The 136,343-nt window shown below is 52.5% G+C and overlaps 11 protein-coding genes across 14 annotated transcripts; 4 read left to right on the top strand and 7 right to left on the bottom strand.

Moving 5' to 3' along the window:
• Positions 1-16,769: 16,769 nt before the first annotated feature.
• Positions 16,770-20,154, top strand: Trim56 (tripartite motif containing 56). The gene is made up of 3 exons (XM_026396904.2): positions 16,770-16,936; positions 17,670-17,769; positions 17,884-20,154. The coding sequence occupies exon 3, from the start codon at positions 17,885-17,887 to the stop codon at positions 20,150-20,152; it is 2,268 nt and encodes a 755-aa protein (XP_026252689.2). The 5' UTR covers positions 16,770-16,936; positions 17,670-17,769; position 17,884; the 3' UTR covers positions 20,153-20,154.
• A 21,116-nt stretch (positions 20,155-41,270) lies between these two features.
• Positions 41,271-47,823, top strand: Serpine1 (serpin family E member 1). Its single transcript, XM_026396906.2, has 9 exons — positions 41,271-41,410; positions 42,252-42,523; positions 43,126-43,359; positions 43,777-43,971; positions 44,990-45,188; positions 46,305-46,405; positions 46,517-46,603; positions 47,164-47,247; positions 47,550-47,823. The coding sequence occupies exons 2-9, from the start codon at positions 42,253-42,255 to the stop codon at positions 47,585-47,587; spliced, it is 1,209 nt and encodes a 402-aa protein (XP_026252691.2). The 5' UTR covers positions 41,271-41,410; position 42,252; the 3' UTR covers positions 47,588-47,823.
• A 13,418-nt stretch (positions 47,824-61,241) lies between these two features.
• On the top strand, positions 61,242-66,894 carry Ap1s1 (adaptor related protein complex 1 subunit sigma 1). The gene is made up of 5 exons (XM_026396911.2): positions 61,242-61,332; positions 63,141-63,319; positions 63,907-64,015; positions 64,886-65,023; positions 66,176-66,894. Exons 1-5 carry the CDS (start codon positions 61,330-61,332, stop codon positions 66,221-66,223), a joined length of 477 nt encoding a protein of 158 aa, XP_026252696.1. The 5' UTR covers positions 61,242-61,329; the 3' UTR covers positions 66,224-66,894.
• Positions 66,895-68,274: 1,380 nt separating this feature from the next.
• Vgf (VGF nerve growth factor inducible) lies at positions 68,275-70,128 on the bottom strand. The gene has a single exon (XM_026396905.2). It carries the CDS (start codon positions 70,126-70,128, stop codon positions 68,275-68,277), a length of 1,854 nt encoding a protein of 617 aa, XP_026252690.2.
• Positions 70,129-77,270: 7,142 nt separating this feature from the next.
• On the bottom strand, positions 77,271-79,330 carry Nat16 (N-acetyltransferase 16 (putative)). The gene is given in 8 exon segments (XM_026396868.2): positions 77,271-77,335; positions 77,338-77,411; positions 77,413-77,548; positions 77,551-77,709; positions 77,712-77,822; positions 78,315-78,475; positions 78,477-78,509; positions 79,206-79,330. Coding segments are annotated over 8 exon segments (864 nt in total).
• Positions 79,331-91,462: 12,132 nt separating this feature from the next.
• Positions 91,463-94,387, bottom strand: Mogat3 (monoacylglycerol O-acyltransferase 3). Its single transcript, XM_026396907.1, has 7 exons — positions 94,196-94,387; positions 93,866-93,973; positions 93,710-93,780; positions 93,262-93,466; positions 92,802-92,976; positions 91,770-91,972; positions 91,463-91,679 (listed from the first exon to the last, which is right to left on the bottom strand). Exons 1-7 carry the CDS (start codon positions 94,308-94,310, stop codon positions 91,525-91,527), a joined length of 1,032 nt encoding a protein of 343 aa, XP_026252692.1. The 5' UTR covers positions 94,311-94,387; the 3' UTR covers positions 91,463-91,524.
• Positions 94,388-94,775: 388 nt separating this feature from the next.
• Positions 94,776-96,683, bottom strand: LOC113188551 (2-acylglycerol O-acyltransferase 2-B-like). The gene is made up of 6 exons (XM_026396908.2): positions 96,563-96,683; positions 96,205-96,383; positions 95,893-96,097; positions 95,556-95,730; positions 95,271-95,455; positions 94,776-94,971 (listed from the first exon to the last, which is right to left on the bottom strand). The coding sequence occupies exons 1-6, from the start codon at positions 96,642-96,644 to the stop codon at positions 94,817-94,819; spliced, it is 981 nt and encodes a 326-aa protein (XP_026252693.1). The 5' UTR covers positions 96,645-96,683; the 3' UTR covers positions 94,776-94,816.
• Positions 96,684-98,781: 2,098 nt separating this feature from the next.
• On the bottom strand, positions 98,782-105,690 carry Plod3 (procollagen-lysine,2-oxoglutarate 5-dioxygenase 3). 2 transcript variants are annotated; one of them, XM_026396903.2, is made up of 19 exons: positions 105,560-105,690; positions 105,099-105,190; positions 104,841-104,977; positions 104,571-104,734; positions 104,327-104,439; positions 104,109-104,172; positions 103,545-103,642; positions 103,271-103,372; positions 103,002-103,127; positions 102,774-102,895; positions 102,468-102,572; positions 102,229-102,354; positions 101,827-101,968; positions 101,602-101,715; positions 101,373-101,441; positions 100,393-100,497; positions 99,842-99,988; positions 99,443-99,568; positions 98,782-99,200 (listed from the first exon to the last, which is right to left on the bottom strand). In XM_026396903.2, the coding sequence occupies exons 1-19, from the start codon at positions 105,672-105,674 to the stop codon at positions 99,045-99,047; spliced, it is 2,223 nt and encodes a 740-aa protein (XP_026252688.2). In that variant the 5' UTR covers positions 105,675-105,690; the 3' UTR covers positions 98,782-99,044. The 2 variants fall into 2 exon arrangements, with proteins under 2 accessions (XP_026252688.2, XP_026252687.2); XM_026396902.2 differs by having other exon boundaries at positions 101,602-101,968.
• A 70-nt stretch (positions 105,691-105,760) lies between these two features.
• Positions 105,761-111,818, top strand: Znhit1 (zinc finger HIT-type containing 1). 2 transcript variants are annotated; one of them, XM_026396913.2, is made up of 5 exons: positions 105,761-105,878; positions 110,659-110,829; positions 111,163-111,242; positions 111,352-111,521; positions 111,607-111,818. In XM_026396913.2, exons 1-5 carry the CDS (start codon positions 105,860-105,862, stop codon positions 111,626-111,628), a joined length of 462 nt encoding a protein of 153 aa, XP_026252698.1. In that variant the 5' UTR covers positions 105,761-105,859; the 3' UTR covers positions 111,629-111,818. The 2 variants fall into 2 exon arrangements, with proteins under 2 accessions (XP_026252698.1, XP_026252697.1); XM_026396912.1 differs by lacking the exon at positions 105,761-105,878 and adding an exon at positions 106,544-106,607.
• Positions 111,819-113,855: 2,037 nt separating this feature from the next.
• Cldn15 (claudin 15) lies at positions 113,856-121,030 on the bottom strand. Of its 2 annotated transcripts, none has more exons than XM_026396909.1 (6): positions 120,807-121,030; positions 119,506-119,975; positions 116,833-116,997; positions 115,926-116,007; positions 115,701-115,817; positions 113,856-115,622 (listed from the first exon to the last, which is right to left on the bottom strand). In XM_026396909.1, exons 2-6 carry the CDS (start codon positions 119,720-119,722, stop codon positions 115,520-115,522), a joined length of 684 nt encoding a protein of 227 aa, XP_026252694.1. In that variant the 5' UTR covers positions 119,723-119,975; positions 120,807-121,030; the 3' UTR covers positions 113,856-115,519. The 2 variants fall into 2 exon arrangements, with proteins under 2 accessions (XP_026252694.1, XP_026252695.1); XM_026396910.1 differs by having other exon boundaries at positions 115,701-115,736.
• A 527-nt stretch (positions 121,031-121,557) lies between these two features.
• Positions 121,558-125,344, bottom strand: Fis1 (fission, mitochondrial 1). Its single transcript, XM_026396914.2, has 5 exons — positions 125,210-125,344; positions 124,256-124,388; positions 122,613-122,689; positions 122,115-122,220; positions 121,558-121,871 (listed from the first exon to the last, which is right to left on the bottom strand). The coding sequence occupies exons 1-5, from the start codon at positions 125,252-125,254 to the stop codon at positions 121,774-121,776; spliced, it is 459 nt and encodes a 152-aa protein (XP_026252699.1). The 5' UTR covers positions 125,255-125,344; the 3' UTR covers positions 121,558-121,773.
• Positions 125,345-136,343: the final 10,999 nt, after the last annotated feature.

Below are 136,343 nucleotides of genomic sequence, written 5' to 3'. Positions count from 1 at the left end.
GGGAGAGAAGGACGGAAGGGAGAGATGGAGAAGAAAAGAAGAAAGGGAACAACTGCTTCCTCCTTCACTATTCTCTGTCCGGCATCCCTCCTCTCTTCTGGAGCTTCCTCCTGCAACCACAGAAAAGTGATGGATTGGGTTGGGGCAAGATGACAGGAAGACCTTGTGGCTTTGCAGAAACATGGAAATGCAAATGCACAGAGATGTGCAAAACACCTGGAGGCAGACACACCAAGGCACACGAAGGAGGTTCTGGTGGGGGCCTCAGGGCGGGGGAAGTGGGGCTCACCTGCGCCCTTGGCTATGTGCACAGCCTGCCTGCCAGCCTGCCTGCCCTTTGGTACATTAGCTCAGACCCAGTTGGTAGCATCCAACAGCCTCACAGCTGCACCCCCACCATCCCCACAGCCTGACCTATTGCAGGTTCGTCTCTCCGACAGCAGCCCATGGTTCCTTCCAATGAGGTCACTCACCTGCCCAAAGCACGGAAGCCTCACTCTCTTATTAAAGCAAATTCCACATTCCTCAGCATGGTTTTCAAGGTCCCTGGAATTGGGGCTCCATCTTCCCCTCCACCCCACATCCTGGTCACACAGACTACCGGAATGCCACCCTCTCCCTTCAGCAGATTCTCCGCCCACAGCTTCCTCTCTAGAAACTGCAACTCCCGTTCTGCTTCCTCCAGGAAGCCCTCTTGGATAGGATCCCTCTCAATTAACCTCTCCCGTCTGCGTCTCCATGACATTGCTATGTACACTTGGCGCATCCCACTCTCCACCCTGTTCGAGGGTGAGGACGGGGTTTTGTTCCCCTCTGGACTCCACAGAGCCTAACAGTGCCTTGTGCATAGAAGAGGCTATTAATGCTCATTAAAGTTAATTGAGTCAAAACTCATCTCTGCCAGATTTTCGGCTTCCCTCCCACAGCCAAGCCTCCCCCTGTCTGGAAGGGATCAAGGCTAAAGGAAAAGCCTGCGCGTAGCTTTTTCTCTCCCTCCCAGGGGGCCCTGGTTTGAGAATAAACAGCATCCTGATCCTTCCTCTCCTTCTCAGGTTGATTCAGGTCACCCTCAGTCACCCAGAGACCTTGGGGAGCGGGACAAGTAGGAAATGGGGCTGGAAGTTCAAGGACCACCTCCTGACAAATCGATGACCCCAATGCCACTTGCCTACCCTCAAAATGTGTGGAGGAGGAAAAATCATTTTCCAAAAGCATCTTGTCTGATCCAGACCTCCTGCGTCAGATTATATTGTGGTGTTTTAGAGAACAGGAGGGTCTTGGCATTTAGACCTCGGAGGACTTGTTCGATGTGACTCTGTAGATGGCGTTTAAATGACACCCCCACGTCGGGCGGGCCTGATTCACCGGCGATGATACAGCAGGTGGGGGTGCTGGCGGCTTCCTAGGCTGGGCTGCCTGACAAGAGGCAGAGCTCACCGGGGAGCCAAGCAGCTAAGGAAATTTACTGCGTGTTGGAGCCAGGGAAAGTGGAATTGAACTTGGGCGATAATCAGCCTGATTAGCTTTGTGCCTCCTGGAGGGAGCTGAGGGCGGGAGGCAGAGCTAGGGAGGGGGTGCGGGGGAGCCGGGTCAGCCAGCATCAAGGTGGAGGAGGCTCAGGAGCTGGGGTTTGCTGAGGTCAGGAATCACTGGGCCTCAGGAGAGCGCAGGAAGCGGCAAATCCAGAGGAGACACACGGTGCTGGGAGCCAGGGTGGGTCCAGAGCAGTGACCAGGATAGAGTCTGGCGACAGGTAAATGCAGCATAAAGGGCGAGGCAGCCAGGACCCAGGGGAAGGACTAAGGGCAGAGTTCCGGACCCGTGGTACCTCTTCTGGTGCCGGCCTCATGAAAATCTCAAGATCGGCTGCCAGCATCCCCATCTTCAGGTCCCTCAGGGACTTGGCCTCTGCCAGGTGACACTGGGTAGGAGGCAGGAGTCCCCAGCCTTAATTCTGGGATAGGCCATCGTTCTCATAGGGTGGCCACAGGAGCCCCTGACCTGAGATGCAGCCTTAGTCCCCTGGTGAGGTAAGGCACCGGCACCTGTTTATGTAAGATGAAATGGAGTCTGTGGGCAAAGAGGATCCACAGTGCCTGGTGAGGACCGAGAAACAGGCCACCGACAGGCCCCTTCAGGGTGGCATCTCCAAGCTTCCAAACTGTCCTAATTGCAGCAAGAGCCCGTCCACTTATGAACCCACTGTGGATGCCAGGCCTGTGCCAAGCCATGTGCCTCTGTCAACCCCTAGCTCCCCACCCCAGGCACCCAACCTGCTGTACAGAGGAAGGAAGGGAAGGGACCCCCCAGCCCTCGGGGCCTCCCAGCAAGGCTGGTCAACAACTGTCACACTGCCCTGGGGAACTCCCGGCCTCTGGGCTTTCTACTACCACGACATGTCACATGTGCCTTGTGTTAGGAAGGGTGGAGACCTCCACATCACTCCATTTGATCGACCCCATTGCTCTGGACCCACGGTGAGGCAGCCCACCAGCCCCTTTGCACCAGTGAGCACCCAGGAAGGAGGGAAGCAGCCTGCTGGGTGGCGCTTCACCAGGCGAGGACATACCAAGGCCTGTGGTGGGGACAGACTCAGGCAAGCACACAGCTTTCTCCAGTCCCAGGCTGGGCCCCAGGGCCTCCATGGCCAGCAGAGCCAGCTTTCTCCTAACGCATGCAGGAGAGGGGAGGTTCTCTCCTCAGGGTACAGAGGATCTCTTTCTGCACCACCAGGGTCGACCAGATGGTCGGAGAGGGACCACTCGCCTGCTCTTCCTGTGTCCCAGGCTGAGCTAAAACCTTCCTGGGCGGCTGGTTTTCTCCACACCTCCCTCTTTTTCAGAATGGACTGTGCTTTGCAGAGACCTGGGTTGACTCTCTCCGGACCCGGGATGTGGTCTGATAAGTCAGGGATGCCCAGGAGTGTCACTGCCCTGATGCGCCCTGCAAGTCCCAGGGGTTTCCTGCTGGAACCTCACGGCAGGCTGATCCTGGGTGAGGCAGCCCACCATAGGGGAAGGGCCCACGGAGGAAGGCTGCTCAGCTCTTGCCTGGGTCAGGAAGCACAGAGACCATGAAGGGAAGGGGACACAGAGAGGACACAGCCTTCCAGGGCATGCCCCGTGACCCCCCTCCTCCAGCCACATCCCACCCGCCTGTGGTGACCACCCAGTCAGACCATTCAAACTGGGATGGACTGATGGGGTCACAGCTCTCGTCATCCAACCATCTCGCTTCTGAGTGTTCCTGCATTGACAGGTACTTTTGGGGAGCACCTCATATAAATGACCACCCCCAGCTCACCTCTTCTAGAACAGCGACTCTCCAGATGGCGAGGATGGAACCACCTGAGCACTAACAGAGGACCCCAGGGCCCGAGCTTGTGCACACAGGGGATCAGGAGACCTCCCGAGTGTTGGGACGACTCTCTAGGGGACTGTTGAAGGGGACTCGGGCTCTTAAAGCATAGGCAGTCTCTGTTTCTTACCAGAAAGATACTCTCTACTAATTGTCCTTAGTCCATGTTCTAAGATTGTAGAGATTCTACTTCCTGATGATGCTGGAGAGAAAGGTGTCCCCCACATTAATGGTATTTGTAATGGAGCCCAGGGCTTCTCTACCACCAAGTTATGTCCCCAGGGTCTTGCTAAGTTGCCAAGACTGCCCTCAAATTTGTAATCCTCCTGCCTCCGAAGCCCGAAGAGCTGGGATTACAAGGTGTGTGCCACCATATCCAGTCAAAATAAACTTTTTGTCCTTATAAGTATACCTAGACTTGGGTATTTTGTTATAGTAACACAAAATAGACTAATACATCATCCTATTAAAGAAAAATACAACATAATTGAAAGCCGCAGAACTGGATGAGATCACCCAGGGAGGAAGGATGGATAGACAGGAAGTCCTACCACACTCTTACGTTTAGGGTCAGAATGTTAGGAGAACCCAGAAACAGAGAAGACAGGCAGGCAGGAAGAGGATCAAGAGAGACAGGAGGACAAGACGTTAAGAGAAAGGAATTCAAGGTCTCTATAAAACCCTAGAGTCAAATGAGAGGAGCACAGAGAAGGTAGAGGTTGTTGTTGACCTTGGTCAGAGCGCCTTCCATGGAGTGCTGACAGAGGAGAGGGTGAGAGGTCAAGCAGGGGACCGGCTTTCTAAAGGAAGGGTCCTGGGGACAGAGGCAAGGGGGTGTTGTAAGAGAAAGAAAAATACAGAAGAGAGGTCTTTCCGTGAGTGGCAGGGGGTGAAGCCCAGCCGTGCCCAGCCAGCCATGTTGAAGCCTGGGGCTAGAGGAAGAATCACTAATGGCCATCCTATCCTTACTTACAACTGAGAAATCATGTTAGTTATGGATTTGGGGCAGTCATTTAGATTTTTTAAATATCACATTAAAGGCTTTTATTATTAAGCATATCCATTAACATTTATGTTAATGACTGATATTTTTGATCCTTCTATAGATTTTACATCCGAGGCCCTGATGGGAAGAGCAGTTAAAGGAGGAAATAGGATCTTTGAGGGAGATTTCCTAATGTAAAAGGGAGGTGGGGGCGGGGCCTGGGTCTGGCATTACCGGAAAGGCCTCTGATGATTGGCAGGAGCAACCCACAGGCCAAAAGGACCCTCAGGGGCTCTGGCCTCCCGTCGTCTCCTAGGCTCTCTTGTGCTGCTGACAGGCAGGGGCACGGGGTTGTCTTGACATCTTTGAAGAGTAGCCATGGGCTCTGCTGGAGAGAGTGACCATACAGCAGCCCCATACAGGAGAGTAATTCTAGGATTAGCCGATTCCAGAATTGACTAAGGAGGAAAAGACAATGAAAGCGGCAGTTGTTATGGCAACGTTAGGGTTTGCTAGATGAACGGCTGTAAATCCGGAGGAGGGGCACAAATGAGGACCGGTTGGAGATGAGGCAGAGGTGGGTTTTCTGCACGACTGGGTAATTCACCATTTCCCACTTGGCGGTCAGGTTTAGCAGGGGACCGAGCGCCCTCTGGTGGCCATGGGTGGCAAAGACAGCTTGGAGAGGAGGAGGTCGTGGCGTGGGGATGGCAGGTGTGTGTCCTGTGAGCAGGAGGAGAATCTGCAGAGGGGAATGGTTAGAGGAGGAGGAAAGCGACGGCCTGGAGAGGAGCGAGGTTTGAGAAGGAAGTAATCAGAGTATCAACTGTCAGAGAGGCCGAGGGGTGTAAAAGTGGTCCACTGTCAGCTGGCCTGCAACTAGATTTGGGGGCCCTGGCACTGGGCCATGACAACTGCCCACCGGCTATCCAATGGATTTTTGAGGCCTCCAAAATCAGAGTGACCCAGAGAAACTGGTTACTCTAAGATGATGGAATTTCAGCTTCACATCAACGAGAATACTGAGACAAGTCTGGCAGCCTCTTCACCCAAGGCTGAGCGAGGAGGGGGACCCTGCTTCGGTCCATCTGGACAGCTGGAGGCAGGTCGGTTTGTGTGGAGCAAGAGATGAGGCAGTGTCCCATCAGAGCCATCGCCCCAACTGCTTCTCAGCATAAGGGGCCACCTCTAGCCTGGAGCAAGTCCTGAGGAGGACCACCGGCTGCATCTAGGACTCTCATGTACTTCTCTAAAGTTCAATTTATTTGAACTGATGCATAAAAACATTAAATTGTCCTATGTGTGGGGGGAGCCCTATGATGTTTCCAAGCACATACATGCTGAATGATGTTGCAATCGGGGTCAACGTACCTATCTCCTTTAAATCTTATTACTCCTTCATGGTGAAAACGTTGAGACTGTCTTCCAACTTTTTGAAACACACAGTACGTTTTCATTGTCTATAGTCGCCCTACTGCGCAACAGAACTCCACGGCTTCTTCCTACCCAGCTAAACTTAGTACCCATCCATCCATCTTTCCCCCTCCCCTGCCCTCCTGCATTTTCCCCAAAGGCCCCATGTGTGGAAGGACTGGTCCCCAGCCTATGGGGTCCTCGTGGGAGGAAGTGAGGTCACCTGGGGCCTGCCTTTGAAGGGATATTGGGACCACAGCCTCGGTGCCTCCATCTCTTTCTCTGTGGCCATCAGGAGGTGAGCAGCCTCCTCTGCCATGAGCTCCTGCTATGATGTCATGATATGCTCCCTCACTGTAGGCCCAAGAGCAATGCCCTAACTGACCATGAACTTGAATATTCAAAACTGTGAACCAAAGTAAACCTTTTCTTTTTTGTAAGTTGTTTATCTCAGCAATTTTGTTACAATGATGAAAATCTGACCAATACACCCCCTACTCTCAATTATACTTTTTTTAAAATATTGGATATTGAACTGAGGGGAGCTTTACCACTGAGCTGCATCCCCAACTCTTTTTTATTTATTTTTGAGACAGGGTTTGGGTAAGTTGCTGAGACTAGCCTCAAACTTGAGGTCCTCCTGCCTCAGCCTCCAAGTCACTGGGATTACAGGTGTGCACCACTTCACCCTGTTCAATTGTACTCTACATAAACAAACATTATGAACTATTTTGTAGCATTGCTACCTTCAGAAAGTAATGATTCTTTTTAAACAATACTTGCCTGGGGTGCAAATATTGCTAAGTGTCCTATTACACCTATGTGTGCAAGGAGACCCTAGGGCAACCAGGAGGAGAAGGGGGAGAAGAAAGCAAAAGAGGAGAACCAAATGGAAATTCTATAATTGGAGAATGCAATAACTGAATTGAAGAATTCATTGGAAGGACTCAACAGCAAATGGGCTCAAGGTGGCAAAAGAATCAGTGAACTCAGACAGGTTAATAAAAATTATACAATCCAAAAAACATGAAGGAAAATGAACAGAGTGTCATAGACCTGTGGGTCAATGTTCAGTACAAAGTATGTATAAAGGAGAATCCAGAGAATGAAGGAGTGGGGTGGGGAAGAGATGGGGCAGAAGAAATATCCTTCAAAAATAAAAATGACTTTGCTCACTCGTGTATGTATCGTTGTGGGGAGGAGTGATTCTGGAGCCTTTTTTTGTGACAGCAGCTAATGAGACTGTGGCGCTTACTATGATGAAAAATGCAAGGAAGGAGAGTCCTGATGAAGAATAATTATGTGAATTAGACGGTGGTGGGGCAGGATGGCTCTACAGTGCAATTTAAGAGGAAGAGGCCTTTGAATTCATAGAAACAGAGGGTGGAATGGTGATTATCAATGTTAATTCATTTGATTTAGTCATTCCATAATGTACACACATATACAACCATCATGCTGTGTCCCATAAATATATGCAATCATTGTTTGTCATTTAAAAATCTATAAAGCATAAAGTAAAAAAAAAAAAAAAGATTAAGAAGCAAATACCATGTAGCAAACTAATGAAAGCCTGTTTTGGAAAGATAAGATTTGTCCACGAGGAAGGTCAGGTTCTGCTCTTGCTGGGCGGTCCATCGATGACACAGACACACCTGAACAGGTGGAAGCAAAGGGCAAAGATGCAGCTGACGTGTTCCTGTGGCCGACAGGAAGTGCCTACTAAACAGAGAAACTGCTGTTTTATCCCAGGACTTCATTTGCACAGACCAAGAATGACATTCTCAAGGAGAAAACTGTAATCTGGTTCCACTTCCGCCTTCCCATTCCTTTACTGTAGCTGAACACACCGGTATCTACACCCGAGTTCCTTGCTTTTTGTTTTTTAATGGTCAATGAACATATTTTCCCCAACATCAAATGGAGATAGGGGCTGGGGATGTGGCTCAAGTGGTAACACCTTGGCCTAGCATGCGTGAGACACTGGGTTCGATTCCCAGCACCACATAAAAACAAAATATAGTGTGTCTACCTAAAAAACTAAAAAAATATTTTTTTAAATGGAGATAGGGTAGGGAAAAGTATTATTTTTACTAAAAAACAAAACAAAGACCTCTTTTTCCATTGGGAACATTCCTATTGAACTCTTATTTCAATAGTCCAATAAGTTATTTATGTTAGCTGTTAACAAAAAGAACAATAAGAAGACTCCTATATACCGTGTCTACATAATTTCCATTTTTTTCATTGTTTGTGGTGAAGTCAAGGACAATTTCTGTAATTTGTTCTTTGTACGTAGCTGTTGCACGTAGAGCCATCTTGTCTTTAGTGATAAATCGCTTTAAAAAAAGAAGAAATGTATCCTAGGTAATGTTCTCTTCCTGTCAGGCATCCCGTGTAAGTAAATTTCTCATTTAAATTTTTTAACTAAAGGCAAAAATAAGGACATTCCAAGAAAAATACAAACCAAGGGAACTTGTGGCTGGAAAACCCATCCAACAAGAAGTGCCACAGGAAGTCCTCAGATTGCAAACAAAGGGTACCAGATGGCAGCTCCAAGACTCAGGAAGCAATGAGCAGCAGGAGGAACGGTAAACATGTGGCAAGAGACAAAAGATGGACCTAGATGTTGTCTTCCCTTCATTTGCTTTTTAAAATGGAATTATTTAAGTAATTATTATAATGCTGCATCATCGTTGGTGTTACATGTATTAAGTATGTATTCCCGTTTGCAAACGTAAAGCAAAATAACAAAGGGAGAAAATAATGCAATGTGGGTATATTGAATGTAAGTCAGTATTTACCTGAAATCTGTGTTGATAAATTAAAGATACATGCTATAAAATTTGGGGAAACCTGAGAAATCATTTTTAAAATATATCAATGGTGGAATTAGATGAATACACCGGTCTGAGGTTGTTGCTCAGTGGTAGAGCACTTGCCTGGCATGTGTGAGGCACTGGGTTCAATTCTCAGCACCGCATATAAATAAATTAATAAGATAAAGGTCTAACAACAACAAAATACTTTAAAAATAAATAAATCAAAGAATACACTAATAGCATTTTGAACACCAAGTAGGGCAATTTTTTTTAAAGTAACAGAAATATATGAGACAGAAATTAAATATCAAAATGATAGACATTGGTCGGGGGTGTAGTTTAGTGGTAGAGATTGTATGTTTAGCATTTGAAAAGCCCTGGGTTCAATCCCCAGCATCAAAATATAACAAACAAAAGCAGTTCAATCATGTCAAAAATTACATTAAATTTAAGTGGATTCAACACTCAAAAGGCAGAGATTATCTAACTGGATACAAAACCTAATATCCAACTATATCTGTCTATAAGAAGCACATTTTAGAGTCAAAGACACAAATAGGTTAATAGTAAAATTGTGGAAAAATATATACCATGCAAACAGTAATAAGAAAACTGGAGCCAGCTGTAGTGGCTCATGCCTGAAATCCAGCAATTTGGGAGGCTGAGACAGGAGGATTGCAAGTTTGAGGCCAGCCTTGTAATTTAGCAAGGTCCTAAGCAAGACCTTGTCTCAAAATAAAAAGTAAAAAAGTAAAAAGGACTGAGGATGTGACTCAATGGTAGAAGGCCCTGGGGTTCAAGTTCAATCCCTAGTATGGATACACACACACACACACACACACACACACACACACACATACACGCACACATATATGACAATATTTAAGATATTATTAGAGACAAAGTGGGACATTTCATAATGAAAAAGGAAGATATAAATATTATAAATGTGTAAGCATCTAACAACAGAGCCCCCAAATCCATGAAGTAAAAATAGGCAAAAATGAAATAACAGATGAACAGTTCAACCATTCATTATTACAGAAACATCAGTACTAAATAGAACAGTTGGATAATCAATTAGAATATAGAATACTGGAACAACTGTACCCACTTGACCTAGCAGACATACAACACTGCTTAAAAACAGCAGGAGAAAACAGGCACAGCAACTCATGCCTGCAAACCCAGCAGCTCAGGAGGGGAGACAGGAGGATCGTGAGTTCAAGGGCAGCCTCAGCAATGGTGAGGCACTAAGCAACTCAGTGAGACCCTGTCTCTAAATAAAATACAAAATAAGGCTGGGGGTGTGGCTCAGGGGTGGAGGGCCCCTGAGTTCAATCCTTGGTACAAACAACAACAATAACAACAACAACAACAAAAACGAAAAACAGCAAGCTACATTTTTTAAGCACACACAGAATATTGTCCAGGAGAGAGCATATGGTAGGACACAATGTGATGCTCAATAAATTTAAAATGTTTGAAATCATGCAAATGACTACAAAATTAAGTTAGTAATCCACAACAGAAAGAATATTTCCCAAATATTGGAAACTAAACAACACAGTTCTAAATAATTCATGAGTTAAAGAAGATATCACAAAAGAAATTAGAAAATATCTCGACTTTAATGAAAATAAAAATACAAATATCAAGATTGATGGGCTGAGTGTGGTGGTGCAGGCCTGTCATCTCAGAGGCTTGGGAAGCTGAGGCAGGAGGATCAAGAGTTCAAAGCCAGCCTCAGCAACTTAGTGAGGCACTAAGCAATTTAATGAGACCTTGTCTCATATATATATATATATATATATATATATATATATATATATATAGAGAGAGAGAGAGAGAGAGAGAGAGAGAGAGAGAGAGAGAGAGGCATGAGCCTGTTGCAAGCATGAGCCACTGTGCCTGTTTTCTCCTGTCTTTATTCATAGGTGACATGACCTTGTGTGCAGAAAATCCTAAGGAACCTACAAAAAATAACATATAAATAAAATAAAAACTACTAGAACAAATAAGTGTTTTTAGCAAGGTCATTGGCTACTAGATCAATACATAGAACTTTGTTGTATTTTCATATATTTGCAAGTAACAATCACAAAATGAGATTGAAAAAATTTCATTCACAATAAACTAAAAATAAAAACAATACAAAACAAATTTGGGGCTGGGGATGTGGCTCAAGCGGTAGTGTGCTCACCTGGCATGCGTGCGGCCTGGATTCGATCCTCAGCACCACATACCAACAAAAGATGTTGTATCTGCCGAAAACTAAAAAAATAAATAAACAAATACATATTAAAATTCTCAAAAAAAAAAAATTAGCCAAGGAAGTGCTAAAACTGGCACACTGAAAACTATAAAACATTGCTGATTTAAAGACTCAAAGCAATGAAACGCTATACTGTGTTCATGAATTAGAGGGCTCAATAGTATTAAGATGGGCAATTCTTTTCAAATTGATCTGTAGATTCAATTAAATTCCCGTCAAAATTCCAGGAAGCTTTTGTAAGTAGTTAACAAGGTGATCCTAAAACATATGGAAATGCAAAGGACCTAGAATAGCCAAAGTCGTTTAGATATGGAAGAACAAGCTTTGAGGGCTCGCTCCATCTAATTTCAAAGTTTCTAAGAGGCCACAGTAACCACAACAGTGTGGTATTGGCATAGGAAGAGCCACATAGACTGATAGAGTAGAATAAGACTTTCAGAAATAAACAAAGAAAGCCTGTTTTGGAAAGACTAATGGTCAGTTAATTTTTGACCAAGGTACTAAGAAAATCCAAAGTTGGAAGAATGGTTTTTTTTCGATATGTAGCACTAGAATATTCATGTGCAATCAATAAAACCAAAGCCCCAGTCACAAAGTATATGCAAAACTAACTCAAAGTGGATTAGAGCCCATGTGTAAGTGCTAAAACTATGAATCTTCTAACAGAAACACAGGAGAACATTATTGTGACCTTGAGTCATGCAAAGATTTGTTAGACATGACACCAAAAAATGAACTATAAAATTAAAAAAATGATAAAATGGACAGCATAAAACTAAAAACTCCATCCTACAAAGAGCATTGTTAACAGGATGGAAATATAAGTTATAGGCTGGGAGAAAATACTTGAAAATCACCAACAAATTACTTGTATCTAAAATATGTGATTTTTTTTTCAAAATCAACATTAACTTTTAAAATCTAGTTGAATATTGGCAGAAAGAATAGCAGACACTTCACCAAAGAAGATATATGGCTGGGGAAGGGGGTAATATATGGATAAAAAAAATTAAATAAATTAAAAATACTGACAATACTAAATTCTGGCAATGATGTGAAGATTCCAGAGAGTATACGTTAGTGAGGGAATGGAAGAGAAGTTAGCAATTTCTGGGGTTGGGGATGTGGCTCGCCTAACATGTGCAAGGCCCTGGGTTCGATCCTCAGCACCACATATAAATAAAGGTATTGTGTGCAACTACAACTAAAAAAGAATTATTTAAAAAAGAGGTTAGCAATTTCTTATAAAACTAAAACACACAACTCAATAATCATGCTCTTGTATATTTATCCCAGGGAAATAAAAGCTTAGGCTCACACAAAAACCTGTGTATGAATATTCGTAGTAACTGTATTTGCAATAATCAAAAGCTGGAATCAATCTGAGCATCTTCCTACAGGTCAGTGGATAAACAAACTGTAGTACATCCAAATAATGGAATACCACTCAGCAAGTAAAAAGAACGAACCCCTAACGTACATACAAAAACTTGGATGGATGCTACACTGAGTGACAAAAGCCAGTCTCCAAAGGTTTCATATTTATAATTCCATTTATAAAAAATTATTTTTAAGGTCTTTAATGTCGTCTTTTATACCTCTACTTTATTTACTTATTTGTTTTTATGTGGTGCCAAGGATTGAACCCAATGCCTCACACATTTTAGGCAAGTGCTCTACCAATGAGCACCCGGGTCCCATTTATACTAAATTCTTTTTTTGTGGAGGGTGGTTTACCAGGGATTAAACTCAGGGACACTCGACCACTGAGCCACATCCCCAGCCCTATTTTATATTTTATTTAGAGACAGGGTCTCCCTGAGTTGCTTAGTGCCTCACAGTTGCTGAGGCTGGCTCTGAACTCAGATCCTCCCGTCTCAGCCTCCTGAGCCACTGGTATTACAGGCATGCGACATCATGCCCGGCCATTTATATAAATTCTTGAAATGACAAAACTAAAGAAATGGAGAGGGGCTGGGGATGTGGCTCAAGCGGTAGCGCACTCGCCTGGCATGCAAGTGGCCTGGGTTCGATCCTCAGCACCACATACCAACAAAGATGTTGTGTCCGCTGAAAACTAAAAATTAAAACATTAAAAAACTCTCTCTTTAAAAAAAAAAAGAAAATGGAGAACTGTCAGGGCCTAGGGATGGGGGAAGGGGAGGTGTTATAAGGTATTGTTTAGGGAATCATGACAAGAAAAATATCTGCTTATGTTTAAGACAGAGACAATTTTTTTTTCTGAATACTTTCCACCAATGATTGGCTGATTCCATGGACTCAACACCTGAGAATGTGGAATCCCTGGACACAGAGGATGGCGAGCTTGGCTTCCGGTGACCTTAAGGCATTATAGCTTTCTCAACTGGGAACTTTAACGTTTGTTCTGGAAGCCCTCTCCTGTCTCCTACCACCTCCCCACACTCATCCAATCCATCAGACCTGTGGTCCCTCTGCTGAAAAACATCCCCTGGGTCACCCCCAGGAACCCCAGAATCCAGCAACAACCTCTCCCCACCCCCCACTTCCCAGCAGCACCACCCTCCCCTCCTCCCCTGGGCTTCTAGTGCTATCTCTGTGTATCCATGGTAACGCTTATCACCAGGCTGTAGGTGAGGACTCAGAATTCCGGTCTCCAGGGGAAACTGTCTCCCTGGGGCCTGACACACACTGTAGGCGCTTTAAGCAATTGTTGGTGGGTGGCAGGGGGTGGGGGACCATCCTGATGTTGCCCCTTCCACAAAGCCTTCCGGAATCTCATACCTGGCCCTGCCTAGGAGAGGTCACTCCCTCTTCCGAGTTCCCCTAGCATTTGTATGACTTTGGGGAACTTCCTTAGGTCTCCTCATCTGTTACGTGAGGCAATTATCATCCCAGATCTCACCAGGTCTAGGGAGGATTCAGTTGGGTTGTGTTTACCACACCCCACACCAAGCGTCATGGTAAAACCTCCTTCAAAGCATCGTGATGACTATTTCGGAACAGGGAAGACAGTTGTCTTTCCACCTCATTTTGCAGCGTGTCCTTCACAGGACCTATGAGATTGCCACCTCTGACAGCTAGGGAATAGGTCTTATCTTCGTATATTCCACAGGACCCACCCCACACTCTCGGACCACAGGCAGCCTGCAACAAATCCTTCCTGAGTGTGCACAGACTAGCCCACAGGGAGGCCAGTGGCAGTGTGCAAGTAGGTGTGTGCCTAGAATTATGGACACACAAGCACCAACACAGATGTTCCTCCATTTACGATGGGGAATCATAATCCAGATAAGCCCATCATGAGTTTGTTTTGCTAGAATTCAGGACCCCAAAAGACCACCAGAGACCAAGATCGATGTAAACAGCAAAGAGGTGTTTATTGCGCGAGCTAGCTCGGTCCTCAGCGCACACACAGCAACTAGTGACGCGGAGAGGCCCCGAGCCCAGGTTTTGCAGCAGTTTTATACATTCTTTGGAGAAGGCAGGGACCCCCACATACGTCATAGCATCTCTTAGCAAATCATCACACACCGCGGGAAAATCAAATAACAACTCTAAAAGATGATTAGCACATTCACTGGCGGGAACAGGTTGGGGAGGGGTGATTGGTCAGTACAAGAGGGGGATTCATTTGAACTGATTGGTTTAAGCCAAGAGGGGTGTTCGTGCTGAACTACATGGTTTCCCAACACGTTATCAACCGCCATAAACTACTGGGAGGGTCATCTGGCATCCCAGGTATTTCCCTGTCTCATGCTGATTGGTGGCTGCTGGGGGGCTGCTATGGGTCCCCACCTAGCCTGACTGAGTCTGGGACACCTGGCGCAGCAGATCTCATTGGTAGATAAACAACTTAGCAGGGTGGGAATGTGCCTAGGAGTGCTCTGTGGGTCTTTCTAAGGACAAAGGTCATGTCCCTTCCTTGGACAGGCTTTGCTCTGAGGTAGAGGCTGGTTTTTCAAGTTGAAACTGTTATAAGTAAAAAATGCACTGCACACACCCAACCCACCAAAGGTTCTAGCCTAGCACACTAGGGAATGCTGGTTATTCGTCCCTGTGGTCCCAGCATCTCAAGAGAATATCACACCACCAGCTGCTAGCCTGGGGCAAGATGGTAGGGCCAGAAAGGGCATGGATCACATTTCTGCCCATCATCAAGGGTCATGCCAACACCCCCGCTTCCAGAAGACAGCTTAAAAAGAGAAAAATATAACAAATGTATTTGACCATAGTCTTACATGGCACTTCAGACGGAAGACCCAAAGCCCCAGGGTACACTGCCCATCTTTCCACTCAGGTTCAATGAAGCATGGACAACCGTGTAGGACATCAAGGAGCAAAAACATACGATCTAATGCAAAAAGATGGCCTGGGGGAAGCCTAGCAGGGCCTGGCTGCTCAGATTCTCCTTGGCCTCTGGGCAGCATTCTTTAGTTCTAGGTATGGAGCAGGGCCCCTCCAGAATGAGGGTCTTATGATCTGGGGTCCGACAAGGCATGGCAGAGAATTTCTTTATGGCCAGATCCAAGATAAAAATGAGGGGGGAAGATTACATAAAGTAGGCTTTATGGCTTAAGTTGGAGAAAAGGAATTCTAATTTCTGTGCCCTCCTTGGGGAAGAGGAATTTCCAGTTTCCGTAGCTTGCCTGGGGGAAAGGAGAACAGGACACAGAGGGCGGGGAGGATTGGCGTTTCTGCTGACGTCACTTCTCAGCCCTTTGCTTTAGGATACTGTTTTCTGATCCTCAACCAGATCATGATTCAGAATACAAAGTTTGGCTTCTCTTGAAGGTGTGTTGCTGACCCGCCTTTATCAAGCAGGGAAGTGGAACCGTCTTAAGTTGGGGGCCACCTGTGTTCTTCGGACCTCATCCTGGTCGACTGTCTGGTCCGTGGCATCCGATGCGCAGGCTACCTCCTCCTTCCCGCTTTCCCACATGGCTGCTGTGAGCCTCACTCCTGGGTTTCTACTTCCCGCTCTGGCTACTATATCTCAGAGCCCCCACCCTACCCCACTATTCACCTCCCTCGATCTTCTGTTATTGATAGAGTGCGTTCTCATCAGTCCAGTTTCTTACTTAAATTCTGTCATTGGGGCACAGGGAGGGGTGCTAACATGGACCAATCCATGAGGACCCAGCTGTCAACTGACAATTATAGAGTCACGCATAGTGGGTCTGTGAGTGTTCACTGTGGGTCTGTGAGTGTTTGATGCCCTCCTTCCAACCTCTTTGTGCTGCAAATTTTTCTTAAGATGTTGGGGAAACTATCCTTCAATGAATCTTTTGGCTTTTTCTGTACAACAGGGACTCCTTCCCAGTGAACTGGAGGCCTCTTGATCCGACTGCTTCCTCCCTCTATTCCGCCATCCGCCATGGCTCACATATCCCCTTCCCACAAACCATCCTAAATGACCTGGAGCCTCTCAGGAGAGTGGGATATTTCATTCACCATAGCTTCCAATTCCCAGAATGCTCATTGATGGACTCCCTGAACCCCAAACCTGTGTGTCCTCCTAAATGCACCTCTGCTGATGCCTCCTCCAGGAAGCTTTGGCTGACCCCTAGGAGAGGTCCTCCTCTGGTCTGCGCTGCTCTCCTGTCCCTGGGCAAAGGTCTATGTGGGTCAAGGGTCTGGGCGGGGGAGGCTGGGGCGTCCACAACGCTGTGGATCTGGCCCGGGGAACTGGCTTCCAGCTGCCCCGGTCTCTGCATCACCGATGATCTCTCATTTATTTCCACAAATAAACCTTCTGACCCTGTGCACCAGCACTCCGGAGAGCAGGTCCCCAGGCAATGCCTTGTTTACGACACACACGCTCAGCTGGCAGCGCGAGGCTGGGACTGACAGGCAGACCGAGCCCGGGGCCTGCAGCCGGAGGGGCGGCCCTGCTGGGCCGGGGGCCTGGAGAGCGAGGTCCGGGCCGGGGAGGGGAGGAGGGCGGGGCCTGCGCCCGTGCGAGCCGGTGTCCCGGGCCGGGGACGGAAGTTGCACCACAAGTCCAATTAGTTTCAGTTTTGTTTCTCTTTCAGGCCCCAGAAACAGCGCTGTGCGGGCCTCGGCCCCCTGCCATTCCTGGAGCCTGAGGTCCCCTCTGGCTGGGTAAGGAGGGGTGCAGGGGCTGAGCCAGCAGGGTGGGGGGCAGCGGTGGGGGGACAGAGGGAGGGAGAGAGAGAAGGCTCCAGAGGAAGAGGAAGGGAGGGGAGAGAGGGAAAGAGGGACCCGGAAGGCCGCAGGAGGGGGTAGCTGGGAGGCAGCACTGTCCCCACACCCCCTCTCCATGGCCAGAGGCCTCAGGATCCCCCAGAAAGACCCCCTCCCACTCTGTGAGCTCCCTTCCCACCCACCAGTAGGCAAAGGGGAAAGGCCACCAAGTCCCAGCATGAAGGGCCTCTCTGTCACTGTGCTGGGCGCTCACAGGACCCTAGGAGAGGAGGTCAGGACGGGGGAGATCCTGCTGTCCAGCAGGCGGAGATCTGTCCCAGAATGGATTTCAGGAAAAAGTCAGGGCAGGAAGTGGGACCCCTTTCCCTGGGGGATGGTCCTGGGGGCAGTTGGGGCCCTTGTCCCACTGCAAGTCCCTACCCCAGCTGCCAGCACCCAGGTGCCTGTGCTCACCCACTCTCCTGTGTCCTCACTGCCTGCCCCTCCGGCCCAGCACCCAGTCCAAGCAGACCCCCGACTGAGTCACAGGGGAGGGCTTGGACCACACCTGCCCCAGGCCTGGCGACTGGAACAGGGATGATTCGATTTTTGCTCTGGGAGGCCGAGAGGCCTCTCCTGGCTTGTCACCACCCCCAGCACTGACTTGTTTACATTTGCTGAATGTATCTAGGGAGGAAGAGGAGGAGGAAAGGGAAGAGGAAGAGGGAGGCTCCCAAGCTCCACCACTGGCCAAGGCCCCAGGAAGCCAGAAGGAAATTCCTGACCATCAGGTGAGACCCCAGGCCAGGGAATTTTTGTGGTGCTGGAGGGTGGGAAGAAAGGGGGACTGGGCTGGAGGCCCTGTAGAGAGGCCACTCCATCCCTGCCCCTGCCCCTGCCTGCAGCATGTTTTCCCAGGGCTCCTCGCCCTCCCTGCTGGAGGCCCTGAGCAGCGACTTCCTGGCCTGCAAAATCTGCCTGGAGCAGCTGCACACACCCAAGACGCTGCCCTGCCTGCACACCTACTGCCAGGACTGTCTGGCCCAGCTGGCCGACGGTGGCCACGTCCGCTGCCCCGAGTGCCGCGAGACAGTGCCCGTGCCACCCGCCGGGGTGGCCGCCTTCAAGACCAACTTCTTCGTCAATGGGCTCCTGGACCTGGTGAAGGCCCGGGCCTGCGGAGACCTGCGTGCAGGGAAGCCGGCCTGTGCCCTGTGTCCCTTGGTAGGGGGCACCAGTGCCGGGGGACCGGCCACAGCCCGGTGCCTGGACTGTGCCGACGACTTGTGTCAGGCCTGTGCCGACGGGCACCGCTGCACCCGCCAGACCCACAGCCATCGTGTGGTGGACCTGGTGGGCTACAGGGCCGGGTGGTACGACGAGGAGGCCCGGGAGCGCCAAGCAGCCCAGTGTCCCCAGCACCCAGGGGAGGCCCTGCGCTTCCTGTGCCAGCCCTGCTCCCAGCTGCTGTGCCGAGAGTGCCGCCTGGACCCCCACCTGGACCACCCATGCCTGCCCCTGGCTGAGGCAGTGCGGGCCCGGAGGCCAGGCCTCGAGGAGCTTCTGGCCGGCGTGGACAGCAGCCTGGTTGAGCTGGAAGCCACTCGGGTGGCCGAAAAGGAAGCGCTGACCCGGCTGCGGGAGCAGGCTGCCAGGGTGGGGACTCAGGTGGAGGAGGCAGCCGAGGGCGTCCTCAGGGCCCTCCTGGCCCAGAAGCAGGAGGTGCTGGGGCAGCTTCGGGCCCACGTGGAGGCTGCCGAAGAGGCTGCCCGGGAGAGGCTGGCCAAGCTAGAAGGCCGGGAGCAGGTGGCCAGGGCGGCAGCTGCTTTTGCTCGGCGGGTGCTCAGCCTGGGTCGGGAGGCTGAGATCCTTTCCCTGGAGGGAGCCATTGCCCAGAGGCTCCGGCAGCTGCAGAGCAGCCCCTGGACCCCGGGGCCAGTGCCCTGCCTGCTGCCCCAGCTGGAACTCTACCCTGGGCTGCTGGACAAAAACTGCCACCTGCTCCAGCTCTCTTTTGAGGAGGAGCAGCCCCCGCAGGAGGATGGGAGAGGTGCGGCAGGACCCCAGGGAGAGGAAGAAACCCAGAGCCAGAGGGAGCATGGAGCCAAGGCCGAGCGGCAGGGTGGAGGCCAGCCCCAGGGTAAGGATGGAGCTCCGGCCCCCAAAGAGGAAAAAGCCAAGACACCCCAAGAAGATGGAGCCCAAGCCCCCAAAGGAGACAGTACCCAGCCAGGCCAAGAAGAGGGAGGAGTCCAGGTCGAGAGGGGCTGCAGGTCCAACAAGAAGAGGAAGTTCAAAGGCAGGGGCAAGTCCATGTCCCGGGAGCCCAGCCCCGCCCTGGGGCCAAACCTGGAAGGCTCCGGCCTCCTCCCCAGACCCATCTTTTTCTGCAGCTTCCCCACGCGCATGCCTGGGGACAGGCGGTCTCCCCGCATCACTGGGCTCTGTCCCTTTGGTCCCCGGGAAATCCTGGTGGCAGATGAGCAGAACAGGGCTCTGAAACGCTTCTCGCTCAATGGCGACTACAAGGGCACCGTGCCGGTCCCCGAGGGCTGCTCCCCGTGCAGTGTGGCCGCTCTGCAGAGCACAGTGGCCTTCTCGGCTGGCGCGCGCCTCTATCTCATCAGCCCTGATGGTGAGGTGCAGTGGCGGCGGGCCCTGAGCCTCACCCAGGCCAGCCATGCCGTGGCCGCGCTGCCCAGTGGGGACCGGGTGGCTGTCAGTGTGGCAGGCCACGTGGAGGTGTATAACATGGAAGGCAGCCTGGCCACCCGGTTCATCCCCGGGGGCAAGGCCAGCCGGGGCCAGCGGGCACTGGTGTTCCTGACCACCAGCCCCCAGGGCAATTTTGTGGGGTCGGATTGGCAACAGAACAGCGTGGTGGTCTGCGACGGGCTGGGCCAGGTGATTGGGGAATACAAGGGGCCGGGCTTGCACGGCTGCCAGCCGGGCTCCCTGTCCGTGGATAAGAAGGGCTACATCTTTCTGACCCTTCGAGAAGTCAACAAGGTGGTGATCCTGGATCCCAAGGGGTCACTTCTTGGTGACTTCCTGACAGCCTACCACGGTCTGGAAAAGCCCCGGGTGACCACCATGGTGGATGGCAGGTACCTGGTGGTGTCCCTCAGTAATGGGACCATCCATGTCTTTCGGGTTCGTTCTCCTGACAATTAAAGGGGCTGAGATGGGGGTGGGGGGCCGTGGGGAGGGGCAGGTGGGAAGTAGAGCCACGTGGGGTAGGGTGGCCAAGGACATTTCCCCAGAGGGCAGTGGTTGGCAGCTTTTCAGCACGAATGCCAAACTGCCAACCCCTCTTCTGATGTGCAGGGACCAAGGGTAGTGGTGCGTGCATAGCTCTCAGAAGTACTGGGGCGGGGAAGGTTCTAGAAGCCAATAGAACCTCTTCCTTTCATGGGTGACTGCTGCTGCTGTAGCTGCTACCGTGTGGTTGAGGTTTCTGAGATTTGTATAGAGGTGTCCTGATTTGTATTCTTCAAAACCATTCCTGGCGGAGAGGCCGAGGGAGAGACCTGGGGAGGTGGAGGTCACGTCGTTGCCGTCTGAGTCGAGAAGGAGCCAGACTAGGCCAGACATGGGCATTACGAAATAGAGTCACGAACGGGCTTCGGCCAGCTGGACACAGGAGGAGCTGGGGTCAGAAGAGGCCTGAGATCTTGAAGTAAATGACAGTGACCTGCTTTGCCAGACACAGACAGACATGGGAAGTGAAGGCTCTCTCAGAAGATGCAGATATAAGCAGAGGCCATAGGTGTTAGTCTCGAAGCCTGTGGAGGAAATAGGCTCCCAGGAAAGCGTCCCTGGCAGAGTTGTTTGGAAAAAGTGTTTGGGTATCAGAGAAGGGGAGCCCTCCATGCCCCCCCACCAGAGCCATTCTGAGGCAAGGCCTTGGTGGGGTTGTAAGATCTCCACAAGGCAACGTTTCTGTTAGGCTTTCTTTATATTTCCCGGGGTCTGTTTTTTGGTTTCCCCTTCATTATTCATCAACATTCCCTTTAGGAGACGTCAGCCTTCGCTAGGCTGCACACACAGGTAAAGGAATTTGTCCTTTTCCATAGGCCAATATGGCGGCCAAGGGTGGTACTGGGGTGGGTGCCAGGCCAGCTTAGGAACCTGAGAATTCAGCAATGGGGATGGGAGGGAGGTGCGAAAACCGAGGGAAGGATCCAGTCAGAGGTGAGCCGTGGCCACTGGTCCTTTTTATGTGTGGTGGCAGTGATGGAGCTGAGGTAGTTGAGTTGGCTGCGAATGTGTTTAGCCAGGGCTGTGGAGAGGTGGACGGAGAAGGGAATTGTCGTGTAGGGATCACAGACGGTGGAATGTGCATGAAAACTAGAGGGATTTGGAACAAATTCAGGTGGAAAGTGGATTGTATTAGGGTCAGGGAAAAGAAAATCCTTTTCCAGAGAGAACAGTTCTTATTGAAACAATGGGGGGAATCATCAATGTCCAGGTGGACAATTTTGGTGATATAAAAATTTAAAATGTGCTCACAGCAAAGAATAACAGAGATTCCAAGAAAACCAATAAGATAAGAAAACTATATAGGATTGATTTGATGAGCAGAAGCTCAGTATATGAAATGACTAAGAGAACGATTTGGACAAAGAACCAGATAGACCATGCACCCAGCAAGTAATAAAAACCACTTGTATTTGTCAATAATAAATTTCAAAAATACATTCTGGAGAAGTATGTAGACTCTTGGCACTATAAATATTACTTCCTGTAGAACAATTTGGCAATATTTGACCCAAGTGGAAAAAAAAAAAAGCAGAAATGATTGTAAGAATACTTTACTTCACTTTGGGGAATATATTCTGGAAAAAAATTTGATAGAAAAAAATATTAGCGCCAAGACATTCGTGGCTGCCTTCAGTGTTAGAGTCATTAACTGGAAGCTTCTCGGCTGGAGGGTGACAGCTCAGGAGATTGTGGTCTGTTAGGGGAATGAGCTACTGCCTTCACGTATGGCAACTATGAAGACTATGTGGAACAAATAGTTATGTGATGCAATCACAAGCCAATAAAAAAAAGAGAGAGAGAGAGAGAATTTGGAATTGGGATCACATAGTCATAGCATCAAGGTAAAGATATGTCTGAAAAATGACCGAGTGGAAATAGGGCCAACTTTGTAAATAGTCAGTGATCTGGGAGACCGAGTTCTCTTTGAGTTATTTGTGCTATCATCCGCATATACACATTTCTACTTCAGTTAACGTTATCCACGACATAACATATGCTTGAACATTTACTTCGAGAAAATAACTACTGAATTCCAGAATGAATGTGTCAGTTAGAACAAATGAGATTATCCTTAAAGAAAGAGAGAAGCCAGGGAGAGGAATCCCAGCTGGCCAGCAGTGAGGAAGGTCCACCAGAGCTGGGCCTGTCTGGGCATGGGGATGGACTAAGGTACCACCCTGGGAAGGTTCGCAGAGTTCAGGCAATTCCTGCAGGTGATGGGATGATTGTGGAATGCCCAGGATGCAGAAGTCTTGTCCGGTTCCCCCACTTACTCAGACCATCTGGGAACCAAGGGACAGTTCTACAGACCCCATTATATGAGATGGGTCGTATGAAGGCTGAGACGGTGTCTGTCCTGGTTGTGATCTCTGTAGCAATCACCCAGTGATTGCTCACTGCAGGTGCTCAATAACATCTGTGAAATGAATTAATATTTATAAAGGATTAAGACAGTGGTCTGACTCCAGAGATCTCCCACCTCAAAATGCTAAAGCCCTAGTCAGTCAAGCTGTGCAAACACCGTCACTGGCGGGAAATCTCCAGTAGGGGGCACTGTGGACACAGTCCACCATTTGCTTTCCAAGACTGGATTCTGTGTCAAAAAACAGATAAGATTGGGAGATCTTGCTTCTATGTTTGTAGAATGGGGGGGCTAATGTCCTCTCCCCTGATTGGAACAGAAGCTCTCCAGAAATGCATAGAGACACTGGGCCTGACTGGTGAGATGGCAAATGTCCCCCAGAAAAGTCCCAGAAAAATTCAAGAGATCAAAGTGCCACATGGCTTCCCAGGGACATTGGAAGACGGAGGAAAATCCTGAATTTTCCTCATAAGAGGTAGGGTAGGAAGGCACAGATCCCTGACAAAATGTGAAAGATGAATAGGATGGGCAGCATCAAGCTTAATTTGCAAGTCAAATCCTCAGCACCTTAGCTGTGACCTGGGAAGCCCGGTGAGAGGCATCATCCAGCACGACCAGCACTGAGGGGAGCGTTCTTTGGTATCCGCAAAAATCCCCACTCCATCCCACTTTGGAATGTGACAATTAGTTTCATCAGTTGTCCTTTTCCCCTTGAGGACTGTCCAAGCTGTGCATAGACTGAATGCCATTTGGGTCTGGAGGAGAACACTAGAAACCTCTTTCACAATGTTTGTGCAGAAAAAAGGGGGAGAATGGGGCAGCAGAGATCTGGATCGAGTGAGTGCTGGTTCTTTTGCTTGATGGGTGTGTCAACTTGCTCTGGTTCCCTAACCTCTCTGAGCCTCAGTTTGTCCATGGATAAAATGAGAATTGAAAGCCCATCTCCAGGTTGCAGTGAGAATTGGAGTGAGACATGTAGGGAAGTATTTTGTACACCATGAAGCTCAGCTCCGTGATATTGGTTAGAAAGAAGTTCAGCGGACTTGTTCTCCATCGGTGTTAGTGTGAATGGGGATTTGACGTGCACATATTGACATAAAAGCTTGAGAATCTCTGGGTAGGGCTGCTACCTACAAACTGTCCTCTCCTTTGGAGGAGGCTGTCTTGTTTTGCATTCCAGCTGTTCTGTGCAGAAACCACATGAAAGACACAGCGGTGACTGCAGAAGAAGGGACCAATGACCAGCTTGCTAAGATTCCATGCCATTCCCAAAAGCCAGCTGAGAATCAGACAATGCTAATTAAGGACTGATTACCTGGACGCTGAGAGAAAGATAAAAAATGGCAAGAGTGATAATTTAGATAAAATTTTTGATAATTTAGAGAAAATATAATTTGGGAAGGAATAGCCTTCCTGTAACTAGTCTTACTATATCTATAAAGTGATGTCATTTTCTGAATCTACAGAGATAAAATTCCAAAGGAGAAGAAGACCAAGAGAGAAGTGAGAATCTTTCAGAGGAAATCCATGATGTTGGGGACCTGAGATGGGCAGGGTTTGATCCACGGATGGCAAGGTTAAGGTGTTTGACCAGCTCTTCTTGGCAGGAAAGCTGAGAACTTGAGCTGTTCTGTGAAATAAGCGGGTCCTGGGAGAGGGGTGCAGACTTCTGTATTGGGGAGCACACAGTCTTGCACCGGCAGAGAGAGCACCCAAGAAGTTGTTCATAGCAGGAGAGAAACCAAGTTCAGATGCAAGCTTGGGAAGATAGGTAATTTGATCCAAGGGAGCAGAACCAGCCCATCCAGCTGGCTCACAAACATAGTTTAATTACATGTGTCATGACGGGAGGAAAAATAGATCACCTGGGGATCACAGACTCCTAGGATTGGAAGGGTGAAGAAAGCACTGAGAGGTCGGGTAAGGCCTCACCTAAGGTGCTGGGTGAGGTGGGACCAGGTGGAGAAAGGCCTGTGTGGAAAGGCAGTTTAGGAAGTGGGATTGGGGGGCTTGGGAGAGGCAGCCCAAGGTGTCTCCAGAGACAGTGTAAGCTGGTTGATTTAGTGACCAAGAAAGGCTGAGCTGAGAACAAGGAAACAGGACCCTAGTCCCCTACATAGTGTCAGCCCAGCCCATTTCTCTGAGTGGCCAGGGGGATCTAGTTGTCTGTGCTGTGAATTCTTTTGGTGGTTTATTTTGTATCTTCCTCTGTTTGTTAATAAAGTTGTTTTGAAAAATTGGAAGCCTTTCTCCGATGGTTTTGTGGGTATGGGGAACCTTCAACACCTAGGCTCCCAAAGCAGAGGGAATCGGATGACTGTCGCCACCTGGTGGCAGCACCCGGGATAGCCAGGCAGATTTTTCGGGTGACATTGCAGAAACTGGCACAGTCACCATCTGTGATCCCATCTTGTCCCAGCTTGCTCCCTCCTGCAGGACAGATGGGTCCTCTGGGGAGAGATGTGTACCTGTACACTACGCCTGGGAGGAAGCCAGCAGGGACCCAGTCCATTCAGGACCACGTGCATGGAACAAGGTCAGAGTCTGACACGTTGGAGGTGGCCCGGGGGGCCCCGGGGGACCATGGTTGCATCCATACATTGGTCTTTACCTATTTTATGGTTTGGGGGAACCAAGCAAGTACTTCTGGATACTTTGGATCTAGCACATTCATTTGTGATCCTTCCTGCAGGGTTGAAGGGTATCAGGGTTCTAGGAATATCTGATGCCCATCGGCCAAACCCACATCCCTAGCCTAGTCTCCAGGATCCCCTGCAGGCACCTCCTCCCTCTCCCTTCTGAATTTTCCTGAGCAAGAAGAGGAAAGACCTCGGCTCTCAGCCTCCCCGTCCAACACAGGAGGCCACAGAGCAGTGGCGGGGCTGCCTAGTGCACTTTACTGCCCGCGCCTCCGAGACCCCTGGATCCCCCAGTGTAGGCATCACTCAGTTGTTCTATAGATAAGGAAACCGGGCTTGCCGAAGCTCCCTCAGGACATAAACTCAGACCAAGGTTCCTCTGATTCCAATGCTGTCCTTCCCAGTATTCGTCACGGGGTCCCCTGCTTTCCTAAGCATCTCTGTCACTTGAGCCCAGCTGTGTTCCCATCTCCATTACAAAATGAGAGAGTGAAAGAAAGGAGACCCGAGGTCCCTGAGCTGACAGATCAGGCCTGTCCCTGTCACCGGTCTGGAATCTAAGCATGAAAAGGAGCTGCAGTGGCCTCAGGCCCTCCTTGTGGTCTTGATCTCACCGCCAGGGCCCCCAAGCTGGAGAAGGAAGGACAGCCAAGGAGGGAGTGCTCTGAGTGGCTTGGCGAGGGAGCAGGGCCTCGCTGCTGCGCTGACAGGCCTGCCCAAGAATCCCGCAATTCATCCAGGATGACTCAGCCCGCTCTGGACCAGGCGCCCGGGTGAACCCCGGGGAGCATGACTCAGCTGCTGAGGGGGCCGGTGGCAGGAGACGCTGCTGCCTGCTGCGGTCCATGTGAGCCGAGCAGTGACTGTGGGCAGAACAGCCTGTTCCCAGCCCAAACCCCAAGGCGGAGCGTCTGCCTCCGTGGTCAGACCCACACGGGCCTCATGCTCCTGGCCATGTGGCCGGGGCCCCCTCCCTCTGACCTGGTCTGTCTCTCCTCCTGTGCATGCAAGGGGTCCAGGCACCTCTGCTGCCCACGGCCCTGGTGAGCAGCCATGGCTGCAGCCAGAGGCTATGGACGCAGCCCCCTCATCTCTGCCTGGGCCAGGCAGGCGCCTCACGAGCTGGGCACACACTGGACAGGTGGTCGCAGCGCCTCTCAGCTCTCCCGCGGGGGGGCTAGGGAATGGGGCTCTAGGTTTGTGCTCCTGGATCTATACCAAAAGCAGTTCTTCACTTTCCGAAATTGCTGCCCGTGGTGGCCCACCGAGTCACTTCATTCAAGTTGGAACTGACCTGGGAGGAGTGGGCAGCCCCATGCCTGGGGCGAGGCCCTGAGGCCAAAGAGATGGACTCCTTTTCCTTAAAAGGAAATCGTGAATAAGAGTCTCCTTTCTTTCACTCTCTCATTTTGTAATGGAGAAAAGTCAGGGAGAAAAAATTAAAATCTCATTCTGAGGGAGCTTCCCGCCCCTCCCACCCCCCCCCACGGCACTTTAAGGATCCACTCTGACATTTGATTATCTCATCTGAAATAACGAAATGGTTTATTTCTTGCCTCCCGCTGACACTTCTTGCCCCTGAAGATGCAAGCCCCCTGCGTCCAGGGGACTTTGTCTATTTTGTACACGGATCCTAACCCTTAGAACCGTGCTAGAGCTACAGTGGACACGAATGAATGAAAGAAAGAAAGAAAAGAAAGAAAGAATAAGCGAAGGACCCTGCGAGTGCTCACACAGAGTCGGGCCCCCTTCTACCTACTGTGGGTGCTGCCCAAGTTCCTCCTTCTAGTGGTCCCCACCTCTCCAGGAAGCAGGTGTTGCCCTGGTGCCTGCTCCAGAGCTCAGGAAGGTGCGGTTAGAGGGCTTATGTAACATGTGAAAGACTGCCAAGAGCCATGCCGGGAGCAGGGCAGAGGCCAAAGCTGCCTAGGCTTACCTGCGCCAACTCTTCCTGCCCTGGTGAAGACATACCCCAGGAATCACTTTAATCCCCACTGACCTTCCCATGACCCCATCCCACCTCCCAAAATAACTGTGATGTGCACTCAACTGGGAGGAAATCAGAGTGGATAGAAGCACAGGCAGGAGGGAGGCTGGTGGATGTGATGGAGGAGTGGACCGGTCTTCAAGCTGTCTTAGGCTCCGGGGCCTGGCTTCCCTGCCCTCCACCTGCAGAACTGGTTTTGAGAGGAGATGGCATCTTGGAGCACTGGTGTTTCAGGGACTTCCCTGGGCTCAAGCTCAGCCGCAGGCAGCAAGAAACCCACAGGAAAGTGATCAGGACCCAGCCCTGAGAGCTTCCCACACAGTCTGTGGAGGGCAGGGATGAATGTTACGAAGTGAGCCGCGGGAACAGTACATCTCGCCCCAGTTTTGCAGATCAAGGACAAAGAAATCATCAGGCCCAGGAGCCAACTTACATATAGGCCCATACTCCTTCTACCTCACCTATCAGTTCCTCTTTCTGCCCTTGCATTAGTCTGTCTTCTGTTGCTATAACAAAACACCGGGGACTGAGTCATTTATACATAATAGAAGTTGATTGGGCTTACGGTTCTGGAGACCTGGATGTTCAAGAACATGGTGCCCATATCAGGTGAGGGCCTTCTTGCAATGTCCTAACATGGCAGAAGGTATCACATGGTGAGACAGAAAGCTTCTGTCGGCTCTGCTGTCTCTCCCTACAAAGCCACTAGTCCCTTCACAGGGGAGGGGGCCTAATTACCACCTCACTTCCAAATGCCATCGGCTTATGAGTTTGGAGGTTGTTTCCTACATATGACATTTGGCAACACATTCAAAGCATCGCAACCCCCATGCCCTCTATCAACTTCTATTTTCCTGCCAGGAAGAAAATCAGACCAGCTAAAAAGTTGTGCTGCAGGGAAGAGAGGTGTTGTAAGTGGGGGGTTGGGGTCACATGGGTAGCTGATGGGCTTTGGCCTCTCTTGCTCCTACGTGGTCCCTGGGGAAAAGAACAGGAAATGCAAGGAGATCAGCAATGGGGGGCAAGGTGAGGCCTGGAGGGTGCACGCCCTGGCTCAGGGAGGCACAGTGCCACATGCCATTCTAGGGACAGCTGGGGTCTGGGTGCTGGAGAAAGCGGGGCAGCACTTCACGAATGGGCTCCTTCACGTGGCTGGGGAGGGGCATCCTCATCAGGGTTCAGAGGGGAAAAGGGGTGTACCCCTGGTCCATCAAGGTTCCCAGGAAAGGCACCATGATTTCACCTCTTCAAAGAATCCAGACTGGAAATTCCCAAGGCTCATTTCCTACCATTTAATCCTCACTTGGGGATCACAGTTGCCAAGTCTGGCTATCAAGGGCAAATGCTGGGTGTGGGTGACAAGCACAGCCCTCCATGCCCTGTCCAGCCCTCCATCCAGAAGGTACATCCTCACCACCTTGTGTCCCTCCTCCTTCTTACCCAAGAAGGGTGGTCAGGGCAAGGAGACCTGTATTGAATCCCAGCTCCACCCCACAGTAGCTGAGGGACCTCTGCGTGGGTTACTAACTTCTCCGAACCTCTGTTCTTCTTATACAAAATGAACACGGTTAAATATCCCATGAGCTCTGGGGATAAATAAATGAGATTAAAAAGGTAAACATAAGCCAGGTGAGTGTCGCACACCTGTAATCCCAGTGGCTCAGGAGGCTGAGGCAGGAGGATCGTGAGTTCAAAGCCAGCCTCAGCAACTTAGCAGGCCCTAAGCAACTCAAGTGAGACCCTATCTCTAAATAAAATATAAAAAAGGGCTGGGGATGTGGCTTATTGTCTAAGCATTCCTGGGTTCAATCCCTGGTACCAAAAAAAAGAGAGGGAGAGAGGGAGAGGGGGAAGATAAACATACTCAGCCAGTGCCTGGCACATCAAAGATGTATTATTCGTTCTTCCTCTGCCCCTTGGGACCTTGTGCCCTCCCCTCCCCTTTTGGAGATAAAACACATGGTCTGAGCTACTTTCCATCTGCTCATGCACCAGACAGTACACCATGCTGCAGGATCTATAGGGCCTTGCCTCTAAGGAACCAATGCAAACAGCAAGTGCAGAATTGCGGAGGGAAGACAGGGCTAGCCGAGGAAGGTGGGTGGTGGCCCAGATGAGATCACTTGATTGTGGTGACTTTATCATAGTCCAGCAGCTGGTCCTTGTGAACTGGCTGACGTGTGAACTCTGCAATGAACCAAACCCAGGAGCCAGTCAACGTGGACAGACCCACGAAAGAGGGAGCCAGAGGGCCAGTTGTGCCAGTGCAGACAGAGCCCCGATCCCCAGGGGCCCAGACACACGCATCTCTCCGGAGGCCTCAGGAGAGTTCCTGAGCCTGGGATTCGAACGAGGCCAGGATGCTGGATGGTCTCCATGGCTGCTGTCATCAAAGGACCCCCTGTGACATCCACACACCTATGCTGTGGCCTGGCCACCAATGTTTGCAAGGCTGGGCAACAACTCCCCTGGACAGCCTGGTGATCCAGCACCAAATCTGGTCTCTCAGTGTGCAGAACCCGCCTCTGGCCCCGGCACTACCCTCTGACAGAGGACAGGGATGCCGGCAGCTTCTTGTTGCTGCTCTGAGGTTTCGCTCAGGTCTCCCTAATTGGATTTGGGATGTCCGCAGACAGACTGTCTCCTAGGTAATTTCCAGCAAGGGCTAATTTCCTCTCCTAAACTGTTTCTTCCTGATTGAATTCTCAGAAGGCGCTGTGAGCTTGCAGGTACATGGCTGTCAGGCCCAAGCACGGCCACATTTCGCCGCATCGAGGGGCATGGGAGGAAGGCTGTCGCCCAACGGTTCCTCCCCCTGGTGGCCTACCATCCAGCAGGAAAATAAGATGAATACATTCGGTGCCATTGAAAACCAGCCAGTGTTCGACCATGTGCACACCTGGTTGTAAGATCCTCCAAGTTCAAAGAGGGACAGACAAGGGGAGGATGGCCAGGCCTTAAGAGGTACTGTGGACAGCAGGTTTTAGGAAAAGCAGAGGAGGCGGAACATCTGGAGGGGCGGGTGTCGGGGGAGTGGCTGAAATGACCCCCAAGTGTAAGAAGTGGCAGGAAGAGGCCAGCGAGCCCTCTGGCCTAAATGCGGGAGGTGGATGATGGGGAAATGGAAATCAGATGTGGGGGGAGGGGGAGGGCACAGAGGTGGCAGGTGATGTCCCCTGTTCATGAATGTGTGCCTGGCTTCCGGCTTTCACCCACACAGATCCTGCAGACCTTCCCTGGTCAATGCACTGGGTTTGTCAACAAACTCAGAAAATCCAAGGGAAGCCCCGCAATTATCAGAGCCCCAGCAGATGACAATCACACACACACACTTCCGTCCATCCAGACGCTGGGTCTAGTGGGACACCAGGCAGGAAAGCCCTGTCCGAGAGGGAGGGCAGGGGAGCCCCGCCCAGGCCAGGAGGGATGTCCCCGCGGCTCTGCACCTGGTGTGAGGCCATTGCCATGGCCCTGAATCAGTCCGGAAAACCAGCCTCGAACTCCAGACACAACACGACTTCTCACCTACAAGCCCCTCGGGATTCTCAGAAATAACAGGAATAACTGGGGCTTTCCATCCAGGCTCAGTCCCTGTCTCCCACCATCACCTCCCTTTCCCTGAGCAAACAAGTTACCACCCAAGACACACAAGAGCAGTATGGAGTCTGTCACACCATTTCTTGGGGAAAAAAAATGAGCCCAGTTCCAGGAGTCTCAATTGAGGGACAGAATAGGCACTTGATAGACCCAAAGTGGAATGGTTTCTATGAGTATGAACCTAAACCAGGGCTCAGGAGGAGAAGTGGGTCCCCTCTGAAGGAGGTAGGCCTTACAAACGTGATGGTTGCCTCTCTGTTTCCTGAGACAGCCTGATCCCTCCATGAAGCTGGCCAGTCCAGGGCTCAGGGGCTCTGGAGGAGGGAGAGTTGCCCCCTGCAGGGCCCCAGGCTTCTTTTTGTGGGCGGGTAGGGGTCCCAGAGATTGAATCAGGGGCACTCAACCACTGAGCCACATTCCCAGCCCTATTTTTTTTTAATTTTATTTAGAGACAGGGTCTCACCGAGTTGCTTAGCACCTCACTTTTGCTGAGGCTGGCTTTGAACTCTCCATCCTCCTGCCTCAGCCTCCCCAGCTGCTGGGACTTCAGACGGGGGGCCACCACGCCCAGCGGGGCCCTAGGCTTCCACTGACGTCGGGTTGTCTGGGTCTGGAGCTAGCCCCAGGGGGGTGGTGAGCTGGCAGGCCGGGCTGTGGAGGCTGGGAGGGTGCCCAAGGGAGTCAGCTGTCATTCAGGCTGTGAATAACGGGGGCCTCATCACACCCCAGAGCTGTCGGGGAGACAGAGCACCTGGCACAGGTTCTGACTAAGAGAGCAGGTCCAGGCAGGAGGAGGAGCGGGAACAGGGAGGCTCTTCCAGGCCCTTGCACATGAGCAGAGCCTCCCACTGGGGCTCTGCACTTCCAGGCTCTTCTACCTCCACATGAAATTGTCTCAATTGAGACTCCTGGAACTGGTCTCATTTTTTTTTTTTTTCAAGAAATGGTGTGACAGACTCCATATTGCTCCTCTTCCCCCCACACTTCCTGCTCTCTGCCATAGGTCAGGTCCCCGGATTCCTGTCTGCCTTCCCCAAGCCCCAGACATCCCCTGGCCGATTTTTTCACCTGGTGTCCCTCAAGGGGCATCTGGCATGACTCCCTGGAACCTCTGGTCTTTATAAACGCCTGCCTTTCTCCCCAACAGATCCCCCCATCTTTTTATGTTCCAGGGCAGAAGAAAGCAGTGCCCCAGAAATGCTTGCGGATGACAATTATGGTAGTGACCCTCTATCATCAAGGGCTGCCTCACCGGCCATTTCCCACAGGGCCCTTCCTGGGCATTTCACTAGTAGCTCTTTCCAGGCACTTGAGGGACCCACTGGCCTTCCACCCTGAGGGTGAAGATCCCCCCAACCCCGGGGACCAACTCCTTGTCTTCTCTCTCCCTTCTCTACTCACCTCAAGGTCTGGTCTGAAGTCCATAAAACCATCCCACAAACATGAATGGGGCAAAGGACAGGGGAAAACCTGCTCCTTGAGCAAATGGGTCCAAGGACAAGGTGACACGCCCATCGTCCCTGCCCCTTTCATTGGCTGTGGCTCCTTGTTACCCAGTCTCAGGGCCTCTGGAAAGACTGACCAACCCTCAGCCAGCCAGGCAGCTCCTTGCAGGTTGATGAGATGTCCCCTACCTCCAACCTCTGCCCCACCACTCTCTCATCTGGGCTCAGGCCACTATCTCCATCCCAGAGACACCTGGGCAGCTGATAAACAGAAGAAAATAAAAACAGAACAGAAACACCCAAACACCAAGATTCCAGGATTCCCGGATTCTAGGATTCAGGTTCCAACCATCAGAGGTGGCCCAGATTCAGGAGATTTGCAAAGCTCCTGGGTGTGTGACGTGCTGATTGGGGTTGGGAACAACTGGACCAAGGCACAGAATGACAATTCAAAAGCGATTGACTCTGACAATTTGACACCTGAGTTGCAATCAGTCCTCAGTTCTGCAGCTCTAGGGGTAGGGACACAGGGAGCCCAGTGACACACCGTAGGGGAAGGAGTTTTGGGGGACAGACAGACAAGGGACAGGTAGGGGGTCACCAAGGCACTGAGAACCAGGCTGGGGCTGGGGGAGCTGGAGCCAGCCCCTCTCCTCAGCTCACACCAGCTGTCCCCTCCTTTGCTTGCTTAGGGCCTGGCTAAGTTGCTGAGGCTGGCTTCAAACTCGCAATCCTCCTGCCTCAGGCCAGCCTCCTGGGCTGACTGGGATTCCAGGCATGCGCTCCACCGGGCTATTGCACACAGTTTGAGTTTCATGAAAATGAAATAAAATAATGAGCAAGCAAAAAGCCCTGGCAAACAGCAACCGCAACACGTATTTTAGCTGTCATCATTGCTGCATTTTGGGGACAGGAACTTCTAAAACTCAGAAGAAAAGGCAAGCGGAGCTCTGAATCCTAAAAATGAATCAATACGCAGATTGGAAAGTTCCCTAAATAGATGAACAGAGGCAACCACGAATCCAGACTTTGCCAGGCCGGAGTCTTTGGACTTGGCATCAATCCTTCTTCTAGTCTTGGGGGCATGGGAGGCTGGGTTGGGGACCTAGGTGCACTCTAGCCTGCGGGGGGAGTTTCTTCTGTCCCTTAGAGGTGTGGGCTTCTCCTCCAGCCTTGAGCTTTGCCTCCTGTCCCTCTGCTATCACACTGGCTTCCTAACGTTCAGGGGCCTGCTTCTCCCAGATGTGCAGGGGCCCTGCCCAGCCCTCCTGCCTGGACGCTGGCACTCACACTGGGAAGAGAAGGAGCAGCAGAGGCCGCCCAGCCTGGGTTGTTTACCCCGCTGGAGCAGGAAGGGCCTGTCCCGCTCCTTGCCCCCTGATCTCTAGAGGGTGAGTCTCCCCTGTGCATTGTCTGCTTTCCGGTGGAATTTCTGGTCTTGAGGACTGAGTGTTCTCCTCCTCACCTCTTGGTTTCCTCCTGTCCAGACAGGGCTGGCCACCAGCCAGAAGCTTGACCATTCATGGAGAGCCCAAGGGCCACGAAGAGCAAAGGACTGGAGCAGGAAGAAGCAGGAAGTGGAAGTTTTTCCTTGGTTGGGGCCTCCTCTTCAGTGGCCTGTGGGGTCCACCATGGACAGCAAGCTGTCCCTTATGCAGCGGGGCAGTGTGAGCCCATGGAGAAAGCCCAGGTGGACAGATGAGGAGGTTCTACCCAGATGGAGGACATATTCTCAAATCTGCATGGACTTCATGTCCTCAACTCTGGATCTGGATTTGGTGCAAGACCCTCCTAGTGTAACAGGGGTTCACTTGATGCTCTGACTAATCCCTTGTCACCATGAAACGTGTGTTTTTCTTTTTCCCTAACCTTCTCCTTCCTGATTTTCTCCTCCCTGATCTTCTTTTCCCTGAGCTCTCCTTCCTAATCTCATTTTCTTTGAATCACCTCTTTAAAAAGACCGCTATTCCTGCCGAGGGACAGAATCATATCCTTTGGGACATGAGTCCCCTGTATTTCTCCTTTGCTAGCAAGGCAATAAACCATCTTTTTCCCTTTTTCTCAAAACTGTGCCTTCACAGGGCGTGATGACGCACGCCTGTAATTCCAGGCATGTGGGATTATGTGGGATTACAAGTGTGGGCTTCTCCTCCAGCCTTGAACTTTGCCTCATGTCCCTCTGCTGTCACCCTGGCTTCCTAATGCCTGGCTGGGTCTGGGCCCTGAAGGAAGGAGAAGCTGTCCCCACTGGACCCTCAGAAGGAAGCCCTGAGCTGGGGGATTGCAAGTTCAAAGCCAGCCTTGGCAATGGAGAGGTGTTAAGCAACTCAGTGAGACCCTGTCTGTGGCTCAGTGGTTGAGATCCCCGAGGGCCCCTGAGTTCAATCCCCAGTGCCAAGAAAAAAAAAAAAATACCCATGTCCTCATTATTGGATTGGCATCGGGGACGAGGCCAAGCTTTTGGCAACACTGGCTCAGGAGGAAGCCGGTGAACTCAGGGTAAGACTGAGACCAGCCTCCAAAGATACCACCAGGCAGCGGGTGGGTCTGCCCAACACCTACCAACTCCCCTGCCCATGGCACTTCCTGTGAGATTCTGCAAGGCTGGAGAGAAGTGGGAGAGGCAGGGGAATGGCCCAGGTCTCTCTCCTGGCTTCCTGGGCCTAGCCCGCGTGCCGGTTCCAGAAGAGAACCCAAGTCTGACTCCTGTGCTGTTGGAGGCGCCCAGACCAGCCCGCCCTTCCAGCCGTGGAGCAGCAGGCCCTGGGGCCCTTTGTGGGTTTGAGCTGCCTCATACCTGCCACCTCACCTCCTCTACCTGGCAGCCCCCTCCCCTCTCCCACGGCCCCAGGAAGGCCACGCTGCCATCTGAATGACAGTTACTGTCTGGGCCATATCAGCCTTACTCACTCAGCCCTGCCAGTTCCTGACAGAGGCGGGGGCCAGCAGGGATGCAGCGGAGCCCCCGACAAGGGGCCTCAGAGGAGAACGTGCTGTTATTCCCAGGTTGGCCTCGAGTCCTGGGAATAAGGGGCTCAGCCGGGATGACAACCTGGAGGGTCTGCTTTGGACCTGTTGGAGCAGAGGAGCCTTTGACACCCAGCTTGCTCTGGGGTAGAGGGTACTGCTCAGGACAGAGGCAAGAAAATCAGCTCTTGTGGATGAGAACACACTCGCCCTGTCTGTGCTGGGGGGCCCCAAAGCCCATCTCAGGGAAGATCCTGAGGATCCCACTGGGCCCCCAAATCAGCTGTGTCGGAGAAAAAGGAAGACGGTCATGCTGGGGTCTCTGTCCTTCCCCTCGCACAGCACCTGCCATCCCAGGGCTTAGAACTGAAAAACTGCACCAGGGGCTCGGGGAAGGGCTCTGGGCCCAGGCTCAAGCCAAGCCAAGCAGCTATAGCCCCGCCACGTTCTGATGACAGGGACAGCTTGAGGGGGTCTAGGGTGACTCAGATGAAGAGACATGCGGGAGTCTTATCTGGCAAGAAAGCCGGGAAGAAAGGACTGGTCAGTGACTCGGTGTGTCCCGGGAGCCCCATGGCAAATTCCATCTGTGCTATATCACCTCAGGAGCCGCTTTGTCCCTGGGAACTCCGCCACCCACAAAGACCCCACTGACCCCATCACTGTCTCCATGGGCGTCTGTCCAGCTCAGTGGGAGCTCAGGACAAGATTCATGTCCACAGCCAGGATCCAGACATCCACCTCAACCAGAAGAGTCCAGAAAGAGACCCACCACATGAAAGCCCACCAAGAGGACAAGACAGAATGGGAACAGGGTGGTCCCTAGAAAAGAAGACTTGTGGAGGAGGAGGGAACGTTCTGTACGTTGTGCCTCCCCAACCCACCCCATCCATATTGGCTTCTCTGCTCTTCTGCTGAGGTCATCTGGGCCTCCCTCCCAGCTCAGCATCAGCCTCACTTCCTCCATGAAGCGTCCCCTCCATATTCCACAGCCTCCACGTCTCCATCCTTAACTCCCCAAGTCTTAACATTTAAAATTCCTTCAGACGGTTTTATGTTCTTTTTATGATCCTGTCATGCACGTTGGTCTTTATCTCCCACGTGTCTATGATGCCCTTTCAGGGAAGGGAGAAGTTCACATTTCTGAGTTTCACACCGTCAAGGAATAGTGGGCCACGTCGGGGAAGCCAAGATTCATACATAACCAGGGTCTAATGAAAACAGGATGTGTCCACAGAATGATGTAAAGGGAGACTTAGGCATGCAGGGAATGCGGAACCAGGCTGGTCAGGATGAAGGAGTGAATCAGAGCTGGGTGATCCAGAGAAGTGATTAGAGAAGTGGACGAGGGGGACGGAATCCAGCCAGGAAGGCCCCGAGGTGCCCTGCAGTCTATCTTGCTGACATGGGCCGGCTCTGTGGTCACATCTACATGCACCACCCCACCCTTCCCTGTCCATCAGACTTCCTCTTGGTGGCCACACTGGGCCTGAGGAACCTCCTTCTTGCCTGAGGTCCATGGAGATCCTTTGCTCCCATTGCACATTGACGGCACTAACCGCCCTCAGGAAATTAGGTACCTAAGACACGTGGAGGGCCACGTTGAATTCCAGTGCAGAAATGACTTCCAGACAAGGGGTGCCAAGGGATAAGAGTGAACTAACACGCTGGGGTAGTGTGGTGGCAAAGGACGGCTCCAAAGGCCCAGTCAAACCCAGCTCCAGTTTTACCTGTTGGTGAAACAAGGCGCCTTCGTCCCTGGAATGTTCAAGAAATCAGAATGTGCCAGGAACGTGAGCAGCGTCTGTACAGGATCTTGAAGCCCAGAGAAGAAGTGAAAGCCAGCAAACTGGGCCAGCGTGAGTGACAGGGCTGGAGTGGAAACAGGCAGATCTGGCCTGAAAGGGACAACTGGGGCTGGCAGCCACCCTCTTGGCAACCTGCCAATCCCCTGCCAGGGCACTTCAGGCCAACACTCTGCCAAACCACCGAGGGAAGCTAAAGAGAAGACCCAAGCATTCCTCCCTCAGGGAGCTTGCTTTATATCAAAATTAACGGCTTAGGCTGTCTGGGCTCCCGTCCTGGTGTTGCCACCCACCGAGAGTGGCGGACAGACACTTGGTGAGAGCCTAAGAATTCCCAACCTAGGACAGATGCTGTTTCAAGCAAACCTCACAACAACCCCGAAGGATGGGAATCCTGATCTGTTTTACTGAGGTCTGGTACAGTGCCTGCCTAGCAGGCCCGAGACCCTGGGTTGAGGCATAGAATAAATAAACAAAGAGAAAACTGAGGCGCGAAAAGCTAAGTTTTGCCTTGAGACACAGAGTCACTGAGGATCACATCCCTGCCTGTAGGCTGGGTCCAATTCCATGGTCACCATTCTTCCATTTGTGGTATTGTCACTGTGCGGCTTCTCTGAACCCCAGGACTGGGTAAGATGGCTCCTCCTGGGTTAGATGGAACTTTATGAATTGGAGGAAAAGGGGACAAGCAAGGGCTACACAGAGGAACAGCGCGGGTTTGAGTGCTGTAAGAGTTTAAGGAGCCGGACACGGTGGCGCATGCCTGGAATCCCAGCAGCTCGGGAGGCTGAGGCAGGAGGATGGTCAGTTCAAGGCCAGCCTCAGCAACTTAGCCAGGCCCTAAGCAACTCAGTGAGACCCTGTCTCTAAATAAAATATAAAAAAGGGCTGGGGATGTGGCTCAGTGGTCAAGCACCCCTGGATTCAATCCGGGGTGCCAAAGAAAGGAAAAAAGAAAGAAAGAATTTAGGGAGTGAGGTTGAACAGAGGCTGGAGAGGGCAGAAAGAATGGGTGCTACTGAGACGGGCAAGTCAGGAACTAGTTTGGGGAGGGGGCGTGGGACAAGCCAACACTGCTGCATGCTGGGCTCTTCCAGCCAGGATCCTCAATGAACAGAAGCTCACTCCTAGAGAGGGACAGAGGGAGCCAAGCCCAAACACAGGCTATTTTGGGAGTTGTGTTGTTTGGAGAGCCACCAGTCCAGAAATAGCGCCATGAGTTAGCAGGACCTTGCCCTTCTCCCACCCCCAGCTCTCCCACTGAAATCAGCAACCATCAGGGCCCGGGCCCAGCATTCCAGGGAGTCTGTGTAACTGGGGGAGGCAGAGCTCTCTTCCCACAGGAAGGGCTCCTGAGAGCAGTGTTTGCCTGTAAAAGGGATTCTGGAAGGTGGAGGAGAGGGAAAGAGAGATTGAGTCAGAGAGCAGAAGGGAGGAGGTGGGAGCCTGGGAGAGATCACATGCAGGGAGAGGAGAGGAGACAGGGACAAAGGGAAAGTGAGAGAGAAGGAGTGAGCAGAAAAGAGGGCAAGAGGGCAGCGGTGAAGGGGTGAAGGGGTGAAGGGGTGAAGGGGCGCCAGGAGGATGGCGATCTGGGCCCAGAGGAGTCAGGGCCTACGTGAGGGTGGGAGATGGTGGCGGAAAATGTGACACTGGCCTGGTCATGAACCACCTGCTGCGGGTCAGATAGCGCTCTCTTTCCCAATTAGTTCTGGAACTCCCCCAGAAATTCATGGCCCTGTCATTGAGTCTCTTATCTCCAACCCTCCGGAAATCAGAGATCCACTTATTTCAACAGCAGGGACTTTTCTGTCTCTCTCTGTCCATTTGACCCCTTACAAAACAGCCAGAGCTTGAGAGATTGGGTCAGAGTTGTTTGGGGTTCAGGATAAAAAAGCAAAAGTGACAACACAGTGAGTCGGGCTAGATTCCCAGAAGGGTGTTGTGGGGAGGCTTTGGGACAGCAGCCCCCCAGCAGCCTGCAGGAAACTGCACCCTGCGCACGGAAGGCCAGCTCTTCTACCCCGCCAAGGGTTGACAAGGCCATGTGCGTGCAGAGGACAGGCAGGGACCAAGGTCAAGTCTGGGTTCTGGACCATCAGCCCAGCTGACCAGGGGTCAAAGGAGAAGTCAGCAAACCAGCATGGCGCCCTACCGGCCCGGTCTTGCCTTAGTTCCTAACATCCACCTACAGATGCCTACAGATTCCCTCCAGTTTGGGAAAAGTCTCCCTGTGAGTCAATCTTTTTTCCAAAGGATGATGTACACCCCCACCCCTCCCCAGTCAGGACATAGAGCTGCTCCCCAACTCTCCTGTGCCACAGAACAGAGTGTCTTTTCTGGAATGGCATGAGGTCCATGACAGGGGTAGAACTGGCCTCTGCCTGGCCAGGCCCAGGCCATCCACAGATCACAGCAGAGGCCTTCATGGTTGAGCCAGGCGGGTTGTGGCAATGACTCAGGGGAAGGGAAGGAGTCTCCACTAAGGTGATCAAGAGGCTGGACCAGGGCACCTGGAGGGTCCACTTCTAAAAATGACCACATTCACTGTTTTCTGAATCCTTGGGGCTTGGCACTCCCAACCCAGACTCTCGGGATTCCCCTCTGATCCCTAAGGATGGCGGGAAGGAGGTAGGGCTGGAGAGGGGCTTCAGTCTCCTCCCTTGGAGAGGTCAAGGGCACTGCCTCTCCCTCACCACTAACCACCCTCTGAGGTCCTTCAAACCACAACTGAGAAAAGGAAAAAGACATAAACAAGAGACAGATGCACAGGAACAGTTCTCTCTTGTGTCTGTGATCCTAACTTTCCGACTGAGGTTTCCCTCATTCCCTGCCCCCACCCCCACCCGACTCCAAGAACCGTTGGAGGAAACAAAAGTGGAGGCAAAGTCAAGATGGGAAAGCCACTCAGCTGCGGTTGCCCTTGGCATCTGTTTACAGAAAAATCCATAACAAATATCCTGATGCTACCACCCACTTAAACTTCCTGTGACTCTGCCATCAGCTGTCTCTATGGAGACCGCCTGTTGAAACCCGTCCCCTACAAGGAGCATGACAGCGCATGGACCCTGAAGCAGACAGCTCCATTTTTCTCCCTGCAGGAAGCCTCCGGCCTTCCCCTGTGGCCCCTCCACCCTCAGCATCCAGGCTACATGGCTTAGGGCTCCTGATCCTCCAAACTCCCCCAACGCCCTCCCCTGGTCCTACAGGCTCACACTAGCCAACGCCCACCCTTGAAGAACTCAGCGTCACTCTTCCTCCTTTAAGCGCAAGGCCCTAAAAGCACATCCCACAAACCCACCATGAACTGACACTCTGCTTTCTCCTGTCCCTCCTCCTGTGGCTCCAGCCTTCAGTGTCATGGGTGAAGGAGGAGAAGGCGCTGCCCCTCCCAGCCACCAAAGGCAGCTTGAAGAAATGAAAGGTCCATTCTTGCCAAAGCTTTACCCTGGTAACCCCTGGTTACCACCTCTACCCACCTCTACCCCACCCAGCACTCCTCAAACTCCAGTCAGAGTGCTGTTGGCACAAGGAGAGTCCTCGAGAGCACCAAGAGAGTCTGGACACGTGGAGGGACTCAACTGTGCATCATCAGGAGCTGGGCGGGCACATGGTGGGGACGAGGCAGGGACCCACAGTCCTCTGTGGAGGCCCAGTACAGAACAGTCAGAACCCAGACAACCTCCTGGCACACCACATGCCCGCGGCCACTGGGCTAAGACCCAGAGGAGGGAGGAGCTTAGCCAGGAGCTTAGCCAGGGTGCTGGGTAGAGCGCGCTGGCAGAGAGAAGTGCACAAAGTCCATTGGGTTCTTGGATCCTCCACGGCTACCTGTTTCTCCAGCGGGAAGGGAGTACATGGGCTGCTTCTGCCCAAGCTGAGCGCCAGGGAAGGTGATCCTGAACCCTGGTCATCATGGACCATCTGGCACAGCCAGGGGTCAAGCTGACCAAAGAGAGAGGAACACAGACATCAGGGTGGTCAGATCAAGCAAGGCCCTGGGACTCGGGCAATCAGGACTTGCTCAATTGTTCCCAAGCCCTCTCTTACACACGTACACACACAGTGACATGCACACACGCCTCGGCAAGCCCTAGAGAGGGAGGTGCAAGGGGGGCCTGGCTGGCGGTTCAGATGAACTTCCAGAGCCAGAAAGTGGGTGGGGCTGGAACATGAGTTCATCTATTTCCTGCCCGCATCTGGTATAAAGGGAAGCAGCGGCCCAGGAGGAGCACAGCTGTGGCTGGTTGCAAGGCCAAGAGCGCTGTCAAGAAGGAAGGCCACACCCCCTCCTCCAGCAGCGGCTAGACAGCTGCAGCTCCTGCAGGACAAACGGCCAGTCACAAGGCTCCTCTGAGAACTTCAGGTAGGAGAAAAGCAAATTCCCTCACCTCTCACCCAGGGGCTTCCTCCATCCTCGATCCCCACTTTTCCTCTGTATTCTTTCCCCAGACCCCTGTAGCTCTCAGCCAATCCTGCCTTGGCACCTTGGCTTGGCAGCAGGAGAGTGCTGAGGGTAATCAGGCCCCACCAACAACCCTGTCACCCAGAAACAAGGACCTTACTCTGTCCCTCTCCTGCAAGGTGCTTGCTGCTTCCTTACCTAAGGAGAGGGGGGTTTTCATGCTGCTAACTCAAATGAAGCTGTAGTTGGGGACATGTGATAAGAGAATTAGAAAAGTTGCACAGTTCAAAGATGTCATTGTAATTTAGCCTTTCAGCCCCTTGGAGGGATTGGGAGACCCACTGGTATTTTGCAAGATTCTCACAGGTAAAAAATAGGATCAAGCCAGGGGCAGTGGTGCACGCCTGTAATCCCAGTGGCTTGAGAGGCTGAGGCAGGAGGATCGAGAGTTCAAGTCCAGTCTCAGCAATTTATTAAGGCCCTAAGTAACTCAGCGAGACCCTGACTCCAAATTTAAAAAATATATAAAGGGCTGGGAATGTGGCTCATTGGTTAAGTGTCAGTTCCTGATACAAAAAAAAAAAAAAAATTGCTTAAGTCTCCCCAGGGCTGACCAGTGAAAAGAATCAGATGGCGGCCAAGTTTGACAGGCTCAGCACTGTTTGTGACCCTTTAATGAATCAGAAGCTGTCCTGTTCATCAATCCCCAGGTGGCAGCAAGAAAGAGGAGGCTAGCCCACAGCTGTCCACTCAGCCATCCTCTAGAACATTCCCTCATATGACCCTCTTCCATTTGCTCTAGGATGCAGCTGTCTCCAGTCTTTGCCTGCCTGGCACTGGGCCTGGCCCTCCTCTTTGTTGAAGGGTCCACCCTGCACCGGCATGAGTACCAGGCCGCCCATCTGGCCACAGACTTCGGAGTGAAGGTGTTTCAGCAGGTGGCCCGGGCCTCCAAGGACCGCAATGTGGTCTTCTCGCCCTACGGGGTGGCCTCAGTGCTGGCCATGCTGCAGGCAACCACTGGAGGAGAGACCCAGAAGCAGATTCAAGCAGCGATGGGATTCAACATTAATGGTGAGAGACAGGACAGAGTGGGAGGCGGGGAGTCAGGTGGGCTTCATAGAGTAGAGGCCGAACCTAGCAGAAGCTGGGGACAGGCTGGCTCCAGCCCAGCCAGGTCCACCCTTGTGCAATAGAGGGACTGCCCCGTCTTCTTCCCACATACCTTATACCACTGGGCCCTTAACTGGCCCTTGACTGGCCCTTGACCAGTGGAACTGACCCTTATTAACTGTGGCTCCTTAACTCCTCTAAACCATGAATTCCTCCTCTACAGAATGAGAGTACTAAAAAGGCCCAATACACAGGGCTATGTCAATATTAAACAGAATCATCTGAAATATTTGGCATAAACATTATTATAAAAATTAAGGTTTGTAACTTAAGAAAAGAGAAAAATATTCTAAACCAAAGAAAGGGGTAGGACCAAGACTTATAAGAAAAGAAGGGAGATGTCAAGATTATGGTTTGGAATGAAATCTCCCTCCAGAGACCTCTGAGGGGGCAGAAGAACCATGTGCATCCAAGCAGGGTCTGGCCTTCCTGGGGAAGGCTGGCCATCTGGGAGTCCTTGGCCCAACATGAATGTAACATGCCCTGTCCTTGCCTCGGCACAGAGAAGGGCATGGCCCTGGCCCTCCGTCAGCTGTACAAGGAGCTCATAGGACCATGGAACAAGGATGAGATCAGCAGCACAGACGCCATCTTTGTCCAGCGGGATGTGAAGCTGGTCCAGGGCTTCATGCCCCACTTCTTCAGGATGTTCCGGAGCACAGTCAAGCAGGTGGACTTCTCAGAGGTGGACAGAGCCAGATTCATCATCAATGACTGGGTGAAGAGACACACAAAAGGTGAGCAGGCAGGGAAAGGGAGCCATGACACCAGGGGCCTCCCCTCAGCACACTCTTCCCTGGAGACACAGGTGCTTTAGAACAGGGCTCAATAGCTAATATTTTCCTTAATTAGACTTTCTCAAGAACCAACACCAAAGGCATCCCTCTAAACTATGAGATTTAGTAAGAGCAGCACTAACATTGGTACACACAATGACCAGATGTTAGTATTGGGGCAATGGACAGGGTCAAGTTTCCAACCCTGATCCTGAACAGGATCCTAGCATCAGGAAAGCATGGTGAGAAAAGACTTCCTGGGACTCAGGAAGATGGAACAAATTGGAAGCAGTTAGAATGATCCACTCACCCCATTCCACCCCACCCTCTAACTGAATCCCCTCAATGGACATCCCTTTGATGACTGGCTGTCCACAGGTATGATCAGTGACTTACTTGGCAAGGAGGCTGTGGACCAGCTGACACGTCTGGTGCTGGTGAACGCCCTCTACTTCAATGGCCAGTGGAAGACGCCCTTCCCAGAGTTGGCCACCCACCGCCGCCTCTTCCACAAGTCTGATGGCAGCACTGTCTTCGTGCCCATGATGTCTCAGACCAACAAGTTTAACTACAGTAAGTACAAGACCCCCCTTCTCAATCTCACAACGAGGGCCCCTCTTCCCCAAGATCTCCCAGAGAACATCCAAAATGTCGCCTTCTTGGGGAGAAGGATCATAGGGAGCATTTCCGTTTAACCTTAGTATTCACCCCAATTTTGACAAATATTCCCACTTGGATAATGAGAGCAGAAGAAAGGAATTTTTTTTTTTCTCATGCCAGATGAAGCCAAAATCTAGAAATTCCCTCAGGTCCACATCTGATCAACCACCTGACCCCATCTCTCCACTTCAGGGTGTGTGGCAAGATTATATAGGGCTGATTATATAGGGCTGGGAGGAGGGCTACATGGGACTTGGGATTAAAAGGATGAGGATTGGAATGAAATAGTGACAGGGTGTTGGGAGGAGGTCAGAGAAGGTCAAGAAGGTCAAAAAGGAGAGAAACCAGATTACATTGAATTGGCAGAAGAGTAGGGAAATGGAAATCAAACCATTGAATAGGGGATGGGGCTCTATACCAAGGGCCCGAGAGTGGTGGCCTAGTGTGCAGGAGGCCCTGGGTTCCCTCCCCAGTGCTGCAAAAACAAGCAAATGCCACTCAAAACATGGACTGTGGACTGGGATGTGGACTGTGGTAGAGTACTCACCAAACCTGTGTGAGGTCCTGGGTTCAATGCCCCAGCATCAGGGGCCAGGGGGACAACAAATAAACAAACACTGAATGGGGACAGTGGGAAGGCAAGCCTCAAAAGTGGAAATGGAAGCTGAGCATGGCGGGGCATATCTATAATCCCAGCAATTCAGCCCAGGCAACTTAGTGAGACCCTGTCTTAAAATTTAAAAAAAGCAAAAAAGGGCCAGGAATGTGGCTCAGTGGTAGAGAGACTCTAATACCAAACAAATAATCTGGAATGGCACTTGGCTTCCAGAAAGAGTAGAGAAGACAGGAGAAATAGCTGAAAACCCAGGGCTGGGATATTTTAATAAGGGCTGGAGCCATTTCCAACCCGCCATCTTGGTTATCTTCACAGCTGAGTTCACCACCCCTGATGGCCACTACTATGACATCTTGGAATTGCCCTACCATGGGGAGACCCTCAGCATGTTCATCGCAGCTCCCTATGAGAAAGATGTGCCCCTCTCTGCCCTCACCAATATTCTGGATGCTGAGCTCATCAGCCAGTGGAAAGGCAACATGACCAGGCTGCCCCGCCTCCTGGTTCTGCCCAAGTAAGCTATTCTAGGCTCTCGCCATGCTTGCCAATGTCTTGATCTTCCCTGTCTCCCAGTTCCCTGAAATTACTGCCCCCGGGTTGAGTTTCCCATATCTCTGATGCCTGCCAAGTGGGGGCATGTGTGGGAGGCTGGAGGGAAGTGCTCTGGCCTGGGCTCCATTATGATCACTTGAATCATCCCTCTGTTTGTCTTCTCTGGAGGGAAATTTCCAGACTATGCCCCCATACTGACCACCCCCAGAAATACCCAGTGACAGCCAGCCAAAGGAAGAGCTGGAAAAACGATGTGGGGGAGGGATGCTGAATGGGTCTACATGCAGGAGAGCAGGAAGGACCAGTACTCCCACCCCCACCTCCTTGAATCAACATCCTAACAGTGGAACAAAAGGAATCATTTCAAGATGGGGCAGCCTGAGCTATGGCTTCTGGCTGGAGTTTAAGGAGAGCAGATTTTCTCAATCCTTCTACAAAGCAAAGGGGGTGGAGACGGCTGAGGCTGGGTAATTCCAGAATTGCTGGGACACTCTCACAGGCTTATTCCCAACTTCCAGATGCTAAAATGACAGCCTTGGGGAAAGAGGAGAATTTAGCTGGGTAGCTGGTTCTGTTTCTCTCACACACCACACACAAAAAAATCGAGGTGATTAGTTGTGCCCTGGTGGGAAGCAGAGTGCCCCCAAACCTCACTGCTTGAGTCCTCTTCAGGGTTAGCTCTCTGAAACACAATCTACAGACCAGATTTTTATTCAAACATCCTGGCAGGAGAATTCGCCCTTGGCCCCCTAGTCAGATTGAATAAAATTATGCTTAAAATACTGCCTTATTTGAGGAAAGTAATTAGTCACAGATTCAAGGGGGTGAGGAGATTGAAGAAGAATGTTCATTAATATTAGAAACCTCCAGCAAAGAGAGAGGCTTTGCAAACAGATTTGAAAAAAAAAAAACAACAACAACAACAACAAAAAAAAAAAACAGTCCTCTTCCATGTTCCCATGACTTCCTACCCTGTTGCTCTGCCCCCGTTGTACCTGATGGGGGACAGGGAGAGGCAGATGCTGCCAGTAACAGGAAGCAGGGCTTGAGCTGTCTCCCCTCTCCCTGCCGCCTGCAGGTTCTCCCTGGAAACTGAAGTTGACCTCAGGAAGCCCCTGGAGAACTTGGGGATGACCAACATGTTCAGCCCTGTCCAGGCAGACTTCACGAGTCTTTCAGGTGAGAGGTTTTCCTGCTTCCTTATCCCCATGGGTCATGGGCCCCTGTAGAGGATAAAGGAGCTGCTCTGAGACCAGTGGCTGATCCACCCTGTATTCCTCTCTGTTTCAGTCCAAGAGCTTCTCTATGTATCACAAGCGCTGCAAAAAGTCAAGATCGAGGTGAACGAGAGTGGCACGGTAGCATCCTCCTCCACGGGTGAGTCTGGCAGGAGAGGCTCCACCAGTCTCAGCCCAAGGCTACTAGGAGGGGCCACCAGCCAATGCCTCACTCATCCTGCAGAATAACTAGTCCTAGACCCCAAATGGACCCCCCTTCCCAGTTCCATGTGGGCCTCTCTGTTCAGAGCACACTTCCTGTGCTGGGGATAGTGGCCCTGTCATGACACTCCCCCACGCGTTTCTCAACCTGGAAAGGGGCCCACTTTCCCTGGGACTCCTAAGGCCCCTGAATGTGGAAAAGTCCTCCAAATGAAAGCCCAGGTCGGTCTCACAGTGTGACCTAAATGTAAGGAGCTTGCTGATCAGCAAGCCCTAAAAGTGTTTGAGAGAACACTTGAGAGATGTCAGCCCAACCTCTGGAGGAAACCAGTTCTCAGAAGACATCCCCCAACCCCCAAGACCCATATTCAGAGAGGCAAAGTCACCTCCCCGTGCTGCTGTCAGATGGAAGGCCGGTGATACCAGAGTCCCCGGGGATCCATTCAGGCACTGGTACAGAGGTCCCTCTGTCCTAAGACATTGTCCCTTCTCTCCTAGCCATCCTGGTCTCAGCCCGCATGGCACCTGAGGAGATTGTCATGGACCGACCCTTCCTCTTTGTGGTTCGACACAACCCCACAGGTGAGCACAGAACTCCACAGTGTCCCCCGTCCTCCCAACATCCTTGCCTGGGGCACTCCAGCCCATGCAGAGGTAGACGCCCCTCCACCGCCCCTCCACCAAGGACTCTGGGCAAAGAATATAGAACTTGGTTCCACTCCCCCCCTTGGTGGAGATGGTGCTCCGGGGTAGACCACGCAGTCCTAACTCAGTCATCTAAGCACCTGTGACCCCAGACACTCACCCACCTGCTCAGGTCTCAGTTGATCTGTGAATTTCAGGCTTCCTGTTCTCAACTTCCACTTCCTGTTCTTTCCCCCCAGGGGCAGTGCTTTTCATGGGCCAAGTGATGGAGCCCTAACCAGAGGAAAAGAAGCTCTCATCAGGGACCAAAACTGGAGATGTGTCGTGAAGGGAAGAAGCAAACTCTGGAGAAAGGAATTTTTGTTGTGATGACTCTTTCTGGGGAGAGAGAAGGCATTTGTATCTTTTTCCCCAATGGTAAATTCTTTCCAGTCGACTCTATGACCTCGGCCTCTTTCGGAGGTGGGAGGATCTTGCAGCTAGAGAGCCCGCCTGTGAGAGACCCCTGAGCACAAAGGTCTCCAAGCCAGACCGGAAAACCTGTGGAAGGAATGGCGGGCACAGCTGCCTCTGCCCATCTCCCTGCCTGCTCGGCCTTTGGACCTGCTTCCCACGGAGGCCCTGGCAGAATGGAACCACGGGGCCTGCAGGAGCTTCTGTGTGCTTGCTAGAGACCATTTGTGTTCCAGTCACGCTGCTGTCACTCTTGCGCTGTCTGCCACCCCTGCCGAGGCTGGCGACAGGCCAGAGAAGGCCATGGAAGAAACGCTCTTTCATCTCAAAGTCCACTCTAGCTGCAGATGGGCGGACCCAATGCCCACCCCGTGCCCAGCCTCCCTGCCCCCGCCCACCCCAGAAGCATCCCACATATATTATTTTGGAGTGTAGGTGACTTGTTTACTTATAGAAGCAGATTTTTGCTTCCCATAAACTTTATTTTTGTAGGAATTGAGGAAGAAAGGTCAGATGTGTGCCTGGCCCCCCACCCCAGATCTCCTGGTGGGGAGGGGGAGGCCAGGGGTGTGTTTGAGTATTTATCTCAGCCTTGCCCTGTGTGCGTGTTAGAGAGGGTGAGGGCTGTTAAGGGGAAAGTGTTATTTAAACTTGCTCAGAATGTTCCTTCGTGGGCTGTGTCATGCACCTCAGAGCCTGGCACTCCACCCTCATCCCCCCATGGGCACAAGCGAGGCGGTGCGCACACTGCCACCTTGTGGCTGCTTGACCCCACAGCACCTCTCTTTCCACCTGATGGATTTAGGGTCCCTGCCAAGGTGGTCAAATTGCAGCCCTCATTAGACACCAAAAGGATGGGGTGGGTGAGAGAGGCCTGAGGGAGGACAGGATGGTTTCAGATTTTTCCAATATATTTAGGAGCAGAAATGCAAGGGGCTGAATGACCTACCAGGACAGAACTTTCCCCAATTACAGGGTGACTCACAGCCGCAGTGGTGACTCACTTCAATGTGTCATTTCCGGCTGCTATGTGTGAGCAGTGGACACGTGAGGGGGGGCGGATGGAGGAGACAGCTAGCTCGGACTCAACCACCCCACTTAATTCATCTTTTTGAAAACCGACCAGCTGGGGTACCGCACCAAGACCCGCTTACTGCAGAACTGCGCGTAGATGCAAAATGAGTGTCATCTCATGAAAGCTGAGTCACCCTGACATCCTCTCTCCCGAAATAGCCTCATTCACTGTTTTTTGTTTGTTTGTTTGTTTCTGAATTCATTATGCACTGGACAGTGACAGCCACACATGGTTACCATAGGAGTCCCCAAATGTGGGGCTGAATGTTCTCGAAGTTGTGTTGACTTATATGCTTTTTCACTTTTGATATATAAATGAGAAAAAAAATTATTTAAAAAATAAAATAAGTACAAGAATATGCCAAGACAGTCCCTGCTCTTAGCTTCTATGTTTCGCATGGTGCAAAGAATTGGGACCCTGCTGGCTGGAAGACTTCTCGGGTGGCAGGGATCTCGGTGAGATACATATTACAGGCACAGGCTTGTTGACCTGCCGTGGGTGGGTCTCCAAGATGGGTCACCCAGGTCTGCAGCAAGGCAAGACTCCAAAAGTGTGTGTGTGTGTGTGTGAGTGTGTGTGTGTGTGTGTGTGTGTGTGTGTGTGTATGAGAGAGAGAGAGAGAGAGAGAGAGAGATTCTCCCCTGGGAACCATCCTAAAAAAGGAAAGAAGGGACTGGGGCTGTAGTCAGTGACAAGCACATGCTTAGCACTTACAAGGCCCTGAGTTCAATCCCTAGCATATTCACAAAATTGCTAAAAGTCTTGGGCTGGTGGTGTAGCTCAGTGGTAGAGCACTTGCCTAGCACCCCCTGAAGCCCAGGGTTCAAACCCCGGCATCAAGAGAAAGAAAAGTGAAAGGTTCCCCAGACATTTCCCACCAGCCCAGGCGGGCCTGATCGCCCCATCCCTGCAGGTTCTCAAGTGTATTTCCTTCCACCACCAAAGGCTCCCCAGCCACCTGCCCCTGCTCCTCATCTCTCCAGCCCAGATCAAGTCACCCTTCTTTTGCCTACGATTGCCCTTGAATCAATCCAGCCACACCACCCTGGATCCGACACTCTCTAGACAGCCTTCCTGCTGAGAACCAAAGCTCTACTCCCAGGCGATGATGCTTCCTACTCCCCAGCTGCATCTAGAAATCAGGTTCTTTGAAAACAAAGCTCTTTTGTTAGCATATTCTTAATAACCTCCTTAAAACATCTTCCCAAGAGTCTCTTATTCTTTTCCTCCAGGGTTGTGTGTGTGTGTGTGTGTGTGTGTGTGTGTGTGTGTGTGTTTTCCAATGTTGGAGATGGAACCCAGGAACCCAGGGCCTCACTGCATGCTAAGAAGGGGCTCTATCACTGAGCTATGCTCCCAGCCCTCCTGGTAGTTGGAAGCCTCTTGGCAGAGGACACACTTCCCCCAATTAGTTTCTGCTCACATATTCAAAACTATTTTCTTAACTAAAAAAAAAAAAAAAAAAAAAAAAAAAAAAAAACATTAACTATCAACATTGTGTGACACCCAACTCCAGAACTCTAAAAATAGGATTAATAGGTCCAGCCCTCTGGATACCCAACTCATTTCTAAATAGTAACTAAGCACCTATGCGTTCTGCGTCAAAGCACTGTCTTGTGGTTAAGAGGTAGTAAGTTCTCTGTCCCTGGCAGGATTCAAGGATAGCCAGATGACTGATGGAGATGTGTCAGTGGTCAAGGTGCAGATTAAGTGACTTTTTCAAATTACAAAAATAAAAACCCAACATGCTTATAGGAAGATATACAAACGGTTTAAAAGATAGAAGTAGAAATGTAAGAATCCCCCAGTTTGGGGTGTTCTTTTAGAGCTCTGCTAAGCATTTAGAAGCATATTAAAAATTCATTTCTTTCACTCAAATAAAATCGTGGTACACACAGATACACAGCACACAGTGTTGTACAGCCTGCTTCATCGCCTGATGATCACTGCTAGAGGCCTCTCCCGGGTTCGCTCTGCCAGCTGCCTATGTAGATGCACCATAGATGTCCTGACCCACCAAGGGTGGCTGTTGCCTGGTTTTGTCACTGGTGGTGTTGTTACCAACAGTGCTGTGGGAGATACTCTGTCACGTTTACCAGGGACTCGTGTATCTGCAGAGTGACTCCTCATGATGTGACTGTCTCCTTTAGGAAATTTCCATTCCTAAAACTGTGTGATTCTGGTGATACAAACATTCTCAAATGATGCAAAACAATCAAAAGTGGCCATTTTGCCCGATGAGAGAGTTACCTTTTCTCAAGCTTGAATAAGACTTCACGACTCCCACATAAACCTACCGCTGTGAATAAAGAGAAATTTTATTCTGTGAACAAAAAGAACCCTCACGTTATCTTTTTTTCCCTGTCTCTCTTAAATGATGTCGGGCTTCCTTGGGGCAAATTCTGATCATGATGTGTTTTAGAGTAAACCTGGCAAGGTACTCAATCATTGACTCCTCAATCATTTCAACAGTACCAAAGGCCTCTGCCGGGCCCCACCCCTCTGAAGGGCCAGCGGGGGCATTCTTGGGCACCTCCAGCGTGCTGTGCTCAGATGTTCTAAGGCTATCTGGTTGGTGGGCACCCCTTCCTTATGGGTTCCTCCCTTTCAATTCACCTTTTTATTTTCCCATGAGACTAATGTAGTGAGAGGGTCCCCAAAGTCTAACCAAGCTTGAAAGGGTCTTCTCCCCTAGAAAGCCAGAGGAAACCAAGGCAAGAGACAAGATGGATGGCTCATGAAAGTTCTCCCCACTTTAGAGAGAAGGCTGTCATTTATTTATTTTTATTTTTTATTTTTATATACATGACACTAAAATGTATTTTGACATATTATACATAGATGGAGTATAACTTATTCTAATTAATTCTTGGGGTTGTACATGATGAATGCACTGGTTGTGTATTCATATATGAACATCAGAAACTGATGTCTGATTCATTCTACTGTCTTTCCTATTCCCATCCCCCTCCCTTTCTTTCATTCTCTTTTGTCTAATCCACTGAATTTCTATTATTCTTTCTCCTGCCATTTATTGTGTGTTAGAATCCTCAAATCAGAGAGAACATTTAGCCTTTGGTTTTTGGGGGGTTGTCTTATTTCACTTAGCGTGACAGTCTCCAATTTCATCTATTTACCGGCAAAGTCCATAATTTCACTCTTCTTTATGGCTGAGCAATATTCCATTGTGTATATATACCACATTTTTTAATCCATTCATCTGTTGAAGGGCACCTTGGTTGGTTCCATAGCTTAGCGATTGTGAATTGAGCTGCTATAAACATTGATGTGGCTGTGTCATTATTGTATGATTATAAGTGCTTTGGGTATATGCTGAGGAGTAGGATAACTGGGTCAACTGATGGTTCCATTCCAAGTTTTCTGAAGAATCAGAGAGGCTGTCTTTGAATCTCACAAGTCTACATCTTTCCTGTGCTGTCCTCACTGTGCAACTGGCAAGCTTTCTAGGGAGACAATACAGTTATGGAACCAGAGAATCAAAGAGCCTAGAGGCACTGGGCCTACTTTGGGCTAGCTTAACCCAGAGACACAAACACTAGCCCCATCCGATTCACAAGATAGCTCCACTTTGGGATTTCTGACCATAACTTCAGCTGGTAGCAAGTATCCCTCTTCCTGCCTTCCTCTCTTCACAGAGCCCACTTTGAGCTCACAGGGGTAGCTAGGGTCCCGAAGGTGACAGTCTAAGAACTCAGGGACACTGAAATCCAGGTATATCCTTTGACCTCTTTATAATCTGAAAATATGACCAATTCCAAGGCTTGGGCTGGGGACCGAAGAGGAACCCATTTGTAACATATTTTCTTAGAATTCTAAGAAAATCTTTTTGCACAAAATGCTTCAAAAATCAGGACAAGTTAGCTCTAATTCTGTAGTATACAGTTCAAAAACCGTCCATCCATGCTGAGAAGGTTCAAGAGACAAGAATTCTTCAAAAGGCCCCCTTATCAACAGGGGAAGTTTGCACTGGGAACTGCCCCATTTAACAGCGTGCTCAGCTTCTCTGATACTGCGAGGATAAAGAAGAGCACGCGGTGTCACAGCGCGAGGCCTGACATCCTGTTTGACTTTGCCCTGGCCCCGTTCCTTGGCTGTTCAAAGTTTTTCTTCCTTTCTCTATTTCTTTACGGATGAAAAACTAACAAGACCTGCCTCCAGCCACCATTTCTGCAGATTTCTTATCAATCTCACCCAGGGAGATGATGAACCTTACCATGGAGGGCAACGACATGAATGTCAGAAGTCCCTTGATGTAAAAATATTCTATCAGAATAAAATTGATCCAGGAGATACTACCTGTTTTCCAAACCCTGTTTTGAAATGGCTCCTGAAGTAAGTTTTGTTGTAATAATAGTGGCAAACTTCTATGTAGAGATGAGGAGACCTAAGACACAAAGAGGTTAAGAAACTTGCTGCTACTACTACTACTACTACTATTACTATTATTATTATATTTTTTTGAGACAGGCTCTTGCTATGTTGCCTAGGCTGGCCTCCAACCCCTCCAGGGTTCAAGAGATCCTTTTGCCTCAGGTTTCTGAGCAACTGGGACTATAGGTGCCACTGTGCCTAGCTCCTGCCATTACAACCATTATTACTTAACAGCCCCATGTAGTGAGCATCTCTGTGCTTGTCGTGGCATTGGATTGCTTCTCTCCGTGGCATCTATCAGCAGCAACAAGTCTCCCTGGAAACAAAGAAGGACTCAGAGAGTGCCACAGTGCTGCCCTCACATGCCAGTCACCAGGACCTTGTGCACTTACACATGCTACCGCATCAGCCACAACACCAGCTTCCTGAACATGGCCTTTTGTCCCCCAGCCACCAGATGTCGCTTTGACTCTAATGGAAAATTCTTCTCCAAAACAGCAGCTGTGGCTTCAACCAAAATCTTTCCAAATCTGAACTCCATCCAATCGAACAAAAATTTATTTGAAAGCCAAACTTCACATTAGGAGACTGGAGATGTGGCTCAAGCGGTAGCGCGCTCGCCTAGCATGCGTGCAGCCCGGGTTCGATCCTCAGCACCACATACCAACAAAGATGTTGTGTCCGCCGAAAACTAAAAATAAATAAATATTAAAATTCTCTCTCTCTCTTTAAAAAAAAATTTAAAAAAAAACAACAAACTTCACATTAGGTACTATGAAGCATTGAGAAAAAGAATAAGTGATGCTTCTTAACATCAGGTTCCCAAGGAGAAGAGACACCAGAAAGCTGAAAAGCAATGCATTATTGAAAGATTAATCAAAGGAACATTCTGGATACAATTGCTCTAGTCCAGACTAGAACATAGGTTCATCAGAGGGCAGATGTTTGATTGAAACCTTAAAGGCTGAATATGATCGATTTGGGTTGGGGGAGTAGAACATTCTAGAAAACAGTGTCAGCAAAATCACAAAGGAAAGATCATGGCAAAAAAAAAAAAAAAAAAACAGGTTCCAAAGACACAGGTGAGGATGAAGTCCTGAGTTGCTGGATTAGCTCCTGCTGCTCGCTCTCTCCTCTGATAACCCAGCTGGTGTTCCCTGTCTCTGTCATGTGTCCTTTCTTATTACCCTTTGCGTTCCAGGCTTATAACTTTTGAGTGTAGGGTCAGTCAGTGACAGTAGTCACATGGGAAATCAAAAGATGGGGTGGCTTCACAGGAAGGCGGAAGGAGGTAGCAACTTGTTTGTAGCAAGGAAAGTTTGAGGTGACAGCAGGACCTTCACATGGGGATGCCTATCAGTCTAAACAGCAGGTGACTGAGCCGTGTCCGCTCTGTACTGGAACAGCTGGAGAAGGCCATCTATCATGCAGCAGAAACAGCAGATATAAAATGTACAGTGTTAAATAAGAAATTAGAATTTAGACTATTTTGGGATAAGAAGTAAGATTTAAATATTTATATTTGATGACTTAGTCCATCCTCTGTTGCTACCATGGAATACCTAAGACTGGGTAATTTATATAGAATAGAGGTTTATTTGAAGTCACAGTTCTGGCAGCTGGGACGTCCAGGAGCATGGCTCTGGCATCTGCATGGCTTCTGGTGAGGGCCTTGGGCTGCTCTGACTCATGGAGGAAAACCAAAGGGCAGAAGCAAGGAAACAGGAAGGTGAACTTGGTTTCTGACAAGCCTCTCTAGATAACTAACGCAGGCCTGCGAGAATGAGAAAGGCATCGATCCCCTTGAACGACCTGATCACCTCTTCAAGATGCCACCTCCCAACACAGTGAGGAGTTAGGGTGCCAGCACATGAACGTTGGGGGTACCCTCAAACCACAGAAAAAATCTATACAGACCACAGCTGAAGCCAACTAACAAACTGTGCCGCGAGATGGAAAGAAATTAAGGATGTGTATGATACCATCCCCCAGGAGCTTGCAGTTGAGCTGAAGAGATAGGCTACGCACAGAGGAGGTCAGTGGATGGCATGGCCTGATAAGGAAGTTTGCCAGTCAGTTCTCAGGTGCAACAGAAACAGGCTCTTTTTTTTTTGTTGTTGTTGGTATTAAAGATTGAACCCAGGGATATTTAACCAGTGAGCCACATTCCCAGCCGTTTTTTTTTTTTTTTTTTTTTTTTTTGAGACAGGATCTTGCTAAGTTGCTTAGGGCCTCGCTTAGTTGCTGATACTGGCTTTGAACTTGTGATCCTCCTACCCCAGCCTCCTGAGTCACTGGAATTACAGGTGTGCACCACCATGCCTGGATATAAACCAACTCTTTCTAACTGAAGCTCAAAAGGAAGGGACCCAAGTCTCCAAGTCTCATACTAGAAACAAAACCCCAAATCTCAGCTGAGCCCCCCACAACACACCCATCCCCTCACTAGACCCAGGGCAGTCCCCAACAAGACTGCACTGCCATTCCAGGAACTTTACCCTCTGCCCCTTCACAGAGTCTAACCTACCCTCCATCCCCTCATCCACTCCTAGACCAAAGTCCAGGCAGGTGCACAGATGGGAAGAGGCCACCAGACACGGCCATGCTGTGCCCACAAAAGAGGTTGCAAAATAGCATATCTGGAAATTTCTAATGCTACAGTGGGATGGTTGGTCTATGTCTCTGGAGACTCAAGATGGGGTGGTACCAAACTGCAAGAAGGGGGTCTAGAGTCTAGGAGACAAAAAAAGAATGACAAAACTACCACAGAAAGTATACATATGTTCAGGACTGAGGGTAAGAGCATGTAAGGTTCCGTATGAATTATCACTAAAAAGAGTTTTAAAAAAACTGCAAATGACATCATCAGGGAATTATGAACTATTGCTGTTATGTTTTGCATAGGATTAGGTATCCTTATAAGAGAGCTTGAAGGGCTGGGGATTTGGCTCAAGTGGTAGCGCACTCACCTAGCATGTGTGAGGCACTGGGTTCAATTCTCAGCACCACATAGAAACAAAATATATTGTGTCCACCTAAAACTAAAAAAAAAAAAAGTAAATATTAAAAAAAGAGAGAGAACTTGAGGGATTCCATCCTCTTAATTTTTTATTTATTTATTTTTGTTTTGCAGTATTGGGAGATTGAATCCAGGGGTGGTCTACCACTAAGCTACATCCCCAAACCTTTTTCTTTATGGGCTTATTTCTATTTTGAAACATGCTCTCACTAAATTGCCCAGGATGGCCTCGAACTTGCCATGCTCCTGCCTCAACCTCAGGAATTGCTAATCACAGGCACCATCGCGCCCAAGATGGTTTGAATAATGGAGTCTGCTTTAAAGTTCAAGTTGAGACTTATTCCCCAATGCAACAGTATTAAGCAGGTGGCCTCTGGGAGGTGACTGAGCAATCCTCATGCAGAGTATTAGGTGTCCTTATAAAAGAGCTTGAGGGATTCCATCCTCTTAATTATATTTATTTATTTAGCCTGTTGGGAGCATGCTATCACTAGCATAGACCAAGCATGTCTGTGTCTTTCCACAATGTCAGAATTCAACAATGACAGTAAATTCATGTGCTCTCCCATTTTCATAAGTGGCAGTTTACTGAATATTCATGGGTTATATGGTATCAAAAGTTGGGCAAATGCAAGTTCCAATCTTAATTTCTAATAGTTTTACACTCAAGTCACACATCACACTGTGTGTGTGTGTGTGTGTGTGTGTGTGTGTGTGTGTGCACAGAAAGACTAAAAAAGGGTTAAGACAGCCACAGGGATTCATAACTGAGAGGGAAGGCAGAGGGCAGATTCTAACGCAAGGTCCCTGTAGGTGATCAAATAAGATTAGGAACCAACCAAGAGCTTGTTCAACACGCAAGAACTTATTCTAGGCCAAGGTCCAGATGGATGGCAGTTCCAGAATGTCAGCTTGAGATGTCAGCTTGGAGTGGGCCATACAGGGTCGTCACAGGCAGAAGGAACCATGTTCTGCTGAAGCCCAACGGGACAGGAAATCAGAAGTTCATCACTGTGCCAATTTTCCTGGGCAAAGCTCACAACCAGTGACCAGGTGATGGGATCAGGGTGCCACCATGTCCAGTCTGAGGGTGCCCCTCCTTTTATGGGCCTCAGGTGCGTGGGCTGCATCATTCAGTGGTCTGGTTTTTCTGAGATGAATTTGATATACCTGCACATCCATGTGCTTCCGATTAATTCCATCAGTCCACAGGTGGTTACTCTTATTAGCATGGTTAATTCATTCGTCAGTTTGTGCCTTATGGTTGTGCCAGGCAGATGGTGTCATTACTTGTACAAACAAGGTGCACAGTCATTCTGCTTGGGCACTGAAAATGAAGAAGCTTATGGCAAACTACCTTTTGTAAAACGATTGCTTTACAACATGGAGCAATTCAGGTTTAGGCACAGCCTGAAACTGCTTTTCCACACATCATGAAGTGACTCAGAGCAGAGCACAGCCTGCCCTCCACATAGCCCCTTTGGTTTCGTTCAACATGTGAGGACACAGGAAGAAGCCACCATCTTGGAAAACAGAGAGCATCTCTTATACATCAAACCAGCTGATCTTGGACTTTCCACCCCCCAGAATTTTGAGAAATAAATTGCTGTTCTTTATAAACCACTCAGTTGGAGGCATTTTATTAGAGTAGCACATATTGACTCAGGTAATGACTTAAAGAATGAACCCAAAGTGGGTTCCAAGGGCATCAAAAGAGGGGGAAATGCAGATCCTAGGCTCAAAGGATACCGGGCTTCTGAAACCAGCTGAGCCATCCTTCCAAACGCTGCAGGAACCATTCTACAGCCACATGAGGGACGGCAAGGGGAGCTGTCAGTGTGGATTGGGGGATGACAGTACAAACACCCTCCCGAGCTATGCAGGAGAATCTCACCTCTTCCAGGTATTCTGAGGGAGTCACCAAGCCTCCAGGCTCATCCCGGAGTCCTCTCCCTACTTCCCCACTTGGATGCTGGTGGGCCCATCACAGGCATCTCTCTTGATTTGCCCCTCCCCGTTTCATCCTTGCACCTGGGTTCCCAAAACGGCCTCTTCAATGATCTTCCAGCCTTCCATTTTGTCCTTTCAAATTGTCCCACACATTACTATGTGATTAATGTCCTTAACACTGCTTTCACCAAGTGATTCACCAGCTCAGACACCATAATGACTCTGCACCCATCTGCCCACTGCAGCAAGTCAACTCATCTCCGCGCACCAGCTCTATTAACTCATAGGTTCACTAACAATGAAGAAACCCAGTCCACCATTTTCTAACTCGTCTCAGCCACTTGAATTCTGTTATTCCACATGAGCAAAATCTTCTAACAGTTCCCTCATTAATCTTATCTTTTCTGCAATTAGACATGTCACACTGAGACGAGGAACTCTAGAAAGTGTCAGCTATCCAAGGAATATGGAGTTGATGTCTCTAGAGTTTCCCAATGTGGGCAGGTGCTGCCTCTTCACCTCGCTCCCTATATGTAGCCACCTTCTCTCTCTCAGGGACACACTTCTGTTCATTTGTTTTGCTTTCTGTCCTTTTCCTTATTTCAACTCCATTATGATTCACCCTTTCTGATTCTAACAACTTGCTTTATTGATCTTATGCTTTACCTAATAAGTAATGCCAGGATCATTCAGTCAACTCTCTGGGCCATCACCAAGATCTCCTTGGTATATACCACCTGCCTTAGATTAGGCCATTAGCAAGCAATAAAGGATAGACAGAGGAGGAAGGGAAATGAAAAAGAAAGGAATAAAAAATGAAACAAGTTGAGAGGGGGAAATAATAGCTACTATTATCAAGTATTTACAATGTGGCAAATATTTTCTATATCTTATCTTTATCCTCAAAATCACCTTCCAAGATTTCCCACCACTTTCTTAGTTTTCAAAACAAGAAGATAAAGGGTTCAATGACTCCCTTGAGGCCATACGTTTTAGTAGGGGTTAGAGACAAGCTTCCACACCAGGTGAACTAGGCCTTCCCTCTTGTCACCAGAACATCTGACCTCTAGTTACTTCTAGTGCACAGATTCTCTATATTCATCATTCACCAACAATGTAGTAATCGCCTCAATTATCAGGTAGACTGTGACAGTACTGCCTTGTGTTCAAGTAACCTGTATTTTTTTAATAACTGCTCTAAAGTGCAAAAGTAGCAATTTTATTATAGCATGCTCTTATACCCACTTTATTAGTAACAATTGTGGTTAACAAAGAACAAGAAAAATGAAGACATAAGATTTTACCAAAAAGTGCTTCAAAGGCTATTCAAAAAATAATAACATTGGCCAGGCACGGAGGTACATGCCTATAATCCCAGCAGCTTGAGAGGTAGAGGCAGGCGGATCATGAGTTCAAAGCCAGCCTCAGCAACTTAGCAAGACCCTAAGCAACTCAGCGAGACCCTGTCTCTAAATAAAATATTAAAAAGGGTTGGGGATGTGACTCAGTGGTTAAGCACCCTTGGGTTCAATCCCCAGTACCAAAAGATAAAAATAAAGTAATAATAATAAAACATCATTTGTTGCTAACAAGAAGCTAGAGATAGATATAGTAGTTCCCTTTACCCATAGTTTCTGTGGTTTCAATTTCCTGCAATCAACTATAGTCCAAAATTATTAATAGATATTTTCTAGAAATAAGCAATTTATAAATTCTTAAAATTGCACACCATTCTGATGTAATCTAGCTCCATCCCAAATCTATCTCTTTGTCCAGTGTATTCACATTGAACAAGCTACCCACCCATCAGCCGCTTAATAGCTGATAGACTGTGGCAGTACTGCAAAGGTTGGGTTCAAGTAACCTATATCTTATTGAATAACTGCTCCAAAGCATAAGCATAGTGGCAATTTTATTACAGTATATTGTTATAATCGCCCCCCTTTTTGTATAAGGGGTGCTTTACCACTGAGCTACATCCCCAGTCCTTTTTATTTTTTTGAGACAGAGTCTTGCTAAGTTACTTAGGGTCTCACCAAGTTGCTGACCTCAAATCTGGGATACTCCTGCCTCAGCCTCCAGGATTGCTGGGATTACAGGAGTATGCCACCATACCCAGCTGTTCCCCTTTCTGTTATTATTATTAATCGTTTACTGTACCTAATTTGTAAACTGAACTTTATCATAGGTAGGTATGTATGTATGTGTAGGAAAAAAACATACTTTATATAGGGTCTGGAATTGTCTAAGCTTTCAGTAATCCACTGGGGTCTTGAAATGCAACCCCCTGAGAATAATGGGGACTATAGTTATTAATTTTTCAACCTAACAAAATATAAGTTTTCTCTTAAATCCATACTCCTTCACTTTACTACACACACACACACACACACACACACACACACACACCACTGAAGGCTTACATTACAATTTACATTGTCTTCATCTTTACACCTACTTGTTTAGTTCTGACCCACGCTATCCTTTTAAGATTCTTTTTCTCTCCCCCTTTTCCTTACATCCCTTTTATACCAGCCCTTCCCTTTTCTTTTCTCACTCCTCTGGCTTTCTATATATTTCTCTTTAATAGACTGTTGTTCTAGTAGATTCTCAATACATACTTGAGCTCCATACTTTCCTCATGCCCCCCACTACCCCTTTGTCTTCCTCTTTTCCATATAATTTCTCCTCTCCTCATCTAATTCCCTCTTAACTGCCTGCCTCCCTCCCATTAGCCCTCCCTGCTTCCTTAAAAACCCCAAAGACACCTCTCACCCCTTTTCCCGCCTTTTTCCCCCAAAGCTCCAAAGCTCGAGGACCTCATTGTCCTCTTCCCCCATCCTCCAACCCACCCACAAGATAGCCTTGTTACCATGACGACTGAGCTTCTCAAAGCTGAAGTCAAGGACCTGGTTGCCATGGCTTCCGCTTCTCCGCCTCCAGCCCCGCCCGCGCGCCCCGCAGCATTGGCGCCTGCGCAGTGCGCCGTGAGATGGGTCTCCGCGTTGGGGCGGGACGGGGCGGGGCTTTGGCGGAGAGGGAGGGAGGGAAGGAAGAGAAAGGATAGAAAGGGAGTGGAGCTGGCACCTACGGTGGCCGAAGAGGGACGCGCCGAGCCGGAGGCTGCAGGATGGTAGGCTGTGCGAAGAGGGAGGGGAGGGGGGAACCGAGGGGCGTGGGCTGCACCTGCGGGGGTCCTTGGGGGCCGCCCTCGTTGGGAGCCGCTCTTTCCTCCCTCTGGTCCTCCGAGGACCCACTTCTCTGAGCGGGTGGGCGACCCGGCCTAGGGAGGAAGAGCTGGAAATGGCACTCGGGAGAGGGGCGGGGAGGGGGCGCGTTTGTGCGAAGAGAGGGGACAGTCTAGGGGCGGCGGGACCGTCCCAAGCCGGCAGAAGCTCTCAGGGTTCGGAGTTCGGTCCAGGGAGCCCCGACCCCGGCCGCAGGGAAGCACCCGAAGGCGAGGGGCGAGGGGTCTGTTCGCGGAGGGAGCGAGCGGGGGTCGCGGGTCACCAGAACGCTCTCCCCCTGAGGCCCAGACAGGATGGGACCTGCGAGAAAGCGGGCTGTGGGAGGGCGTTGTTTCCGGGTCCCGGCGTGTACGTCCCTCCTCGGTTCCCGGCCATGCGCGCCCAGGCTGGGCTGGGGTAGGGAGGCGAGTGGGCTGGAGGGTTGGTGCTGGGGACCCAGGTTTGGGGATCCCCGGCTCCAGTGCCTCTGGTTCTCCGCCCCCCATTCTGTTCTCTTTCCGGAACCCAGGCCTTCCGTCTTCCTGCTGGCTCCCCACCCCCTGTTTTGGCTGCCCGGGAGCTCCGTGGGGCCCCTCGGTTCTCCCCCTTCCCCATCCCACCCACCCCCCAAAGGAAAAAAAAAAAAACAGTTCTCCAAATCCTGATTTTTAACCTACTAAACTAGTACTGTTGTACACACCCGGGGATTCCAGCTCTGCTCGTGTCCACGGAGAAGGGAGTTGTTGGGAGCAAATGAGTCCAGGAAGGGACACCTGGAATTGGAAAGCTGGGGTGCACGAGGTAGTGAGGACTCTGCACTCCATCCCACTTCACCCAGCTTGCTCTTTGTTCCACAGACATTCCCTAAGGGAGCCACCCTGTATGACCCTGTCCTAAGCAAGGGACTGAAAGGGAGATCGGTCATCTGATGTCTGGGAAGTGTGGGTCTTAGTGGGAGGCACCCTAAAAGCAAGAGAAGAGCTAGGGATCATATGATTGGAGGATGGAGTTTGATCATTCCTGACACCAAGTCCAGTGTTGGACACATGTATACATCTGGAGAAGGATACCCCTGAACATATGACTGTCCATGGAAGACACTTAGGGACATCAGCAAGGGCTTATGAATAGGATGGGGTGGAAAACTGAGGTAGCTTGAGACAAGTACCCCACTTCAGCATGGTGGTGGATACAGGAGGATGGAAGGGAACAGGTATCTCTTTGCATTAACTATGTACCGCTTGTCACTGTGTTAGGCATTTTACTTCCTTTAGAAAGCAGAGTTAGGAAATGGGCATCAGGGAATAAAAATAATACCTAACATGTTATAATGCCTCCTATGTGCTAGGCACTGTTACATATATCAACTCATTTAATCCTTCTAACAGCTCTGAAAGGGAAGTTGTTTGATCATCTTCATCTTACAAACAGGGAAACTGAGATCCAGAGACATAAATCAAGTTACTGAAGGCCATAGACTAGAATCAGAACTTGAACCCAAATGACAGACACACCAAAGCAATAGCTTCTGCCAGAAGGAAAGTCACCCACTGGTGGGAACACCTAGAGTTGACAGCCAGCGGGTAGATTTTTTTTAAGAAAGTAGCAGGCAGCCGTAATTAGAGAATCAAGGGGCTGAATTTGGGCCTGTATGTACGGAGGAAAGAGGTTCAGAACAAAATCTCGGACCCTCCACTCTGTCCATGTCCTCCAGATGCGATTCATGCTGCTGTTCAGCCGTCAGGGAAAGCTGCGGCTGCAAAAATGGTACCTGGCCACGTCAGATAAGGAACGGAAGAAGATGGTTCGGGAGCTTATGCAGGTTGTTCTGGCTCGAAAACCCAAGATGTGCAGCTTCCTGGAGTGGAGGGACCTCAAAGTTGTCTATAAGAGGTGACTCCCCACCTGCTTTCAGACCCGCCTGCATCCTGCTGGATTGAAGTTTGGCAAAGAATTGAAATGGCAGAGAAATAGGTGCCTCCTAGGTCAGGGAGAACCGAGAGCCCAGGACAGCAGTGAACACCAGCCTCCTGTACTTTCCAAACTCCCCTTGAAGAAATTCTTGTTCCCTGCTTAGTGTTGCTCAAACCTGGCACTTGCCACACACATACTTCTGTCCCTATAGGCTCTATCTTGTCCACTGTACGTGTCCCTTACTGTCTCTCACCATTCGGAGGCCTTGCTCCACTTTTCCCAGCATACAGGTGCGCACGCCCCCACACACTCTTTCCAGTTCCTTCTCTGAGCAGGTCAGTTAGTTGGCTTGGGCTTTTGCTGAGTCAAAACTGAGCAGATCAGAGGTCAAGAAGGAAAGAGGACGCATCATTACTTATTTCTGAGAGGCAGTTACTCTTTGTGTACCCAAGGGCCACTTGCCTGTGTCCAGCTGGGGCGCAGATCTTGGACTGATGGGAGATTTAAGCTCAGAATACCTGGGTTCCAAAGCCAGTTCCAAGCTGTCTCTCGTGTCCCCTCCACAGATATGCCAGCCTCTATTTCTGCTGCGCCATTGAGGGCCAAGACAATGAGCTCATCACGCTGGAGCTGATCCACCGGTATGTGGAGCTCCTGGACAAATACTTCGGCAGCGTAAGTCTCCCCTCTCACCCCGGTTCTATACTCAGAAATCCCCCTTTCTGCTCAACTCCAAGGTCCATCTAAGTCATCTCTACTCTTCAGTCTCAGGGGAGAGATGCAGTTGGAGCAATGAGAACAGTAATTAATCTCCCTTTTTAAGCTTTAAGCCTATTAGCTGCGCCCCTTAATAAGCCCCGGGTTGAGGTGGGGTGGGGAAGGGACAGAATCTGGCACTTAATCTCCTCAGCTCAGACTTCTTGTGCTAGGACAGAAACAAGTTCACATTTCCTCAGTGGTTCTGACCTTGGCTTTGTATTGGAATCCTGTAGAGAGTTTTTAAAATAGTAATGCCCAGGGCCCCACCCCCAGAGATCCAAGTCACTTATCTGGGGGGAACCTGAGTCTTGTGCCAGACAATTCTGTATCCCACTCCACAAAGCCCTTTGGGGTTCTCTTGTTTGCTCCTCATTCTATCCTATAAAGAGGTGTCGATATCCCCATTTTCAGATGAGAAAACTGAGGCTGAGACACTCCATGATATGTACAGCTGCTTGGGACTCAAGTCTTCTACCCCATGGGCCAGTGTCTCTGTCCACTGTGCCACAGAGGGAGGCTCACACAGCCTCTGGTGGGAACAGTGTCACAGATATTAGAGGCAGTGCAACAGGAACCACGAACAAGGATAGACAAAGGCAGTTCATATTTCCTGGTTGGAGGGCAAGAGTCAAGAAGGAGGGAAGAAGAAGCAAAACCCAAGTCCTGAGGCTCAGGGTGGAAGAACTGAGACCCAGAGCAAGAACCCACCACGAGGGGAGTGGTCATGGGGAAATAGGGACTGGGCGCACCTTGATGGGCCACTCTGCCTTCTCCTCCCCCTCCTAGGTGTGCGAACTGGACATCATCTTCAACTTTGAGAAGGCCTACTTCATCCTGGATGAGTTTTTGATGGGAGGGGACGTCCAGGACACCTCTAAGAAGAGTGTGCTGAAGGCTATTGAGCAGGCAGACCTGCTGCAGGAGGTACGGGCCAGGGACAGTGAGGAGGAGGAAGAGCATCTCAGCAGAAGGGACCCTTCCTCCCCTGGACACCCTGCCTGCCACCAAGGGGGCCCCCTTCCCTGTGGTGTCTGGCCGCCACCACGCCCATCTGTCCAGCTTTCCCTCAAGCCCTGACCCCATGGGATGGGAGGCAGAAGGGCCCATCACACATCTATGCCAGTTGTCCCCTCATTGCAAGCTCTTTCCCCACCTAGTGCTTCTCTCGCTGTCAGGGGTTTCTCAGAATTGGAGAGGGGCACCCAGAGATCAGTCTTCTCTTCCCTGTTTTTTTGAAACACACACATTCAGAAGCCTTTGCTTCTCAGGAGCAGACGGCCATGAGGATTGGGGCTGGGGTGGAGGGTGCCTGGATATTGGTTCTCTGCTATCCAGCACCCCCGCCCTCACCCCATTGCTGCCTGCCCCCTCTCTGCTGTGCCACTGCTGAGCTTTGGTGCAGGGAGATGAGTCACCGGAATCTGCAGTGACGAGCAAGCCGACCTGAGCTGGCTCTGAGGAGGGGGAGAAAAGGGGCAGAGGGGGGTTCATCCCTACACAAGGAAAAAGGGTAAAACTGAACTCACCACGTCACTGGTCCAGTGTGTGTCTGTGTGTGTGTCTGTGTCTCTCACATACACACACCATACACACAGGCCCTGGTGCACCCCTACCCTGATTACTAGTGTTCTGCTGAGACCCTAGTGACTCATCTCTCTGCAGTCTAGTTTACCTTCCCTCAGGGACTTGGTGACAACCTCTTACTACCTCCCCCAACCCCCCAAAATAGGACCCTACTCTCTATACCCACCAGCCCCAGGAAAGCACGTTTCCAGCTCTGGTCCCAGGTTCCCTGAAGCCAAGCTTCCTGCTCACCCAGCTCCTGGCTGTGGGTTTTCTGGGTGGTGATGGGCCCAGCCTGGTCCCTTCCATGCCACTATGGGTGCTGGGGTGGTGCTGGGAGGCTAGTGAGCGCCCCTGAGTGCTTGCAGCCACCCCAGCCTTGGGCTCATGATGGTTTCTCTCCCCCTCCCCATGTCTCTCTGTGCTCCCCAACTCCGCCACCTTCCTTGTGGTTGCCGGTTGTCTTACCCACCCTGCTCTCCTGGTGTCTGCGTCACCCTGTCTCTGCCTCAGGAGGATGAGTCGCCACGCAGTGTGCTGGAGGAGATGGGTCTGGCATAGCCCCTGCCGGCCGGGCCCCGTGGAGCTAGGGGAGCTGGTGGAGAGGCAGGGCATGGTGGCTGCTTCTCCCGTGTCCCTCAGGGCCCTTCTCTTGGTGGGACCCAGTTGCCCCTCCTCTGCCGCCTCACCTTCTTTGGAGGGAGCCGTGGGCTCCGGCCCTTCAAACATTCCCTTCCTCCACCCTCCCTTTCCCACTGAAGGCTTTCGGAGCTAGAAGGCAGGAAAATGTGACCAAGATGGGGTGCTATTTGGCTGTTCCCTGCCTTTGAAGAACCAATGTCACCCAGAAATCCTCCCCCACTTACCACTGTAAATATATAAATATGTCAGGTTAAAGGGAAAAGGTTTTCAGGGCTCTTCTCTCCCCTCTGCCCCAAAACCTACCTCCACCCTCCCCCTAGCCAGCCAGGGCAGCTTCTCTGCCTGGGAGGGGGCCTTTTCCCTCACCTGCCCCCACTTCCTCCTTGGCTTTAGTGGGGCCCCTGTCCAGCACCAGGGCAGGAACTACTTAGTTAATTTTTTTCTAACCTTGCCACTTTGAGGGAAGGAAGGGCTGGGGGAAGGGCAGGCTTTCTGGGACACTGGCCCTGTGCCTCCTCCATTCTGTTCTGGGTGAGGCAAGAGCTAAGGGGGAGGGGTGGGCAAGTGTCCACCTTTATTTCCTTTCTTCTGAAATAAAAGGAAAAAGTGTTTCTGGACTTGGTTTGCCTGTGCTCTGTGAAGAAAGGCAGGGCTGCTGCATTCATTGGAAGGTCAAGAGTACACTACCTGTTAGCCTTTTTCAGAATGGGTGTTGCCAGACTTAAGAAAAAATACAGGATACCCAACTAAGTTCTAATGTCAGACAGTCAGCACATATTTTAGAAATGTAACCCACGCAGTCATTGGGGACACACTTGTTCTAAAAATATACTCATTGTTTATCTGGAATTGAACTTTAGATAGGAGTTCCATGCTTCATCTGACAGCCTTGCCCAAACAGTTTTGGGTGCTCAGCGCCTGACCACTGTCTTCACCCAGGCAGAAGCGACTCCTAGGGACAAATGTCCACTCAGCTACAATTTTCTTATGGAAGATTTCGTTTTCCTGGTTTAGTTTCATTTGGCAAGGAATCAGGAGTTCAAGGGTGTCTGTGCTTAGGAAGGATTGAGAAACAGCTAACAGCAGGGTGTCTCTGCGCTGTCAACCCCTTTCCCCCACATTTCCTGTGAAGTACATAGGACCAGGGAATTCATGGGGCAGTTAAGGGAGAGGTGGGGTACCACCCAGGACCACGGAGAGTTTCCCAGGTACCCACAGTGGCTGCTATAGTGTCTTGGACTGGAAGCTTGTGGCTTCATACTTGATGACTTTAACCTGCCCTATCCCCAAGCTTGAAGCGGGAAACATTTCCCCTCCAAATATGATTTCACCTGTTCTCCCACTCGACCCTCGCTTTGGTCTGGGGATAGCAGAAAGTGATCGGTTTCGCCGGCGCTTCCCTCACCGCCCCTTGGGAAGGACCTCACAGGCCCAAGGGGACGGGTGAATAATGGAGAACAAAGTCCTAATAAAATAGTCACTTTTATTTCTTAGCAAAACTATTTCCTCCGTGGGGGGTATTTACAACAGTGAGAGGAAAGGAGAGGTAAATTCAGAGCGATTTGGAGAGAGCTGACAGGCTCTAGGGACGCCCAAAGGGCGAGAGACAGACACATTTTCACACAATTAATTGGAACTGCTTTTTCCGGTTTCGGACGGGGACGTCCCAAGAGAGACTCGTTAGGGACAGGGCCCCGCCGAGGGGAGGGAACTCGCACAAACCACCCGCCCACCTGGGCGGGCCCCGGGTAACCCGAGAGTTTGGGGAGTTCGGGCTTCGGTCTCGAGAAGAGGTCTGGCAGGTCCCGGAACAGCCCGGAGACACAGCGGCCCGCGGGCGGGGGCGGGGCCAGGAGGCGACCGAGGGGCGGGGCCGGGGCGCATGCAAACACCGAGAGGGCGGAGGAGCGACACGGAGGGGGAGTGGCGGCGCGCGCGGCGGGGACGCGCGGGGGCGGGGCCGGGGCTGGTCACGGGCGCCGGAGCAGCACGTGCTCGATGTAATTCTCCAGCTCCTCCTGCTCCTGCAGCCGGCGCTCCTCCGCCTCCGCCGCCTCCTGCGCGCGCTGCGCCTGGGCCTCCTGGTCCGGATAGTGGCGCGAAGGCGGCAGGGCGTGGTGATAGTGGCGGCGGCGCGAGGCCGAAGGCGGCTGCAGTGTCCGCGGCCGAATGTAGTTGGGAAAAGGGTGGTAGGGCCCAGGGGGAAACACCTCGTTCTCCTCCCGATCCCAGGGCGGGAGCACTTCGTTCCAGTCCGGCAGCTCGTCCCGAGCGGGGGCGGGGGCGGGAGGCGGGGGCTGCGGGGAGCGGACGTGGGTGGGGGCGGGGGCGGGGGCGGCCCGGGGGGGCGGCACTGGCTCTGGAGGGGCGTTCTTCTTCCGCTTCCGCTTCTCCTCCACCTCCTCGATGATGCTGACCACATCGTCGGCTGGCAGGTGGAGTTTAGTGGACAGCTCAATGAGGCTATCGATCGTCTGCGGGTCCATCTCCTCGTCGTCGTCTTCCTCCTCCCCGCCCTCCTCTGCCCCCTCAGCCTCCTTCCGCCGGTGGCCTGGCGTCTCCTCCTGGGAGCGCTTGTCCTCTGCTCCGGCTTCCCCGTCCTCCTCCTCGGCAAACAGTAGCGCGTTCTGCCGCGCCCTCTCTGCCTCCTCCGCCTCGGCCTCCGCCTCCGCCGCCTCCTCATCCTCTTCCCCCACCCTCTCCTCCCCACCGCGTCTCTCCTGCTCCGCCTCCTCCCTCTCGCTCTCTCGCTGCTCCTGCGTCTCCTGCAGCCCCCGACCCCCCAGGCCGCGCTGCCGGGCCCCGCCCTGCAGCAAATACTGGAGCAGCAGGTCCGAGGCGAGGTCGGCCAGCCGCTCTTCCTGCGCCGCGGCCTGCCTTGTGGCTTCTGCCTGCCGCCGCCCGGCCTCTACCTGCGCCAGCCCTTGCTGTAGTAGGCGCTCCCCCGCCTCGGAGCCGCCCAAGAGTGAGCTCTCCGGCCGGCGCGCCTTGGGGAAGGGGGCGCCCAGGCCTTGGTACGCCTTGGATAAGGGTGCCAAAGCCTCTCCCAGGTGTGTTTTGGGGGAGGACACTCCTTCCCCGAACTGGTGGGCTTCGGGAAGGGGCCCGTTCTCAGGCATACGCGCCTGGAACTGCGAAGGAGCTGGGGGCGGCAGAGGCGCGCGCTCTGGGACGCGCGCCTGGAACTCTCCCCAGGAAGCGCGCCATACGCGCTCTGGCCCAGGGCTCTCCAGATTGACTCGGGTCAGCGTGTGCGTGCGGGTTTCGGTCTCTGCTGCCGCCGTCTCTTGCTGGCGCTTGGCACTGCTCGGACTGAAATCTCGAAGTTCTTGGAGCAGTGACGCTAGCGCCTCGAGCTCTTCAGAGGGGTCTCCCGCTTCCAGACCGTTCTCCTGCGTCTGAGGGCGAGGCGGGACCGCGGGTGCCTGGGTCTCTGGAGCCGGTAGGCTGTGGGTCTGGCTGCGCACGGTCTCGGTGAGCAGAGCTTCTGCTGTGTCTTCAGCTGGCCCCTGCTGGGAGCCACCCGACGCCGGGGACGACGCCGGGCGGTCGAGTGCCTGCAGCAGCACCGCGGCCAGCGCCCGGGGATCCACGCCCTGGAAAAGCTCTCCCTCGTCCTGCGGCTCAGAATTTCGAGCGGCTCGGACGTCTGGGGCGCTGTCATCCTTTTGCCCGGGCGTTGCGACCCCAGCTACTGGCTCTTTATGGTCAGAGCTGAGGGGAGGAGGCTGCGCCTCGGGGCGCCCCGGGGGCGCTGCTTCTAACCCCTTGATCAGTAGAAGGAAGCACAAGAGGGCGGAAGCCGGCAACCTGAGGGATTTCATGACCAAGGGGCTGCCGGAGACTGAAAAATAGAAGGAACCAAATAAAGAGGGGATTTCTGTAAGAATTCCCTGCTCTCTAGTTCTATGTTCCCTTCCCCCACCTTTAAGCAGGAAATCCGGGGCTTCCCTCATTCCCCTAACCTTACCCAGAAGAGGGACGTTTAGAAGCAAAGGAGGAAGATGTGCTGATCTCTGAAGTCGTGAAAATGGGAAAAGGATGCCTGCAACCCTCTCACCCAGTACTCCTCGCCCCCTTCCCTGAGCCATCTCACTGCCAGCGCCCACGTACTAAGCAGCAAGGATAGGGGGGAAAAATCTCTGCTCCCTCCCCACAGGACTCCCCGGATGGTGCGTGGGCGACTTCAGCAGCAAGAGAAAAGCTGCGACTCCCCCATTTACCAGGGACCCTTACCAGGGGCTCCCCGCTGTGTTTTCTACACCCCCATCCGGGAGGAGAGAGAATCCTCCCTCACACCCACGGTTGCTAGGGGTTTGGGGGGCGGACAGCGGAGTATTTACCAGCCGGTGTCACGATGAGGGAGGTGGAGAGGAGGGTCGGGGCAGGGTAGGGACAAGGGAAGATCGGGACCCGTCCGCCTTGGCTTCGAGTGGTGGCTGGGCTTTGAGCGACGGTCGAGGTCTGACGTCCAGTGGGCTGGGCTCAGCAGGATCCGCACAGCTCCGGACTGCTCGCTCTCTAGGGCTTCAGCACGCTGGACAGCGCCCGCGCCTCCGCCGCCTTATAAAGGGGAGCGCGCGGGGTCACGTGGGTGCGCACCGCCCCATTGACGTCAATGTTCATTCATGGCGAAGCGGGCGGGCGCCTGGTGGAGGGAGGACGCCCAGCGATTGGAGAGTGCGTGACTCTCCCGGCCTGCGCCTGCGCACTGAGGGCCTCAGTTGGAGGGGCGTGCGCTAGCCAAGCTCCGGGATGAATGAATGAATGAATGAATGAATGAATGAATGCTGAGAAGGGCGGGGCAAGGGGCTATGAATGAATGAAGGAGAGACGAGGAGAAAAGGATGAATGAATGAATGGGAGAATGAATGGAAGGGTGGATGCAGAGGCGCTAGAAGGCGGGAGGGTGGGTTACAAAACAACTTGCAGCTGCCAAGCTTGCGTTGCTGAGCTGAATAGGAAGGGGGCACCCCCAGCGTCTGACTGGGCATCAGTAGGAGATTAATACTGGGGAGGGGGAGAATAAGGATTTGAAAGCTACGAAGGGGTCTGGACTCCCTACCCCTCGACCTCACGGTCCTTGGGGAACACGCCCAAGGACAGCGTGAACCTGAGAAGAGGGGAGGATCTGCTCTCCTGCGGGCGCTGTCCACGGATCTGCGGTTCGGGATGCTGGCTCAGGTCCCCCGCAGATGGGTGGATCTTGCGGTTTTTGTACACATTGGAAAGGGTCCGAGTTGAGTCAGAAGAGAAAAGGGAAAGACAGGATGTGTGCCTTTGAGTCGTGTCTGTTCACGACCGGCTCTTGTCTGGAGAAAAAGGTGTGTCTGTCCTTCTGTCCCGCTGACTACCGTGCTTGTCAAGGCCCCCCGCTGTGCCTCTTCTCAGTCCACTTCCCACCCTCCTCCAGCTTCTTTCCCTCCCGCGGCTCCCCCTACCCAAGGACGTTTGGAGGGCGAGACCAGACCAGGTGGGGAGGGGGTTGCGCAGGTAGGGGGGTGACTCAACTCCTCTCTCCACCACTTAAATGGAAGGTTTGAACGCAATGGGGGGGGGGCGCTACGACGTCAGAGTTAGACCCTCTCTGCCACCAGACCCTTGGACCGTATCTCCTGCCAGAGGGGTTGGGGCTGGGGGCTTGGATAGTTAGAGGTTCCGGGAGTGGGGGGCGATGACGCACGGATTGCGCAGAGAGAATCCATCAGCGAGCTGGGTCCGGTGAAGGGAGACCAGGCGTGGGCGGGGGTGGGGGGAGGACGGAAATGGGGAGGGGATTGGGGAGAGGGAAAGGTGGCCAGGGGAGCAGCCACTGCAGGAATGAAGGAGAGGGAGGGAGACTGGAGGGGGCTGCGGTGCAGGCAGAGAGCAGTGCGGGGGCGTGGGCAGGGAAAGGGGGGAGTGACAATGACACACACCAGACACACAAGAACTGCGGACACAGGGGTGTTCGTGGGCACACGCAAGGCATCCCGAGACTCTGGAAACCAGGATGGGGCTGTCTGTGGGGGCTCATAGCCTCTTTCGGAGCCAGTCCGAGCCCCCCTCCTCATCTGTTCCTAGTACTGACCTTCATTCTATGTCCCCCCAACACACACATTCGCACACTTGCACACTCACGTGCTTTCCCTCTATAGCCAGCAGAGGCTTCTCGCTTCCATCAGTGGCTCGACTTTCCCAGAAGAGAGCCCATCAGCTCTGCGGGGAAAGAGGTGGGGAGGAGTGGAGAGAGAAAAGAGATGGGGGCAGGGAGAGGAAAAGAAGGAAGGAACCTGGAGCAGGTGGAAGAAGCAGGCTGAAGGAGAAAAGGAAAAAAAAAAAAACTATTGAGAACCAAGGTGACTGGAGAACCCAAAGGAAGGAAGGAAAAGGGATCAAAAGACCCTCTTGGCAGTGCTTCACATACCCCCTCCCACAACTCTCCAGGGCCTCCCCTGCCCCTCTGGATTCTCCTCAAATCCCTTGCCTTCATCTTTTCAGACTGTTGCATTACAGGCAGTAGTGGGATGGGGAGGGGGTCACGTCACCTTGAATGAATCAGAGAGATGTGTCAGACATCTGCAGGGGGGAGCCAAGGGGGCTGACTGACGGGAATAAGAATTTAAATGCAAGAAGATGGGAGACAGGCACCTAGACACATTCTGTAAACCCTTGGTTTGTACATGTGTGTACATGGTACCTGTGTGTGTGTGTGTGTGTGTGTGTGTACATGTGTGTAAAGGCTCCTGATATGCCTCTCAGCTTCTTTCTGTATATGTGTACAGAAATTAGAAAGACCCATAGTGGGGAAGAAAAAGAAAGGGCATGAGGGGAACAAATTGTGTGTTGCATCAGATTGAGAGTGGATGGTCATGGCACTGTTTTCCATTTAAATAGGGGCTCTTCTCTTCCAAGGCATGTGACTGTTTCTGCCCTTTTCCAGTTATCTGCATAGGTTCTGATTTCTTTGGGATGCCTGTCCACCTGGGCAACTTTGAGTCTTTGCACCCAATTCTGGGTTACCTGTTGGTGTCTGAAAGGTATGCCTGGCTTGGTGGTGCCCCAGAATGGGTGTATATGTATGTGTGTCTTTGTGCATTTATCTGGGTTCTTCCATGCTGGTGATTATGTGGGCTTCCATGTGCCTTGTTCTTTCTTGCCCCTCCCCCTATTTGTTTCTAGATCTCTATGCCATAAAGCTTCAGAATCCAAGTTACTTATCTGCTGTCCCCAAGTTGTGGGTCCTTGTCCCTGGTTTTCAGAGCATTCCCCACTCCTCCATTTCACCCAACCCCACACCCCTCCATGCCTCCACTTACTCCCAGGGAACCCTCTCAGACATCAATATCCCAGAGCCTCAGCCGTCGTGGGGTAAGGTATGGAGGAGACAAGGTGGAAACTCAGGCACCAAAGGCAATAGGCTTGGTGATTCCATTATCTGAATCTTGACGGTGTGGTCTCTGAACTGTGGATCTGCCTCTCACCCCCAGGTTTCCTACCTGGGTCAGCTCATTCACACATCTTCACCTCCCTGGAATGAGCTCCCTCTAGGAGCTTCTGGAAGAGATATGGATTAGGGACAGGTTCCTGGGATCAGGGAGAGGAGGAAAATGGCAGGAAAGAAAGAGAAATGGAGAGGAAGCTAGAAAAGGCAGAGCTAAGATGGGGATGCCTGGTGTTTGCTCTGAGTGGTTTGTATGAATCCATCTCTCTTTATCTTTGTTTCTGATTCTGCCATACTCCCCAGGAGGATAGAAGGAGAAGATGGGGTTCAGCAAAGTAGTGATCCAAAGCTGAAGGTTTGGAAAACCAGGGGGTTGGGGCAAAGCATTGAGTCTTTTCCCTGAAAAATCTGGGAGAGAAAGAAAGGGCAGGGGCTCAGGGCCCCCGCAGTTCATCATCCCCTTCTTCCCCTCCCCCTCCCCCAACCGGTGACTCACCTCTGCAGCCTTTCATTGCGTCAGCCATATGGGGGGACAGGCAGAGAAGGGGCATTTATGAGAGGGCAGGGGTCTCCACTTTGAAGTGAAAGGAGGTGCTGAAGACCCCTTGATAATGGCCCCATTTAGAATACATACATTATTGCCCTACTCCCTAGTCACTCCAGGGGTGGGAAGTCCAGGGAAGGGGCTGGGGAGAGGGCTGGGGGCCACTGGAGGGTCTGGAGTGATGAGCAATGGGAAGGGGATGCTCACCCTGATTTTTAATCCCAGGGTCTCATTCTTCAGACCCCCACCCATTTCTGAATGGGGGAGGGGAGACCCTGCAAACCGGGGGAGGCAACGCCGCAGAGATGAGTCACCAAGAAATGGAAAAAGAGAAAGAGACAGAGATGGGGAGAGACACAAAGAGAGACAACTCCTGGAGAGAATGAGAAAAGGACACACACACACACACACACACACACACACACATACACAAACATCACGAAGGTGGCATCCACAAACTAACAAGAGAAAAGAAATTGTGCACGTCCATAATCATGATCCAGCCCCCTCCATAATCATGATCCACCTGTCACACACACAACACACTGTCATATAGAGTTACACTAAAATTCTGAGACACACCCACTTAACAAACACAATGTCACACCTAGCTTAGCACAGTCACTCAGACTTAATGCTGAGGGTTTGTCCAGAGCAATTGAGAGCCCTCATTCCTCTTACAGAGTGGCAGGAAGGGGGTCAAAACCCTCAAGAAATGTGACTTCAAAAATCGAAGACGCATTTTCAGGGACTTACAGTCTGCACCGTACACACGCGACAATATACACAAGTCGCCTGCCTCCCCGTCTACACGTACATAGTAACATATCAAGCATTGTCTACATCAAGAAGCCACCTGGGGTACCTGTTTCTGGGGGTACACCAGGTATGTTGTCCCGAATGCATCCACCCAGACACCCCCTGGCTTGTATACATAGGTACAGAAACGCAGACACACAAAGACGCCCATGGACACACTCACACGGACGGAAACCACCTTGCGATGCCTCGCCCGCGTCCGCACTTGTCCTGGCGCCCCCGTGTGTTACTTTTCGGGATCGCAGTCTCCGCCGCTCTGGAGCTCCGCTCCCGGGGGAGTGGGGGCGGTACCCAGGCTCCTTCCACCTCCTCCCCCAACCACGCGTTGCCCACCCAGAAATGGGGAAAGCGAGCGCGGCTGGAAAACGAGTCGAGGGATGGGAGTTAGGCGCTTGGATCCTGGTGTTGAGAGAGGCCGTTCCTGGATGCCAAGATGAACTTGGGAGACGATCCCACAGAATTTGGGTAGCAGCCGACTTCCAGGTCTAGGGGAAAGCGAAGCCCAGGCTTAGTCCGGCGCTGCATCGCAGCCCGCCTGGGTTCTGAGCAACCGCTTCTTTCCTCCGCTTGGTGGAGGTGGGGGCGCACAATGGCCAGCAGCCCTCCCCAGCTTCCCCCCACACACCAGGAAGTCATTAGCCCCATTGCCACGGGGCTTAGAGATCCTCTCTAATACAGGCTGCTGGGGAAGGGGGGAAGATAATATGTTACATCCCTCCCCACTAAGAAGAAGAGAAACACAAACAAGGGGTGGGCAAAAGGTCCATTTTATTGCCATACGGCCATGGTGGAAATGGCAAGGAAGGGGCAGGAGGCAGCCAAGGCAGAGCAGCGTAGCCACAGAGCTGGAGCTGTGAATAGTGACAGTAGCTGTTCCCTTTGCCCACCTTTTCCCACCCACTGGCGCCCTCCTCTGCCCACATCTTGGATTCCATCCCCAGCAAACCCCGAGCTGGATCCACACTTCCCTAGCAACTGTCCACTGTCCAACAAGAAGTCCAGAGCTAATACCAACACACAGAGCAAGGTTCTGGGCATGCTGTGGCCTTGGCAAACCTGGTTCTAGGTCCAGCTATTGACGGGACTTCAAAGAAGTCACTTGGATCCTTCTAAGCTGTTTCCTTCTTCTGACTTTGGTGTGGGATCCAGTATAGGAGACAGCACTGTACAAATGCAGTGGTTAATACTTGCATTTATACAGAAGACTCTCAAAGTCTAAATAGCATACATAATCCAGAGGAACAGTGTGCAGAAGTACAGGGAGATGGGGGTTCCAGTTCTAGAAGGTAGACTGGTTGGAATCTGAAAAACCCTATGCCAGGTTGAGGGACAGCCCCTAGGCCAGGTTTGGTTGCACCAGTTTCTGGCTGGACCCTCTAGTTAGTTGGGGACCTTAGGAAAGAACCCTGGAGAAATAACAACATCATTCCAGTTTGAAGCAAAACCCAGCCAGTGTGGCAAGCTGAGGAAAGCACACCACCAAAAGTAAACAGGATCCCAAGTGGGGGATCATTATAAATATATTTTATTTACAACCTCTCTCTCTGGTAATGGGGAAGGGAACAGAAGAAAAAGGGGGGAGGAGCAGAAAAACTGGTGTTTAGGAGCTAAGTGACAGGAATGTCCAGGGAGGAAGAAAATGGGGGTGACAGAAGCAGGAAAAGGACACTAATCTAGAAGACAGAGGGGCCAGTGAGGAAGAGCGCCCTGGGCCAGTTCTGAAGCTTCAGAAGGGGAAGAGGAAGAGAAAGAACATGGCTGTGTCCCCCGCTGGGACCTGGGCATCACACACAATGCTGCCACTTCCATCTGATGGGTACAGAAGGGAGAAGCCAGGATTCATGGGAAGATGGACAGGGCTCTGAAGGGATCCATCATTCTTGGAAGAGAAGGGAGTGGGTAATAGCGAACAAAGGGGCTCCCCCATCTTCAGAGGTTCAAGTCTGGAGTGGGAAAGAGCATTGGGGGGAGCTAGGAGATGGCCCAGTTGAGAAAAGGGAAAGGGAAAAAAAAAACATAAGAGAAAAGGGAAAGGGGAGGACCTATATGCCTTAAGGTAGGGGGCCAGAGCCAACTTCTGAGGGGGGCGGAGCTTGGAAATGGTAGGCATGGGCTGGCTGGGGATTTGAGGAACGAAGCAACACTGAGTGCTTCTCCACTTTTCTCTGGGAAGAGAAGCCTCACGTGTCGGCCTCCAGCTGGTATTGTTCCATATAACTCTGGACCAGCCCAAGCCCCAGGCCTGGCAGAAATAAGCCAGCTGTGACCACAGCTGGGGCGTCAGGAAGAGTTGGCACAAGACGTAGAGGCCGGTGAGGGTGAGACAGGCGCTGCAGGTGCCCCAGCAGCTGGCTCTGCACCTGCGCAATGTGGCTGCCAAAGCAGTAGATGTGGAGGGAGCGCCACCGGCGGTCCCCGCCTTGCGGGGTAGGGAAGGGGCTCCTGCACAGCGTGAGCTCGAATGGGCGCGCCACTCCAGGCCTTTGGCCGCCAGAAGGCCTAGGTTGCTTCTTTTGGGATGGTAGGGCTGCGGGTCCAGTCCCTCCCGAAGCACTTCGCGTTGCACGGAAGGCGACAGAAGACGTGCCACTTCACCGCCTGCCTTGGACACGGCCTCCGTGGCAGTGGCAACAAGGTGCCAGAGGCCTGAGGAACCGCCAGCTGGGCGCCCAGGCCCTCCAGCAGCGCCAACGCGTTGAACCAAAGCAAAAGGATCCCCTGTGGGGTCACGAGTGAGCACGTGGCGGAGGCGGGGCGGGCGGGGGGGGGGTCGCTGGAGAGTCAGGCTTCTCTGCATCTTCACTCCACACTCGCGCCTACCGGCTCCCAGTTGGGCCCTTTGGGAGGACCGACTGGGTCCAGGCAGGTAGCAGGGATGGCCAGAGGCGATGGCTCTGAATACCTGGATCCCCAACGAGAGGCGGGATCAGTATGGAATAGCCCTGAGACCTGGGGTGTGGGTCTTTGGACACCCGAGGGGAGTGAAACCAAGGAAAGCAAATCAATAAGTAAAATGCGAGCGGCCGAGAGGGAGGGAAAGGGCTCGAATTGGGATGTCTGGGCCAGTGAAGGGTATCAGGATCCACGTAGGGGAGGCCGGGTCACGGAAGTCGGGAAGTAAGGACTAACGGTTTGGGGCTGGGAGTGGGAAGTGGACTGTAAACGCACCCCCAGTGGAGTCCCCGCGCTCCGTGCTCCTCAGTCCTTCTCACCTGCTTGGTAATTAGCGGTATTCCTTCAGCTCCTGGGCCCGAGCTGGTAGTTTCGAGTGAGTCGTGCCACCTTGACCCTCCGCTGCTGTCGTTTGACCAGCTGTGAGCAGAAGCGCTGCAGAAGCCGGGCCACGCTCTTGCTGCGCTCCCAGGGCGCCAAGCGCAGCCCCTCCACCAGCGTCGATCAAGTTCACCGACTCCAGCGGGGTCTGCGGACTAAGGTCGTCAGGGGGTACCCCACTCCCGTCTCCGCCAGGCCCCTCGCTACAGGACTCTCACACTCATTCTTCCTTTATCACTGTCCCAGTTACCAGGCCAGACCCGGGAGGCCCTGGGAACTCTCCTGAGCACTTAGGTCTCAGATTCCTGAGGGGGCAGAACAATCGGGGGCTCTTCCAGCTCCGCTTGCAAAACGTCCCAGACCGCTCGCCACTCCCTTTTCTTGGCTCCATCCCCAAGAGCTTGTCACACCCTTTAGCCCTTAGCTCGAATACAGCTTCCCCTTCGCTGCTCTACAGCCCCAACTCTGTTGGTGCTGCCCTGAGCTTCCAGGTAGATCGTTTGGGCCAGATTGCGTCTATTCACAGGTCCTGGTCCCAGTCTAGCTGCTCCCACCTGTAGGCTACTCTCTCTTGTTTGCCCCCTTCTTTTTGTTTTCCCGTCCCCAGAAAGTCTCAATGGGATCCTCAAACTGTCACAGGTCCCTTTGGTTCCTTTGCTGTATGGACTTCTTCCCCCACGTTACCCTCACTGACCTAGCCCCTAGACCCGCATGTCCTAGGCCTTGGTCCCCAAACTGGCTATATTTTCTCAGTAAATGGACGAGGGATGAGGAAAAGCTGGCCTAAGATCCAAACCCTGAAACTTGGCTTCATCTCTTTTCATCCAGGCCCCGCCCCTTTCATCACACCCCCATTTCCCTTGGCTTGCACCTCCAGGAGAGATTGATCCTGGGGCCAGCTGTGGTACCCATTCAGGAGGTAGTTCAAGCCCCCCCGGAGATGCACCCCCTTGCTCACCCCGCCCATCGACAGATGGCCAGCACCTCTCAAACTCCCATTCTGTAGCCACCACGAAGTCCAACAGTCAGCCTCTGCCTCAGGTCATGATCTGGTCCTGGGCTCCGCCCCCAAGAACTTGGCCTGGGCTTCATGCCCTGGATCAGCCCTTGGAGGCTTGGTCTCAGCCTCAAGCCCTAATCTGGACCTGGAGTTGGCCTGGGTCTCCTGTGGCTGGACTTTGGAGATCATCTTCACATCTGGAGCAGAATCTTTTTCTGGGTTAGGGACCTCCAATGTGCCTATGGCCCAGTTGGCTTCCAGCTTCACGTCACTACAGGAGAGAACCCAGCACAGGATCAGAGACCCATGTTTCCCATATCAGATTCCCTACACAATGTCCCAGTAACCCCTTCCTACACACATACTCGTTTTTTTTTCTGCTCCCTGCATTGACCCTGGTCATGGAGGACTTTCAAATCCTTTCCTCTTCCCACTAGCTCCCAGTCTCAGTTCTACCTGATCCACCCTTACCAGGATGTCCTTAACAGTCACAAACTCAGGAATCCCTAGTGAGTTCCCCAGAGACTAGCCCCAGATCCTCTTTGTGCCCAATCAGCTCCTAGGGTGACCTGGGCAGAAGGTCAGGAGGGTGGAGACCCCAGATCTCCTTCACAGTACTGCTCCAGTGTACTACCCTAGCCCCCTGACATACACACTGGAACCTGGCAACTGAAGTGTACAGACGGACAGCTGCTTTAGAATCAATGCCATTTCTCCCAGGCCAATCAACCTCCCCGCTTTACTTTGTCTTCTTTGAAATTATTCTGCCTCCCCATGGTGTGACTTTGGCTCCAACCCAGGGTTCAATGGTGATTTTGAAATAGGCAGTGTAGGTCCAGCAAACAAAACACTCACATGATCACATGGGCCCCTCTGCCTGTTCACTTCCCCTCCAAAGACAGAAGGGCAGAGCCCCTCCCCCCTCTCTCTGCTCTCTCTTTTTAAAATCTCTAGCACCATCTCCTACCCAGGAATTTCTTTGCCCTTTCCATTCCTCAAAGTCCTTCATTTGGGTCAACCCCTTGTGGATCCAACACTCTCTTCTATTTTCCCTGCCTGGAGACAGAGCCAAAGAGAAAACCCCCTGCCCACACATCCTGATGACTCCTGATTCCAGATCTGTCTCCTCCAAATCAAGCCAACCAATCAAATCCTCCATCCTCTCACTTTCAGCCAATTATAACACTCTCTCATATAACCTAAATTAAAGTTCCACTAACCAACCTACCAGGGGACACAGACCAGATACTCTGTTGGGAATAATGATCGCTTGGCTGGATTTTTTTAAAACAAAGCATAGCCAACCAAGTGTGGTGGCTCATGCATGGCTGTAATCCCAGTGAACTGGGAGGCTGAGGCAGAAGGATGGCAAGTTCAAGGCCATCTTCATCTATTTGGCAAGACCCTCAGCAACTTAGGGAGGCTCTGTCTCAAAATTAAAAAATAGAAAGGACTGGGGATGTACCTTAATGGCAAAGGGCCCTTGGTTCAATTTTTAGTACTAAAAATAAAACAAACCAAAAAAAAAAAAAAACATGTTGGGGAACTATGGGGTAATTGGGAGGTGGCTTTAAGCTCCTATGCCATAGATACAGCCTGTGTAAACACTTGCTATACACACAGAGCTTCAAAAAGGAGATCTCTGTCTTCCTCTTTCTTTTCCAGTTCTTTCTAATCTGATTTCAGTGCTTAAGGCTCTCCACAACATCAGGCCAGCATTCAGAGGGAAGGGGAATCCAGGTTCAGAGGTTTTAGAGCACCTGCAAGGGCCATTACTGACAGGGAGGCTCAACACTTTCCTTTCCTGGGGCTGGGATATGGCTCAAGTGGTAGCGCACTCGCCTGGCATGCGTGCGGCCGGGGTTCGATCCTCAGCACCACATACAAAGATGTTGTGCCAGCCGGGGAGATCTCTTTTGGTGTAACTGGGTCACAAAACCTATCCAGAGAGTGAGGAGAGGAAATACCAGGAGTCAGAGGTCCCAAGTGGTCTAAACTGATCTAGAACCAGAGATGGGATTGTGGGGGCAGGGGGCAACAATTGCTCCCCTACCCACTGCCAGCAACTCTATACCAGCACACAGATCTACACACCCAGGAACCACCTAAGTGCCAGGCTCTGGGGACACGGGTCCTGGATATGCACAGGTTAGTTCCTGGCTCCTATTTGCATCTCCAGACAACCTGAGCTAGTCATTCCTGCGTCCTTGGGAAGTACAAGCTGCTGATTCGATGGTGACTCCAGCAATACTCCACTGTCCACTAGGGGGAAAAGCTTGAGCAACTTGTACCTGGAACCCGTCTGTCTAATTCAAGACATTAGGCTCCATTCCCTCTCTTGCTTTCAGAATGGAGAGACTCCAGGGGCGGAAGAGCCTCCTGTAAATAACTGTTCTACATCTCAGATCAGGCGGTTTGGGTGAGGGTGGGAAAGTGAGAAGTGAGGGTGGGGAGCTCCTGAGGTCACAGGGAACAAGGAAGACTTTCCAATCCTTCCCTCTTCTTCCTTTTCCAGATCCTCCCTCTACCCTTGTTCCTTTGTGGGGGACATAAACAAAGGTTTCAAGGTCTCTAGACCTTGAGGTGAATACTGAGAGCAAAGTAGATCAGGGGTTTCAGGACAAACCAAACTGTGGGCTGACCCCATAATTCTTTTTTTTTTTTTTTTTTTTGTACTGGGAATTAAACTCAGGGGCACTTAACCAGTGAGTTCAAAATATTTTTTAAAATATTTTATGTTAATACTGTGTCTGGCTGACTTGCTTAGGGCCTCCCTAAATTGCTGAGACTGGCCTTGAACTCACAATCCTCCTGCCTGAGCCTCCTAAGCCACTAGGATTACAGGTGTGCACCACCACACCCAGCTGGTCCCATAAATCTTGCTCCCTTCTCTTTCCACCCCCCAGCACAGCACCCTGTAACCTGGCACTCTGAAACTAACTTCCATAATGTATCCAGGCAGAGGCAGAGGCAATCCCATGCCCCCAGGACACTGTGGGAAATGTAGTTCAGGAAAGTCCTGAACCAAACTCCAGGAAGGGGGGCATCCTCCCTCATCCCACCTCCTTGGGGGCATTCCTTTAATCTCAAAAATATAAATGATTGCTCCAAGGAAGTGGGTAATGGGAGTCAGTACTGGGCATGCTGGGAGCTCACCCTCCACTCCACTTTCACCGACCCCTCCCCACCTGAATTATTAGTGCCTTTGAAGCTGATGGCTTTTCAGAACTATGGGAAGAAGGTGTCCGAGGGAAGGGAGGAAAGATGCAGCAAGGCGGAGACAAAGAAGGCAGCTACACAAAGAGCCCAAAGATGAGAGGGAAGGGAAACAGATAGGAGACAAAGGGCGCCAGGAGATGCGGGGCTAGAGAGAGGGAGCCCCAGGAGGTTCCCACCGGGAATCAAACGTGACACCTGATTCCAGGTAAGGAGAAAAGAAAAACTCTTAGCAGGGCACTGCCTTCCCAGGGGACCATAAATAGAAATCGTGACACACCCACTTCTTCCCAGGGTGTCTTGGGGAGGGGAGGATATGAGTCAAGAGGAGGATAAAGTCAGAAGAGGCTGGGAGAGAACACATGGAACGCCGAGAAGAGGGGACAGCACGAAGCGGGGAGGGCTGGAAAGTGCCCGGAGCAGAGGCAGGGGACCAGAACGACAGCTCAGCGAGTGGGGGAGGGGTTTGTCCCAGGGGGCGGCAATCCGGGAGGAGGGGGCCGGGCTGGAGAGTCTTCTCGGGTGAGGGTCTGGCCTCCTCCCCTTTCCGGGAGGGAGAACTTGAAGTGGAGCAGGCGGGAGGGAGATTCCGAGGGAAGCAGTCTACTTGGCAGGGGTCCCCCTGGCATTGGACCCTAAGGACAGGTGGGAGCCGAATGGCGACGGAGGACAGTTGGGAGGGATGAGGGAACAGAGCCTTGGGACACCTGAGGCGAAGTCTTCCTCTAGTTATCTAGGTCACCTGACAGGGAGGGGTTGGGCCGCTGGGGGCGCGGTCGCTTTGTCCCCTGGAGGGCGGTGGCCTTCTGCTGTCCCAATTCAGCGGTCGAGGAGCAGGCCAGCTCCCTGGCCCCGGCGCAGTGCTGCCCTACCTGCGGGAACCCGGGGCGCGGTGCTGAGACGCGCAGGTGGCCCGCGGCGCGGAGTGGGGGCCACTAGGCGCCCCGAGAGTCAAGGGCGGAGGATGCGCCGGGACTGGGCCGCGCCGTCGGATCCCGACTGGGACTTCGAGTGCAGACGCCGGGTCTGGGCCACAGCTCAGCGCAGGACCGCTGATCAGGGTTCGGGTGGCGCGTGCGTCTCCCGGGGCGACGCTCCGCCGCTGCCGCCGCGGCCCGGCGGCTCCGAGGGGCGGAGATCCCAGCGCCGCGGAGGAAACCCGGGACGGATCTGGAGCGGACTCCAGCCCAGCCCGGGACTCGCGGAGCGGGGAGACCTGGGGCAGTGTGGCCGCGGCAGCCGGTGCCGGGGGTGGCAGTGCAGAGTGCCCACCAGACCCCGCCTCAGGTCCGCCTGAAGAACGGGCCAGGGGGCGTCGGGTGACTTGGGTTTGCGCCGAGAGTTGGTTTCTGACTTAGTGGTCACCCCGCCCCACAGCATCTCTATGTGGGTCCAGGAGTCCCCAAGGGCCCCAAAGTCGCGCTCCTCCAAGGGCCACCCTCTCTACAGAAAGGCTGCAAAGGGATCAAAAAAAAAAAAAAAAAAAAGCTGAAAAGCCCTGAAACAAGAGACCTGAAGAGGCAGAAGTTGTGAGGCTGATCAGAGCTGAGCAGGGCCAAGACTTCTGGATCCTCTCAGCACTGTGGGGTGGCGGTGGGGAGCAGCCCTGTCCCCCTAGGTGCACAGGGCCCTAGCAGACCCTGTCCCCATCTCTTCTCTCCCTGGCTCAGGCCTAGGCCCTCTTAGGGTAGCACCATAAAGACTTCCAGGTGCACCATGGAAACTAGACCAAGCGCACCTGGGTGGGTGGGAGAAGCGTGGGAGGAAATATAAAGCATGGACCTGTGCTTCCAGGAGCTAGTGCAGCCTGAGCCCCTGACTCATAACCTGGGGAACCGGCTCCTAACTCCTGAGAGGCTCAGTATCTCATCTGTAAAGTGAAATTAGCATGTCTGCAGTTCCATCCTAGAAGGAGCCAGGAAAATGAAGGACAAGACCCTCCTCCGTGCAAAAATGTGGGGGATGTGGAAGAATCCCAAGGCCTGCTGAAAGTGTCACCCTCTGCCCGGCCCAGCTCTCAAGCTCCACCCCCTCTCCCCAGGCTCAGCTCTCAAGCTCCACCCCCTCTCCCCAGGCCCAGCTCCCAAGCTCCCCACCCCCCCTCCCCAGGCCCAGCTCCCAAGCTCCACCCCCTCTCCCCAGGCCCAGCTCTCAAGCTCCACCCCCTCTTCCCACCAAGGTTTATGGCTCACCGACTCATTCATTCCATTTTTGTACTTTGCAAGGGGATAACTCCATAACCTAGCGACCTGATTCCATTGGCTATGCTCATGTGATAAGGTGGAGGCTTGTGGTCCTAGAGGCACACACAACCCCATCAAGGGCTAAAGGGATGAGGATGGGGTGGAAATGGAGCTTGCATGGGCCCCAAAGTAACTGATAAGTCATTCAACATAGTGAAAGACCCCAGCCCAACAACCTCAGGCCTAGTTGCAAAACCACCGAGGCATGTCACAAACCTACGCAGGCACCAGAGGTGTTTTTCAGACAATCAGTTAGGTGTAACCGGGTGAGAAAGCACAAAGGACCAGGTCCTAAGGCATGCCTGAATGAGCAGCAACAGGAGGACCAGAGTGCTAACATGTAACTTTTATGTGGCTTTTCCAGTAACATAAAGTGAAAAACAACTTTGCCCTTTAGGTAGCCTATATGCTGGGTTTAAAATTAACTAATAAGAAACCTATTGTTTACTGTGCGCGAAAACTGCCCCTTTACCCTATAAAAATCTCTGTATCCCCAAGCCCGGGGTGCCAGCTCACCAAAGCTCCGGCTGAGGTTCTGCTGGGCACCCGCAGGCGCCTGTGTCCCAATAAATCACCTCTTGCTTATTGCAGCCAGTGTTTCGTGTGATTCTCCTTGGACAGGGAAACGGGGGTCTTTTCAATAGAACATCCCCCATTTCTGTTTTCTGTACTGCTACCACTTGGTGTGCCACAAAGGTATGGTTAAGATGGCCTTGGGGCTGGGCTTGTGGCTCGGTGGCAGAGCGCTTGCCTCCCACTTGTGGGGTACTGGGTTCGATCCTCAGCACCACATAAAAAAATAAATAAATAAAATGAAGGTACGTATACATCTACAACTTAAATTACAAAAAATAAAAAGATGGCCTATGCCCATTGCAGAAAAGCATTATAAAAGTTAAGTTTCCGGGAAAAAGGGCAATAGTGGCAACAGGGGGAGACCAATCACACTCTAATTTCACCCATTTCATCGGAAGCCTCACCCTTGGCCACCTGGATTGGTGTAACACTCACCCATTTCTGGTCTCCACAAATGATCAGAACTGAAAGTTTTCCAAAGTTCCAACTCCTCCTTATGTCCAAACTACGGAGAAGCAAGGTGTCACCATAAGTCCCACCTCCAGGCTACTCACAAGGCCAATCGACTGGTTCCAGTCTCCATTCTGAGACTTCCAGGGTAGATTCTGGCATCTAGATCTCCCTGGAGGATGAGGGGACGTGAAGGGTTAAAAGATGACTTTACTCCTGGATGTCCCTGCCAGGCAGAGAAAAATAGTGGTTTTCAGCATCCTTAAGTGTCCAGAGGATGCAGCCAAGTGGCTGCTGCATTTTGTGGATTGGCCACAGTGGAGTGTGGGATGGGAACAGGATCTGGCTGGGGAGATGAGGGTAGGTGTGAGTATTTAGGCACTTTACAGGGGAAAGTAAATTCTGAGAGGTTCGCCCACTTGGGCCAGATCCCTGCCCTATCTGAAATGTCCCCCAAAGGCTTTGCTGAAGGTCGTCCCTCTGCCCAGCCCAGCTCTCAAGCTCCACCCCCTCTCCCCAGGCCCAGCTCTCAAACTCCACCCCCTCTCCCCAGGCCCAGCTCCCAAGCTCCACCCCCTCTCCCCAGGCTCAGCTCTCAAGCTCCACTCCCCTCTCCCCAGGCCCAGCTCCCAAGCTCCACCCCCTCTCCCCAGGCCCAGCTCCCAAGCTCCACCCCCTCTCCCCAGGCCCAGCTCCCAAGCTCCACCCCCTCTCCCCAGGCCCAGCTCTCAAGCTCCACTCCCCTCTCCCCAGGCCCAGCTCCCAAGCTCCACCCCCTCTCCCCAGGCCCAGCTCCCAAGCTCCACCCCCTCTCCCCAGGCCCAGCTCCCAAGCTCCACCCCCTTGGTCTCCAGCCTGGGGTGCTACTGGGAGATGGTAGAACCTTTAGAAGGTGGAGCCCATTGGAAAGAAGTTATGTCATTAGGAACACACCTTTGAAGGGGGATATGGGGACCCCATTTTCTTCCTCTTTTCCTTTGCTTCCAGTCACCTTAGGAGAGCATGTGCTCCTGCCATGTTATAAGGTGCTGCCACAGACCCAAAGCAACAGGGCCAAGCAACCATAGAGAGAAAGCTTTGAAACTGTGAGCACAAACAAACCTTTCCTCTTTTTAAGTTGTTTATCTTGGGTATTTTGTTACAGCCTTGGAAATCTGACGAGCACAGTCCTGAAGCTGGTAAGGGGCATGATCAGGTCCTCTGACTGCGTATTCAGATCTCACTGCCTTCTCACCCATTAGAGGTCCCATGGGACAAGCGATGGGAAAGTACTTTGAAACCATCAAGTGAGCATTGGTGCTATTAATACTGGAAATGTCCTTTGGCTTCTCTGGGTTTTGTAAATGCTCTTTGCTCTTTATGGTTGGGTCCTGCATGTGGATTTTACCCTTGGTGCTGGTTTATTTCAGTCTTTTATTTGGGAGAGCTAATGGTTTGTCCCCTTTCTTGACTAGATGTGCTTTATCATCAATAGATGGAACCGTTGATCCCTGTCACCTCCCTGCTCCTCTTCTCTTTCTCTCTCTCTCTCTCTCCCCCTTTCTCTCCACCCCTCCCCAAGACTGAGGGTCAAACCCAGGGCCTCATGCATGCTAGGTGAGTGCTCCCATCATAGAGCTGCACTCCCAGCCCCAGCCCTGTCATTTGAATTTGCCCTGCCTCTGTACATGCCCTCTTCATCCCCACTTTGACTCCCATTGTCCCCTCCCTCCATTAAACCATCTTGAATCGTCCTCCCCAGTCTCCTGAAGACCCCTGCATCCTGAGATTCTGGGGACCAGGGTTTTCTTCTCCAGATACTTGGTTCTCCTTCCACTCTCTGTGACAAGTGATTCCTCTGGCTGGGCTATTCCCCCGCCCATGAGTCAAATCCTGACCTCCCAGGCTGTCTTCAGCTCTCCACGGCACATGCGCACTTAGAAAAAGTAACAAAATAAAAGAGAGGATGCTTTACAGGAACTGAGCCAGGCAGTTCATCTCCTTAAGATCTTCACAAGCATTTGATTTTGCAGATAACACAGGGGACCAAAGTTCAAAGGGTTAACACAGGGGACCAAAGTTCAAAGGGTTAAATAGCTGGCCCCAAGACAGAGCTGGTGGGCAAGTGGCTAGAAGTCTGACTCAGAATTATAGCACTTAAAGGGATCATCCAGATCATCCCAGAAAGCAGGGTGTCACAGATGCTACACACCGGCCGGTGAGTCATGGGGACAGTTTCTTTCCTTAGCTATAAAGAGGACATGGCACCTAACTTCCAGTAAGGACTGAATAAGATATGTATGTGAAGTGCTTGGTGTAGTGTTTCTGGCACAGAAATTCAGTTAATGGTAGGAATTATCATCTAGCCAACTGGAGCTGTAATTCTCCAGGGGGATACCTTGCAGCTTGTGCTTTGGAAGAGCAGAGGCCTCTCTCTTCTTTATTCTGCAGTCAGGACTCAGGAGTGAGGATCACCTCCACACGGTTCCTGGGTTGGTCTGCGTGACCGGCAGCATCAGGCAGATGGGATTCTAGATTGAAAGGCTGCCGTTTTGTGTTGGCCTCTGACTTGGTTTGCATGTGGCTTGTCTTCTGAAGGTCCCTGTGTGGGAAGCGTGGTCCCCAGTGTGTTCCTCTAGAGCAGCTAGGCTTTATAAGAGGTGGGGCCTCATGGAAGGTCATTAGGTCATTGGCTCTTCATGAATGGGCTAATGCTGTCTCAAGGGAGTAGGTTGTTCTCCTGGGTCTGCTTTAGAACCCTGGAGAATGAGGAGTTAAGTATCCCCAACACCTCCCCTGAATTTTCTGCACATGTTCCCACCATCGTAATGCTATTCTCCACGTGACCCTCACCAGCGTGGATAAGTTGTTGGCACCATGATCTTAAACCTCCAGAACTATGAGCTAAATAAACCTTTTTTTCTTTACAAAGTAGCCTGCCTCCTATATTTTGTCATAGCAACACAAAATAAGACAGCATCCCTCTCTGTCTCTGACTGTGTGTCTCTTTCTATCTCTGCCTCTCTGTCTCTGTCCATTTGGCTCTGGCGGGGGAACCATCTTCTTTGTCTTGAGAAACAGCCTGTGGGGAGGCCTCTCTGTCAAGGAACTGAGGTCTCAGTCCAATTGTAAGAACTCAGCTTGGCAGCAGCTACATAAGTGAACCTGGAAGTGGAGCCTTTAGCCCTGGTTGAGCTTGGAGATCCTGCAGACCATCACAGCTTTCTGCCATCTCCTGACTAGCGTCAGAACTCAGGGTGAAGCCCCGACCAATTCCTGACCCTCAGAAACTGCAGCAATATATGTTTATTGCTGTGAGCTTTTAGATTGGCAGTTAAGTTGTTACAAATTAATAGGCAATTGACACAGTTGATATTTATTTCCCCCCCCCCCATTCTGGGGCATTAAACCCACAGCTAATCATATACTGTACCACTGAGCTCCACCCCCATTCCCTGTCTCTCTTTTTGCAATTTATTTGTTGAAGAAATAAGATTGTTTGTCCTCCTATACAATTTTCCTCCATCTGGATCGTTATTTCTTTTTTCATCGAGCTGGGGCTACACTAGGGGAGCACTCAGCTACACCCCAGCCCCCCACCAAGGGCCCTGTACTGGCCACAGCCTCAGGGTGTTGCTAGCACATTCCTCTGTCCTGCTTGTCCTGTGGACTGCCCTGTCCATTAAGGTGGCCATTAGCCACGTACGACTACTGAGTCTCTGAAATGTGTGGTACAACCAACGGACTGAATCTTTAAGCTAACTTTAATTAATATAGTTTTTTTTTTAAGTCATTGATTTCGGTTATTGGAAAACTTAGGAATGTTCAGGATAACTTCCTCAATTGTGAATCTTTTCTTTTAATTGTGAATTTGACATATTCTGTGTATATATTGAAGTGGTCTGAATGTTTATGCCCTCCCCAGATTCACACAGAAATCCTCCCTCTGGAGAGGATGCCAGGAGAGGGCTTTGAGGTGACCGGGTCCTGTGGATGGAGCCCTGGTGCATGGGATTAGTGCCTTGATTAAAAAGACCCAAGAGACACGCTTGTCCCTCCCACTACCGAAGGTTAAGTGAGAAGGTGTTTGGACCCTCCCCAGACACTGAATCTGGTGTCCCCTGATCTTCAACTTCCAGACTCCAGAACCATAAGAAGTCAAGTTCTGTTGTTCGTGAACTGTCTAGAGTGTGGTATTTTGTTGTAGAAGCCCAAGTAGACTAAGACACGGAGGGTCACATGTTTCCAATGGATGTTTAGCATCTAAACTGAAATATATTGGCAGTGTAAATTACACATCAGATTTCACCTGGTTTAAAAAGAGTGTAAAAGATGGGTGTAGTGGCACACACCTGTAATTCCAGAAACTCGGGAGGGTGGGACAGGAACGTAGAACTTGGTATCTGAGGCTGAGCAGATGAGTCATGGAACTGCTAGATCCTCCTCCAGGGACAAGGGGAAGTTCTTCCACAAGTTATGGGACAATGGAAGGCAGGCGAAGGTACAGTTCCAATTACATCCTGACAAGTTTATTCTTGTTCTAGACCTGGCTACAGACACAGAGCCAGTCGGCACATAAGAATGATACAAGTTAGAGGGTAGGGTAGCCAGGGTGATGGCTCACACCTATAATCCCAGCAATTTGGGAGCCTGAGGCAGGAGGACTGCAAGTTGAGGCCAGTCAAGGCAATTTAGGAAGACCTTCAGCAACGTACTGAGACTCTGTTTCAAAATTAACCACTGAGCTGGGAAGGTGGCTCAGTGGTTAAGCACCCCTACATTAAATCCCTAGTAAAAGAAAAAAAAAATTAGCAGATGCTGAGGCCACACAGAATCTTAAACCCTGAAGATTTTTCATTTGCTTGTTTGTTTTTGTGGCTCTGGGGACTGAACCCAGGGGCACTTTACCACTGAGCTACATCCCAGGCTGCTTTTTTATTAGGAGTCAGGATTTCACTAAATTGCCCAGGCTGACCTTGAACTTGTGGTCCTCCTGCCCTAGTCTCTGGTGTTGCTGGGGTATAGACGTGACCCACCATGCCTGGCTAGGCCATAAAGTCTTAATGAGGACAGTCCACGAGGACGAGAGCTGGCTCCTCCTGTAGGCCCCTCTCTGTTCCAGGTCCTTAAACCTTAATTGGTATAATCTTCACAGTCCACAAATTGCTGAGCCCCAGGCTCTGCAGGAAAGGGAAGCACCCTGAAAATTAAATCCTGTCTCCACTTGATCCTTTTAGATTTTAGGAAATCTAAAAGCCAGGGGGGGGGGCAGAAGCCAGCTTCATATTCAATTCTCTCTCTTCAACCCCGGGGATCATTCCATCCCTCCATCTTCCAAGTGTCCTTGATCACACTCTGTTTTGCCCATGGGGTCCCACCACCCACCCTAACTTCTCCCTCTCCCTAAATCCTGCTCACTCTTCGAAGATACCTCTCCATGCAGCGACCTGCTCCAATTCTGTCCTGATGCCTGGCAGCTCTTAGCTGAGCCATGGTCTTTATTTACAGAGGGGCTCAGCAAAGTTGAGAGACCTATCCAAGGTCACACAGCAGCTCTGCGGCTTATCGGGAGGGGAGGGGTCAACAAAGCTAGACAAGCTTGCTTCTAGAACTGGCGTTTATTGGAGGATAGAGCGGCAGGAAGTAGAGGTGTTTGAACCCTGGGCTCAGGGCTCAGCTGGGAGTCCAAGGCCAGGTCTAGTGGAAGGTGAGGTGGGTAGACGCAGGGACACCGTAGCTCTCCTTGTGGTCCTCAAACAGTTGCTCCAGAGCCCTCATGTAGAGCGCGTGGTAGTGGTCGACCTGTTCCTCCGTGGGGCTGAGGCACCGGGGCACAGGGATGGGGTGGCCCACTACAGGGAAGGGGGACCCGGGTGAGCAAGAGGCCTCCACTGCTGCCCACGCGGCCACGGGTGACTCTCTTCCCGGGACATGGCACTCACCCACCGTGGTGATGGGCACGGCGAATGGCAGCAGACCCCAGGAGTTGGCCGAGAAGAGGCCTCGGCCCCAGAAGATGCAAGGAGAAAAGCCCATGAGCTTCTTGAAGGTGACCTGGCACAGATGCTGCCAGGAGTCCTCGGCAAAGGTCTTCAATTTGAAGACGTCATTCTCCCCAAAGGAATACACGGGGACCAGGGAGGCCCTGGGAAGGCGGGCAAGAGGGGAAAGGTGTCTCCAAGGGCCCATGTGTGGCTGGCTCCGTCCCCAGAGTGTGCTATTAAGTGGCAGGGGAGCCTTCAGGAGGTGGGGCCTGGTGGGAAGTCTTGGGTCTTGGGGCAATGGCCTTGAAGGAGATAGACTCTAAACTCTTCCTCTTCCTTCCTCTTTTTGGTGTCTGGCCATAAGGCAAGTGGTTTGTGCCTCCACATATTTCTGCCATGATGTGCTACCTCGCCAGTGGCCCCCAGCAATGGAGTCAACCAATGCTGGGCTGAAAACTCCAAAACTGTGAGCCAAATTAACCTTTTCTCTTAATAAATTGATTATCTCAGTGATAATTTGTCATAGCAACGGATAGCTGACTGACACAGGGTGGGTGACCAAGCTCCTGCACAGCCGCCGCCACACAAGCACCTTGAGGGGCAGCAAGGCCCTCCCCAGGCCTCTTGACGCCACATTCCAAGGCCTTTCGAAGCACATGAGTTAGAAGAAAGGGCTCGCATTTCGTGGCATGTGGTCGTGTGGCATGTGGCCTTCCCATATTCCTTCTCTCAATTGGTCTTTCTATTGACCTACAGCAAGAGAATGTCCCTGCTCAGTCCCAGGTCTGACCTTTGAGAGAGGGTCAGGGCTTCTGAGCTGCTGACTCGCAGCAGGGGGGCCTGGGGGAATCAGGACAGCGCTGGTCAGAGAGAAAGATACTCCAGGGCTGACAGGAGCTTCCAGATGTCCCAGCTACAGGGACCTCGATATCAGGGGCTGAGGAAGCACAGGTCCCTCAGCCAGCCACCGGTTCCTGCTCGTCCACTCACCCGTGCCTCAGGGCCAGGCGTACGAAGCCTTTGCGTCTCCTGAGTACGACATGGTGCTCCCCTGGGACTGCATACAGGGCCTCCTGGGCACCCCCAATCAGGATGATCACCACCTGCCCAAGCTGGGGCTGTGACAGGATGAAGTCCAGGCTCTGGTGGCTCACGGAACACAATCCTGTGGACATGAGCAGCGGGGGGCAGTCACCACCTCCCCCAAGACTCCCCAGCCCCTCAGCCCCACCCTTTAGTACTGGAAGAGAGAGCCCCACATTCCGTTCCTTCAAAACCCCACCTCCCCCATCCCTGCACCAGCATCCCCAACTGGGGCCCACTGTGACCCATTGCCAATGCTCAGGCCAGGTCCCTGTCCTGAGTGGGGGTCCTGGTGTGGGGGGAGTTCTGGGGCCGGGGAGAGCCCTCTGGCCTCTGTATGCCTCCTCCCGTTGAACTTCAAGCTCACCATTGAACATGATGTATTCTCGGTAGATTGGGAGGCAGAATAGGCCAGCCAGAGTGGCCAGATGGGGCCAAAGCCCAGGAAAGAGCTGGGAGAAGCTGTTGCTGTCGGTACAGAAATTACAGAAGATGCCGTTGGCCATGATCCCATGTGGGTGGGAGCTCAGCACGTAGTTCCGGTCAGGGGGCAGCTCTGCTGTTTTCACTAGCTGCAGGGTATTGGGCAAGATGAGGAGGGGGCACAGCGGGTAAGTCACCAGCTAAGAAGAGGTGTCCTCTGCCTCAACAGGCTTCAGAGGTCAAGGTCCTAGGATGGGGTCAAGAACTCGGAGAGCCCACTCTCTCAGCCACTGCCTGAGCTTTGGCAGCAGGGTACAGGATCCAGGATGGGGAGGGGTGAGGAGGTATGTGGCGGGGGAGGTGACCCCTCTCTCTGGGTGGAGACCCATCACCTTGATTGGAAAATAATCTCTTTGGTGTTTCCAAATCGACCAGTTCCTCATCCACATGCAGCGCCTTCCACCTGCAGGGCAGAGATGGGGGTGGAAGGGTCCCTGGCAGCACCCGCTTACCTTCTGTCACCACCGGGGACCCTGTCCAGAGCTCACCTCGGTTAGGTGTGTCCCAGTCCAGGTAGAGCCACACCAAGTAGAGGACAGAGAAGGCCCAGAGAGGCGTGAAGAGGAGGTAGACCATGAGAAGGGTGAAGAACAGGCCTGGGGGGAGGTGACCCAGAAAACCAGACTGGCTTCTGCAATTCTGTCATTAGGTCCAGCCTCTCCCCTCCCTACCGCCCGCACCCACAGTCCCAGCTTCCAACACCAAGCCCTGGCCTTCTCCTCTGGCCCTGGCCGTGTCCTTTGGCCCCAGGGGCATCCAGGCCCTCAGTGCCCTTGTGACCTGGTTCCCTGCAGCCATGCCCCACCCTGCTCACTCACCCATGAAGATGACGGTCAGCACATATTGGTAGGCACCTGCTACTTCTAGCGCCTGCTTCTGCAGGGTTTTCCCCTGGAGGGAGGGTGAGGACTGAAGGACCTGGGAGCCGCCCATTCCAGCAGGACCGATGATGAAGGTTTGGCACTCTGGCTGCTGGCAGGTTACCCCTGGAGGTGTGGGGAGATCTCTGGACCTGGAGCCTCAGCCGTCTCTAGGCTTTTTGGTCTAATCTTTGAACTTTTTCCGGTCAGATGGTCTGGGCAGGCCTCTGGGCGGGGCTGAGAGTGGGGGAAGTGGGTGTGCAGGGGAGGAGCGGCACCCGGTGCCTGAGGAGGTGAGGTGGGCAGGGGGCAGGTAGGAGCTGGCCAGCCCCCTCACTGGGTCCCAGTGGGGAGCCTGGATCCCAGCTGAGACTTTGATCTCCACTGCAGCCGAGCAGGGGCCCCTGGCAAGACTTGTTTGCAGGTCCCTGGGGGAGTCAAGGCTCCCCAGGAGAGCTGGCGCGCGCTGGACCTCCCCACCGGGCACAAACACACACACACGTGGGTCTGTTCCGATCTTTAATTCCACTCCCCCACCTGCGGTCACCGAGGGGAAAGGGCAGGGCCAGCAGGGAGCGCCTAAGTGAGGACGAGGTGCCTGTCTGCGGGGACTCCGTAGCGCTCCTTGTGCTCCTCGAACAACTGCGTGAGGCGCTCCACGTAGAGCGCGTGCAGTGCGTCCACCTGCGCCCGGCTGGGCCGCGGGCTTCGCTGCACTGGGATCGCTGCGCCCACTGCGGGAGGAACCCGAGGCGACAGGGCCAGTCACTAGGATGCTCGGCCCGCCGCCCCCCCTCCCTGCCGCTGGCCACGGGGATCGGCCAGGACAGAGTTCGGGCCTGGGGCGATTGCAAAAGGCCGGCCCGGAGGACGAGGTCGACGTGCCAGACGCGTGGGGCAGAGCCGGGACACCAGGGCCTAACCAGGGCGCGGCGGGCAGGGAGCAGGGAGCAGGGAGCCGGGGAGCCCGGGAGCCGGGAAGCAGGGGAGCAGGGAGCAGGCGCCGGGCCGGGAGCGCAGGGGCCGGGCTCACCGACGGTGTGGATGGGCGAGCGGAAGGGCATCAGGAGGCCCAGGCGGCCGTGGAACAGCGGCAGGGCCACGCTCAGCAGTGACTGCAGCGCTTCCTGCGCCCTCCGCACCCACGAGCCCCGGGGGTTCGGGAACTGCCGGAAGAGCTCGTTCTCCCCAAACGAGAAGACAGGCACCAGCGAGGCCCTGGAGGGGAAGGCGCACCGCTGACCCCGGCCGCGGGGCGCGCGGTGCTCCTCCCCGTGGGCAGCCCGTGTGGACCCCCCAGCCATCCGACGCTCCTCACCCGTGTTCCAGGGCCACCTTGACGAATCCCTTCTGCTTCCGGATCCGCAAGCTCAAGGCTCCGGGTTTTGCCTCCAGCGCTTCCAGGGGCCCTCCCACGGCCAGGACGGCCACCTGGCCGCCCCCAGGACGGGACAACAGATAGGAAACACTGGCCTTGTCAGAGGAGACCAATCCTGGAGGAGGGCAGAGGTTAGGGGACTCGACGCCTGGGTTTTCAGGGGAAGACACTGGGAAGGCGGAGCTGGGTCTAGGAGCCCGGAGAGGAGGGGAGAAACCAGTAAATGACAGCGGGGGCTTGGGGTCAGGCTCCTGAGCCTGGACTTCCTCCTCCTTACCGCTGGTCATGATGTAGTCCCGGAAGATAGGGATTTGGAACCAGCAGGGCAGCATGAGCAGGTGTGGCCTGAGGCCAGGGAAGAGGCGGGAGAAACCGGTGGCCTCGGTGCAGAAGTTGCCGAAGGCCCCCACCACCAGGACGCCATGAGGGTGGAAGCCAAAGAGGTAGTTCCGGGAGGGATCCAACTCTGCGGTTTTGACTAGCTGGGGAGCAGAGGGCACCCCATCCAGCAGGTGAGACTGGGCTTTGGGGATGGCTGTCCCAAGAGTGTCCTGAAGCCCCATCCCCACTACACCTTCCCAGGCCTCACCGATATGGGGAAGTAGTCACAGAAATGTCTCCAGATGGCCCAGTTGCGGACCCAGGCTGAGCGCCGGCCGCCAGCCCTGGGTGTGCTTCTGTCTCCATAGAGCCAGATCAGGTAAAGGACAACCAGGACCCAGGCCCGGCCTAGGAGAGCCAGGAGCAGGGCCACCAGGCACACGGAGCCTGGAGAACAAGGGAGGCGCACTCAGGGCTCAGGTGTTCAAGCCCAGCCTCCCCTCAGCCCTTTCCTAGTTCCGCTGCATCCGGGAGCCCAAAGAGCCCTACATTGTCTTCCTCTGGAGAACGGGGAAGCTGAGCCCACGTGCCAGGTTTGCCTGGATCCTCAGGCTCTGGGGACTCACCCAGTCCCAAGAAGGAGAAGACCCACTGCAGGACCGCGAATGCTTGGAGACTCCGGCAAAGGAGGCTGGGAGAGGCCTCCATTCCGCAGAGGGAAGTCACATAGGGACAATCTACAAACGCTTATCGACCTCCTTTTTGGCTCAATCCACTGACCTTGACCCCTGGCTCTGGTTCCGCCCCAGGTTCCGCCCTTGTTGCTGACCTGCCCCCTGAGCCTCTGGAGCCTGAATGAGATGGAATATCAGTCCCTGAGCCCACAGGCTATGACCAATAGGACCACACCTAAATGACTGGGGTGTGGCCAGGAGCCTGGAGAAAGGCCTTGAGTGTCCTGGTGGTCAGAGCCCAGGCCTCTTCAGGAGCCAGGCCAGTCGAGATCCTGGCATGCTGTGAAGGGCAGGGCTCTGGACACCAGGGAGAACAACTTGAAAATCTTATATAGTCACCAGGCCTGATCCTGGGGGCAGGGCCTATTCCTTAAGGAGCAGCTCAGGCCTCTGGGGCAGTAGGGGGAGTCACTCCAGAGAGGAGGGCTTTGTGGGAATGGCTAAAGATTGATGAACCCCTGGAGACAGGGCCTTCTAAACAGTGGGACATGCTCTTGAGCATCCTATCACCATGAGAGTATTGACCTATCCCCAATATTGACCAGAGGCCTGTGGAGATGAGTGAGGGAATGTCACTTTAATTTTCTTGGACTGAGCTGAGCCTGGCTTTGACCTTGCAATCCTCCTGCCTCAGCCTCCTGAGCTGCTAGTATGAATGTCACTTCTCTCTCTCTCTCTCTTTTTTTTTTTTTTTTTTGGTACTGGGGATTGAACTCAGGGCGCTCCACCAATGAGTCACATTCCCAGCCCTATTTTGTATGTTATTTAGAGTCAGGGTCTCACTGAATTGCTTAGCGCCTCACCGTTGCTGAGGCTGCCCTTCAACTCCCAATCCTCCTGTCTCAGCCCCCAAGCTGCTGGGATGTACCAGGCATCCTGCTGAATGTCTTTTCTTTAGGGATGGCTGATCATCCCCACCCCCACAGGTGCCTTTGTTACTTGCTCTTTACCATAAAATACTTTCCCATCTCTGGGGCAATTCTCCTATTAAGGTCATCTCCTCCAGACTGTTAAGTGAGGAGAGGACAGGACAGCTATCATGCCCATCATGTGACTCACTCAGCACCTAGAGTTCAGGTGTCAATAAATGAATGGAGAAGACAGACACAGCCAGCTTCCGGTGATCAGGCCCTGTCACAAAGCCTGGGTGTACTCCTTCTGTCCCTGTCCCTGCCTGCCTCACTCTGCTGCAGACCTCCCCATCCAGGGACCCTTCCAGGAGTGTTTTCTCCTGTCCCTGCCCAGCCCACTTTCACCCACAGGTCACAGCATGAGGGTGGTGGCAGATGAAGTGAGAGGGACATCTTTCTGGAAGTCTGGCCAGAAAGATGCTCACCCATGGGGAGCGATGACCAGCCCCCCTACCAGTAAGGAAGGTGTCAGTAGTGAGGTTTTCAGGGAGGCTGGGCAGGGAGAGGGAGGGGAGGATCCTAGCTTTGGGTGGGGAGAGGTCCAGAGGCAGGAATGTCCCAGAATAGATAAACAAGCCTGTTGAGTTTGAAAAGGGCTTCAAGGGGAGATAAGTCTAGAGGATTTAGTGTTGGGCTGGCTGTGAGGATTAAGGATTGAAAGCTGGACTCCAGACCAGCTCTCAGGAGTCCCCCTCCCTGAGCGTGCTCCAAGTTCTATTCCAGGAAGCTTCCCAGGGCTCCCTCCAGAGGGCTCTCCAGATCTTGTCCCAGTAAAAGCATAGGTCCCAGCTGTTGGCAGGTGGCAGGCAGGGTTCCACCCTGTCCTTCCTTATTGGAGACCAGCTTCCGGAGGGATCTGCTTCCCCAGCACCGTCCCTGGAGCCTGGCTCAGTGCTCGCCACCCTCCCTCTTCAGGGCTCTCATCTGCGCCTGACCCTGAGTCTGACCCTGCGTCCTCGGGTGCTGCAGCCTTCTCAAACACTCTCCAGCTCAGGCAGCAAAGGGGATAGAGGATGTGGGCCCCCGGGAAGCTGCCAGGCTCCTCCACAGGCCCCTCCACAGGCGGAACACCCTGCTTCTCTTCCTCCCTCTGGAGGAAATCAGGGTCTCCCCTCTCCTCTGGGTGCCAGGAAGGGGGACGAGGTCAGCAGGTAGATGAAAGATGACACATGGACCCGAGAGTTACAAATCCTCCTTTACTGGGAGGGGGCTGAGAAACCTTAATAATTTATCACAGGGGGACTCCAGGAACCCTTTCCCATGAGCCCCGGGGGCTGCAGAGTGGAGTGGGGCTCCAGGGGCTTCCTGAGAGGGCCTTGGGTGGGGTGAGGTGACACATTCTGTCCCAGGCGCAAGGGACATACTCAGGAAGAGAGGAGATGGGCAGAGCCACCTCTCCAAGGATGGGGGGGCAGGCCCCCCAAGGCACGGTGGCAGGGAAGGCTTGGCAGAGTGGCTGAGCGTCAGGGGTCGACGAAGGACACCATGATGTAGCGAGTGCCGCGCGTCGTGGGCAGCCCCTCGTGGTAGTGGGTGAGGCGGCCAGGGTGCAGGAGCCCCCAGCCCTTTCTCGGGGATGAGATCACACAGTCATAGCGCAGGAAGCGGCAGCCACCTCCCTGGGGAGGGAAGGGGACAGAGAAGGAGTGGTGAGCAGCCATGGGGGATGGAGGGGTGAGCAGGTCCGAGGGGGCCTGGCAGGTAGGGCTGTGGTACAGGCCAGGGGGACAGAGGGAGGTGCCCCCAGAAGGGATCCAGGAGACGACACTCACAAAACACCTGGGGAACTGCCCAAAGGCCCAGGCAGGGGCTGGAGGCCCAGGTTGAAGTGCGGGTGTGTGTGGGGCTGGCCGCGGCTCACCTCATAGTCCAGGCCTTTGTGGTTGAGGGCGACATTGAGGGTGAAGGTGGACGAGTCATGGTGTGGCCGCAGAGAGGGCTGCTCATCCGGCCGGTAGCGGACCACGAAGTTCATTACTGCCCGGGTCTGTGGGGACACGAGGGAGAGGCTGCAGGGAGGGCTGGGGGTCCACGGACTCTTCTGACAGGATGACAAGGAGCTCCTGTCCAGGAGGGGCCAGGAAGGGCCTGATGCTGACCAGTATCAAGGCCGCCCTGGGGCTCCACCTGGCCGCTCCCCGCCCTGGGCTGCCTCCTGTAGCAGCTCCTTGCTGGGACCCAAGTCCATGGGGTTCCAGGGGCTACAGGGGATGAGTGGCCTGCCTGGAGACCCCCAGCTGGGGGAGACGGCGGAGCCCACCTTGGTGTGGTAGCCGGGGAACAGGCTCTCAGTCATGGGTCCCACGTACGTCCTCAGCAGCTGCAGCCACTGGTCCTCGTAGCCCACTTGCTTCATGTGGATGTCCACGGTGGGGACGTTCTCATAGCCCCCAGCCAGCCTTGAATCCTGAAGGCAGTGGGCACTGAGCACCTGGGGGCAGCACCGGCCTCCTTCCTTCCCTTGTCCCTAGGCCTTGACGCTCATGTCCCCTCCATCTGAACAGTTTTCTGGTCTCTCTCTCAGCTTTACTCGCTGATGCCTGGAGTCTCAGGAAGCTGTGGCCTCTGCAGTGAAGGCCCCAGATTCCTCCCACGGCTACCCAAGGGCCCCTGCTTGGCTCCGGCCTGTGGGCTTGGCCCCTGCACTGTGCCACCTGGGCCAGCAGCTCACTGAATATGCCTTGAGTGGACGTCGTGGTGCCTCTGGGCCTCCCTCCCAGTTGGGCCCCCTCACTGCACCCACTCCCGATTTCACGGTCTCTCTGCCAGACCCAGTGTCCGCCTGTGGGAGCCCGGCCCCTCTCCCCTCACCTCGTGCCGGCCTCCCGACCACTGGCCATAGCTCTCCATCTCCTCCACCAGCTCGTCACACATTTGCTCTGACAGCAGCGGGAACCAGTAGACATCCGGGCATGGCTGCAGAGGGGGACAGGGCTGGGAGATGCGCATGGGGGACACGCAGCACACAGGTGAGCAAAGGCAGAGGGGCGGGGAGGGCCACCCGAGTGGGGGCCGGGCCAGGAAGAGAGGTCAGCAGAGAGGGGGGAGGGGCAGGGCACAGATGGCAAGAGGGACCAGCCCCCCACCGGCACTGGCACAGTGGCTCCCAGCAGCACGTCCCCTCCTCTTTCTTTGGTACTGGGGTCATACCCAGGGTACTTCACCACTGAGCTCCCCAGCCTTCATAGACATGTTTATTAATTTTTTTTGTTTGCTTAGTTGTTGATGGACCTTTATTTTTCATACATTTATTTATACGAGGTACTGAGAATCGAACCCAGGGCCTCACACATGCCAGGCAAGTGCTCCACCACTGAGCTATAAGCCCAGGCGTTATTTTTAGATTTTTATCTTGAGACGGGGTCTCACTAATTTTCTTAGGACCTCACCAAGTTGCTGAGGCTGGCTTTGAACCCGCAATCCTCCTGCCTCAGCCTTCCGAGTCGCTGGGAGTACAGGCTTGTGCCACTGTGCCCAGCAGTACAGCCCTCTCTAAAGGTATGATTACACCAACATGGAGGGTCCTCAACTCACGACGGAGGACTTTACGATGGGCTTAAGGGAACGCAGCCCCATCCTAAGTTGAGAAACATCTATGTATTTAAAAGATGAAAGGAGAATCACTGTGATTGACGCCCGGATTGGGGCTAGAGGCCCACCTGCTCAGCCTTTGCCTCCCTCCTGCCTGAGCAGAGCACCCCCAGGTCCCTGGGAACTCAGTTTGAGAACTGCCAGTCCTAGTGGAGGACCCAGGAGCAGGGTCTCCAGGTAGGCAGTCCCCAGCAGCTCACCTGTTCCACCAGCTCCTCCCCGTCCAGCGCCCGGCTGTAGTTCTCGTGAATGTACTGCTCCCTCCAGTCCTGGGGAAATGTTGGGGTGCCTGAGAGGAGCCTTGCTCCCACCCTCTCTGGGCCACCCCCCCACCCCGGCAACATGGGACCTTCCCAGGAGCCCCTGTGTGTTGGTGACATCCTTAGCCAAGGGCAGGGAAGGAGCATTCCCTGAGGGAGGGCCACTCACGACGGGGTTGTCGAAGATCTGCCAGAGGTCGGGATGCAGGTGGTCAGTGTCATAGCGGGAGGTGGCCAGGAGCCGGCCGAACTCGTGCTGATTGCTGAGGTGGAGGAAGATGCCCTGGCGCAGGGTGGGGTGGGTGTGAGAGGGGCAGAGGTGATGCTCGGTGGCTGCCCCTCGGCCTCCCAGCACCCAGCCCCAGGCCCTGTACCCTAGGCCCTGCTTGCTCACCTTGTCTCGCAGGCTCTTACAGAAGGCCATGTCCGGGTCAGTGTCACTGCCAGAAAACACCTCCCTCTGGGGCAGCTCTGTCCTCAGGGTTTCCCCACGGATCACATATGCCTGGGATATGTAGGGCACGTTCCACACGCCCCTGCAGGTGGCGATACCAGGGTCAGCGAGGTGGGAGGCCCCCCAATTCTGCCCAGTCCATCCCAGAGGCTTCTTCCTCGGGACACCCCAGCCCTGGAGTCTGCCAAGCACTGCTGGTCTCAGCCACCTGATCCACAGCTGGGACCTACCCCACAGCCATGACACAGCTGCCTAGTGGCCACATTAGACCTGAGAGTGGGGGCCAGGGCGAGGGTCCGATCTTTGCACAGGGGAGGAGGGACCCCGCCCTGGAAGACTCACATGCGCTTCCGCTGCACAAGCTCCACATAGTCCTCGGAGCGGGCGTAGTACTCATCGGGGCTCAGGGCCCCCCAGAAGTTGGACCACAGCTTGCCATGGCGGGACAGCATGGGGGCGATCACCTTCCTGTGGACAGGTGGGGTGAGGGCTGGGCAGAGGCCTGGGGAGCCTTGAGGGGGGGAGGGGTGAGGTGGCTAGGGGTGCCAGGGCATGTGGGGTGCCCAGCCGGGCGGGGCCACCTGTTCTGCTCGATGAGGATGCGCAGGGTCTGCATGTTGGTGAGGACAGCATCGGCATCCAGACTGAAGTAGAATTCACATTCAGGGTCCTGCCGACAAGTGTCCCTGGAGGTGACACACCCACACAGATGAGCCCAACAGGGAGCAGAGAGGGGAGGGGACTAGGGGGTGTGTGGGACCCCTCTTTACCCCAAGGGGAAGAAAAGGGATGGTCCTGCCCCTACCCAGGGTCTCTGCTGTCTGTGGAGGTGGCCATGGAGTGGTCCAGGGTGGCGGCCCGCACCCTCCCCACCAGGTCTCACTCACATGGCCATGTCCCTGGCCTCGCCTGGGCTCAGGGCCTCTTCTGGCCCCACCAGCTTCACAGCTGAGAAGTGGTCCTGGAGCTGATGCCAAGACTCTGCGATGTGCGGCTCATGGTATACCTCCTGCGGCAGGCAGAAGAGGCGGGCTGAGCGCTTGCGGGGGTGGCGAGGCGGGAAGGGGAGCGGGCTGCAGGCAGGGCAGGGCCCGGGGAGAGACTGGGGCTCTCACGTTGTTGTGCAGAAAGAGGGTGACCCTGTCAGGGGGATAGTCCAGGAGCAGCAGCCGCTGCAGGAAGCGGGGCAGGAACGGGGTGGGCTGTTCCACGAACACGGCCAGCAGCACCCGGGGGGGAGGCTGGGGGGCGCAAACAGCGGAGCTCAGAGGAGAGCCCAGGCCCCTCTGCCCCTCAGCCGTTGCCGGCCAGTGGGTTCCCAAGAGCTCCCCTGCCTGACACACTTCAGGGTGCTCTGGAACCCCAACCTGGTTCCCTTCCTCACCTGCCCCCCCGGGAGTGTCCTCCGGTCCCGGTTGCAGAATCCACAGCCTCCCTGGGGAGTCCAGCCATTGGGGACATAGTTTCCCAGGTAGTTCAGCTGCAGCTGTGAGGGAGAGACGGGGAGTGGCTGGGGTGGAGGAGGGCAGGGGCAATGTGAGGGAGGTCGGCCCAGAGGACGGGGCAGCAGGGTATGGAGGAAGCTCTCCCGGCACCTCTGCTGCTCAGGGACTTGGAGGGGGCTGGGAGTGCCCAGGGCATGGGGCAGACAAGGGCACCTTAGTGGGACCATTTCCATGGACCACGACGGGGAGTGTGTCATAGGCCACGTTCCGGATGCGCACACGATTCCGATCGAACTTTAGAACCACCTCGTCTGGGGAGGAAGGCCAGGTTTTACATTCCCTTTCTCTGGGAGTTGCCAAGCAATGGCTTCTTCTAAATGTGGGGTCCCAATTTCTCCAGGAGATGAGGGTGCCTGGGCGGCAAGGCCCCTAGACGGTGGCTCCACTGGGACAGGAACCTCTGCTCTCCCCAGAGCTCTGACCAGGCACTGCCACCCTGGAGCTCCACCTGCTTCCTGTGTGACCTGGGGTGAGCCACTAGCCCTCAGGATCCAGTGTCCACATGGCCGAGGATCGGTACAGGGTAGACAGCCAGGCACCTTCCCCTGTGAGATCTCGGAGGCTGGCACCTCGGCACAAGCCCCACTGCTGCTTCGTTACCGAGGCTGGCCCAGTGCGGTTTACTCAGGGGAGCCACAGGCCACCAGGAGCCCCTCCCAATCAGGACCCCGAGCAGTAGGCCCCTCGTCGCCCACCGTCCAGTGCCTTCCTCCTCACCTAAAGCCCCATTGAGGTTCTGGAAGATCCGGGACTTATGATCCAGATTAAGGCTGAGTTTCTCCTGGATGGGATGAGCAGGGAGATGAACGGGAGGTGGGATGATATCATTTCCCACCCTCTTCTCTTTACACCTCCAAATCCCCTTCCGTCTGCCTCCCCCAGGCAGAGGCCTCCCATAGGCACAAGGCTGAGTGCCCCTCTCTGGCCCCACCTACCCTCAGCCCGGGGTCCAGATAGAGCCTCGTGTAGAAGAGCTGATCATCATCATCGTCCTTGTACTTCCACTGGCGGACAATTTGGTGGATAGTGGGGGCGAAGCCAATGAATCCTGGTGGAGGGGGCAGGGGAGGTGGTGATTTCAAAATCCAAAGTCCCTAAAGGCCTGGCCCCACTGTCCCTCCAGCCCCCAGGCACCTGGAACACTCTTAGCCCCTCTATCTCAGGCACTCTGCCACTCACCACCGGAGTTGAGGAAGCGCTTGCCCGTGCCCACCTCAGGATACTGCTCTGCCAGCCCCCACTCAGGCCAGCAGAAGCCTTCTGCAGAGAACAGCAATCGGCTGCCACTCTGGATGAACTTCTTTAGCAGCTCTGAGGGGCTGCCAGCCAGAATCACATCATAGCTGAGCAAGGAAGGGGAGGATGAACAGGAGACCGCTGGGAACCTCAGCATCTTTATCCCTCCTCATGTTCACCCTCTCCTTTTTCCCCCATCCCTGGCCCTTTTACCTGTCTACAAACATGATGACCATGTCTTCCTGGTCTGCATACTTTTCCATTTCTTTCTTTAGCCATCTGACCTTCTGTCCTCCACCAACTGTTCGAGCCACATCACCCCCTCTCCAGTCCTCTCCCAGGCCCAGGGTCTGTGGGAGATCCACATACCAGGGAGGAATCCAATCAACAAGGACTGAGGGCTGCCCAGGCTCACCGTGGGAGCCCGGCACCAGTTCTCAGCCCACTCCTCACCCAGGGTCCCCTCCTCACCCGCACAGTATAGTTGAAGTACTCAGCAGACTGCAAGAAGCGCCGGTATCCCTCTGTTTCCGCGGTGGCCACGGTGATCACCAGCAGCTTCTCTAAGGTCAGCCAGGAATGGGTACTTGAGACTTCCTAGCCACGTGCCTGACTCTCTGCAGGACCCCATCGATCCCTTTCCCTAACTCCACTTCGGTCCTTTTCCTCTTCTTTCCAGTTCCCTCTAAATTCTCCCCACCCAGGTACATTTTTGACCCCAGTGAGAGCCAGGTGGGAGTGACATCCAGGAATTCGGGGTCAGTTTGCATGGAGAGGCTGAAAACTCCAGTTCAGGGTGGGGAGTGGGCAAGGGGCCGCGTGATACCGCCCACAGGCGCGTGCGGGGCTGGAGCCCCGACCCTCCCCGGCCAGGTTGGCAGACACTGTCCGTCCAGCGCCCGCTCGGCCCGCTGGCGCTCCGGGGTCCTCACCTGGGTTGACCGGCTTGCTGCCCCGAGGCCTGTCGGAGGCGGAGGCCGCAGGAGGCGGCGGCAGCAGCAGGAGCAGCAGCAGAAGGAGCCGGCGGCCCGGGCCGGTCGAGGCCATGGCGGGGAGCAGGCCGGGGCCGCACGCGGGCCCGCACCAGGCTGGGCTGCGCGTCTGGATCCCAACTCGGGAGAAGGTTCTGGGAACGGGGAACCCGGGCTGCGGAGCCGCCCGCTGCGAGGAGGAGCGGGGCTGGGGCTCCGCCCTGGAAAAAAGGCGTAACCTGAGGCCCCGGAGAACTGGAGATGCAGGCGCCGAGACAAGGCGAGGATTGTCCGGGGCGCGGGGCGCGGGGCGAGCGGGGCGCGCGCAGGGGGCGGCCGGCCGCGGGGCGGGGAGGGGGAGAGGCTGCGGCCCGAGCCTGCCGCGCCCTCCGCCCACCCGACAGCCGAAAACGCGGAGGGGAAGTGATCGGGCGCGGAGGGTCCGGCGGGACGCGGGCGCGGCCGTCGGGCGGAAGACGGGGGCAGCGAGGCGCAGGGGCGGCAAGGAGGGAGAAGGCCGGGGAGTCCGCGGCGGGACTGCGGCCCTGGGAAGCTGGAGGCTGATTTGGGGTAGACGGTCAGCAAGGACCTCTCAGTCGGCCCACTCCAGCCAGGCCGCTTTCCTCCGCAGTCCAGGCCGCCCCATCTACTGCCCCGGGGAAATACTTCAGGGGATGTCTTTGGGATGGCAACATCTTCTGAAGGACCCAAGGACAATAATATTTCTCGAAAGACTCCCATTTCGGGTCTTTCACTAAATTTGCACAAGTACACTGAGACCGGAAGTAGCTTTGCCCCTATAAAACATGGCGGAAAGCTTTCTTGTCTCCAAGGGAACACCACGTAATGACTACAAGCGGTGGGGGCTGGTTCTGCGCACGCGCACAAACGCACGCTGCCGGAAGTGGTAGGATTTTCTTTTTTAAACCACTGCTGCCTATTTAGTACGCGTGCGCAGTAGGCTCGTCCGGCTGCTGTGTTGCGCAAATGGTGGAGAAAAAAACTTCGGGTATGTGAGCCCCCAGCGGTTAGACCCCTTGGCCTCCCAAGTCCAAACCCGACTTGGGACTTTCTCAGTTATTTGTCTCAAATCTCTTCACCGACTCTCAGGTCTTTCGGGCAGCCCCCTAAACCGTTCATTCAGTTTTATTGATGCCTGCCCAAACCCTGGCGCTGAGGATGGAGAGGAGAAAGAGCCCTGTTACCCCAGAACTGGCTTTCTGTGAGCGGGACGGACACCCGGACCTGCATTGCCCTTCAGAGTGATAGGTGCCATGGCAGAGCGGCGCACGGCGCCTGGGCACAGGCACCCGCCCCAGCTCCTAAGAAAGGGAGACCTGGAAGGCTTGGAAGGAAACAGAAACGCTTGAATTGAGCCTTGAAAGGCGGGTTAAGGTTTCGCACCGCAGAGGTGCGGGGCACTCCGCGACCAAAGGCAGAGGAGCAAGAAAAAGCAAGTCGCTTAGGAAGCCTGTTTAAAGTTTGGAGCTTACAAGCAAACAGTGGCCAGAGGAATGGGAAAAGGTGAAGTTTTGAAAAGCATTCCATACACTGCCGAGGAAGTTGAACTCCATGGAGAGGCAGTGGAGAGCCATCAAAAGCTTTTAAGGCAGGGGCGTGACCAAGCAGGTTTATCTTTTAGAAAGGCAGTTCTGGCTTCAGCGAGGCAGATGGATTGCAATAGTGTCCAGTAAGACTTTATGTGATGATGAGAATGTTCTTAATCTGTGCTGTTGAGTGTGGGGTGTTCCACCAGGCTTGGTGGTGGCCTGCCTGTTAGCCCAGGGACTCAGGAGGCTGAGGCAGGAGAATTGCAAGCTCAAGGGCAGCCTCAGCAATTTAGTAAGGCCCTAAGCAACTTACTGAGACTCTGTCTCAAAATAAAAAGAGCTGGGGATGTAGCTCAGTGACAAAGTGTCTCTGGAGTTCAATCCACAGTAGGACTTTCACTACATGTGGCTTACTGGCCACATGAAATGTGGCTAGTACAACCAAGGAACTGAATTTTAAATTTTTATTTTCTCATAATTAGACTAAATATAAGTAACCACGTGTGATCAGTGGTTACCTTATTTTTGAAAGCAGGTCTAGAGACTGGAAGGTCACTTAAAGAGATACTGAGGAGTCCCGAGGAAAGGAAGTAACCGCTAAATTAACTTGCACCTCCCCACTGGCTTTCCATTGTTCTCACCTGTAAAATCCCCAAGTTCAAATTCCTTTAAATATCTAGAGGTAGAACTCTGAGGACCTGGCATGCCTTTATCTCAGCTTCCGCCCCACTTGCTTTACATGCTGGTCTTGCTGAACTTCCCTCGGTTTGTTAAAGGCACCCAGCTTTCTTGGTTCCCCCAACCAGGCTACTGATGACTTGGGCCTCAAGCTAGACTTACCTTCCCTAAAACCCCAGGGCCGCAGTGGGGGCTTCTGTCTTATGCTCCGAAGCTTTTAGTACTTTCCTAGCCAAACGTGCTTGTTCTTTAAAATCCTTTGTGCTCCTGCAAGACTGTATGCTCTTGCTCAGGTGCTGCCCGGCACTCGGCACCCGGGAGGGAAGCAGCATCATGCAGTGATCAAGACCATGTGTGTTTGAACTCGGGGGCACTTGACCACTGAGCCACATTCCCAGCCCTGTTTTGTATTTTATTTAGAGACAGAGTCTCACTGAGTTGCTTAGCACCTTGCTTTTGCTGAGGCTGGCTTTGATCTTGTGATCCTCCTGCCTCAGCCTCCCGAGCCACTGGCATTACAGATGTTCATTACCAGGCCCGGCAAGACCATGTGTTTTAAGCCAGGCATGATGACACACACCTGTAATCTCAGCTACTCAGGAGGCTGAAGCAGGAAGATTGCAAATTTCAGTGGGGAGGAAGGTGTAGCTCAGTGTGAAGCACCCCTGGGTTTAGTCCCCAATACCACCAAATCCAAAACAAAACAAAACAAAAAAAAAAAATGTGTGTTTTGATGTTGCTTGGTTCTGGGATTGAATTCTGACCTGGCCATTTACTAGTTGTGCAAACTCTGGAAATATTTCTTTATATATATATTTTTCTAGTTGTATTATATATATATTCACATTCTGCTTGTCAATGGATCTTTATTTTGTTTATTTAAATAATATGCAGTGCTGAGAATCGAACCCAGTGCCTCACACATGCTAGGCAAGTGCTCTACCACTGAGCCACAACCCTAGCCCTGGAAACATTTTTTAACTTCCAAACATCAGTAAGTTGAGATGAACTGATACCTATCTCAAAGGGTTGTTGTGATGATTAAATTATTCAGTTTATGCTAATTGTTTAGTAAGTCACCCCTCAGAATCTATGGGGGATTGGTTCCAGGACACCCCCTCTGTCTGGATACCAAAATCCATAGATGCTAAAGTCTCACATATAAAATGGTGTAATGGTTTCACATAACCTGTGTGTATCCTCTCCTTTACTTTGAATCATCTCTATCTACTTTAATACCTTATACAATGTAAATGCTACTGAACTAGTTGTTACACTGTGTTGTTTAGGGAATAAGTCTGTACCTGTTGAGTGCAGGTGCATTTTGAATAAATATTGTCAATCTGGGGGTTGGATGAATCCATGGATGTGGGACCTGTGGACAGGGAGGACCAACTGTATGGTGCCTAGCTCAGAGTATGTGTCTGGCAAGTGGTGGCTGCTGGCACTGCTGCTATTGTCATGATGAACACACGCTTGGTACTTGTCTGATAAACAAAGATATTTTGTGTAGAATTATCAGAACCTGGCGAGTAGCTGATGGGGTGACAAAGAGGATGAGTGGACTGCTAGGGCTCTGTGTGGATGTACGCAGTGCGTCCGTTCACTCTGGCCGCAGGGAGAGGCAGACTTGGATGGAAGATGTTCCATATTGAGGTGCAATAATCAGAGGGTCAGTGCTGATGTCCTGGAGCCAATTCTGGAGCTCAGGAGAGGATTCTGGGCCAAGACGATCATGTTTGGAGTTATTTGCATGTGGGTTATAGGCAGAGCCCTGTGGAAGAGGGTGTAGACTGAGAGGGAGAAGGGGTGGGCAGAGAAGGCTCAGGGGCAGAGAAGGCTCAGGGGCAGGGAAGAGGGTGTAGACTGAGAGGGAGAAGGGGTGGGCAGAGAAGGCTCAGGGGCAGCCAAGACGGGAGACTGAGAGTCCAGAGAGGGAGAAGGAGGAAAGCTGGAGCCACGCCAAGGAAATAGGGATCCTTTACCCCCAGGAGGGTGGGCAGCACGGTCACAGGGCAGAGACATGCAAGACGAAGAACTGAGCTAGATATGCACTCTGGAGTGGCCCCAGGCGGTCACCCGTGGCCAGCACTGAAGTCAGGCAGGAGTCAGGTTGCTAGAGGTTGAGGAGTAGGTGGGAGGTGAGGACATCACTCAGACCCTCTCGAAGGGAAAAGATTAGGCCATTGGAAGCGTAGACACGCTGGCAGCAATTTATTCTCCTGAAGGGAAAGTCCAGCTGAGGCCGGTGGAGGGTGCTGAGGTTAGGGATGGACTCAAGCTGGAGGAGAAGGGCTGGGTTCAGTCACAGGCCCCTGGAGAGTGGAGAGGGTGGGCCCAGCAGGAGTGTTTGTGGGTGGTCTGAAGGGGGAGTGTGTGTTCCTTGCTTCTTTAGGGGTGGGGAGAGACGCTGGTCAAGGGCACCTCCCAGTGGAGCTGGGGAACCCTGGTGCTCCGTGCCTCCACGTGGGCACAGTTGTGTGGCTTGGGCACAGTTGTGTGGCTTCGGCACAGTGAGAGGCTTCACTGGCTGGAAGCAGGAAGTGCTAGGAAAATGTGGGAAGCAGCTTGAGGAACTAAAGGAGTCTTGCTGGCTGGGGAGGAAGCAGGGCCAGAGGTCTGACACAGTGGGAAACAGGGACACGGGCCTGGGGCCTGGGATGAGACCAGAGGACCGTGGCTACCACCTGTGTCCATCTTCCACCCACTGCCCATAGTCAAGTCACCCCGCAGTGTCTTGGGGGGATTGGTCATCTTGCCTCCCGTCCACACTCGCTGCCTCCCTGTGTCCCTCTTCTCTGGCCATAACTCTTCTTGCCCTGCCACATCTAGTTCGCTCCCAGGACCCTGGACAGCGCCGGGTGCTGGACCGGGCTGCCCGGCAGCGCCGCATCAACAGGCAGCTCGAGGCCTTGGAGAATGACAACTTCCAGGACGACCCCCACGCAGGCCTCCCCCAGCTCGGCAAGAGGCTGCCTCAGTTTGACGATGATGCAGACACTGGTAAGGCGGACGAGGAGGAAGGGAGGGACAGGCCCAGGTCAGGACTGTGGAAGGACACTGGGCCGTGAGGCCCCTGACCCGGGCGTCTGCTGGCCCTCGTGGCTATGAGTCACTGCGTCTCAGTTTCTCTTGTACACAGAGTAAGGAAAGAGTGGATGAGCTGACGTGGGCCTCAGAGCTGGGGTACCTAGAGCTGGTGGGGCCTGACTGGGGGAGTGGGGTAAAGGGCAAAGGCTGGTAGGGCGGGACAGACAGACTGCACCCCTGTGGCAAGCCAGAGAGAGCTGCTCCTTCTCTGCAATTGTCAAGTGACTCATCTCTCTGGTCTCCTAGGAAAGAAAAAAAAGAAAACTCGAGGTGATCATTTTAAACTTCGCTTCCGAAAAAACTTCCAGGCCTTGCTGGAGGAGCAGGTGAGAAGGGCACGCCAGAGGACCGTGGGGAGGGGGAGCCCCTGGAGATCCTGCCTGGCAGGTGTTGGCTGCGTCAGGCTCACAGAGCCCACCCGCTTTGTCTCTGCAGAACCTGAGCGTGGCAGAGGGCCCCAACTACCTGACGGCCTGCGCAGGGCCCCCGTCCCGGCCCCAGCGCCCCTTCTGTGCTGTGTGCGGCTTCCCTTCCCCCTACACCTGCGTCAGCTGCGGAGCGCGGTACTGCACGGTGCGCTGTCTGGGCACCCACCAGGAGACCAGGTGAGCTGTGGCCTCCCTGTCCACACTCACTGCCCCTCTGTGGCTCCCTAGACCTCTTCCTCTTCCTCTTCCTGTTTGCCTGCAGGTGTCTGAAGTGGACTGTCTGAGCCTGGGGTCTCCAGAGAGGAAGGACCTCCATGTACCACCAAGGAAGTGCCCTGAACAGGGAGGAGCCACGCACTCCCCTAGCACAGCTCTGTTGTCCCTACAGGGACCGCCAGTCTTGTCTCCGGGGTCGTCCAGCAGGGTGGGCCCAGCCTGCAGAGTGCTGTGGTAATAAAAGGCCTGGTGCCCAGAGCCTCCCTGCTTGGTCGTGGGGTGTTTGGGGGTGAGGGTCATGGGCCACCTGCTCTCTTCCTCTGACCTGCCACTTGCCGCTGCCCCCCTTCTGTGTCTGACCATGGGGAATTTTGTCCCATTCTCCAGCCACTCCGTCATCTTGCCTCAGCCTTTCTTAACTGATCCATGTGTCTTCACAGTCCATAAGAAATCCAGCTACCTTGAAGCAGAAGCCACCATTCTGTGAGAAAGCCCAGGTGACACCAAGGCTGTGGGCAGGTGTCCTCACTTGCAGACCCAGGGGGGCCAGGCCTTCTTTCTTCAGCATTGATTTAGTTTGGTTTTGCTTTTGATTTCTCTGGTTCCTCTTAATATTTTTGAAGTACATGTAGGTTCCAGGGCTGGGTAACAGAAACTGGGCGAGGGCTAGAGCCGGGGTATAGGATGCTACTGTGAAGGTGCCAGTCCTGACTTTATCTGGAGCTTAGCTAAGTGGGAGTGGCCAGTGAGCCTTTGTCCCTGCTGCCCCTGTCTGAGAAAGCAGTTGTCTTTAGAAGCCCCTGTTGTCACAGGGGCGTCAAATTATTGGCAGCCCTGACTCCAGAAGTTCCTGGAAGACGTGGGGATTGCAGCGTAGAGCTTCCTGGCCTGGTGGCGCTGCATGCTGGGGTGCCAGGCTTTCTCTGTGCCTCATCTTGAGGATTGCAAACCCTAATCCCATAAGCTCCTTGGAGTCGCATTGTTAAGCCACAGCAAGGCAGGGGCTTTGGGAGTATTTGTTGAGCAAATGACCTTAATAAGATGTTAATGAGATGGCAACTAGGACAATGCCAGGCACTGTCTTAGGCTCTTCACTGCTCTTTGGGACAGTGTTTTCTGGGGACCTGCTTTCCCTTTCTCTGAAAACTTGTTGCAGGCCAGATGGTATTAATGACAGCTTCACAGGAGTTCGTAGTGACCACAGGGTTTGGAGAGAATTCAGGTGTGGTGATCATAGAAATGAGGTGAGGTTGTTTTTCCTTGAATCAAAAGATGGGGTGTTCCCCTAGAATCTAGGCCAGCTAATGACTCCCCCAACGTGATACCCACAGTCCTGCCCTGTGGCTAGGACACTTGCTTTTGGGTCCCCAAGACAGTCCATAGGAAATCCAGCTACCCTGAAGCAGAAGCCACCATTCTGTGAGGAAGCCCAGGTGACACCAAGGCTGTGGGCAGGTGCCCTCACTTGCAGACCCAGGAGGGCCAGGCCTTCAAATCCTGCCAGCCCAGCCTCAGTCACAGGTGATTGTGCCCCTGGCATCAATTCACCTTCAGCTTTCCGTCTCACATCCAGAGAGAGAGAAGCCGCCTGGCTGTGCTGTGCCTGTTCAGATTCCTGAGCTACAGAATCTGTGTGCAGAATAAAATAGTGGAATTATGCTGCTGAGTCTTGAGATGGTTTGTTAGTAGTAGTAACAAGGACACCAGGAGTCTCAGTTTGCTGGCAGCAACTCCTGTCTGGGCCTCTTCCTCTTGTCTCTCCCAGGAAATGAAACTCTGGGGTCCGGAACCTTTAATTCATCTTTCCTCTTCACCAAGAAGTACACAGGCCAGAAAAGGAAAGTAGAAAAGCCCTTTTTTTTGTGTGTGTGTGGTGCTGGGAATTGAACCTAGGGCCTTGTTCATGCAAGGCAAGTGCTCTACCACCCGAGCTATGTCCTGAGCCTAGAAAAGCCCTTCTTGGTGGAGAAACACTGCGTCAGACTCAGTGTGTCAGCGCAGCCTACTCTTTGGTTCATTCCTACCCTCAAGGGCCTTGCTTCATGTTTTGTTATTATAAATGGAGTCATGTAGGTTCTGCTTGGTGTAAGATCTCTCCTCCCAGCACCTTCCCAAGTGACCTTGTGAGGATGGTTCCTAACCCCAGTGACGTCTTGGTGCTCTGATGCTGATTGGCTCCCCTGGTCATCCAAGAACATTCTCTAAGAAGCGTGGATCCCTATTTTAAACTAGAACTTCTTAAGGAAAGGCCTGAACAAGATTTGCCAGCTTTTTTTTTTTTTTTAAACGGGAAACTTGTTTGCTGACTTGTTAGACCCCTGGTCTTTGGGAAATCTACACTATTCCAACAGTTTCTAGAAGTTAAACCTAGTGTCATGATGGAGTAGCACCACCCTTCCTGGGAACACAGGAAGAAGAGGTTGGTGCCACCTTCTGGAAGGCTGGAGACTGGGGACTTATTCCTAAAGAGCTCAGTGAGCACTGCTGCTAGTTGCGTTAGGATAGCTGAGGATTCTGGGAGGCATCATCAGCTATCCTCAGTCTTAGAGAAATCCCGGCCCCACTGCTTCCTACTTGTGCAGCTGGGCAGGTGCCTTTGCCTCTGCTTTTGGTACAGCCACCTCCCAGGTATTGCAAGGACTGGGAAAACTCGCACCCAGTGCCCGCAGCTTGTGAGCACCCAGGATTGACAGCTATTGCTGCACTGCCCAAGAGCCGGAGTGGTTTGTCGTTAGACATCAGATGGCAGCTTCTGGTTGACATTCCTCTTTGCTCCAAGTTTGAGTTCTTTGAGGGCAAAGTCCATGTTTTGGTGCCCACCCCAGCTTCTAGTGAGAAGAAACTCAGCAAATATAGTGAAAAGGGGAAAATGTCCCTAACTCCTTTAATCATGTGACCATTGATGGCCAGAGGAATGGAAACTTAGCCTAGCACCTTATTAAGGCACATGGTACTTAGTGCTCAGTTGTGGAACTTGGTTTGGGCGCATCTCCCTGAAAGGAAGGGGTGCGAAGAGGCCTGCAGGAAAGAGCCGGTGCAGGTAAGTGGATAAGGTTGAAGAGAAAGGGAGGGGACTGCTGAGGGGATCCAGGCATCACCAGGTCCTGTGGCAGGGGATACATGTTGGGCTGGGCCCCTATTCTCTGCTGTCACTGGATGCCAGGCTTCTGTCCTGTGGCCTCATTTTCCTGTCTTGAATGGGTACCGAGTAGAGCTGGGCCTGTGCCACGCCTGCCCCCAACCTATGCTGAGGGGGACACCGTCTAGGCTTCTGGAACCTCCCCCCAGAGAAATGTACAGGCACCACACCCAGCTAACTTGATCCAGAGCTCCAAAGGGGCTGCCCATTCCTGATGTCCCTGCTCAGGCCCAGGTAAGAAACTGCTCCAAACCAACTGTCCCCTTAAGGAGCTCTGAGAAATCATCAGGAGTGGCTTGTTATCACTGCCAGCTGATCCTGGGAATCTCTGATATTTCCAAGAACCTGGAGGTGGGGCTTCCCATATCTGGTCCAAGATGACTCTTGGTAGTAATTATGTACCACCCTCTGGAAATCGCTAGCAATGCCTCTGTTTTGCTGGACAAGACAGCCCAGAAGTGGTAGACAGAACAACAGGGGTCTAAGAACTGACTCACTCCCTGGCCCCACCTCTCCCCCTTGCTTAGCCCCCACTTCCTGACACCTTCAGCCCTGAACAGTCACAAAACACATTTATTTATGCATGTATTTATATAGAACGCACAAACCAGGTAGTGGGGGCACCTCCGTCCCCTCACGCCCAGCCTCGGAAGAAGACAGGCCATAGAAGAGTCCAGGATGGGGCGTGGCCTCCAGGCAAGGGGCGTGGCCTGGAGTGTGGCCTGCTGCAGGTTTTTAAAGGGAAGATGGGCCCCAGGGTCCTAAAGACCCCTCTCCACTGGGCAGTGGGAAAGAAGATGGGTTCCGCTGGCCCAAACTCCTACACATAAGCATTTTTGCCGTATTTGCCAAAGCTGCTGTCACCTTCATCTGAGGTGGCGGTGGGCATCACGACTGTGGAAGTCTTATAGGTAAGCTGGGCCCTGTGGGGAGAAGGGGGCCGTCACAGGGAGGTGCGACCCTTGCTCCCTGCCCTCCACCCTGTCCTTCCCCTCTCTCACCTTGCGGTGGGGTCCTCCTGGGAGGCACAGCAGCAGCTGGAACAGAGGCAGATGCCACCGAGGATGCAGAGCAGGGAGGCGCTCCAGCCCAGGTAGAGGGCGGGGCCCAGCTCATACCTGGACGCAAGGGCGACGCGGGGGTGGGGGCCAGGAGGTGAGCGCGGGCCAGAGGGACAGGGCCGAGTTCCACCCGAGCTGTCCCAGAGGGCGGAGCTTCTCACTCACTTGGTTCCAACGTAGAGGGGGTTGAAGAAGTCCTGGGTGATGTTGACGGCGTACCAGGAGATGGCCACCATCCCGCAGGCCCCTGGGGAGGCGGGAGAACCGCACTAGTGCCCTGGGTCAGCATGGCCCAGGCAGGAGGTTGGTGTGGGGGCTTAAGAAGGGTCAGGCAGGGGTCTTCCTGAGTAGGATGGAGGGCATCAAGTCCAAGGGTAACCATTTCACTTCAATTCCTTTCTTCCGCCCCAGCCTATAAACTTTCCCATCCTGGGAGTCAACTGTAAAGGTCTCAATCCAGCACTTCTGACCTCCCTTCCTGGCACTCTCCATCCAATCCCGGCCCCCCTTGGCCTCAGAACTGCCTTGTTCATCCCAACCTGAGGGCCCTGGCACTCCTGGCCTCACCTGGAATCTGTCCTACCCAGCCTGCAAAGCCCAGTTGTACAAGTCTCCCCACCCACTGCCCTGATGGCCCTTTCCTTTGGAATCCCAAATCCCACCAAGCCCTGGGCTGTCACCACTCCCCTTGCTGGGGGCCTGTCTTCCAGGAAACCACCTGACCTTTCGGAGCTTTTCAAATCTGGAACAGGACAATGCCCACCCTACCTTGCAGACTTATCATGAGATGAGAGGTGTGAAAATGTACAAATGGAACACTAGTGGCGAGTCTTGGCATTGTTACTCTACACTGTACGGGTGTGTGTGTGTTGGTGGAGGACTGAACTGTAGATGGGACTGGAGGTTCAGATGAGGGTGGGATGGCAGGGAGCCAGGGAAGAGCCCAGCAGGTGTCAAGGCAAAGGGGAAGGAGCTGCATGTGCCAGGAGTGGGGAGCTGGACATGGGGCAGGAAGCCCGTAGTCTGTGGCCAAGGGCTACCCCAAGCTCACCCAACACCTTCCCCCAATTACCAGCCAGCATGTCAAGGGCTCCCGCGATGGCTGCCACCTTGGCTTTCCTGGAGAGGTCCATGCTCCCGATTTTGGTGCAGCGCAGCCCCAGGATGCCTAGAAAGAGGCCAAGGAAGCCCAGGAGGATGGCGGTGATCATGAGCGCACGGCAGCCCTGGACGTACCCTGGGGAGGGACACAGGCATCAGTCTTTCCCCCATCTCTCCCACCTCCATGGCCCAGAGCAGCCTCTGTGGCCCTTGCTCAGACACAAGCCTTGCTGTCCCTCGAAGTCCTCCAGCCTCCTTCCCTGTGCATCCACGCCCTTCCCACCCATGCCCTCCTCCTCCCAGCCAGGTGCACTTTGTTGGTACCTTTTCCATGGGTTTCACTACTGACTCTGGGCTGGGGACCTAGTTCCCAGGGAATGTCCTATGCATCATGGAGAATTTTGCAGCACCCTGGACCTCTGCCTACAGGATGCTGTAGCAACCCCTGCTCCTCCCAAGCTGAGGCAAAGTGCAGAGCCAGGCTGGCTGAGAATTGCCACTCCATCAGATCAGGCCCATGTTCTACTATACATTATAGAAACTTCACCTTCCCCATCCCCACCCCGCATCCAAGGGCTCTCCAAGTCCCACCCAGAGCTCAAGCACAATGCCTGACACTTCCAACAGTTTCTTCCCAGAGTAACCTGAAGGGGGCAGCAGTGGCCTATGGCAGAGGGTCAAGGGCAGTTTCTGACCTGGAAGGTGGGACACCTGGGCGCAGGATCATCCGAGTTTGTCTAGCTCATATTCTTTGATGCCTCAGTTTCCCCTTTTGCAAAACTGAGGGAAGCTGCCAGCCCCTCCTCCCCTGTCTTCCATAATTGCTAAGTGCTCCTGAGGACCTTGCTCCCCTTTCCTGGGTGGGGCAGCAGCATGGGTGCTGAAGGAGAAAGGCTGGGTCCCTGCCAGGAAGAGGTAAGTGGCCTGAAGTTGGGGAGCAGGGAGGAGGGACAAAGTTCTCTGAGAGGACATTCTGACTCCCGGCCACTCCCTCCCCACCCCAACTCTCAATCCTCAGGGAGCTCTGGTGGCCAAGTGGAAGTTGGGGTGCACAGCTGGCGGGTGGCTGAATGAGGGCCAGGATCCCTCTCTGGACCACAATGGGCTATGGAGGAATCAACTGGGCCCTGGGCTCAGGCACCATAAGTTGGAGTCTCAGCAGCCCTCACCTCCTGTGGCTCTAGGCTGTTACACCCTACAGAATTTCTTCAGCTTTGTGAAATGAGGTCAATGCCCCACCCAGCAGCAGGTGACTACAGACCACTGCAACAGCACAGCTGGACGGGGAAGCACAGGCTGGAGCACCGCGGCCCTCTGCTCTCCCCTCCAGATGCTCCTGCACATTGTTGCACTGGGACCTCTTGCAGGCCAAGAGCAGCAGTGCCCCATGGGTCCCTCTCGGGGCTCAGTGTGCCAGACATGGATGCACTGGGCTGGCTGGGTTGCCGGGCCAGTTACCCCCACTGTCTCTTCTGGCCACTCAGCACCCTGGGCTTTTGGTCCAGACTGTACTCAGCTTTTAGGAATCTTTGGGGGACACCTGTCCTGCACACAGGTCCTGGGGAGATGGCTGAAAAGCATGAAGCCCCTACAGCTGCCTCAAGAGTCTGGGAAGAGCGGGGCACAAGAGACCCAGCCAGGCCCAGCTGAGGCTCTCCAGCACTCCTGCGGCAGTCTCACCACCTTTTTCCTGCCCAGTGCTGGCCTCAGTTCCTCTCTGCCCACCCATCACCTGCCATGCAGAGCCAGGAAGGTCAAGAAGACTCCCAAGGACTCAGTGTGTGTGGGGGTGCCCACAGAGGGTTCACTCTTGGTCTCTGGCACAGGGGCAGACTGAGAGGAGGCTCTGTGGGAAGATGGCCAGTCAAGGGTGAGCAGGCAGCAGGAGAAGCTGTGGTCATCGGAAAGAACTGGTTGGGCCTACCTTGGAGCTGTAGGCTTAGCCTTCTAAGAACCTCAGAATACATGGCGTGGAAAACCCCAGACACGTGCCCGGGCGTGCCCACCACCTCCATTCAGACTGCCTGGCCGCTCGTCCACTGCAACCTGGCCTTGCTGGGGGCTCTGTACAGCTCAGCACAGCAGGGAGACCAGCAGCCCAGCGTGGATGCTTGGTTGGTCACTGAGACCTGCTGCCTATCAACTGCTCAGAGGCCAAGATGGGGCCTCCTCACCCTGCCAACCCAGCGATCCCACCCAGAATAAAATGTGCATATGTGACAACAGGGAGCCAGGGTCTGCAGGTTTTGCTGCATGTGATCCTCACCAGCACCCGAGGGCTGGTGCTGTTATGGTCCCAGCCTGCAGGTGGCCGATACCAAGCCCATTGTCTCCTCACCCGAGGCACAGAGCTAGCCAGGGCAGGTGTCGCACATGGCAGCTTGATGACTCTGCTGCCTGCTCTTACAACCACTGGTGGAGGATTCCACTAGACCAGGGGCCAAATATAACAAGGTCTCACTCCAGAGCCAGGCTGGAGTGCCCAGTGCTCTTGGCTATAGCAGCCCAGGACTCAGAGCTTGACCCGTCTTCCTGCATCCTTATGGCACCGAAGGTCAGACCAAAGACAGCCACCCCTTCCCTTGGGGTCTCTCCAAGCCTGTCCCCCCTCCCTCTGCTCCCTGAAGCTCTCCTCACCCCGTACCAGAGAGGGCCAGCATGGACGGGAACTCCCAGCAGTTGGAGACTCCCAGGGAATCGGTGGCACAGCTGTACCAGAGGTTCTCGAAGATGGTGTTGGTGGTGATAACGTTCCCGTGCACGGTGGACACTCGCCAGTAGCTGTTTGGCAGGGTCACCCCCAGCATCAGCAGCCCCAGGGCTGCCATGAAGAAGCCAAGGCTCTCCACAGCTATCGACATCCTGGGACAGCAGGCCCCTGAGGGGCTTGGGCCCCAGAGAGGGGCAGGGGTGGAGCCCCCGGGAAGTGGAAGGGGCTTGGCTAAGGAGGAGCGTTGAGGCAGGCGGAGGGGAAGGAGGGGAATCCAGCCGTGGCTTCTGCCCGTTTCTCCTCGGGCTCAGGTCCTTCCGTCTCCAGGTTTCTGACTCCCTCCTTTCTGGGTCTCTCTGCTTCCTGACAGGTCAGAGGAATGAGCCAAGCCTGTGTGGCAGCAGCTGTTGACGATGGAGGGAATAAACAGGCCAAAAGTCCACCCCCTCCCCCAGCCTCTAGGCTGGCCTGGACTCCCCGCCCCTCGAGGGTGGGGGGAGAGGACTTAGAAGACTAACGGATCCGGCCTAGGAGGGGCCTGGGAGGACTCAGGAGCCAAGGGGGAAGCGGCTGTCTCTGACTCAGCTTTCATTTGGGGCCAGAGAATGGAATAGAGGAGCAAGGAGAGAAAAGGGGACTGAGAGCAGGAGCGTGACAAGAGGTGGAGTGAACCCTGACAGACATGCCTTCCATGGAGGACAGGGGGCAGGGCCACTCCCTCTGCATGGGAAGAACCACACCTCTAGGACCCCTGGGTCTCCAAGAGTGGGAGAGACCTGGTGTCCGGCAACCTGGATTCAAATTAGACTCCATCGGTTACCAAAGTGGCCAGGCTCGTTTATTTAGCTCCACTTTTTTTCTGTTAGCCATCTGGAGCCCCGGTACTGGCTTTACAGGTCATAATAAGAACGGGGACCAGAGATCACAGCTCCCCACACACTCCAACTGCTCCATGCTTGGGGACCATCTCAGATCTGAGGGCGGCAGGACTGAGGTGAGGCCAGCAGTAACTTTCCTCCAAACTTCCTGAACTTGAATTTCCCCCTTTGAGCTGACCTTTGACTCTCGGCATCGAGTTTGATCCTGCTGCCAAGGGGCCCCAGGAGCAGATCACAGGTCTGGGACATGAGCCTGTGGCTAATCTCTCCTAGCACTTCAGTTACCAGAAGCTGTTACCAACTCAATTAATCATGATGGATCAAAACCCCAGAGTCCCCCCAACCTAGGATAAGCACCTGCTCCAAGGCCAAGGTTGGGACAGCTCTAGTTCACTCCTGGGGGTGTCCGCCCTGTTCCTCACCACTGCGCCAGGTCCTCATGTCTCCCTCAGGTGCCTCCTCCCACCCTGCTGGCCTGGCGGGGGCTGAGGAACGAGAGGTATGCGGCAAGCAGCGCAGGCCCACGCAGAGCCTGGCACGAGGGGGCGTGGGGCAGACCTGGTGGGGCGGAGCCTGTCTCCTCTTCCATAAGCTGGAACCTGGACACTCTGTGCCCCTAGCCTCCCCCCAAACCCCTGCCTCCCCCATGCCAAAAGAACTTCCTTCTCCACTGGGGCCCCCCTTTCCCTAAGGAGAAGGATGGGGCAGGAGGAAGGGGAGGCGCAGGAAGACAAAGGGAGGGAAGGGCGGAGGTTGTGGAGGAAGCCCAAGGGTCGCAGTGGAAAAGTCCACGTGCTGCGAGGCAGCTGAGTGGGTCAGAGGAGACGGAGCCGTAAATCCCAGCCTCGCTTTGGATGCCCTTCCCGCTGGTGGCTGCTTTCTCCCAGGATTCTGGGCCATGGAAAGGCCATGTCCTGTGCTGTCTGCTGCTGCTCAAGGACACGGCTTTGGGGAAGGGGAGGAAGGAAGGGTGTGGACTGGGCTGCTCTGTGGACAAAGGAGACCCCCACATTGGCCTGGAGGGCAGGAACAAGAGGGCACAGGGCAGGAAAGGGCCAGGGGTGAGCCCACCTATGCACAGTGCCATCCCCCGACATAGGCAAGGAAGTTCCCAAGCCACAGCCCAGCTTTATTTACACTCACACATGGCACATGACTTGGGGCTACACAACAGGTCTGGGGAGACAGAGGTTGAAGGCCGCAGAGGACAATGATGAGGATGCGAGGGAAGAACAGGGAAGGCCCATAAGGATGGCGGGGCCCTGCTCTGAGTGTCCACCATAGCTCCCGAGTGCCCTGGGCAGAGGAGCAGGCGTGCTCTCCTTCAGGATTTGGACTTGGACACGGCCAGCCCGATGAGTCCAGCCAGTCCTGCCACGCCCAGGGCCATGCCTCCAACGATGGCCATGCCCACTAGTCCATCTAGGGAACAGAGAAGGAGAAGGGAGGCCGTCAGAGCTTGGCAGCCCATAGGGACCCTGGCCAGGACCGCCCTGGTCCCTCTGCTCCACAGAAGACCCGTGCCTCCCAACAGAGTCAAAGGCTATGAGCTCCAGGGCAGGAGACAGGGGCCTTCTTGGGAGTGACTGCTTGGAGGGGCTCCTTTATGGATACTCCATGGGGCCCTGGGAAGGACGAGGACTTAACCCGGGGCGAGGCGTTCACCTTTCTTCATGGCCTTGTCGATGAGCCGCTCCAGCTCCCTGGCCTGGCTGTTCTGGGGCTCTGTCTGCAGCAGCCCGCGCACGTACCTCAGGGCCTTCTCATACTCCTGCACTCAGGGGAAATGCATAGCAAGTCACCTGCACCCTGGGGCTCCAGGACCCCTCCTGCCAGGAAGAGTCTTTCTTTCTCTCACCCCCAGCCCTGCCTGAACCTCCCCTGTCCTCCCTCCAGCCCCACCTGATGGAGTAGAGTCCACAAACAACCCCAACTGTGTTGGGGTGATAAGCCAGGGGAGATAACAGCCCAAGCCTGAGGCTACACCCCAATCTTGACGTCACCTTGTCCCCACACCCTTGGCACCCTGATCCTCTCTCACCTTCCCTCTGAAACAGTCCTGGTATCAACTTGCACCAGAGACCTCACACCACCCCCTGCCTACTGCCTTTTTCAGCCTCTCTGAGGCCCAGGGCTCTACCCTGGGGCAGAAAGGCGGCTCACCTTGAGCCGGTAGTTCCCCACAGCCAAGTAGAAGACATAATCCCGCTGCTCCTCTTTGCTCCCTTTGGGCAGTAGTTCTGGGAAAGGGAGAAAAAAAGAGGGTGAAAAAATGGCTTCTTTCTTTTCCTAATACCACATCCCACAGACCCTGCCACACTCCAGATCCCTCTAAGGTCCCAGGAAGGTCTCTGTCCATGTCAGCTACTGTCACTCTCAGCTTCCCAGTCAGAGCTCTGGGGCACCATGAGCAGAGGCTGCCACAACATCCCAATAACGGACACCCTGGAATCAATATTACAGTCACTATGGTCCATTGGAGTGAACCACAGGAACCTAAGGACAGGAAGTCAAAAGGAAGCTCTACTTAGCTCAGGCACCCGTTGAAGTCAAAAGGAAGCTCTACTTAGCTCAGGCACCCGTTGTTTTCAATGCCATTACCTGCTGCCCAATTATTGTTAAAAACAAATGTTTGCACAGATGGGTGTGGAGGCACACACCTGTGATCTCAAGGACTCCGAGGCTGAGGCGTGAGGATCACAAATTCAAGGCCAGCCTCAGCAACTTAGCAAGGCCCTAAGCAATTTAGTGAGACCCTGCCTCAAAATAAAAATAAAAGTAAAATAAAGCTGGGTGTGGTAACACACGCCTGTAATCCCAGCAATTTAGGAGACAAAGTCAGCCTCAGCAATTTAGTGAGGCCCTAAGCAACTTAACCAGATCCCGTCTTAAAATGAAAAATAAAAAGGGCTAGGGATGCAGCTCAGTGGTAAAGTGCTCCTGGATTCAATTCCCGTGTGTGGTGGGGAGGAGTCTGTATTCCCTCCTCCTTAACTCACTTCCCTGGAAAAACCCACCTGATTACTTCCCAATTCAGTGACTTCCCAGGGGACTGAGCGTGGCTGTTCTCAAGCATCAGGATCTGTCACTAAGTAGTTCTGCAGGTGCTTAAAATTTCAAGTGCCTAATGTCTCCTCAACTACACGAGCAATGGCTAGAGACCACTTCTACCTTTGTGCCCTAGTGTGGGGTAAACCTGAAAAATCTGAATTGCGAAACAGACAATGTAGAGTGATGGTATTTGCATTAAAACTCTTAGTTTTACAGATCTACAACAAGCATCTTTTACTGGTAGAGCTGTCCCTTGTTATTCTTGGCAGATTGGTTCCAGGAGCCCCATCAGATTCCCAAACCCACAGATGCTAGAGTTTCTTAAGTAAATTGTAATATTTGCATAAAACCTACACATCCTCCTGCGTGCTTTAAATTCTCTCTAGGTTACTTATGATATTTAATACAATACAAATGCTACATTAGCAATTGGTATACTGTTTTGTCTTGGGAATAACAGCAAGTAAAAAAGGTCTGTACACTTTAGTAAATATTTTTGTTGTTTTGTTTTATATCAAATGTTTTATCTGAATGAATCCATGATGTGGAACCTGCAGATATGGAGGGCCAACTGTGCAGCCCTTTGCTACGGAGAGTCTGCTGGGAATTACTATGAAGTGACTGTACTGTAAGGTAAGGGTCCCCTGATGGAAAGGATCGCAGTGCTTGGACAAAGGAGGCGAACGAGGCCAATGGCAGCAGACAAGGCTGGGCCCGATGCAACAGAGAACAGCGACGGCGGCCCAGAGCCTCACCCTCGAGTAGTGCAATGCCTTTCCGGATGTCCTCATTGTACTTGCTCCGCACCAGGCACCAGGCATACTCAAACTGCGTGCTTTTGGACACTGAGCCTGCCGCCTTCTCAGACTGAAATTTCTTTTCAAACTTCTGCCGTAGGAGAGGAGAGGAATCGTTTAAAAACCAAGGGTGCAAGCACACTCTATCTGGACCTGCTGTCCATGTCCCAGTCACACTCCATTCCTGTCTTTGCCCTCGCAGGTCTTGGTACCCAGCACCCCAGCTTCTGCCACCCCCAACCCATGATCCAAGAACTGTGCTCCCTGGGCTGGTGGACGACCTCCTTGGACGAAGGGCCCCTTCCTCCGCCCTCCCCCTACTGGTATCTAGTGGAGATGCCACCTGGTGGCAGATCCAGGCACCGCTCCAGGAGCAGCTGACCCAAAGTGGCTGAACAGTAAACACACTGTCCCAACTGCTCAACAACAGCCTACGCGGTCTTAGCCCGAGGCTGCTGGCCTCACTGCCCCACCCTACCGGGTCTGGACCTTATCCTATTTGCAAGACACGGTTAAAACCAGCGCTTATCTCCTAGAGCTACGAAGAGTGAGACCTGGCACGCTGTGAACTCAGCACCATGCGGGATTCAAGGTTAAAAGTTGTATTCCCTGGCAACGGAAGGCGCATCCTGAGCTACAACTCCGCACGAACCCAGAACCCGTCACCCTTTCCATCGTCAAGACTCCAGGCCCTACGTCTGAGGTGAGGAGACCCAAGAACTACCACTCCCATCAGCCTCCGGGACAAACAGCGCTTTGGGGTAGGAGCCGGGCGCCGCAGAGGCTGCCGGGAGCCGTAGTTCGGTTTCCTTCGGCGACGCGGAGGTGGGGAGAGGGTTTATCCCCTGCCCTATTCTCCTCAGGACCCGCCCTCCGACTTTCCCCTTTGCCTTCCTGGGGTCCAGGCCTCACCATTAGATCATCCACAGACACCAGCTCGTTCAGCACGGCCTCCATGGCCACTGCCCCCACAATCCTCACACCGGACTCTACTGTGCCACAGTCTCCATGGTCTAGTGGCAGGGGCGGAGAGGCACTTCCGGCGTCCAGCGGATGCGGCCCCCGACAGGGGGAGGCCCCGCCCCCTCGGCCCCACCTCGCGCAGTCGGGCCAAGGGGGGCCGCCAGAGGCGGAATTGCAAGTACCAGGCCAGCCTCGGCAAATCAGCGAGTACCTCAGAGCGAGACCGTCTCAAATTAAAAAATAAAAAGGATTGGGGCTGGAACTCAGTAGTAGGGCGCCCGGATTATAAGTACATATGCACATACATGTATACATGTATGTATAACTAAACCTAGGACTCTGGAGGTAGGTGACTTCACCGCCCGCAACAGAGTCACAACTAGAACTAGGGTCCTAGGGCCGCTGCTGGTTCTTATAACGCAAGAGGACCAAGACCTGAATCTGTCAATCTACGCCCAGCGGCTGGGTCCAGTTACAGCAAACACTACCAATGGGAACTTAAGAAAAGCTATTGTCCCATTCCTTGCAGGGTCCAACTTTCAAATATTAATTGGGTAAACCATCCTCTGGGTGTGCCTGAGGCGGAAAGCCTGCCACATGGGGTCTCAGGCAGTAAGAAGTTTAGCAGAGGAGCAAGACCAAATGCTGCTAAGTCCTCAGGCTGTCGTGTTCTGTGCACTGATGGGTAGTTAGAGACTTCCCATTCTTCTCATCTGACCCACAGGGCTCCAGAACACGGTGGAATAATTCCATGAGGGCAGAGACTCTTATCTTCTTTCTAGCACCTAGCACAGGCCCACAGGGAACGTGCAATAAATATGTGTTGGATAACTACAAAATAAAGCAAACAACAGTGAAGAGGCAGTGCAAGCACAGTGGGGTACTGTCCGCACACCTTGCATGTTTGCAAAGTCCCTTTACTATTTTTTCTTTTAATTCTTATGGTAGTCTTTTGAGTCATGTAGGCAAGAGATGTTTTCTCTTCTTCCTACTTGGCTAGGACGCCACAGAGATGTCCACGATTTTGACATCATGAGCTCAAATAAACTTAGGGGAAAACCTCAGGTTTGGAAATTGGCTTCCTGAGGACCACTAGCATACTACTTGAGAAAATTCAGCACCTGACCTTGGCTGGGCGTTGGGGCAAGTGGAGAGGACACCAAGATACACTAGATATGGAGCAGAAGAACCAAAACAGGACTGAAGACAGGAGGCCACCACTGACAAGGCAGGGCTGGAAAGGCCCGGGAGCGGTTTCCTTTACTCATCTCTGTATTTGCTGCACCCTTGGCACAGAGGGAAAAAGAATACCTTAGTTGGTTGGTTCAATTTGTGCCCCTGAAGAGATCCGAAGTGAGTTTGCGTCTTTTCAGTGTAGTCAGCGGAGCTGGCTACTTTTTTTTTTTTATTATTCTTTTTTATTTTTATTTTTTAGGTGTAGTTGGACACAATGACTTTATTTTATTTATTTATTTTTATGTGGTGCTGAAGATCAAACCCAGGGCCTCACACATGCTAGGCTAGTGCTCTACCGATGAGCTACAACCCCAGACTGGAGCTGGCTACTTTTGATCATGGGGAGAGGAAGCAGTCCCAGTTTGTTTTACATCCAATTATGTCTCTCCATCTTCTTCAACCAGCTCCCATCACCACCTCTGCCTGGATGACTCCAACAACTACCTCACTGGTCCCCTCCTGTCATCTGCCCATTGCCATCAATTCACCACCAACTAGTCAGAGGATCATAACAGTTCTCAATCTACATGAAACCTTTTAATGGCTTCTCTTTGCCCTTAGAAGAAAGGCCAAAATTTTGTAACAGCCTACAAGACCCTTTTGGCTGGTCACCATCTTCTGCCTCATCCATCATGACCACTCCCTGGCTATACTCTGCCCCACAGGCCTTCTTTCAGTTTTGAAACTCCCAGTGGCTGCAGGCCCTGCACATGAAGAGCCTGCTATCAAAAACGTCTGTCCCCTTCCTTCCTTATATGGCTCACTTATTAATCAATACTGAGCCCCTCCTATGTGCCACGCACGGTTTAATTATATAGAGCAGTACCGATAATATTCCTGTTTGATCTCATATAGCCAACTCTTTTTTTTCCCACTGATTATTTTCAGAGAAAATAATCAGTGGGAAAAAAAGAGGAAAAGGAAGACATGAAGATGATGATTCCTTCAATCTCTCAGTAAAAACAGAAAAGTTAAAGAATAAATAAATGAGAAATATATATATACTTGGTCTCTGCCCCAATTCTTGAGGCAGCTCCAAGTCCCTGTGATTTCCTGTGTTCTCCTGGGGTAATAAGAGCATCTCACACAGAGCTCCTAAGTGCCTTGGAGCTTCCTGAGTAACAGGAACATCTTTTGTTCTAAGGAGATGATTCCTGGATGGGTCCTGGGTAGCTCTAGTGAGGGGGCTGCTCACTGAAAGAGCAAAGCACTATTAAAAGCTTGGAACGATCCGTCCCACAAACCTCTAGGGGAGGAGGGCGCCTGGACACTGAGTTAATAATTTATCACACCTACAAGATGACACCTCCACAAAAATCCCTCCACTCCAGGGTTCAGAGAGTCTCTGGGCTGGGGATGACATGGACATGCTAGAGGCACGGTGGCCTCGCACACCGCACTATACCCCAACCTCTGACCTTGTGCGTCTCTCCCATTTAGCTGCTAACTAAACTATATCTTTTATAATAATCTGGAAATAGTAAGTAAAATGTGTCCCTGAGTTTTGTGAGCCATTATGGCAAATTATCAACCCTGTGGAGGAGGTTACGGGAACTCCCACTAATAGCTACAGTCAGAACTCACAGGTAGCAAATCTGGAACTCACCACTGGCATGTGAAGGGGTGACAGTTTTCTGGGACTGAACTCTTTGTGAATGGGAGGCTAACGCCAGGTAAACAGTGTGGGGACTGAATTGTAGGGTACTCAGATGGTGTCTTCGGACAACTGGAGAACTGCTGGGGCTCAGAAGTGTTTTGAGAGCAGAGACACTCTTTTTCATTTAAACCTAGCGATGGCGGGAGCTGAATGTGCTAAAAGAACAAGGTGATGGAGGAGCGCCCAGTGGAGCCTGCTGTGGGGCGGGACGGAGCAGAGTCCTGACATGAATGAGCAGCCGACAGCAAGGGCAAGAGCCATGAGGTAGAAGCACCCAAGAGTTGTTTGAGGCCAACCAGGGAGCCAGTTTGACGGGGAGGGGTGAGCAGAGGAAAGGGTGGCAGAGAAGCAGCATGGGGGATGGCGGGAGGCCTGTGGGCCCTGCTCAGGAACTGGCATGAAATTTTCCATCCGATAGGAAAGCACAGAGTGTTTGAAGGGAGGGAGTCCAATGAGCCACCAAAAGGCTCCTGCAGGTAGGCGTGGCAAAAAGGCTGCAGGGGCCAGAATGAGAGCAGGCCATGAACAGGACCCTCCCTGAGTGGCCCAGGCAAGAACTTGGTCACAGCAAAAGTCACAGGGGTGAGGAAGTCTATTCAGGAGGGAGAGAAGGATCTGCTTATGAATTAACGCAGGGGGCTCACAAAGAGGTGGTGCCCCAAGTGGGTGACTTGGTGAACTTCCGCTCTATCCCACATTCTCAGCTCAGTGGCCCCTCCTGAGGGAGGCCTGCACTGGCATCTCGACAGGAGAGGTCTCCTGTGAGACCACAATGTGGCCAGGCCTACCTTTTCACTCACTGTAGTGGGCACAGTCCTTGCTTGGCCAGCACTATGTGTCTGTGAGCCGTCTGGTACAGGCTTGGGTGCCAGAGACCCTATTTTTGCTGTGTATTTTTTCCCACATAATGGAATGCCCACACATGACTTGTGACCAAAATCCACACCCAGGAAGGCACTATTCTTGACCCATTAGGAAACTAAGGCTAAGCTCTGTCATCTGCTGTCACTGAGCTAGAAGTGCAGGGACTGGGATTTGACCCTCAGTCCTTCTGTGTATTAGACTCCTGCTGCCTTTTCAGGTAAGAGAAAGAGATGGGGCTGTGTACTCAGAGAAGAAAGATCAGTTAAAGAAAAAGTATTTGGGTGCAATGGTGTATGCCTATATTCTCAGTGGCTCAGGAGGCTGAGGCCCTAAGCAACTCAGTGAGAGCCTGTCTCTAAATAAAATACAAAAAAGGGCTGAGGATGTGGCTCAGTGGTTAAAGCGCCCCTGGTTCAATCCCTGGTACCTAAAATAAAATAAAATGAAGAAAGAAAGAAAAGAAAAAGTAGGAGGAAAGGTCAGGACAAGTTCTTGATTATATTCTAGTTATTCATCTGTAAAAAATTGAGGTCTACATTTGCAATTTCTGCAGATTTACACTAGGGCTATCACCCCGAACCCCTACTACAACTAGTTCTGCTGAAATTGTTACAGACAGATTTCAGCCTCTTGGAAGAAGGCTTGTATTTTTCCTTCCCACTCTTTCTCAGTGTGTAACTATGTACTAGTGTGAGAAGGAGAGTAAAGCTGGTCTCCTGCCCCAGAATGGAAGCCACATGAGGACAGCTCCATGTCCACAGCCCAGCTCAGTTCCTACCTAGAACCAGGAAATACTCAACTCATAATTGTTGGGTATACAGACATTGCTGCTGCCATTATTAACACTTTGGAAAGCAATGAGGTACACAGTAAGAGCTATAAGTAAGACTTAATATTTGGCTAAACCATCTATTTCTTTCTGAAAATAATCAGTGGGGGAAAAAAAGAGGAAAAGGAAGACATGAAGATGATGATTCCTTCAATCTCTGATAGGGTAAACAAACAATAAAGATGCCAGGGAATGATTTTATTAAATGATCATCAATATAATGGAAAATGTGCAGCCTTAAAATCCCAGTCATACAGACTCCATGCAGTTAGGTGGGAGGATTCTAAACAAAACAGAACAGGTATGTGCTTCTCAAATTGAGTCATGTGGGAAGTTGACATTTCGGTTGGTGTGACCAAAACCTAGAACTGCTACTTGTTTTGGTATTTGCACATTCTGGGCTCTGGGCCCCTCCCTGGATTCCTCCAGCAGTTGGGGCCTGTTCTGCCTGCTGGGCAGGTGGCCCAACAGCAGAGCTCACCGAACTCCCACTCACCAGGATCCCACTATTTGTGTTCTTCCGATTTTCAGAAATCTGTCTCCTCTGCTTCCCAGTTGGAATCTGAAGTGCAACTTCATTCATTCGTTCGTTCATTCATCCATCCATCCAACAAAGGACCTACTATGTGCCGGGCATTCTCCTAAATGCTAGATAAGAGAGATGCTAAGCAGATAAGGTCTTTGCTCTCATGGAAGCTACGTCGTGGGGAAGACAGAAGATTGCTCAGGAACACCCGACTCTCAGGCCGTTCCCGCCTCCTCTCAGCACCCGGACCGCCGGCCTGCAGACCCTCAACCCGGCCTGGCCTCCAGCTGCGTTTCCCCGGGGAAATCAAGAGCCGCTACGTCCTCCTTACTGCGCCGTCGGGGCCACTCGGGACCCTGTTTAATGTCCCACACACACACGGAGCCCTTCAGGATGGCCCTGCTTACCTTTCCAGCGTCAGCTGCTTCGACTCAGAATCTCCCGGCCCCGCGAGACTCTGCGAGGCGGAGGCGCCCCTCTGCCAACCCCCGCAGGCCCACATGGCGGCCTCGCTAGACCCTGCCGTCAGCCTCCGGGAACGCGTTCTCTCATCCGCCAGCCCCCAGCTCCGCCGAGGCACAGCGTCCTGCGCCCCAGAGTGCGGCCCTGGGTGCGGACGGGCACTGCGCCTCGTGGGTCCCCCTGCCAAAGGACATGCCCCCGGGCAGAGTCTGTTGAGTGAATGAAAGAGTAACGGCAGGCTTTCCAAAACGGAAACTAGGTATCCCGGGATGCCTGCACTTCCGGGTGGCAGTCCACTTGGCTCCCAAGGGAGCGAGAGAGGGAGGAGAGGAAGGGTGTCCCCCAAGGGGCTGCTCTAGGAAGAGGGCTCGGTGGTCTGGAGGACCCAGAGCGTTGCGCGGGGGACCAAGGCGCCTAAGTCTGCGTCTGCGTATTAGCCGCCCTCCGCGAGAAGGCGGGGCCTAATGGAGCTTGGGGCAGGGCGCGGGGCCCCTGTTGGCCAGTTAGCGCGCAGGATTTGGCGGAGGGGCGGGGCGAGGTGAGCCCGGGAGTTGGAAAGAGCTTTCATCAGATTCTCAAAGTGGGTGGTGGGTGAACAAAAACCACACACACACACACACACACACACGTGTGTATATAATACTTGCCTATGCATGCATATCTTGTGTCTCCCAGCCATCTCCCCTTCTGAGTCTTCACTGTAGCTGGCATAAATCTCTGTTCACATGCTCTCCACACTAGCCACGCACGCACCACACTCCTAATCATTGTTCCGTGAGCATCAATCTTTCTGTTCCTCTGAATGTCTTCCCATTTATGGGTTACTGTAATGCACAGTTTAAAGATGTTAGGAAAAGAATGTTCATTCCGGTTCTGAAGACCTATCTGCATAGCAATTTCTGGACCTTTATATAAATACGGGCTTCCAAGACTCTCATATATTCACTTTTCCAAATTTAAGTTAAAAACAAAAGTGAGGGCTGGAGATGTGGCTCAGCGATAGCGCGCTCGCCTGGCATGCGTGCGGCCCGGGTTCGATCCTCAGCACCACATACCAACAAAGATGTTGTGTCCGCCGAGAACTAAAAAATAAATGTTAAAAATTCTCTCTCTCTCTCTCTCTCCTCTCTCACTCTCTCTTTCAAAAAAAAAAAAAAAAAAAAAAAAAACAAACAAAAGTGATAGGAGCAGGCCGAACAGAATGCTGTTCTGGAGAGTGCTGACTTCTGTCATAATACATAGATGTTGCATAGAGATAAGGTCATCCGAGACCGTGGCTGTCTCCAGCCTTCAGCCCTTAGGGCTAACAGGCAAGTTTCTATCTGATCATGGTATGAGGCCTGATTCTTTTCTTTTGTGGTTTACTATTATTTTGTTTTTAAATATTTTTTAGTTGTAGTTGGACACAATACCTTTATTTTATTCACCTATCCCTATGTGGTGCTGAGGATTGAACCCAGGGTGTTGCACATGCTAGGCGAGCACTCTACTGCTGAGCCACAACCCCAGCTCCTATGCTATACTATAATTTAAAGCCATGATTTATGATGTTCTGTCTCTGGTCTGGAATGCAAGTTTACTAATTGGAAAACTATGCATTCCTTTGCAACACGATTCTTAGGAACACACTGGCACATAAAGGAGGATATATTTGAATTCACATATCATTTTCAACTGTTATAAGAAGGTAATAGAGTGAATAATCAGGGCTGTCTTTGACATCACAGTTAATATTCTATTTCTTTTCAGTTAAATAAGCTTTTCTATAACTTTTATTCTTTTTTCCCTCTTGCCTGGTATTATGGTTTGGTTATGAGGTGTCTCCCAAAAGTTCCTGTTAATACAGGAATATTTAGAGATGAAATTATTAGATTATGAGAGCTATAACCTAATTAGTCCATCCTAGTTTGAATGGACCAACTGGCTGGTAACTATAGGCATGTGGGTGGCTGGAGGAGAGGGGTCACTGGGTTATACCCTGGGAGGGTGCATCTTCCATGAAGCCCTTAGATGTCCCTATCTTCTCTTCTTCCTTGCTGCCATGAGGGGAGCAGATTCCTCCCTACTAGGCCCTTCAGCCATTAATGAGCTTCCCTACCTTGGCCCCAGAGCAACAGAATTGCCATCTATGGATTGAGACCTCTGAAACTGTGAGCCCCAAATAAACTGTTCCTCCTCTAAGTTGTTCTTGGTGGGTGTTTTGGTCACAGCAACACAAAAGCTTACCGAAACAAAATTTGTGTCCAGTAGTGGGGTTTTTGCTATGTCTAATCTGACCATGTTGTTCAGAACTGATTTGTAAGAATTTTGAAAATTCTAGAGATGCAAGCTGGAAAAGCTTTAAGGTGTTGTAAGCACAGCTTAATAGGTGACTCTAGTGAGAGCTCAGAAGACCTGAATGCCAATAGGAATGTGGATTGTGCGTATGTGGTTTCAGAGGGAGTTGAGGACTCTTGGGAACTGGAATAGAGACCACCATGTTATATTCTGGCAGAGAACTTGTTTCTATTTTGCCCACATCCTGAGACTTTGGGTGAGGCTGAATTTATTAGTTACTCTGGTGGAGTAAATTTCAAGGAGTCACACATTCAGTCAGTGGCATGGATATTGCTGGTAGCTTTTAGCCAAGTTTACTGTAAGAACTGGGAGCAGAAAATGGAGCGCTAAAGTTTGACTTTTAAAAATGTGCAGTTCGGTTAGAAAAGCACGTGTAAAGCTGGGACCAAGAAAGGTGTGCTTGTTGAAAATATTATAGCCACTAAAAAGATGCTAAGTTCTTTGCACAGGACAATAGGAAAGATGAATTGAGGGCATCTCAAGGACTTGCAAGACTATACCTACTATAGACACCAAGGTATAGAAGAGAAAATTCTTTTCAGAAAAGATAATGGTTGGGTCCTGCTTTCAGAGGGGGCACTTAGGAAAGTTTTTTTTTTTTTTTTTTTTTTTTTTTTTTGCCATGCTGAACTCTGCAGGCACTCAGAGGCCACTGCAGCTATGATCCCAGGGAACCAGGTATTTCGTGAACTGGCAGTAGACCTTGATGTTGACCACATGGTGCTGGTTCTACAGGAACACAGGATCCTGGGGTTAAGGGGTCATTGAGGCTTCCTCTGAGATTTCAAAGGCAGGCCAGGGAGTTCAGGCAGAATGTAGCAGGGTCAGAGTCCCTGAGCACTGCCCCTGAAAGGGCAATGCATGAAGCTACAAAAGTGAAGCCAAAGCAAGAATGAGACCACAGGAATTAAGAGAGGCCAGCAATGTGGACTGTTTGCTGAGAGAAGCTGCTGGGTACAGAGAGAGCTGGGCTAGAGCCTATGTGTACTGAAACCAGCAAGGTTAAAGGAGCAGACCTACCCAACCCTTTGGAAGTGACATCTCTCAGCCATGTGTCCTAGCTGCTGTAGAAGAAGTTAGGCAGAGAATTCTGGGACCTGTGTTGTCCAGCTGAGTTTTGGTCTTGCTTTGGCCTCACTTCTTCTTCCTGTACCCCCATTCCTTCATTTGGGGTTGGGGATGTTCACTCTGTGCCACTGTATATTGGACATATGTAACTTGCTTTTGAATTTTTATAGGGGTTCACAACCAAGAATTTGTCTCAGGTCTCAAAGGAGACTTTGGACTTGGGCAATGCTTAAACTGTTAAGACTATGTGGCTCCTAGAGAGGAACTAAATGAATTTTGCATTGAAAGATGGACATGAGCTTTTGGGGGCCAGGGGCAGAATGTTATGGTTTGGATATGAGGTGTCTCTCAAAATTTCCTGTTAGTGCAGGAATATTCAGGATGAAATCATTTGATTAAAAGAACTATGATCTAATCAGTGTCTTCTAGTTTGAATGGACTGACTGGGTAGTACCTATAGGCAGGAGGAAGTAGGTCCCTGGGGGAAGGCCCTGGAAGCCAGCATCTTCCCTGTGGCCCTTTCCCCTTTCCCTCTCTCTCTGCTTCCTGCTGTCACGGGGGTTGGGGAGGGGCGGGGAGCAGCTTTCTCTCACTGGGCTCTTCTGCCATCTCACCTTGGGCCCAGAGCAATGAAGTTGGTTATCTATGGACTGAGACCTCGGAAACCATGAGCCCCAGATAAACTTTTCCTCCTCTAAACTGATATGATTGAAAAAAAAAAAAAAACTGATATGATCGAGTATTTTGTCACAGCAACACAAAATCTGACTGATTTTTTGTTGTTTTGTGCCACGTGGGATGATCTAACATCCTACTAGACAGGGTTCTATGTGACCTGGGCTCTTGGTGTTGCTCCTGAACTTCCTGTTTCTCTTTTCTTTACTTCTGCTGGGTCATCCTTCCTGCTCTACACCTTTGGCTCCATTGTTTTCTTTCTGCTTGGTTTTGTGACTGACAGCCAGAAGAATGACAATCGCTAACAGCTCACTTCTTGTGGTCAAGTGCTAATAAAGGGGTGCTTTCCTGAGCAGGGTGGGTAAAAGAGGTGATTCCTTCCATTGCTGCCCCTGAGCCTGAGTGGCTGGAACTCAAATAGCTGTTAGCACAGCCCATTTTATTTTGTTTCTCACTTTCCCCCCTTAAACTCCAACAAATTCAGCAATGTTTTTACCAAGTGTGAATATAAGCCATGCAAGAGAGAGCAGTGTATTCACTCACTCGTTCACCTATTTATTCAGCTAAAATTTTTTCAATATCTGCTGATTATTGGCAGAAAAAAATAAGTCTAGGGTTGACTTAGCTCAGTTAAGGACAGCATTCTTGCTATCTGCCTCCAAAAGATCTACAGGGCAGAAAGAAATCTATAAGCTAATAGTGAAGATCCAATTATGTTCATTGTCTTTGATGGTATCACTGACAGATTTTGTGGCTTTATGTATAGTTTTGAATGTCTAAAGCTACTAATAATACTAAATTAATTCCCCTACTTTGCTTTTATAAGAAAGGAAAAACTACTCTTATTGAATGTTTTGCTTCTGGACCAGAATTTAAATTATCATTGTGATGATGCAGAATGTGGCAGCATCGGGAATGGCCTCCGAGGATTAGCTCTGCATGATCTCCATTAGCCTCCCTCCCCCAAACCACCCTAAGAAATCACATGATAGTCTTCTTAAAATTTGAAATGTAGGACGCAGACAAGGTTCCAAGATACACAACCTAGCCAGCGTCACCCACTTCCAACCAGATCCCCATCCCTAAAGCACTTCTGTGTAGCTATTCTATAACTTCCACTAGTCCTCTCCCACTTTTTTTTTTTCATAGTGTCCTCACTCCAAGTTCCTAAGTATCTGAGGCAGCCAATTTTAGTCAGTTGTTTCAAAGTCATCCTGAAGAAAGCCCTAACTAGATGCCATCGATAAACAGGTACACAGTAAAATAAGCATAGCACCACCACAAGAATATTCACGTCAAGCATATTTGTCAACTAGAAAATTTGTTGCTATTTTCACAAAAGGATGTCCTTTCATCTATTTATGTTCAACTCATAAATGTTTTCTGTTGTTCACTCTGAGTAAAGTTGCTTAAATATCAGAGATGAATA

The sequence above is a fragment of the Urocitellus parryii genome, chromosome 9 (genome assembly GCF_045843805.1).
Source record: "Urocitellus parryii isolate mUroPar1 chromosome 9, mUroPar1.hap1, whole genome shotgun sequence".
Taxonomy (NCBI): domain Eukaryota; kingdom Metazoa; phylum Chordata; class Mammalia; order Rodentia; family Sciuridae; genus Urocitellus; species Urocitellus parryii.
This window is presented reverse-complemented; position numbering and strand designations above follow the sequence as displayed.

Coding starts and splice junctions, on each gene's coding strand:
- Fis1 (XM_026396914.2), bottom strand. CDS start 125,254: ATGGAGGCCGTGCTGAACGAGCTGGTGTCTGTGGATGATCTAATG. Junction 124,389..125,209: donor TGTCTGTGGATGATCTAATG/GTGAGGCCTGGA, acceptor CTCCTACGGCAG/AAGTTTGAAAAGAAATTTCA. Junction 122,221..122,612: donor TGGGGAACTACCGGCTCAAG/GTGAGCCGCCTT, acceptor CCCTGAGTGCAG/GAGTATGAGAAGGCCCTGAG.
- Mogat3 (XM_026396907.1), bottom strand. CDS start 94,310: ATGGGCGGCTCCCAGGTCCTTCAGTCCTCACCCTCCCTCCAGGGGAAA. Junction 93,781..93,865: donor CTGGGACACACCTAACCGAG/GTGAGCTCTGGA, acceptor TCTGCCCTGCAG/GTGGAAGGCGCTGCATGTGG. Junction 92,977..93,261: donor AGAATACATCATGTTCAATG/GTGAGCTTGAAG, acceptor TCATGTCCACAG/GATTGTGTTCCGTGAGCCAC.
- LOC113188551 (XM_026396908.2), bottom strand. CDS start 96,644: ATGGAGGCCTCTCCCAGCCTCCTTTGCCGGAGTCTCCAAGCATTCGCG. Junction 95,731..95,892: donor GGACTACATCATGACCAGCG/GTAAGGAGGAGG, acceptor GCCCTCCTCCAG/GATTGGTCTCCTCTGACAAG. Junction 94,972..95,270: donor CTCGCCCATCCACACCGTCG/GTGAGCCCGGCC, acceptor TTCCTCCCGCAG/TGGGCGCAGCGATCCCAGTG.
- Trim56 (XM_026396904.2), top strand. CDS start 17,885: ATGTTTTCCCAGGGCTCCTCGCCCTCCCTGCTGGAGGCCCTGAGCAGC.
- Vgf (XM_026396905.2), bottom strand. CDS start 70,128: ATGAAATCCCTCAGGTTGCCGGCTTCCGCCCTCTTGTGCTTCCTTCTA.
- Serpine1 (XM_026396906.2), top strand. CDS start 42,253: ATGCAGCTGTCTCCAGTCTTTGCCTGCCTGGCACTGGGCCTGGCCCTC. Junction 46,604..47,163: donor GGTAGCATCCTCCTCCACGG/GTGAGTCTGGCA, acceptor CTTCTCTCCTAG/CCATCCTGGTCTCAGCCCGC. Junction 47,248..47,549: donor GGTTCGACACAACCCCACAG/GTGAGCACAGAA, acceptor CTTTCCCCCCAG/GGGCAGTGCTTTTCATGGGC.
- Cldn15 (XM_026396909.1), bottom strand. CDS start 119,722: ATGTCGATAGCTGTGGAGAGCCTTGGCTTCTTCATGGCAGCCCTGGGG. Junction 116,008..116,832: donor AGCCCTTGACATGCTGGCTG/GTAATTGGGGGA, acceptor CCGCCTCCCCAG/GGGCCTGCGGGATGGTGGCC. Junction 115,623..115,700: donor CAGGAGGACCCCACCGCAAG/GTGAGAGAGGGG, acceptor TTCTCCCCACAG/GGCCCAGCTTACCTATAAGA.
- Ap1s1 (XM_026396911.2), top strand. Junction 63,320..63,906: donor CTCAAAGTTGTCTATAAGAG/GTGACTCCCCAC, acceptor TCCCCTCCACAG/ATATGCCAGCCTCTATTTCT. Junction 65,024..66,175: donor AGGCAGACCTGCTGCAGGAG/GTACGGGCCAGG, acceptor TCTCTGCCTCAG/GAGGATGAGTCGCCACGCAG.
- Plod3 (XM_026396902.2), bottom strand. CDS start 105,674: ATGGCCTCGACCGGCCCGGGCCGCCGGCTCCTTCTGCTGCTGCTCCTG. Junction 99,989..100,392: donor GGTCGGGAGGCCGGCACGAG/GTGAGGGGAGAG, acceptor CACTGCCTTCAG/GATTCAAGGCTGGCTGGGGG. Junction 99,569..99,841: donor TCCCCGGCTACCACACCAAG/GTGGGCTCCGCC, acceptor GTGTCCCCACAG/ACCCGGGCAGTAATGAACTT.
- Znhit1 (XM_026396912.1), top strand. CDS start 106,586: ATGGTGGAGAAAAAAACTTCGG. Junction 110,830..111,162: donor TGACGATGATGCAGACACTG/GTAAGGCGGACG, acceptor CTGGTCTCCTAG/GAAAGAAAAAAAAGAAAACT. Junction 111,243..111,351: donor AGGCCTTGCTGGAGGAGCAG/GTGAGAAGGGCA, acceptor TTGTCTCTGCAG/AACCTGAGCGTGGCAGAGGG.